The 144,179-nt window shown below is 37.9% G+C and overlaps 1 long non-coding RNA gene across 6 annotated transcripts; it reads left to right on the top strand.

Moving 5' to 3' along the window:
- Positions 1 to 45,186: 45,186 nt before the first annotated feature.
- On the top strand, positions 45,187 to 122,127 carry LOC140635961 (uncharacterized). Of its 6 annotated transcripts, XR_012033329.1 has the most exons (6): positions 45,187 to 45,433; positions 82,766 to 82,914; positions 92,601 to 92,686; positions 102,671 to 102,785; positions 120,303 to 120,365; positions 120,449 to 122,127. It is a non-coding gene; the product is annotated as an uncharacterized lncRNA (long non-coding RNA). The 6 variants fall into 6 exon arrangements; XR_012033328.1 differs by lacking the exon at positions 92,601 to 92,686 and having other exon boundaries at positions 120,449 to 122,125; XR_012033324.1 differs by lacking the exons at positions 120,303 to 120,365; positions 120,449 to 122,127 and adding an exon at positions 106,461 to 111,589.
- The last annotated feature ends 22,052 nt before the right edge of the window (positions 122,128 to 144,179 follow it).

Here is a 144,179-nt window from a genome sequence, read left to right as displayed (position 1 = left end):
GAAGCCAGCAATTGAACCCAATTTCATTCTCATTTCCAATATAATTAATAATAATAATAATAATAGTCTATTAATTAAATGCTGATATAGTTATTGATATCCGTGGATACATTTTAATGTAAACTAATCATGTAATGCATACTAATATAATTTTAATACATGTAAAAATGTATATTTGTATCATGAAAATTGTCAATTTTATAAATGCTTCTTTTGGATTCCATTAAGTATGATTTTTAATCTTTTTCCCCTTTTCTTTTTTTTTTAAAGATTTTATTTATTTATTCATGAGAGACAGAGAGAGAGAGAGAGAGGCAGAGACATAGGCAGAGGGAGAAGCAGGCTCCATGCAGGGAGCCTGACATGGGACTCGATCCCGGGACTCCAGGATCACACCCTGAGCCAAAGGCAGGCCCTAAACCGCCGAGCCACCCAGGGATCCCCACTTTTTCCCCTTTTCAACCATTCAACCAAAAAAAAAAGGTTTAACATTCTTTTGGGTTCCACTAAATATTATTTAATTTTTTTTCCTTTTCAACTATTAAACCAAAAAAATGGTTTAACATTTGAACAATTATTCTGACAGCACAAAAAATAATCTATTTTTTCCTACTTAATTCTAGTGCATTGATTATGAGTAAATGTTAAATTTTAATGTTAATGTTTGAAATGTGAGGGGATCTGATGGGAAATAAAACTTAGTGTCTTTTATACTTTCTTGCTAAATAAGAATCGTATAGTTTTATGATGAATAGTACTGTGGGATCTTGTGGGGTAGTATGTAGTACACATTTAGACAAATGGCATGAATCATTAGTACTTTCTGTAAAATTACCATACACCAAAGAAAATAACCATACTAACTGGTCTTTCTCTTCAGGGAAATGAAGTAGGAAAAATGATTGACAAGGCAATTTCCTTGTCTTCCAAACGCAAGGACAATAATAATCACTCAACTCCATTCTTTTCCTACTTTGAAAAATAGTATGTGAGGAAAGATGTGGCACATCATATGGAATATAAATTATATTTACTAATCTTTCTTTCCATCCACCTGCCCTTCAAAATGAGACATTCCTTGATTGGTTATTTGAGTATAGTGGCAACTCAAATGCAAATAGAGATCTTTTTTTGCACTTGAACTCACAGTGACCCACCTCAAAGTTCTTAATAAATAGATCATAATGTAAATTCTTTAGAACCAAACAACGAAAAGCATAGACAATCTAGATTTTCGTACACAGCTCAAGTCTTTACAAGTATACAAAAGTTCAGCCTCCCACTATTCGGTGGGAAACAGAATTAGAGAAAGACTATTTCATTTTTCAATCTTTTTGCCTTTGGTTCAGTAGAGGCTACATTGAGAGGAACACTGAAAGGAAACAATCCTTGCATTTGTTTTCCTACTAGTGTGTTTTTCCTAACCCACTCCCCACATCTACTGTGGATTACACCATGACATATACTAAAAGAGTTTCAAAGATTGATTGGCTTCTCTTGAGAGGAAGGAAATCATTTCCCACGAGAGATATGTATAATATTAATATACATATTTCTATTAATTGTACATACATATCAATTTATAAGTATATATATATATATATATATATACTCTCTCTATATATATATATATATACATATATATATTCTCTGTAGTTTGTTATAATCCCTGTTTGGGATTATAAAAACATGAAGGATAGGGGCGCCTGGGTGGCTCAGTCCTTAAGCGTCTGACTTTGCCTGAGGTCATGGTCTCATGGTCCTGGGATGGAGCTGGGAGTTGGGCTCCCTGCTGAACAGGGAGTCTGCTTCTCCCTCTGCCCTCTGCTCTCTGCTCCAGCCCCACTCATGCTCTCTCTGTCTCTTTCTCCCAGTCTCTCTCTCTCTCTCTCTGTCTCAAATAAATAAACAAAATCTTTAAAAAAACGTGAGGGATCAGATATAGAATCTGATCTTTTTTTTTTTTTTTTTTTTTTTTGAGAGAGAGAGAGAGAGAGAGAGAGAGAGAACATGAGGTGTGGGGAGAGGGAGAGAGAAAATCTTAAAAAAGGCTCCATGCCCAGTGCGGAGCCAGACATAGGGCTCCATCTCACCACCCTGAGATCATGCCTTAGACTGAAATCAAGAGTCTGGCACTTAACCAGGTGAAACTTAAGAGGATTTTTCATAATAAATTTTGGAGTCGAACTGATGATATCTCTTTGTAGGAAAGTTTATACATAAAAGGAAACCCCAAGAGAAATATAAAAATAATTATCATGCTAGACCACAGTAATACAGTTTTCAAGTGTGGATCTTCATCTAGTTGCTTTCTAGAAATATAAGAAAGTAAAGACCTATCAGATACTGGATAAAACAGAAAAAAATAGTTAATATGAACATCTTCTATTGATTTTTTCAAATGGTCTCTTGTGCGCTAAAGTTGACTCTTTTTCTTAATAATGGAAAGGAATAAAGGTAAGGATATCCAAGGGCCGTGGCTTATATCAGCACAACAGATAACCTAGCCCTAATAACTACATACAAAGTTTGCATCTTTGAGATGTTACCTCAGAATAAAAAGAGAAAATGGAGTATTAATTGATGGTCTTTTACAAAGCATTCCATTACAGCTTACATTCACTAGTATTATGAAAATACCAGTCTTGAGCATTTTACCAAGAAAAACAGTGTTAAGCTTAGGATAAAAATATTTTTCCTAGCTGGCAACTGTTTTGTTTTGTTTCCTCTATTTCCCCATGCTAGAGAAACCCTTAGATTGCTAGCATGAATGTATAACATAAGATAATATTATTACGAACTTCCAAATAGCTGATCTTTGAGACAAAAGGCCCATAGTATGTCCACTATATATTCCCAAGAGCGAATATGTGTAACACACACTCACATAATTTAAACAAACATGCTAGCAGGCTCTCTAAGTTTTATCCCTACTTCTCATTGACTGGAAATAGAAAGACAAGTGTGGGAGAGAGGGGACTACAAAAATCTTGAAAGCAAAGCCACCCCCTGTTCTCTGATGTCCGTTCATGCATTTTGACTTCTTGGCTACTCATGCTTCATAACTTGACCAGCAGATCTGCCCCAGCTCTCTCAATAAAAGAACAGGAAAGGCAACCAAAGCTTAAAATAAATGCATGAATAAATCTAAGATTCTCAACCAACTCAAACAAAACCAAAAATATTTAACAACCTAAGCTTATCAGTAGCCTATCCTATTTTTCTGAAGTCAGGAGATGAATCACCATTCACGTCATTGGGTCTTACCTGATAGAGTAGTGCAATGTAGGGACATCTCACTTTAGATGCGGCCTGTCTTTGTGTATAACGCCCTGTATCTATCTAATCTTGTGTTAGGTCATGCAGGTTTCTGATCATGGCACAATTTTTTCTGTTGATTGGGTAGAGCTCACTGTCACATGTGACCGGTTGTTAATCCTCTAATAATTAACATCTCATTGGACTCCACCGAGGTCACTGATAGACCTTCAGCTCTAGATTTTGTGAATTGCTCCTTGGAAAATATTTATTTCCACTTGCTGGTGATTCCATCATTTTTTTCTTGCTTAGCTTGTGTGTCTCTTGAGTACCAGTATCCCCACCCCCTGCATTTGTTTCCTTAACATGTCACTTTAAGTAAAATATATTTGTATGAGTTAGATTTTGAACATCCTCAGCGTGGTGAAATGTCTGCAGATTCTTGCTTCTTAAATTCTCCGTGAAAGTATAACTCCATTTGTACTTGAGTTTATTAATTATTCCCTGTACTGCCTAATGGGTCTAGCATCCCAAATTTTATCATGTATTTATGTAGTCATAAAGATCTTTATAGACAACTAAGGTGCAATAGTACAAAGTAATTATCAATTTAGCTGTTGATTTCTCTTTTTCCAAATTTCATATGTATCCAGAATATGTGTATTAATAGTTCCTCATTGCTTTCCAGTAGTTTGTTAGAAAAATATTCTAATGCATCATAGCTCCTGGATAAATTTTATTTCTTCTTTCTTTGGTTACTGTGTCCTATGCTGCATGTGATGATTCTATAAGCACAATTTCTTAAATTGACCTTTAAATAGGTACTGATATTTTAAACATTTAGATACAGGAAAAAGCCTGATGTGAGAATTGGCAGACATAATTTACACATCTAATTAATTTTTACAAATGCATTCTGAAAATTAGTAGGAGTAATGTAACTTTTTCCTAGTACATGCTTCCCATGTACTAGACATTCCTTCTATACTGAGATCTTTTGACTTGAATTCCAAACATTAAACTGTTTTCTTCTTTTATCATTGTCATCCAATTCATCGGATGATACGACGGCAAATACACACTTCCTCTCAGAATCTGGAATAATGTTTGTGTCAACTTGTAGATTTAATAAATTAAGAGCTGTCTTAAATTTTACATAGCATTTCAGGGATGTATCTGTAGTTCTAAACTAGGGAGTCGGTTTCAAAATCATGCTGACAATTGGCCAAACTACTTTGTCTCTTCTTCATTGCCATCTTTGCCACATTTTGTAGCAAAGCTGCCACATTTGGTCCTTTCTAATTGAGGTCCTTTCTAATTGTTCTTAAGGAACACACATACACCCATGTCCTGTGTGATGATTTATCAGCTTCCATGGATTTATCAGCTTTAAATTTGACATGAATATTTACATGTGCACACAAAGATGCACATTCATAGTTTAACTCTCATGAACACAACTGTAAAACATGAAAAATCATTCTCCTCTAAGATTGAACTTGAAGCAGAAATGGCTTCATATTTTAATACTTGTTTTTCTATCAGAGGAACCCATGTGCAGAGAATTAAACTGCAGAGAGGATTCACATTAATACCGAATTTAATCTTCTTTTAAAAGTAGCAATGGGAGTGAAGGGTGTTCATAGAAGAAGAGGGAATAATATGATAGAGCAGGAGGCATGTAAAGAGCTTTACAGGACTTCCAGAAAACCCTTGGCTTTGTTCATTTTATTTTCTATTTTTTGAAAGAAGATTTTATTTATTTGTTTGAAAGAGAAAGAAAGAGCGGGGAGGGAGGGTGGAGTAGAGGGAGAGGAACAAGCAACCACCTGGGTGGCTCAGTGGTTGTGATCCTGGAGTTCCGGGATCGAGTCCTGCATCAGGTTCCCTGCATGGAGCCTGCTTCTCCCTCTGCCTATGCCTCTGCCTCTCTCTCTGTGTCTCTCATGAATAAATAAATAAAATCTTAAAATAAAAAAAGTAATGGCAATAGTCAAGTTTTCTGATCCTCATGCAATACTCACTACAACTGTTTTTTGAGCACATAATCCTTATCACCACCGTGTAGGGGAAATGTTGGTATTCCTATTTCACAGATGAAAAAAAACTCAAGCTTGAAGGTTTGTCATGATTTGCAAATGTAGTACATTAAATAAGGGACATCTCCAGGAACCAAAGCCAGTTTAACTGGTTTCAAAGCACATGCTTGGCCCTCTTCATCATGACGCATGCTTAGTAACTACTGTGTTTAAGTCTTTCAGGCTAGCCTCACCCATGATGATTTTCTAAACCACGTATTTTTTCCGGTTTAGAATCTTTTAAGACAGTACTCATTCAACAAATAATGATTTATCGCCTGATATATGCTGGGCACTGTGCTGGACCTGTTCTTCTGGCCTGGGAAATACATTCTCTATTTAATTCTTACATAAGAAAATACTAAACTTAACTTTTTTGGCCACAAATTCCTGTTCTTTCAATATTTTCTGAAATACAGCAATACGAGATAATGAGCATAATCTGAGAACACTGAATATTTATGACAAAGTCTGAAGAGTACATTTTACTTCCCTAGCTTGCCCAATCGAGATGCCATAAATCACAATTATATCAAATATTTTAGCCATAAAAAGGGATATATTTGTGTCTATAAGAAGGTAGCTTGTTTCTTCTAACAGAATGATCCTGACAATTTTATTATAAGCTTAGTTACATAAATGACTTCTTCCCCCCTTTTCTGCTAATAAAGTGCTTTTAGAAATAAATTACTTCAATTTGTGTGTAATGGATGAGGACATTAAGCACAATCTTGTGAACTGTTAATCATGCCTGCAAGTCACTTATTTTTACCTAGAAATTATCTCATAAATTTTGAAATTGGGCACTGGCTACTAAGTTTAGCTGTATTTCTCATGGTAAACCCATAATAAATGGATGTATTATACTAAATTAAATGACAAAAAATTGATGCTTCTAAGGATCTCCTCTATCAACAGTTTTACAGTATTTAATTCCAATTGATACCCTGCTTACCCCAGAATTGAATTGGACGTTGGGTTTTGTTCCAATGAAGGAGTCAGGAATGGTTGTAGGTATTTATGTACAGACAGAAATCTAGAAAGAAGTCTCTTTCAAAACTGTGGCAAGTACTGGAGTAATGGGTTTTATGGTTGCCTTCGTAGGATGATTGACGGAACACCGTGGCACTGATTTACCAGAAGAATTACCAGAATTCCAACACAGCCAGAAAGGTGGGGAATCAGGCAGCTATGGACGGCAGCTACTGGGTGCAAGGATTTGTGAACTTGGCTATGATGTGAGGTTTAGAAAGCCAGAATCGGGGCCCCAACACTCACACCTGTTTAGATGTTAGAAACAGAATCTGGCCATTGCTGCTAAACCACCATTTAATATCGAAGATAGGAGGCATTAGATTGGTATGCCAAAAATCCTGACACAACCGTGGTTTCTCAACTTCCACAAAACTGGCATTGGCATCTTCTCTCTGTGATTTGGCAACAGGAAGCAGCCAAAACCATCAGTAAGTTGACTTCAGCCTCTTGGTGCATCTGATGGGAGGAGTCTAATTTTCACTGCTAATCCTGTTTTCAAGGAGATGGAAAGTTCTTCAACTTTCCATACTTTACAGAAGAGGCAAATACACGGTGGGAGTGTTGAATACTAATTAACCCCATTTAGTATAGATCCTGGTAACTAGTGAATTCTTACAAGTAGTGAATGGAATAATTGTTAAATAGCCAATTAAGATAGTGTCCTCATAGAGAAATGGTGTTATAAAGTAGCAGGCTACTTCAGACTCTGAAAAGTAGCCAAAAGTTTCCAAAATGTTATATATGATTTGAACAATGAGTGCTTTCATATGCAGAAGCCGAGTATATTTAAAGCCCTTAGAGTTTATTTGAAGATTTCTCAATGATACATAAAAGCTAGAATAGAAATAAGGTGTTTTGGTTTGTTGCAACTACAAAATATGCTACTATCTTTCTACCAGGCTCCCTTCTGTTCGCCCCATTCATTCCCCTTGCTTTAAATAATATTGATTTATTTTGATTCCACAATTAATATCTCCAGCCGAAATCTCTCCTTTGCATATTAAATTTACAGGCCCAAATTCATATTCAGTATCCCCTCTTAAACTTCTTATAGGCATAGTCTGAAAATAGGGGTCTGATATTCTCACCAATTTAGGGTATGAACCAAACCTATTTCTTTCTTGTTCCCCATCTCAGTAAATGGTATGACCTTCCACCCAATTTTCTCTCTTGTACACTACCTTAAACGCATCACCAATGCACTCTCCTAATCTGGCTAAAGGATAGTCTTGATTTATTATCCTAAACATGCTTTTTCCCAAATGTTCCTCATCTCGATGAACGTAGATGCCATCTACATCTCTCTGATTGCTCAGATCAAAAGCTTAGGACTTATCCTTGACACCTCTCTTTTTCTTATATCATGCATCTGATTCATTCAGGGAAACCAGAATGTTCTATCCCTGGAATATATTTCAAATCCATCCTCTTCTTCATCCCCAATTTTATGTCTTAATCCAAGCATTCATCATCTCTCCCATCTCCCATGATCTAAAGAAATAGCCTCCAAACTTGTTTTCTATCTTCTACTTTTGACTCCTCCAAACCATTCTTCATGCAGCCAGTGTAAAGCCCTTACCTCTACATGAACATTACACTTAAAAATCCATTAAATGACCTTCAAAGTCTGGTATTTCATCCTTGCTGACCTCTCTCGCTCCTTCTCAGTCTACTCTTCTCCTCTTTCTCTACACCACAGTCACATTGGATTTGGAAAATTCTTAAAATGCATCTTTTCTCTTTTCCAACTCTCTCTGTTCCCTTGACTTATGGCAACTAATCTTGCAGAGCTCAGACTTAACACAAGCTTATCTTTGAGAACTTTCTTGACACTTATGTCTAAATTAGTTTCCATCTCATTATTATATTCTTTTGGGTTTTTTCTGCTTCACTATTCACCATTTACTTTCCTCATATGACTTTATAAGTATATATGGAAAACTGCATACTACTAATCTTCCATCGTTTATCCTGAATGTCTAGCATATAGTAGCAGCTCAATTATTTATCACAGTATTTTCTAATGTGAAATACCCACATCTGAAAGTGTAAGCATGATTTTCTGCTATTTTGGTAAGAATATATGTATTTTTGTTATAAAATTCACACATATTTGCCAGAAATATAAAAACATTATCACAAGATGATTGAGATAATGTGTAGGAGAGCATCTAGAAATGAATACAAGAGCCACAAAATATAAGGTTTTTATGTCAAGGGAAGGAAAAGTAAAAGAAATAACTCATCATGAGCCTGTGATACAAAAAATTGTCTTGAAAAACTTATGGAGGAGCACCTGGGTGGCTGCCTTTGGCTCAGGGTGTGAATCCGGGGTCCTGGGATTGAGTCCCACATCGGGCTCCCCACAGGGACCCTACTTCTCCCTCTGACTGTGTCTCTGCCTCTCTCTCTCTGTGTCTTTCAGGAATAAGTAAAATCTTTAAGAAATAAAATTAAATAAATAAAATAAAAATGTGTAAGCTTAGACCCACTCTACTTCAAGGAAAAATAAAACAAAAACACCCAATTTTGTACAGCACAGTCTCGCAGAGCTGTGAACGTCACAAGTGCTGTGATGTGCCACACATACATGTAGTCCGAAACCTTCCAAGAAGGAAACATTACTTCATGGTCAATATTTTAAAACCCCTGTTTATACTTAAACAAACACAAGCATTGTGGACTGGAATGTAAGATTTAATACATATCTGAGAACATGAAACTTTAAAGAACTCCTGACTCTCGGTTTTACTTAGGACCTGGGGAGGGATGGGTCACACACTCACTTGCCTTTGTGGTCAAGGAACCACAATAGTCAGACCCATCCCGGTCGTGGAGCACTACAAACAAACTCAGAAACTCAGGGCTTGCCCACCCTAACTACTTATGGTTCACATCAGACTTTGATCTGGGGGGCGGGGGGTGCGCCATGTGTTTGCTTTTAGCCATGAATGAGGTTCAAAGGTGCTTCTTCTCACTTTTTATTTTGGTAATTCAGCTGCAGGAATCGCCTTCCTTGGCACGTGGTAGAGGGCACATGAGCAAGAGCGCTGGCAGGCACCTGCTATGCTTTGACCAGCTGCTGTAGCCCAGGGCCTGCATATGAGGAGACTATCACATCCACTCCCATCCAGTGGCCAAAACAAGTCACCAACACTAGTTGGAAGGATGTGCCTCATTTCCTTGGAAGGAGAGGAGTGAGTGAAAATTTGGGAAAAGCAATTCAATCTATTATAGGTATTTAGGAGGCAAATTCTTGGAAGTCCTATCATATATTTAATATTCATGGAAGCCAACAGGACTCCACATATTGATCCCCACATAACAGATCAAGGAACTGAGTCTCAAATCCATTAAATGACTTGCTAAATGCCAGGGATTCCAACTAACTACCCCTTTCCATAAGAATATTCTTTCAATGTGCGCCATAGAGTCAATGGAATGCTCATTTTTGTATACCCTTTAGTACTTAGCACAGTCGCTTACTCATGGTGCCAATTAGACTTTATGAAATAAAGCTCATTCTCTCATTTAGCCATCAAATATTTATTGACAATTCATCGTGCCTAAGGTTCTCTGCTAGGTGCCAAGGGTAAATCTGTGAATAAGACAAAAACACTCCTTGCCTTTGTCGAGCATTAGGTGAAGTGGAAAATATTCCATTTCTAAAATACAGGATTTGGGGGCACCTGGGTGGCTCAGTGGTTGAGCGTCCACCTTGGGCTCAGGTGATGACCCCAGAGTTCCAGGATCAAGTCCCGCATCGGGCTCCCCGCAGGGATCCTGCTTCTCCCTCTGCCTGTGTCTCTGCCTCTCTCTGTGTCTCTCATGAATAAATAAATAAGGAATCTTTAAAATTTTTTTTAAATTAAAAAATAAAATACAGGATTTTATCACCATTCTTTTACTCATAATTTGAAGTTTCCTGATGAATTTACGTTAGCGTAAGTCTACTTTTAGGAATGCTGCTTACCATGTTATCATAGGGAATGATAAACAGGGTAAGAGCAGGATATAGAGTATGAGTCTTAGGTAAAGAGCATCATATTCTAGGATCCTCGGGGTTTCAACCTGCAGAGTCATTTTCCTAACCTATGATATTCCTCATGTCTCTCTAGCCCTTCCTATGTGAACCTTAGAAGTTTTAGTCTTTCCGGGAAAGGCGATTAGTATTTACTTCCAGATCGGGACACTTAAAATGGAAAATTAATGATCAATAAAGTAGTCAAATGTTGGCTGTGGTTTGCCTAGAAATATCGTGTCTGTCCTCAGGGAGGCAGCTGGAATCAATGGCTCAGAGCAAAGTGGAAACTCAGGTACTAATCATCACCTTGTTACTAAGGTGCCTCAGGGTCACTTGCTCCATTGTGGAATCCTTAAATTAGGAGGAAAGGAAAGGATGGAGCCCGTGTTAAAAAGATTGCTAAGGATTATGGGTAAAACAAATCACCTTTGTGTGTTTCTACCCTTTTGCACTGTCTTTGTATCACACATTTGCTCCTTTTACATATTTATTTTTACTGCATACTCGACTCCATACTTTGTGTGTATGTACACGCTCCAGAAAGACATTACTCACCTCCATACTTGGTTCTGGGTGGTTAAACCAGCATATTCAAAAATCTTACTAGGAATATTTTTAATAAATATTCAACTTAAGATAAAATGTCTAATAAATAGAGGCGCCTTGGGTGGCTCAGTTGGTTAAGCATCTGACTCTTGATTTGGGCTCAAGTCATGATCTCAGGGTCCTGAGATGGAGCCCCGGGTCTGGCTCTGTGCTCAAAGCAAGGGGCTGCTTAAGATTCTCTGTCTCCTTTCTGTCCCTCCTCCCTGTGATCTCTCTCTCTCTCTCTCAAGTAAATAAATAAATCTTTTTTAAAAATGAGTAATAAAGAAAAATACCTCCTTTCAAACTCTGAGTAATGAAATAAAAATGTCAGGCAACTTTGAACTCGGTTAGGAGGAATTGGAGAAAAGGGAAGGGCAGTAAGATAGTCTGAAATTTGTTGTCCAAGTATCCCCCACGCGCCTGCAGAGAGCTGCAGCTACTCTCATCTTCCCCTCGCCCCAACCCCAAGGCTAAGGCCCCTCGAGTTCATGCCATGCTAGCCTCTCCACAGAGACTGGCACATTCCCATTCCCTCCTCTTTGCACAGGCCCTTCTCCTCCTTGGCAAGAAAATAAATGTGACCCAATCACTGTCATCCTTTTAAAAAATATGTAAAAAGAGGGAAATTTCAATCCTGCCCATGCCTCTAGTCTCAGTATATTCCTTTCGCATCCTCTTCAGTCCCCTGCAGCCCGGCCTCTCGCCTTGCCAGTCCCCCCTAACAGATCTCACTACTGTCGACAATGACCCTGTGCTCCAGGGGCCTTCACCCCTTCCCACAGAAGTGTGTGGTGCCAGGGATGCGTGCCCAATTACCCCTGGTGTTAGGAGAGGGTTTCCTGTGGCAGAAAGTTTTGCCTTATATTTTTCCCGAGAAGTAAATGGAACTTTTGCATTATACTTACACAGATATCTATGTTTACTTAAATAAAAAGATGATTCACACTCATTATAGAATGGAAAAATGCTGTTAACATTTATTCATCAGACGTAAAAATGCATTTGAGAACCTACTTTGAACACTCCACTGGAGATTAAATAAAGAGCAACCTCCACCATGGGCTTTGCCTTCATGAAGCTTATCGTCGGTCATAGGGACAAAAATTGACTGATCATACGAGCATAAAATTGCAATTTTAATAAGTACATGAAGTGCTCTGCACAGTGCTATAAAAGCTGTGTCCTTGATAGAAGGTTCTGTGCACCAAAGAGTATTAGTGTGATGCTTTTTTAAGACTATAATTTGATATTAGTTATTACTTAAGCTTTTTAAGCTCATCCTTCAAATTTTATTCTATTTCCAAATCTAGCTAATTTGAAGAGGAATTTTAAACAGGGTCTAAATGAATGGTTTAATTTATGAACTTAATTAATTAAACTCATCTAAACAATTTAAACTCCATTTATGTTTATTGTATCCTACTTCCCTTTAAAGTAGTTCAATTGTATCACCCACAAAACCACAAACAAAATGCTCAAGCACTGAACAGTGTCTTTAAATATAATAAAAAGAGCCTATAAATGCAGTGAACTTTGTTTTCTTAAATGTTTTGATATTAAATAGGCACTTAAACAATTTAATTTTAAAATCCTGTGTCTAAATCAATATTCAATGATACATTTTAAATGGTTACCACAAATCTTTCTTGTTATAAAAATAAGGCTGAAAATTTTAAAATATTACAAGTACTTAAAAACATGTTTAGATGTTTTTTCTTTTAATATTTTGTTGCCCAAAATTAATATACTTGGTTGTGACTATATTCAGCTATTTATTTCTAGAGCAATTGGTGGGGGGGGGGGGGGATCATATCTACAGATAAGTGAATGCTCTCACCTAGCAGAACTCAGAGCTTGGAAGGCTCAGCAATCTTTTAGTTCTTTGGCTTTTTACCTGCCATGTAGCAAACAGACCAGACACCTAACAACCTATCCATACTTCCTTCTTTGTCTCCCTTTATGTATCTTAATTAATTTCTTGTTTCTTCTCCTTTATAATCTTTCCTTATTAATTCATTGTTTTCCTTGTAGTCTTCATGATTTTTCTTACCCAAAATTTTATGATTGTACTGATGGTGATTGCCTTTATAATTCTGTATTTATTTTGTGGAATATTTTGTGATGTCTCATAGAATAAGAAAAAGCAAGCTTGTAAGATGGGTTGAGGATGCAGGGCAGGATACAAAATAGAAGAAAACTGTTCGAAGAAGAGATCTAGAGGTCTCCCTAGGAGTTTCTGATGTTCTGGTCCAGATGTTAACTGTGCATGAGCAGGGGGGAAAAATGTGAGGTCTGAAAAAGGATGTTGTGAACTGAACAGAGAGCTCAGAGACCTCACCATGTTGGGAGATGTCAGACTTCCAATGATCCAGCATGGGGGGAACACACGGAACCACCCACACATTTATCTGAGTTCCTAGAATATTTACATTTAACAAATAAGGCTACTCTATGTTTTCCCCAGATTTTATTTATTTATTCACTAGACACACACACACACAGAGGCAGAGACACAAGCAGAGGTAGAAGCAGGCTCCATGCAGGGAGCCCAGTGTGGGACTCGATCCCAGGACCCCGGGGTATGCCCACCCTGAGACGAAGGCAGACGTTCAACCACTGAGCCACAGGGGCCCCAAATAAGGCTACTTTAGTCCTAGAATGACATCTTCTGTAAAAAAAAAAAAAAAAAAAACCTGACAAGCCTCTAAAAGATCTCAAAAAGATCAAGCTCACCTGCCAGTGTAGTAACTGCCTTCCAGAACTAAATTCAACACTCTGCTTGTCTGGAAAAGAAGACAATAATAGACTCTCAACAATGTGGCCACAGCACCAGGAAAAAGTTTTAAATTACTGGACATGAGAAGAAACAGTAAAATGTGAGTCTCTAGTAGGTAATGGTGTTAAAGCGATTATTATAGTAAGTTTAAAATATAAAGAAGAAGATATACATAACAAGCGAAAAGATGAGGAATCTAAATAGAGCTGCGTAAACCATAAAAATGAACCAAATGCAAGTCCTAGAACTGAAAAACACAATCACTGAAATGAAAAATTCACTAGGTGTGCTGAACAGCAGATTGACACTACCGAAGAAAAGATCACAATAGTAATTATGCAGCGCAGTAGTAATTATTCAAATTGAAACTCAGTGAGAAAAAAAAGGCTAAAAAAAGAAAATGAGCAGAGCCTTAATAACCTGTGGGACAATAACAAGCAGTTTAACATACATGAAATTGAATTCACAAAAGGAAAGAAAAGAGAGAATGGAGTGAGAATATTCAAAATATATAAAATATTTCATGTTTGGAATAGAAGTTGCAATAAAAGTCCCTTACCACTTCCTCTCTTGTTCTGTCCATTTTTCTTGGAATATCACCACCTCTTCCTTCCAGCGGAAAGCTTCTCCCTCTAGTTATTGTGGGTAAAGAATTGCCAGACAATGTACTAGGTTTTTTCCCCCTCTTTCCCTTTCTCTTTTGTTTCTCATCATGTGGGTCCTCCTCTCTGGCTCACTTGATAATCCTTGCTGAACTCCTGTTTTAATACACGTAAGGCCAACGTCTAATACAGTAACTGAAATTGCAGTTGCCATCTGATTAAATTTAAAATAGTCTATAACCCATTGCCATTTTCCAAAACTCATCTGTCTTTTTGTACTGGTTAAATCAGAGAATTCAAAATCGATGTGACAGGAATCCCCAACCGTGCATTTTTCAAGTCTCTGAGAGTGTCACTAATCTGTTATTTCCCGAGCTACAGAGAATTGCTTTTGGTTTAATAGTTTGGTGAAGTGTGGGGGTTCCAGAAGCTTCCCCTCAGCCTCGCATACATAACACAATATCCCTCAACCTATGGGTTAGAGAGCCAACGTGAGGATTCTGAAAATATTTCAATTGCTGAAAATATCCAGTTTAACTAAACACTGAAGAAATGAGGATGGGGCTCTTTGATGACCCAAGGAGCTTGCTATAATGTGAGCTCAGATCAAAAGTCCATCATTAAAGGGGATTCAGAAGTACTGCTGCCTGGGACACGTGGGGGGCTCAGTGGTTGAGCATCTGTCTTCCCCTCAGGTAGTTGATCCTGGGGTTCTGGGATTGGGCCCCCCGCAGGGAACCTGCTTCTCCCTCGGCCTGTGTCTCTGCCTCTCTGTGTGTGTCTCTCATGAATAAATAAATAAAATTCAAAAAAAAATTGAAAAAGAAAGGGAAGAAGAAGTACCACCACCTGACTGAGAGCCCATGGAGGCATTCTGGATCCTCAGTGATCAATACTATCTCTAGTTTCAATAATATCTGAAAATTTTAATGTATTGGTTTTCCCTGTGCACAATTTTCCAGTAATAGATGCCAGTTCATTTGGGGGATACTTGGTGGAAAATCAAGAATATGCACTTTGAATATTATTGGTGGGTCTTCCTTCAGCGTATTTGACTCAAGGAGCTGTGTCCTGTGAATTGGTCTGGGAATGGGATGAGGCGTCCACAATTCTCTATGTTGGTGTCTCATGTCAGGCCTTTACCAAATGAATTTTCCCCTAATAAATAAAACAAAGAGTTTTTTTGTGTGTGTGTGGATTTCCTCATTTGACCCCAGAGACCCTCTAATCAGTTATCCTCTGCCAATGAGACCAGTCTGGTGAGCAGGCTCATCATGATGCCGATCCTGGTTGCCACTTTCACCTGGAATTAATGTCTCATTGTCACTACCTGGCATGACTAACTTCCTGTCTTCTCGCTGAAACCAACTATGGTGTCTATGGTCAACAACTTTGGTATATCAGAAATTTCCATTTAATTATTTTTCCGATATGACAATGCACTCCTCCCCATTTCTTGTCTCTCCTTTTTTTTTTTTTTTCTTAAGGCTTCGATGAAGGAAAGAACATCGAGTTCTTTCAGGAGGGGATAGCCTCTAAAACCTTTACTCAATAAGTCTCTGGCATCTCAGCTGTATTGCATGTGGTCCACTTTTGGATCAACCCAAACTAGGAAACAATTCAACTACTCGCAACGGCTTGTGCTGTCACGACTGGATTCCCTGGTAAGCACACCAGAGTTCATAAATTCAGCCTTCTTTAAAATTAGTTCTCCCTTCCTCACTCTATCAACTCAAAATTCATTCTCACATGTATTCCTCTGAGATTTGCCTACATAAATCAGCAAGTTCTTGCATTTTTTCCCAAGAAGAACTGAAGACATGACACCGCCTATCAGCTTTAGCATCTACCCAATTTCTCTTCTACATCTTAAAGCCATAGGGTGTCAAAACCCCCAGATTGACACAAATATGTAGCTACAAATGTCAACTATGTCTATTCAGACCGTTTTACGTGCTCTGTCTTGAGACCTAAAGACTGATGCTGTAGGCCTTGCCAAATACACGGTCTGATGCGACATTTTACAGCTCCCTCTTTATAGTTATCAATTGAATAGTTGATCTGGTCTCTGTAAAGCATTTTAGGAGCTATTATTTATCACTATATAAACAGTATAATCACCGTTTTTAGTTTTTTCATGTTTTTATTACCTCAGAGTAAAACACACACACACACACACACACACACACACACACACCCTAATTTAATCCGGAGTTAAATTGCTCCAACACTGTTTTGCTCAGAAGGATCTATCTGACCAGAAGAGCAAGCGTTCAGAGCTTGTTCTCCCTTAGCCTTCACTCTTTTCTCCATCTTAGTTGAAATGATAAAATCCAACATCAGTGTTAAGACACATGCGTTTGCATCATTTGGGGAAGGCTGCCCTTCTCCGAATCTGGATTACCTCACATTCTTACCCTGTGCTCCAGCACACAGAGCTGCTTGCTGATTTAGGAAAGTCTCAGGCTGCTTCCTGCTTCCTCGCCTTTGAGCATGCTGCCTCAGCCCTCTGGGGACGGTGACGGCCTGTTCCCTTTAATAATCTTACATAACGACATCCCCTGACCACCTCTTAATGGGCAGGCGGCATTGAACACACTCCTTTTATGTAATGCCATGCTATATTTCAATGATTTTGTTTGCAGCTTTGATCTCTCCCAGGTAAGTGCCTATAAGGCTCTCAACATATAGGCATATAAAGAAGTGGCTTAGATAAAGTGGGAAAATAAGGCTAAAGCAAAATTCAATAGGAGAATGAGGATTCCAGCCCCTTGAGGTCTTAACATTATTACAATAAAACCCATCGAAGAAAAATTTCGAGTAGAGTTTACTGAACTTCGGCTCACTTTCAAATCCTGAGATGTGTTTTAGTCTCACTTCCGAAGCCCAGTTCAGCGGGACACAGGTATGTTGGTAAGGTCTTACTATGATGGTGCTTATTCTGTTTGCCCGAGCCCCAGAACCAGACTCTTCTTTCTGTGTAGGACCTTAGGAAGTTGACCTCTAGGTAAGGGCCTCGGGGTTGCTGATGCTTTATGTAGGATAGAACATATATCTAGCCCCTTGTTGGCTACTCCCCGTGGGATTTAACCAATGGGCTCCACTGACCAGAGGTTGGAAACTGGAGGGGACACCAGGGTGTTTCTGGCCCTGTCTTGCTGATTCAGGCCATATTTACAGTCAGTGGCTGCGTCCTCCCAGATGACAGCTCTTGTCCAGTAGACTTTATCCCCCGACGTTAGAGTTCACCGGGGTGTTAACATGTCTTCTCCTCAATCCCGTAGGCCAAGGGTGATGAAGTCTTCTCACTTTTGCTAATCTCTGGCTGCTTCAACAAACACTGTTGGTCGTTTTAATTCTGTTCACACAACTTAGTAGAGTCTCTTTAACAATTTTAGGTGTGCTCCATCTCTAGCCTAGACCTTGACTGATACAGAGTGTTTCCAGTCTGCTTACTGCTTGGTGGTTTCAGCTTAGGCTAAAATAAAGGCTAAATATAAGCCTTTACTTGTACTTCCTTAACACTAAAATGCATTATTAATTTATCTCTTTGCTCCTGAAATGGGAGCAAATCTTAATGCAATTAATTTATTTATCATCTAGGGAGATATGAAAATAATTTATAACTTTTCCCAAAAAATCATGACATCTTTCTTGGGATAGGAGAAAATGTAGATGAAGCTTTTCAAAATAATGAATCATAACTTTAGAATGTATCTTTCAAAGCTTAAATCACGCTTCCTAAATCACTTTTTCTCAGTGTTCAGTTATGACATATTTTCCAATTAAACATGGTCAGTGAAGACTCCGTATGCTCTATTACCTCTGTTGATGTTGATCAGTGGCAGGCTCAGTTAATATTCATGTTTAAAAGTCTACATCAGTAATTGTCTTTAATTTTCCAAAATTAAAGTTCCAAAGCATATCAGAACTGTACCTTTTTAAAATAATTTTTTAAAGATTTTATTTATTTATGCATGAGAGACAGAGAGAGAGAGAGAGAGGCAGAGACACAGGCAGAGGGAGAAGCAGGCTCCATGCAGGGAGCCCGATGCGGGACTTGATCCCGGGACTCCAGGATCATGCCCTGGGCCGAAGGCAGGAGCTAAACCGCTGAGCCACCCAGGGATCCCCAGAACTGTACCTTTTTAAAAAATAATGTAAGTATGATTAGTGATCATTTAGAAACCACTCAGTACCTGCTACCTGATAAAATGTACTGAACTTGATTCTTGATCACTAGGATCAGGAAAGAAATTGGCACAAGGAGTCCTTGCTTTTCACAATAATGTGGGACCATAAAGACTCACAAACTGAAATTGTACCAAGTGATCTTAATAACCAATGGGAAAATTATGTGTTTTCCATGATGTTCAAACTTTTTTCCCTAAAATATTAAAACCTCTTACTATCAGTAATAAACCTCTTACTATTTCATATTTACTATAAATATAGAAATGAAAACAAATAGTAAGCTTAATATTTATTTAGAACACTGTAACATAAAACATTAGGAACATTGAGAATTTAAAGTATTTTGTTTCATTGTAAACATCTTATTAACAGTAGTTTGGACAGGGCTTGCCTCCTTCTCATAATGTCACGTATCATAATGGAAGATACAGGGTGAGCATCTTTTTTTTTCCTTAGTGAATTGTCCTATTCCTCTCTAAGTTTGGATCAACTTGCAACATTTGATATTTTGAATTTCCAAAATCACGAAATACCTCCAAGAATCCCTTTAATGTGAAGTTTCCTGCTGGTATCACATCTTCTCCCTCCCATCTCCCGACCCCCACCTCTGGTACATCTTTATCTTTTTTGTCATCCTTCTCAGCCTTTCCAATAATGTTGATAAATTCAGCCTATTAAGCTCCTCTGGATGCATGTGTAGAGTCTCTTCTCACAGGTATTTCTTGTATACTTCTGTGTATTCAAATTTCACCACAAGCATTATTATTTTTCTTTTTTTTTTTTAACTGAAATTTCATCTTTGTTGTCTAACTCCCTCTTTTGGTTATTTGTTTTGCAAAATGTTAGGTAAGTTTATCACTAGGAGACAAGGAAGTGACACAACTGCACACTTTCCTGTCCGTGCATGAACAGAGTAACAAATCAGTGACAGACTGGAAGAGGTAGCATGTTTGGTCACTGAACATAATTCGCATCCATTATTTATGTAGTGACTTGTGAACTAGAGAGCCAGCAGCAAAGCGTGTACTTCATGCAATCATTCACAGTTAATATGCGGTGGTAACTGAAATTCGAACTGCGTCATTTGGAGGTGGATGTTACAACACTAAACCGTGATAACTGAGACCAGTGCATATTGGAACCTTGAAGAATAAGGACTGTCTAGATTAGTTTGAATTTTGTTAGGAGAGGACTCTGTCGCCATTTAACATTGTGTAAGTCCCTAATACCTACCGGGCACAGCTTAGTACAAAAATCACCATGATTTGTGATTTCAAAGAAAATCTCTTTTGAAATAAAAACTAATTAATATGTTTTCTTCCTCCAACCACAGATTTTAGCAGCCTATCCAATAGCTATTCCAACGATAGGCTCAATACCAGGGTAGAACCTTGGCCTCATTTCCTCAATCACTTGCTTTGGACATTAATATACATTTTAGGTGAAAACTAGATTTAAAAAATTGCAAGCATACTTTATTCTGTTCCATAATAATAAACTCAGGCTAAAGTTAGAACGCTCCAGTCACTTGCTAGAACACAGAGAACAATGACTCTCTAAATCCTGAATGGAGGAAAGAAATTTAGTAAGTTGTGAAATTAGGATCACATTCAATCTAGAGTAGGCAAATTAGCTATTCTTTATTGGTCGGACATAAATCATTAAAAATAAAAGCAGATTTCTAAATCAATTAAAGTATAAATGTATTAATTATACTCCCAAACATAATTTAAAACCTAGAACAATACAAAAAATTACTCAGTCAAGTATCAAAAACATTAAAATCCAAGAACAGATGTTGTAATGACATTTTACTTATCGGAGTACGACTATTACATTTTGTAGTTTCACACACTGCAGAAAGAAGTTGATTGCCTGAACCCTACCATCATTGCTGGTGGCTTGTGTTCATGCACGAAAAAGCCAGATGTTAATGAGAAAGTTTCTTCCTTCTTTTGTTAATTCATTCACTTGCTCTTCATTCATTCATTGATTCGTGTATTTATTCATTCCTTTAGCAAATATTGCTAATGCTAATATTCCACATGCCCAATACTGGGAATACAGTAATTTGTTAAAAATCCACAATTCTTGCCCTTCATGGAATGAATAGTCAAAAGAACAGGCAGTCATCTAGCAAGCAAATACACAGCAGTAAATACACAATTTCTAATTCATGTAGGGGGGAAAAAAGAAGGAATGAAACAAGCTGAGGGAATAAAAGAGGGGAACTATTTTAAATAGGATATTCACTAAGACCCCTCTGAGAAAGAGACATGCTGAAACCTGAGGAAAGAATAGGACCTGCCTTAACAGTAGGGTGAAGTGCGGTCTGTGTAAGGAGAGCTACGTGAAATTACTAAAGAGAGATTTTAGTGCAGCTAAGAGTATGAAAGGCCAGTTGGCCAGAGGGTCATATGTAGGAGGTAGACTGCTATAATACGAGGAGGGAAAATGGGTCAGGAATCTGAGCTTTAAGAACCCTTGAAGTCATGGATTTAATCATATGATCAAAAGGAAGCCCCGGGTGGGGTGGGGGGTTTCATAAGGAGAATTAAATGCGCTGATTTACGCTGCAGTTACTGGCTCGAGTGCTTTGTAGGGGTGATCGAGAAGTGTAACAAGCATGTCCATACTGAGGAAAGAGGGGACAATGGGGTGCAGGGGACTATGAAGTTCATTCACTTTGGCAAATGTTGAGTTCCATGGGCCAGTGTGGTTTTAGTGGGGAGAGCGACGACGTTCATAATCATTGAATTCAAAACTGGGGACAGTGACCTTGTGCTGAGTTTCTGGGTACAGGTCACATTCTTGCTAGAAGGGAGGATCACTCAAGGTCTGGTCCCTTGTGTTCATCTCTAGATGTGCATGGACCATCAGGTGTAACATTCTCTTACTGTACTAATTGCGATCTATTACCGACTGCCATCTGTGACATCCCTCCCTGACTTGTTGGCCTGTTCCTGTGGATGTGCATGGATGTGCGTGCCTCCTGGACGAGAGCTCTTGCTTCCTGCGGCAGAGTCATGCCTCCCAGTGCCGAGCCCACCCCGGGGACTCTATTGCATCCAGCCTAGTCTTCTTAACTCTTCAATCTGTTAGTCTTGCCAAGCTCTGTCCTCAATATTAGAATTCCCTGTTTTCCTGGATCCCTTCAGAAATATTTTGGTAGGAAGTTCAGCTCTTGCCATTGAACGCTTGGGCACGTTTGATTAAACCCCTTTTAGGAAAAATGTATATTAACCCTATGTACCTTTTGATAGGTCGGTCTCCATTTCTCTCTTTCTCTCTAAACTCTCTGTGGTGATCTTATACTTCTCTGTGGCTTTAAATAACACATAAATATAGATTTTTCAATTTGTTATCTCCAGCCGAGATAATTCTTCTAAGTGCCAGACTCATGTATCTCACTTGACATATCCTCATAAATGCCTCATAAGCATCTAAAAATTCACATGTTTATATTTGATCTTGCTCTCCCTCCAATCTCCCACTAAAAAAGCACCAACTTGTTCCCTCCTGAATTCTCTGTTTCAGAATATGACATCAACACAAGCTTAGATGTTCAGAAGTCAATTCCGACTCTTCCTTACCTTCAGATCCATCAAAGAAAAATTGGAAAAATCTTTTGATAGTAGCATCAGAAATAATCTAGAATTGACGTCTTTTTCACCTTCTCACTCTGGTGTCCTCATAATCTTCCATGGCTTCTTACTCTGTCACTCCAGTAACTTACTAGTTGATTTACCTGGTTACCAGTGGCTTCCCTCCACCAAATGCCAAAGAAGAGAGTGTACCTATGGTGTCAGATCTCCAGAGGCTCCAGCAATCAAACAAAGCAGGATTTCTATTTACATGTAATGCTTTCCTGTAGCTGATTCAAAATGTATTCAATGCTACAATTAATTCAGAGAGGAAGGAGCCACAAGGAGCCAAACTTGAAATTTCAACCATGTGGCCAGACATCCTGTGAGCCTATGAACATATAAACATTTTTACTTTTTTTTTCCCTTGAGTCTATCCAATACCGGCTGAAAGAGCTTCAAGCCCAAGCATAAAAATATTCTTAAAATTACTGCATTTCAATTCCCACATTTCTTACATTTTTGGTGTTTTCAGAGAAGAAAGTGATAAAGTTGAGTATTTTCATTTCCTATCTTCATAGTTTGAGTGAAGCCCCATGTATCTCTATATAAATAGCCAATGACAAAAAAAGGAGATATCTTTAATCTGGAGGCATTATTTGTGAAGATATAAAAATCCAATTATTTGTCATTTACCTGCTAAGTCACAAGCTAAATTTAACAAATCTAAAACCCTACCATCAAAGCCAGATTACTATAAATAAAATTTTAAGGAATAAATTATAATTGGTTAAAAAAGTGGGATAACGGGGGTATTTTAAGGAGATAGAAGAAACCGAGATGAGTCCAAATAAGAACTTGAGAAGTTATCCCCTTCATCTGACACAATAAAGGAAGTTTTTTTTTTTTTTTTTCTGGAAGAGGAGGTGGTTTTATTAATATTTTAAAACATAAGCAGCAGTTCTCCAATTTCTGCTAAAACTCCAAGTGACTGGGTAATCATTACTCTTATAGCCCATTACATTTACAAATAACTCCAATTACTGGAACATTTCTCACCTTTTTTCCCACCTAAAGTTTGCCCAGGGATCTGCCCTCTGGAGCCACGTTGCAATCTGATTCCTCTTCCACATGATCCCTTTTGAGGAAAGCTCTCATTCTGTCCTATTGCACAACTTATCCACCTCAACCGAAGTTTTTCAGCTTCTTTTCGATCATTCCTTGCAGGATCCTTCCTCACTCTGTTTAACTCTTGCTAGGTATTTACTCTTGGCTGCTATCAGGAGCTCGCATCAAATTTGCAAGTCTGTAGTTTCCAGACTCATTTCATTATTTACCCTTCAAAAAATCTGCACCATTACATTTCTTCATTTGTATGGAAACATTTCCACTTTCTCTAATTTTTTCCAAAGTTTATGGAGTCATGTTTGAAAGTTATTTCAAAGCTTTTGTGTATAATTCTTTTTGTTATTTATAATTCTTTTGATCATAAAAATTTGAACTCATTTAAAGCAAGGAGAAACTCCTTATTTCTGTCATAATGCAATGTGAGTTCCAATTCTTCTGTAATGATATGCATCAGCCCTTTCCAGATGAATTTAGATGGATGAAAATCTGAAAGCACTCTGAAACAAAACACGCGCACACGCACACACACGCGCACACACCAAGCCTTTCAACAAGATCACTATCATTGTGCCCTTTGCCCAGCTGAAATTTGAGATATCGGGACAATCATTTTTCTCCTATTATTTTATAAGCTATTTTGCTAATTTGCCCTGCATGAAAATTATACAAGAATGCTGGAGTATTCCAAGTAAGCTGATCCCATTATCATACATTGTTTTCTCTCCAGAAACGAGTGTATGATTTCATAAAACGCATATCCAGATTTTCAAGTAGTTTGAATTGATCCATATTTGCATGGCCTCAACTGTATCCCATTAACAGTGGAAAAGGGGCAAGGCTATGAAATTCATATTAATCTGTAATTTATGACCCTTTCCCATCCTCCATAGAATGAAAACCTGAGATTTATTTTCTTACATGGTTGCAAGAGGTAAGGGAAGTAGCACCCCACAAGTGCAGGCTCATAGTGAATGTTTCACATCACTGGTTAGTAATGCTGCATATTAAATTTAACCACCTCATCTTCTTGGTACAGTCACTACGTGATAGTTTCAACGGTTTCTTTTTTCTTCCCCGTGCTCATTATGGAACAGATATTACAAGGGCTAAAAGGGGTCATACATTAACTGGATGAGATCCAATTATGGGAAAAACCAGAGCAGTACTCTTGGGCAAACTGAAGGCTGTACTAGAGTGATCACATGACTATACATTAAAAAGCATGAAAATGTTCCCTTTTTTTCAAGATAATTTAATATATGTATGTCAGTAAAATTATGATTAAAGAATCCACTCAGTCAGCTATAGATAGCAGGTGACTAGAATTCCTAGAAAAAGGGATTCTTGCAATTAAAAAAGAACCCTTTTCATATTCAATATTTGCTATAGAAATATACATTTGGGAAATGTGTAATTATTTGAAAATAATTGAAGGATGGTTTTTGGCTTTCCACCTATATTTAAAATATTTTAGAATTAAAGTTTCTATTGCTAGCTTCATGGGAAAACCATGTTCTCATACAAACTGTTAGCCCGAATTCATAGAATTTGAGTTTAAAAACTGCACATTGTTTCAGATAATTACCAATAGCTGAATAGCAGAAGAGATGCCCCAAAATATCGATATAAAGATGTATCTGCTTTTGGTAGCAGACACCAGGCATTATTTATATTTTAGGTTGGAAGATAGCATATGTCGAATATGTTATTTCAAGTATAGCATTTCTGAAGTATATTATTTGAAAAAAGTCCCATCGGAGGTAAGTTGTGCTTTACAAACACTATTGGAATCCTTTTATTATCTTTGACATTTCAGATTTTTTTTTCTAGAGTTTTATAGTCAAATAAACAAAACAAGTAGATATTTTCTGTCAGTTTTAAAAAAAATAAAATCTTCATTTTCAGTACTGATTTTGTTATATATCAGGGCACTATAAATAATACCAAAATGTGTCCTAAGATGTACCTCTAAATTATTTCATTATAAACATTTTTACAAGGAAATCCGAAAGTATTAGGTTGCGACTCCAAAGCTGGTTGGAAATGCCACCTGATGTGATAAGTGAATAACCACAGCCAGATGCACCAAAGCGCTTGAATAAAGCATCTTCTTGGAGTAGATGGACCTGAAAATACCCGAATATGAAGTCGAATTCTCCAGCAGCACTTGGGAAATAGGAAACCCAACATGGGTCTGGGAGACTTCGTAACCACACGTGCATCCCATACCAGTCAGAGAAGATAAAGATACGTGATTACAAATGAAAATCAGGTTGGATAAATCAGTGTGTTCAGCTCACTAGGCGTTTTTGGGCAAACCTGCACCGACTCGATGATAGGATCTCCCTTCCCAGAGAATGCAAAACGTGGCCCTGACTCTGCTGGTTAACCTGAACAACGGCACGAAGAAGGGCTCTTCTGGGCATGAAGAGCTTGTCATGCTCTTCAGCGGGACGTGCCCGGGGTGGGGGAGGACACCTGCTTAGCCGTTCAGGGTCAGTGCAATCACTTGTGACCATGCACAGCCACCTTGCCCCCACATCTGTCGTGTTGGCTAAAATTAAACATGAATACCTGGAGAACATTACAATATGCTTCTAATTAGAGCAATATTGTGATTTCTACATAAAAGTGGTCCCAGTTGGGCAGTATCCTAATCTGTGCCATTGGCTTCCTCCCTAGGGGCAGTCATGTCATCACCTTTTCAAGTTTGGATTTAAGATGTGGGGGTGGGGTGACGAGGGCAGTAGATCCTGACTTGCCCCCCTCCTCATTTTCTCGTGGTATTTCCCAACTGGGAAGTCTATGGGGTGTAGGTCAATTTCAGCTTTTTGATCTCATGTTTTAAAAGCCAGATAATTCTGAACCCTTCCTCCTTTGCTTTGTTATATTTTCTCCATTCTTTTTGGTTATGAAGGAGCTTAAGTACCTGGGGTCTCCCCTGTGTTCCTTCTTTAGCTATATGTATTCTGTTGCTGTGATAAATCTACCAAATCCTTGTAGATGTTACTCAGGGTTTCATTCCGGAACCCTAACAGTGTCTTATTTGTACTAGTGTCTGTCACAACAAAGTACAGCAAAGAGGCAGTGTGTCAGGCCATCTTATTTACCTCCTTTATAAGTTCCGGGACCCTAAGCCCTTGGCCACTGCTGTGTGTGGGCTCCTGGTTTCCCAGTTCCTCATGTGAGGAGCTTAGGAGTCATCATTCTATCCAAGCAAGGAGTGAAAAGCTGAAGGGACTGAAAAATCAACAACTCTTCTTGGACCCATAAGAGCAGGGAGGACGGTGAACTTCTGCCTCAAAGTTTGGAAAGACAGGTAAATGCAGGGAGTTGCAGCTCATAGAAGCAGGTGTTCACCCCCAGAAATCACCAGGGAACTAGAGCTGGGGTAGGAAAGCCTGAACTGTAATTGATGAGCTGCTGGAGGCTCCATGCACCCCACACTCAAGAATCAAAAACTCCAGGGGGAGCTTAGTCATGGCTAGACCCTCAAAATATTGTGTGATTTAACTCCTGGACTTCCACCGGGTTCCCAGAGTAAATATGGAACAGAAATCACCTTGGGCTTCTAGCAGAGGGAAGGGGAGAGGGAACCACTTGAAATAATTCAGGATACCCTGTTCTCAACAAGGATGGCCTTCGGGGGAAACTACTTAACCAGAACTTAACCTGCTAGGGGTTATAGGTGCCTAGCTGACCAGGGAGGTGAAGTAAACAACTCCAGTCCACTCTAGCCATCCCAAAGATGGGGTTGGGAGAGAAAAAAAAAAATCAAAACAGGAGAAACTTGTGAAGCTTACAGTCCAGAGTACAGATTCACCAAAAGGCTGAGACCTAATTATAGGACTATAGAGAGCTTTCTCTCCTCTCATCCTTCACCACCATATCACTATGGGCCTATTTACAGCAGTTCCTTTCACTCTGTACATTATGTCTGGCTATCAAGAAAAAAAAAAAAATGACAAGTCATACCCAGGGTGAAAAGCACAATTTGAAGAGACAGAGCAAGCATCGGCAAAGGCATGGCAGGGACGTTAAAATCAGACCAGGAACTGAAAATAGCTATGATTAACATGCCAAGGGTTCTAATGAGAGAGGGAGATATCTAATGGGATAAGGGAGATAGTATGTAAGAACAGATGGGCCAGGTAAGCAGAGAGATGGAAATCCTAAGAAAACCGAAAAGAAATGCTAGAGACAAAAACACTGCATCACAAATGAAGAATGATTCTGATGGGCTCATTAGTAGACTGGACCCAGGTGAGGAAAGAACCACGGTGCTTGAGGATTCATCAATAAAAACCACCAAAATTAAAAAGCGAAGAGAACACTTGAGGAAAACAATTGAGGCAACCACAAGAGGTATGATGTATGCCTAAGGAGGACAACCAGGGGGAGGAGAAGAACAGAAGAAATATGTGAAACAATAATAACTGTGAATTTCCTTAAATTAATGTCAGACACCACACCACAGATGTAGAAAGCTCGTGGAACATGAAGCAGGATAAATGCAAAACCAAAACAAAAAGAAATGCTACCTCAGCATATCATTTTTGAGTTTGAGAATATCAAAGATACAGAAAGAAAAAAAAACAAAAAGAAAAAAAAACCTCTTCTAGAGGAACAAAGGTAAGAATTATATCCAACTTCTACTCAGAAGTCATCAAGTACATAGTGCAGTGACATATTCAAAGCTTCGAGGGAATAAATCCATCAAACTGGAATTCTGTATGCTGAAAAATCATAAGTAAAGGAGAGATAAAGACTTACTTAGACGAACAAAAATTGAGGGAATTTGTCGCCAGTAGATCTGCCTTAAAGGAAATGGTCAAAGAAATTCTTTGGAAAAAGGAAAATAAGACAAGTCAGAAACTTAGATCTACAAAAAAAGGAAGGAGAACATTGAAGAAGGAACGAGTGAAGGTAAAATAAACCCTCGTTTTTCTCATTTTTAAGTATTCCAACATATTACAGTTGATGCAGAATAATTGCCAATGTGCTCAGTTATGTCTGCTTCCGTGTATATCTTATATACGTGCGTAGTATCTGCATATACCCATGCTGACGGGGCTACTTACATGTATGTAGGGGAAAGGAAGGAGAGTGTTGACACAAGGGGAAAGGAAGAAGGACCTAGGATTGTTTTGTTGTCGTAAGGTACTCGCACTACCTGTTTAGTAGTACAGTGTTATTTGAAAGTGGACGGGGATTAGTTGTAAATACATGGTGAAAGCTCCAAGGTAACCACTAAAGAAAGTTTAAAAAAAAAAGTATTACCAATACACCAAGAAAGGAGAAAAATTGGAAACACAAAATGCCCAAGCAAAGCCACGAAAGAGGAAGAGTGAGAGAAGCAATGTGGTTGGCAGGATTTGGTTATTCCTTCGTCATCACAGATGCACAGGTTTTGTTGGCTCGAGTGGCCCTCTCAACTGTATCTTGAAGCGATGACTTTAAGGGGGAGCCCAACTTAGACAACTCTGATGGGTGTACCTCCTCTGTCTTTACCGTCTGTATGCTCAGCACCCAGTGGTAAGGGGTACTTCTGCTTGTTGGAAGTAGTGTTCCTAAAACAGGCCCAACTTCTTCCTTTTAGTGAATCTGCAACTTCTGTCTCTACTGCTGGGTGACCGGAATGTCTGTGTGGGTGAACTTCTGCTTAACTGTGGGATGGGCCCCCAAATTCCCTTATCCGAGGAGGACTGGTCACCCTACATGGATGGAAGAGGGCCATGTGACTCCTTCCCATAGATACATGTGACCAGGACTTTACCTTAGAATGAGGGAGAACTTTCACAAGTGGCCTCATCCCTCTTCTTGTTAGCAGAGTTTTCTTTCCTCATTTTCCCTAGAATGGCTCACGCATCTATGCTCAGGAGCTCGGGCATTCTTCCTGTCATCCATAGGGCACGCGAGAGCTTCTCCAGTGCCTGTTCCACTCTGGTAATAAGCTGTCAGCCTCTTCCTCAAGCAAAGAATTTCCCCTGCTGCCTTCTTTATTGAAGTGAACATAAGCCAGGCTCCACCATTCCCTCCCCTTCCTAACCCACCTTTGGTTCACCTGATAAACCTGCTTTATCGCATGTGTTCCCACGCTCCAACATCACTGTCTACCCTGGAGCAGATAATAGCCGTTCCTGCCCTGGCTTTTCCCCTACCCAGCTACTATAATCTGGACTCTTTGCCCTACCAATTCAGAGGGAGGAGAGCCTGTAAAGCCACACGCTCACCATGGTTCTGTTGACTTACCACAGAAAAGAGATGAATTCAATCAGTTGAGGCGATGTATTCGTCACACAAAAGCAAACGTTCCTGTGGGTTTATGCAGGCAGTAGAGGGCCATCGTAGAGGACCTCTGAGTTTCCTTGACCGAACATTTTTATTTTAAATGAGTTCCAGGGGTCGTTTAGTCAACATTTAATATATATGAAATGTCCACTATGTCACAATACTTAAGAACTCTCCAGCTTAAGGTACCAAACCAGAAATAGAGCTTTCCAAAGGGTACGGACTAGTGTTTTTTCAAAGTAGGTCTGACAATGTCTACAATGCCTCACAACTACTCAGCCTAATACAATACTTCTTCCTACACCAGCTTAACCTCCACATTGCCACCAGAGCTATTTCCCTAAAAATATGTCAGAAAACTTTGTTTGAATGTCTCCAAGTGCCACGCCCTTCATGCTCTTTATAAACTGCGATAACCTTTTCTCTCTTCTTTTGGATTTTTTTAATCCTGTAGACCTCAATGAAAGATGCCACTTACATGAAACCTTCGGTTAGTCTGCCTGGAAACTTGTCATTTCTTCCTCTGTGATGTCTTTTCAGACAAAAAAATAAACTAAGAATACAAAGTTTAGTTATTGAGTTGTTTTGACATTTAACTCTCTCTGCAAAGCTATATTTGGTCATATGCATTGCTGGAAATTTTTATAGCACATAGATAATTAGTCATAAAAACAGATAACTTGTATGAAAATAAACCCTGAATGTAAGCAACCACAGTAAGCACATTTGCAGAAATCTGTTTTGAAAGTCTAGTGTAAAAGTGAAAAATATCCAGTGGCTGGAATTGAAATTCAGCTGCATGGGCTTGCAAGAGCCAGTTGTGCACATCTTTCCCCAATGTGCTCAGTGATGTCACATCAGCCACATTCTCAGTGATGTCACATCAGCCACATTGGCTGTCTTTACATCATGGAAATCAGCAAATGTTCCAAATCAAGACTCCTTCCTATCTCCTCTTCACCCCCTCCCAAAGTAAAAAATTCACCACCACTCCACTGAAGTTTAAAAACCATCCTGCATCTGTGGTTTGTAATTAAACCTTCTTTATTATCCTGATTTTAAAATTTTTAGTCTTCTCAATCAGATTTTATTTTAAAAGCATATTTTTGCTTAGCGGTACATTTCATGGCAGCATTGTCTTTTGGGGTTATTTCCACAAGCCCTTGATAAGTTAGGCTCTGTAATTGACTCAATCTGATTGATAATGTAATTTTGAAATCAATATTTTATATCTTATTATGTGAGAATACTATGTAAAAAATTACAAATGATGTTGTCACCAAAGTTAAAGATTATTTCTAAGGATGAATGAATGATATAAATAAACTATGAGATATAATGTGATTCTTCGATAATTTTTAACTTGTTTTAAGTTTTCCTGATGCTTACATTCTGTTCCTTGCCTTTTCCAGCCCCTAGTGTCTGTTGGCATTCCTTGGCTTGTGGCCACATCACTCCATCCTCCACCTCCATCTTCACCTTGCCTTCTTTTCTGTGTGTGTGTGTGTGTGTGTATACCCCCCTCTTCTGTCTGTGTCAAATCTCCTTGCACCTCTGTTTTACCAGTGCAATGATAACATTGTTCCCCCCCCCCCGGATAATTTCAAGATATTCCCCATCTCCAAATATTTAATTACATCTTTTACTAGTTAAAGTAATTTTACAGATTCCAAAGATTAAAACTCAATATTAGCTCACCATATCACCAATCATATTTTTGAAAACACTATTCAATATTTGCAAAGTCTATTCCAAGGGAAGCTAGGTGTTTCAGCTGTTTTTCGGATGCTTGAACAAAGTTGTCTAGTATTACTAAGCATTCACTGAACCCTCGGGAATGGCTAAAATAAAGATACAAACTACCTACCTTATTAATATGTATATATTATTCTTATTATTTTTGAACTTCATCTCATGCATCTGTCATTTTAAAGTTTGTTGTGTGTGAAATATTTTATCTTTTCCTTTCATAGGTATAGTATAATCCCATGTTCATTTTTAAAGATGGGTTATGTATTCATGAACAAATATTTTTAATACTCATCTTGTATTAAGTATTTTTCAAATTTCTAACCTGAGGATTTTATGACAAGTGTTACCAATTATGTATTTTTTCATACGTTCCAATACACATAAATCAAATTAATTTGCCAAAATTCCTTATATTCACGATTCGAATCAACATTCCCCCTGAAAATGTTTTCATTGAATGCCAAGTATGTCTTCAGTATTTGATCATCTTCTCAGAAAAACAAAGAACCACAAACTACTCTTAAGGAATTAAGACTCTTGAGGAGTTTTAAGGAAACAGAGAGAAGTGATCTACTTCAGAAAGATTCAGAATCTCGCCAGCACAGCGGGGTTAAAACAAGGTATGAACTTATTGATACATATTATTTTACCCCTCCAGTGTTTCATGTTTACAGCCTCACTTAATACATGGAATTTAACCATGGAGAGACTTCATGTGATACAGGTGGAGTAGTTGGGTAAGGGGTAATGTTTTTGGATTCCGACATAGGTTGGTTTCTTGATTCTGGCTCATATGTAAGAGTGGACAAAGCATTATCTTGATGTATTCATTTATTCTAAATTATGGACATAGTGACTCTCCCCCCAGTATATGATAATGGCTACTAGAATAAATAAAATATAAAAGATCTATATTATATGGTTAGAGACTAAGTGTGCAGGAATTTTTTTTAAGTGACAATTATTTTTAAGGGAGTAAGAGAAGTCTTTAGGAAGGAGGGATTTCAGCCTTTAAAGACTGAAGAAAGGGATGAGGAAGAAAGGCATTACACACACACACACACACACACACACACGGAGGATCGGAGGGAGAAGAGGATCAAGAGGAAGAAGATAATGTTATGGCGGATGAAACTAGCATGTATGTTTACATGACGGTGGGAAGCAGCCCTGAGTGCATTAGGGAGAATGTCGGGTAATACTAGAAAATAGTGTTGCATAGTTAGAAGGCACAGATACCATAGATCCTGAAAATCAGGGGAAAATGGTTACATGTGATGAGAAAAGAGATAGAGAACCATTGAAGGTTTTTGAGCAGAGACTGACATAATGGAAATAGTTGATAATTTGCATATATAGTGAAAGAGTTTAAAGAATACTAATCAAATGAAATTGGGAACTGAGAAAAATATTTCTTCTGAAATAGACAATTTAATGGAAAATAGTGACAGTATCCAAGTAAATAACATAACAAGAAAAAGACTTTGCAGACTATTGATTTAATGCATCACTTAAGCAAGAGAATATCTCAAACCTGCATTATCTATGCTCTATTTCCTTGTACCTTGGACAGCTTATCTATTTACCTCTCTCCAAAGAGCAGGCACATTTTTCTACATGAATTGTTTGCTTATGATGTATAGTATTTAACAGTATGATAAACCGCAACTCACAGAGAATTCAGCACTTTTAGAAGTTATGTATTTGTTAATATGCCATGGGTTAAACGAATATCATAATAAAAATGACTAAAATTAAATTCAGACCAGCAGAGGATAACTGCCATCATCATCATCTGTTGAAAACATATCACTGCCAAAGAAATCACTTTCAATATGCACAAAAGTTTGTAAATTGCAATTTGACCCCATTGTATAAATTTCAATAGTCATCTGAAACATCAAAAGAACCCATTTAAAATAATTATGTTGATTCTAAATTGTACATTCAAATGATATGTTCAGTTCACAGATTGGGGATATGACAAGAACATATGCCACAAAACCAAGATGAAAAGTTGAAGTTAGTTATCAAGCCTATTGTTAATTTTTAGATGCAGGTATGGAAAATCTACCTGTTTAAATTAAGAGGACTCATCTGGAAAAAAAACCAACAAACAGAAATTGTGTGGTTATGTCTATGTAGTTACCATATTAGAGATAAAATTAGCCTTTATTACAAGGAAAGCTCTGTGGGATTCTTTTAGGATAGGAAAATAAATGTCATTCCCCATTAAAATGAAGCAAATGCCTTATTTGGTCAAGGTAGCATGCATAATTTAATTAGATGCCTTAATATTCTGGAAAATGGCATGAAAGGGCATCTCAAATATATTTAGCTGTTCTGAATTTTAGAGATACTATAGCTAAAAGATGTGTATCCTTACGAATACTTTATGACAGCATCGCTTCTGCTCATGACTACAAAGGGGTCTTAGCAAATCTCTACTTCCCTAAGACGGCAGAGCACGATAGGAATAGGAATGAATGGATGTGAAAGTTGAGAGGCAGAGAGCTTCATGAATTTCATGACAAGGATCTGAAAAGATCAAGGTTTGTAGCAATCTGGAACTGGTACTACTGCCAAGGATGTGGTTTTAGGGAGCAAAGGGTAGAGAGCAAAAAGCCCTTGTAATTGAAATTCTTTGGGGGGGGGGATGAGAAGTTTGATCTCACTTTTGTTTTCATGAATATAAGCAAATAAGAAAAGTGATATCTTATTATTTATAAAATCCTGACTATTTTGACAAACCTCTAATTTGGGGGTGGAAAGTCAAAATCAAATGAAATACATCAGTGTCATTTGCGATTTCCTCCCCTGGGAGTTGATATGACTCTAGTTCAAGGGGAGAATTAGTAAATGTGAAGTGATGGAGATGAACTCAAACACTGATAAAAAGCTCCCTCCCCCCAAGAACTTAATGAAAATCATACCCTTTACAGGCACCAGGGAACATCAAACATCAGAAGGAAACAGTTGTAAGAGAGATTTGCAGAGCAACGTTCTTGACAGCTCGAGAACATTAGTGTTCGTGTTTCAACTGGACTTTAACATCCTCGGTGTCAAGCTTATTGTCTTTTCTATGATTCTCATGTTTAGATTACATATATGGTACACTCTATATAATTCAATATATCAAAAGAAGCCTAAAAGTTTTAGATGCATTTCAATGATTCTATAGCTTATTCTCTCTTCCTGCAAGTAAGAAAAAGCATTATCCTCACTTTCATTTTCTCAACGGATGATAGTGCTAGAAAACAGTACATTCTCAATAAATATCTGTTGGCTGACTGATTCAGTCTTCCTATACGTATTATAAATGAAGAAAATGTTTGGGCTTCATCTGGTGCCTGAGGCAAACTTATGGACCACTTTGCCGTTGCTCCATGAGGCTGGAAGTGGCTCTCATAAAAGGGATATATCTTTTTCTATTAAAAATGCAATTTTTAAGCAGAGCAGAGGGAAAATGGGGTTTATTTGCATAGTATATGATGGTGATGCTCAGGCATTGCACCAAACCTGTCTAGAATGGATATCTTTTTCTGTGACCAGCCGATGTCTGATCAGAAGCAAAGGAATGTAAGTCATTGGGGATTGAAGGAAAGATGTCAGGAAACCCAAGGGCTGGAGCATAACCCACTGTTAAGACTGAGACCAGACTATGGCATAGTAGAAAATTCAAGAAGGACGCCATCCATATCTGTCTGCTCTTCTGCATCACTCCTCATTCTTGCTGAAGACTTTCCCTACTTCCTAGTCTAGAGTCTTGCTAAAAATGGACTGTCGATCCTTCTTAGTCTACGACTGAATGACTGAAGCTAAAATCTTTTAGTCACAAGTTCAAATTCCTGAGAAAAGAACTGAAATCAACTGAGCTCAGATAAAGTCCCATATCTAGGCCAAGGCATTGTGGGCTCGGTAATAGGACAGGACTGCTCCAGTAGAGTGTGTATCGCATGGAAAGCTGCGATGGGACTTGTTAGGATTCTGGGGAAACCATGCACCAGGCATCCACTCTATTCCTGTGTCCCCGTAGCTGCTGGCAGGGGTTCTGCTCTCCACAAGAGATACCTTAAATGCCTTTCCTCCTTGCCTTGGACTTTTATTTGATCTAATAGTTGTCAACCTAAGGACCAGTCTACAATCAATTTATCACGCCCACCTATTCCTGCTTTCTTTCACTCCTACCCAGGTCTGCGGCTCAGGTCCTAGCATGCTTCACAGTTGATTGTGCCCACTGTACAGTCCTTTCTGCCCCCACTAAGAAGCATATTTTCGTCATTTGCTTTTCATTCTCTGAGCCCATCTCTAGTGCTAAAGCTTAACCTGGAAATTTCCAATCTGACAATCATCTGTTAAAGCTGCCCACTGATATCAGTTACCATTCCCCTCGCCCCCCAAACCCGTATCAGTGGAAAAAAATAATCGGTCCAGGAGCGAGGGCAGAATGATTTCATTTTATTTCTAACTTTTCTTTCAATAGTTTTATTGCTCCAATTATAGACAAGTCCCTAAGAAGGATTTTTCCCCTATTTCTAATGTTTTTTAAAACAATATGTAAAAGAGTATATTCAACAACCCATTTTTCCAACTGATATTTTCACTGCTTATTCTGAAACTCTAAAATTTTAAGCTTCACTGGTAAAACTTTCAACATAAATTATTAATCCAATTTAATTTAAATTTTCATAAGTTATTAAAGAGGATTGCATGTGAGTAACCAATTTTCAGATTTGGTAGGTTCTAATTCAAGACAGCGCTAATGTGCAGCCTTTGGGTATTAGCTTTCCTTAAGTAAAGCATGAAATAATTTCTTTCATCCAAGACAAAATGTGGATGGCAGATGCTTTTCAAAGGGTTTAATTAATTATCTCAATTTTAGACCACCCAAGAGTTGGAAGTAGACTTGGAATCAAGTATATAGATTCAGCTCAAAAGCAATGTGATGTCTGGTAGGCCTAACAATTTTCATAATTGAAGATCTTGATAGATAATTTAGTGTGTCTGTGAAAGCCATGTACTTACCTTGGTTAAGAAACTGGAGTTGTAAAGTGAACTACTATTCTTTGTGCCTTCTTTATTTTATTTTCTAAGGTCAATAAGATAATTTCTTAAAGTTAATTGCCTATAAGATACTCCCTTTCATTACACAAAGTATCAACTCAGTCATTATCATGGTGTGAGGATCATTTTTGAAGATAAGTAAGAAATAACAGAAAAGCAACTTCCATTAAAGAGTCTTAGAAAGACTGAAAGAACATTCTGCAGAAGTTTCCATAAATATTTACAACTCCCTAAATAGGGGTAAAAGGTTCTTCAACCTTGACATTTCATTGTGTTACAACCATATGGTTACTCAATTGATACCAAGGAAACTAGAACAGTTTAATTTAAATTAATCATATGTGTGATATTAGAAGAAACAAATGCCAAACCGAGAATGCAGTAGATAACGCATCAATTAATGGTGTTACGTGAGGATCATCAAATAATCTCATCTTTTACCAAAATGTTTCCTCTCCAAGTATTTTTTGCCTAAAGTTTTCGCCACTGGATACCCAAATGGATAAATATCTTATCTAATTTGACTTATTCACACTGGTGCTGTCTAGTGGAATACCAACATTGGGGACTGTTCTTTAATAAAATCAGTCTAGCAAAACGCTGAGCAAACATTTCAGAAAAGCAGTAGATTATTTTCAAATTTGTTTTGTCATAAAAACATAACAAACACTAGGCAAAAATTAGTTATATTTTTAGGCCAAAAAAAAAAAAAGATCCAAGAGCTAAGTGAAATCAAGCTGTGGATTGAAGATGAATGTAAACTCTTGAATGGATATATAAGGTAGCAGGATTTTGCGTAGGAGCTGGGGCATGGTTCAGCAGACTTTCTATAAATTCTGTTTTGCTGGTGTGTGGCTGAGGATCAAATAAGGATTGCTGTGCCCCTTTGTAGAAGTATTCCCTGGAGTTTGGCAACTACAGGAGACATCATACGCCGACAAGTGATAGCAAAGTATGACGAGATGTGGAGACTTTGGGAGAGAACGGACAATAGAGGAGAAGGGGGAGGGGTAGGAAATGAGAGAAACTCTCCCACTGGAGCTAATCAGTAAGCTCTATTGAGTCGTTGGCCTCTATGCTAGGCTCTAATCTAATGCTTCTAAGTGGTTTCCACAGCTTTGCTAATAAAAGTGTCCTCAGCCGACCAGCAGCATCAGCCTCACAAGGGAGATTGTTGGACAGGCTGTATCTAAACCCATGCCTCCCACCTACAGAACCAGCTTCTGCATTTTACCCAAGTCCCAGGTAATTCATGTGCACATTAGTGTTAGAAAAGCTTTGCTGTTTGGTTGGTAGATATAAACACTCAAAAGATGTGCTGATAAGTGAAATTAAGACTCTAATGAAATCGTTGTTCTTCTACATAAATTGTGTTATTTTAGTCTGAGACAAGGTAATAATGATACCTTGTTTTGGTGAATTTCATTTTAGAAATTAGAGTCTCTGTTCACAAGTTGTAGGCTGTCTATGTAGCTTGTTTCCCTGTGATTGGAAGAAACAGAAAATACACTGTCTTTTATCATCGAAAGCATTAGGCATTGGGAGATTTTAGGCACCAGTAGGTCAGCCCACTTCTCCCACTTGTCCACATGATGCCAAAACAGCCACATGAAAAAATAACAAACCAAAATAGTGGGGTTTTGTAACTTTGTTTCACATTAATCACATACATATTTGGGGAAATCCTCCATGTCCGATTGTTAATTTTTACTTACTTGTAGGAGATGGGAACACCACACCCACGAGAGGATAATAAACTGAGACAAATCAAATGCCTTTCAGTCACTTAACGGTAAACACCTAAAGTTCATAAAAGGTTTGTCTTTTATGCAGTGCAAAAAAAGAAAAAGGAAAAAAAAATAAGAAGCAACCTTTTCAGCCTGTTTGGCCCAACTCCCTAAGATCTGACCACACATCCCAATGTGTGCTTATTATAAATTCAGAACAGTTGAGAAACTTCCTACTCAGATATCATTTTCATCTGATCCCAATTTCCCCACCCAAGTCTCAGACCACCCATGACAAACAAACAAAAGTACGACCAAGAGCTAATTTTGTAACAAAAACAGTTTGTATGTAAATGTGTGAAAAGCAGAAATTTCTATGTATCCTTTCTTTTTTAGAATACAAGTTTGAGGCCAAGTTAGAAGTCTGAACATAACCCAAATAATTCAGTACGTGCTTGTCTGAGCTACAGAGAACTCTGAACGTTTTCCCTGTCATCATAGCTTTAAGTGATGGGAGTGCAAAGACATGGTGCTGTTTCTATGCTGTGTTGCTTTTACAAGTCACGGAATTTCCCATATCTCAGTTCCTATGTAGTAGAGGGGATAACGATTCTACTTCACTACTTGCCTCGTTGAGTTATTGTAAATATCAAAGACAACAGTGGACCTTAAAGAGCTTTGAGAGATGAGATGTGCCAAGTACTGGATAAACACAAAAGACCATTACTGGTGTTTCTTGAAGACATTTTAGGAAATGGATTTATCATATGATATGTATTCTGGGCTTATTTAATCATATGCAATTTAAAAGGTCTAATTCAAATAAATAAATAAGTAAAAGGTCTAATTCTGCTATCGATGACGTTTATTCTTCAATAGATTTTTTTCCTTCAGAAAGTTGAAAGTGGAAATTGACCTTTTTAATGTAGGGAGAATGTATCTATGGGACAAAAGCATAGAGACACTTTTTCTTTTTACTTTATTGACTGGACTTGAGTAATTACAAAAGCATATATATATACACAAATTTGAATGAGCAAAACATATAGTACAAAACTAATTTATTGGTGTTATTTTTATTTTCATCACTACTGCATTTGGGTATTTCATTCAATTTTATTTTCTCAACAAATTATTTTTTTAAAAAAGATTTTATTTATTTATTCATGAGAAACACAGAGAGGGAGAAGCAGAGACACAGGCAGAGGGAGAAGCAGGCTCCCTGAGGGGAGCCTAATGTGGGACTCGATCCCGGGACCAGGATCATGACCTGAGCCGAAGGCAGAGGCTCAACCACTGAGCCACCCAAATATTTCATCTCAACCAATTCTTTATGGCTGATTATACTAAATGGCTGTTGTACACTATATTTAGATTGTTTTAGCTCAAATTTTGAGCAATAAGCACAACAGATTTCAGAAAATTAGGCTCATACTCAGGTGGGGAGAGACATATAACAGACAAGTAAATTTGAAAAATGAGATTTTCTGATAGTAATAAGTTTAATGGGCAAAACCCCAAGTCAGACAATAAGTTAGATAGGATAATAGGTGGGTGTCATCCTACAAGAGAAGTTTCTCTGAGCAGCGTCCTGTGAAGAGAAACAGAGATGATGAGAAGGATCCAGCAGGTGACGATCTAGGACAAAGGTGTTCTAGGCAATGGGCACAACTAATCAGACAGGAAAGTCTGAGACAAGGCAAGTGTGATTGCAGTGCAGGGAAAGAGGGGTGGATACGAGATGAGATCAGGGTGTTAGTAGGGACCGTAATAGGATGACGTTGGGTCTTCTAGGTCATAGTAATGGATAAGGAGGTTATTATAAATGTAGTGCGAAGCAATTGCAGAAGTCTAAACAAGAACGTGGCATGATATATTTTATATTTTAAAAGCTAGCTGCTCTGTGGAGAACATCCTGTGGTGTGAGTACACGTGTGGAGGCAGACGGACCAGATACAAGATGATTAGAATAATGCATGTGAGAGATAATAATAGTTTGGATGCGCATAACAGCAGAAGACATGGTGAGAGGTAATTGCGTTTACAGTCTCTTTCGAAGATAAGCCCCACAATATTCACTTATCAGTGGGCACATAAAGGAGAAAGAGGGGAATCAAGAGTGGTAGCTAGGTTTCAGACTCAGCAGTTTTTTGGGGTGGACGTGTTATTAGCTGAGTTAGAGTAAACTGGTCCATGAGCAGCATGTGAAAAAAAGAAGAGGATCAAGAAAAATTAAAAAGCATGTGGCTTGCCCAGCCTCTTAATTTCGATTAGTTCTTCTATGTTTAAGAAGCTCTCAATTTTATAGGGCCTTAGAAGGGGAGGGAGGTGTTTGATAATATTTAAGATTTCCTAAAACTCTACTGGGGTTTCTTTTCTTTTTAAGATTTTTATTTCTTTATTCGTGAGAGAGACACACACACACAGAGGCAGAGACCCAGGCAGAGGGAGAAGCAGGGTCCTTGCGGGGAGCCCCATGTGGGGGCTCCATCCCAGGACTCCAAGATCATGCCCTGAGCCAAAGGCAGATGCTCAACCACCGAGCGGCCCAGGTGTCCCTCTGTTGGAGTTTCAAGACAGATTTTTAAGCCAGGGGAAAGGAAACTAAGTCCCTCTGAATATGTGAGTGGGTTTTGAATCTTCCCTCAGAGGGAAGGTATTGAATCGACTCTGTCTTTATAATCTAGGGCTGGGCTGTTAGTTCCCCCCGGGAATTCTCCAAATCACTAAACAAATGTGGTGCTTTGCTGATTGCATCCATTTTACTTGAGGATTTCAACATCTTGGGAGGCCAAGTTTAAGACTCGTAATTCTATGTAACATGTAATACCACTTATAAACTATGGAGTAGAATTAAACATCTCCATGCATTTTTGTCGACTAAACATGAGGTTACAAAGCCAGGCACCTAAGGGCTCTTTAGGTTTTGCCTTATGGACAATGGAGGCCACTTAAAGGTTTTAAGAGGAGTAAAAGAATCAGCTTCCCTTTAGGAGGCTCATTTGGCTGCAGGTTTGAGAGAGGGCGGTTAGAGTAGTGAAGGTGGTGCAGTGGAGGCAAACAAGACTGGACACAAAGGAGACCCCTACCCTGAACTGTCACGCATCCCGAAGCACGTACACCAACAATGAGATGGAGTGAAACAGGCAGATTCAAGAGATCTCTAGGCATGACGATTAGTTGGATATGAAAGCCCAATATAGGAAAGGAAGATTTAAATATCAGGTCCAAGTTTTCTGTCTTTGGTCCCTGGTGTACTCCTCAGTGAGACAGGCAACAATGAAAGATGCGCAGGAGAGAGGAAAAGATGATGACTTTAGCGTCGGATGTATTGGGTTTGAGACATCCAAGGGAAAAGGTGCAATGGGATCTACAGTTCTGGTGCTCTGGAAAAAGACCAAAGTCTCAGAGGGAAGGTGGAAATCATCCGTGTTGAGTTGTCATTGAAGCCATAGAAGTAAACGAGGTGACTTCGAATCTGCTGAGTGAGAAGAGAATAGGGACTGAGAAGGGATCTGAAAAATACCAATATATTGGAAGCTAGAAGAGAAAAACCAATGGTTATAAAAGAGAATGAGAGGCACAAGAAAGAGAAAGAAAACCAGGAATAAATGCGGCCACGAGGAAAGAGCACTCCAAGAGAGAGAAAGTGATCAAATGCCTAAATATTTTCGAGAACACAAGTATTAAAAGGCCTGAGATTGTTCATGAGATTAAGCAGCACAAAGGTATTGGGTGGTCTTGCTATAAAAAATTATTTAAAAAATGAAAAAAGATGCCAAAAGACAGAAGCCAGATTGTAGCAGGTAGAGAAATGAGAGAAGAGAAAGTAGAAATAGTGAATGTCACTAAATTCCTGAAGAGGGTTTGCCCAGGAAGGACAGAACACAGGAAAGGGGGCCTGATATCAAAGGCAGGAATGTTTAAATATCGAAGACACAGGAGCTTCTTAAAATGCTAATAAAAAGACTTTGTAGACCAGGAGCTGCTGACAATTTGAGAAAGGTAGAAACATCTAAGACAAACATTTCTGAAAAGGCAGCGGTTACCTAATTGATTTGCCTTGAGCAGGTTGAGAAACTCTACTACTGTCATGAGAAGGATGAGTCTCCATTATGCCAAGCTTTTTGGTTCTCACCACCCCCTACCCCCACCCCTACCCCCCACCCTGGAGGATGGGAAGGCAATGCAATCTAGGGAGAACAAGAGAGTAGAGAGAGAAAAAAGGATTGGGTAAAATTGTGACAAATGAGAAAAAGCTAAGTGGGCAAACAGTTTTAGACAGCGTTGAGTTGTCAAATTTGGAGACCATGTGCTTATAGTAACACCTTTTACGGACGGGTTAAATTTTTACCCAGGAGCTCCTGGAAGCCCAGAATAGCCTAGAGGAGATCATCAGTTGGATGAATCCAAAACTGGGTTTTGCCTGGTGGGACTGACGGGACATCAGAAGGAAAACAAGGGCAAAAAAGTTGGATATCTTAACCAGATGCCGTAGGACATCCCGAAATAAGGGCTAGAATAGGGCGGGAAGTGTGAAAGGAAAGGGGATGGAACGTGGAAGAGGATGATAGATAGGAGACAATGAGGAACCCAGAAACTGGAGGTATCAAAAAGGCTGCAAAAGAGGTGTGGTAACAGAGGTGGAAGGATTGAAAGTGGTAGATAGACAGTCAGTGACTTGAGTTTAAAATATCAAGAGTAAACGTCTCCAATGTTCAGGGTGGGTGGCCACGTCATCAGAATTGATATTGATGAAGTGAGAGATTAGAGTGTTGAGTGGATCGCCCTCGTGAGCGTTGGAAGAAACCGGGGTGAGGGCATAACTAGAGATGAGCAGAAATCTGAGACCCAGGAGCCTGGGTCCAGTGAATGAGAAGGACCGAGGTAAAAGCTGGTTGGTGACAACAAGGAGGAGTTACGTAATCGTGTGCCCATCCTAGGACCGTTAGTTTGGGGGGGGGGGGTGCGTGTCCTATATGGGTAATGTAGGCCAATATTGGGGAGGGTCTGTGGTCTCACAGTAGTGTCGCTGTTTGTCCTCCAGTGTCGGCTTCACGTATTTGGACTGTATTTTAAAATATACTTTTTAACATGCTTGCGTCATCAACCAGATTTTTTTGTGATCTGTCGGCTACCAGTGAGAGTCGGTCACTGCAAGACAGGAAAAAAAAATCGGCAAAAATTACTGTCATCTCTGTTATGACAGACATTATGAGGGATCAAAAAATAGTGAAATGCAATTCAGCCCCTTGAAATATTTACATCACAGTAGGGAAATCTAATGAAACTAGGATGACATGATACTATCACATGGATGTGGTAGGAGGAGGCAGGACTAGAAAAAATCTGGAAAGCTTGGGGCGATGACCATTTAGGGGAAACTAAGCACCACTCAATGAAGGAGAAATGTCTTTAAAAGGAGAGGGCTAGAAATTATCCTCTAATTCCGCTTAGGGCCTGCGTCAGCTATCCTAGCTAGGGCCTACTCTAAGAGACAGCAATGTGTCCTCTCGGTTGGGCAGGTGATGGGGACGCAATCAGGTTTCCTTCAGGAATTACCTCTAGTCTACAAATATCCCACACAGGGGTCAGGGGGGGTGTGGGGTGAGTGGGAGTTCCCTTTAATTTGTATGATCCTGGCTGCAGGAGGGACACATTCACAGAACTCCATGAGGGCTCTGGATAGTTCCCTACCAGAAATGGCATTTTTGGTGCCACGTTGGAAAGGATCCATGACTTGTCTGTTCCGTGGGTTTCAAGCTCTGAACCAGTTGTAGGGCTCCTTAAGCCCCAGACTAATGTTCTGGGGACAGTGCATTCCTTCCACAAACATGGGGACGTCTATCCCTGGCCGTCTCTGGGGGGATCCCCCGGGTACCCGGCCCTCGGGCTGTCCCCCCACCCGACCGTCTCTGGGGGGATCCCCCGGGTACCCGGCCCTCTGGCTGCCCCCCAACCCGGCCATCTCTGGGGGGGATCCCCTGGGTCCCGGGCCCTCGGGCTGCCCCCCCACCTGGCCGTCTCTGGGGGGATCCCCTGGGTGCTTGTCCGCGGGGATGCTCCCCCCGGTCGTCTCTGGGGGGATCCCCTGGGTACCCGGCCCTTGGGCCGCCCCCTGCACCCGGCCGTCTCTGGGGGGGTTCCCCTCGGTGCCCGACCCTCGGGCTGCCTCCCGCACCCGGCGGTCTCTGGGGGATTCCCCTGGGCACCCGGCCCTCGGGCCGCCCTCCACACCCGGCCGTCTCTGGGCGCCCCCCCCCCCCCCCCGTGCCCGTCCGCGCGGATGCCCCCCGGCCGTGGCCCAAGCGCAAGCTCTGCCGCCCGCGTGCGCGCGTGGCCGTCACGGGAGCCTCCGCGCGGGCCGGGGGCGACACCACCCACTCCCGCGTCCCCCGTGCCGGGCCGAAGCCCTTCCTTTGGACTTTCCCGGGCGGCCCCGGTCGCCTCTGCACGTCGTTGTCTCCAGAAGCCGTCGAGTGGCTCCTGCAGAAAGTCGGTCCCGGGCCTGGGTCACGGCCGATAACGGAGCGCGGCCCAGGGCCGCCGGGAGCCCCTCTGCGGGGAGCCCCTCTGCGGGACCCAACCCGGGCAATTCATCGTCGGGGCCCCCATGGAATGAATGAATGAATGAATGAATGAATGAACAAAGCCTTCGTGCTTCCGAACGTGGCTGAGCGCCACAAAGGAGGGAAGGGGGGGCTCGCTCCGTGTCACCTGCGGCGTCAGGTGGGCCAGCGAACAGGTGAGCGGCCGCGCCTCCCCGACGGGCACGCGAGGCGCATCCCGCAGGCGGCAAGGGGCGGGCGGGGACAGCGACGCCGCGGGCGGCGGGGAGCTCAGCGTCCGATGCCCGCCCCCGCCGCCGCCCCCGGCCCCCGGGAGGGAGGACCTCAGGCCCGAGCCCACTCCCGAGCGGCCGCCGCGGCCCGCAGCCCCGCGGCGCGGAGGGGACGAGCGCGCGGGCGGAGCTCGGCGACGCTTTCAGTTTCAAGTCTTCGCCCCCGGAGCCGGGGGCGGGGCCCGGGCCGCGCGGCGGCCAATGGGGAGGCTCGCTGCGCCCACGTGACGCGCGCCCCGCCGCTCACACGGGCTGCGGCCGAGTTCAATTCAGAACTGCGGCGAGTCCGGCTTCCCCGGGAGCCGGGGCCGCCCGGGCGCCGGGGGCCGAGTTCCGAGGGACTTTGCAAAAGAGGCGCTCGCCTCCCTCCCTGCGCGCCTCCTCCGGGAGCACGGGGATGCTTGCACCTGCGCCGCCGGGGACCGCCTGGCCAGAGCCGCTGCTCCGCCCCCGGGGACGGGGGGACCTGCGCCCAGGAGCGCTTGGAAATTGTGAGTATGCCTGGCTCTCCGTGGAGCGAGTGCCCGAGAGGGGGTGCACGTCCGAGGGGCATCAGGTCTCGCAAGCTCTGTGCAGGGCCCCCGTCGGAGGTGCGTCCGGCCAGGTAACGCGGCGGGCAGGCCAGCGCCGCGGGGACAATTGTTGCATGCTTTCTGTGTGTGTGTGTGTGTGTGTGCGCGCGTGTGTGTGTGTGTGTGCGCGTGTGTGTGTGTGTGCGTGTGCGTGCGAGGGGAGGAATTGGAGCCCGAAGAGCGAGGCGTTCCGGAGAGGAGCTGAGCTGCAGGGGGCTGCACCCCGGAACGTCGCCCCTGTTCGCCGCTTTGTTCATAGGAGAAAAAGGAAGGCGCACGCAGATGCACTTTTAGTTCACTTCTTTTCCTTCTTTATGTCGGGATCAGATCTGATGGGTTCCCCGAGAAAGAAAGAAAGAAAATAAATAAATAAATAAATAAAAGGCAAACTTTGCAGACTCCACTGACAAGGGTGCCCTAGACTTCCCAGACATCTGACAGTTATTATAATTAGCTATGAAAGACTGCCGAGACACTGGGGGGGGGGGGGGGGGCAAACAGCTCTTAAATTCTGAACAATGGCTTCAAGCCAGAGCTTTCTTTTTCTTTATGTTCTTTTTTCTTTCTTTAAAAAAAAAAAAAAAATCACCACTTTTTATTTCATGATGATGATAGAGGCTGAGCTGCTTTCTCGGCGTTGTAGCCCACAAAATGCGAAATAGAGTCCGGCCCAAGTGAAAGGTGACTGTGGAAAGTGGTCAGGGGAAAAGGCAGAAGGAAAAGACAAGCTGTCTGTATCAGGATCCAGCCTTCCATGGATAAAGATTTTTTTTTTTTTTTTAAATTCCTAATAGGGTGGAGTGAGGATGTGGGGGTGGGGAGGAAGCATGCGGAAGCTTCTTTATAGAATGCTAGAAGAATAAAAGAATTTGGGATTTCTCCTTAGCAGAGGGCAAAAGATACACTTAGCATCTAACTTACATGCTTGGTAAGGTTTTTTTGATGGAGTTTCCAACGGAAGCGACCTGCAAAGCAGGGTTTGGTTGTTTTGTTGTGTTGTGTTGTGTATGTCTTTTTTTTTTTTTTCTTTCTGATTTATAAAATAATTGGAAACAAATGGGGGAAGAATGATCCCTGCCTTCTCTTTACATTCAGCTAGAGCAATCTCGCAATGCATGACGCCTGTACTTCTAGAATCATCCAGATTCTTCAAAAGTTATAAGCCGAGTCTCCTAAGAAAATGAAAAGGCAAATCCAGTCGGTGCGATTGTGGCTTGATGAGGCTTTGGAACGACAAAGCCTCCCGCAAAAAGGAGAGTTTGCGCGAGAAAGCATTGCCCTCCTTATTTTTAGGAGAGAGTATCAACTCCCATCAATTATTGAAGGGAATTATTCCAAGGCTCCAGACATAACTAATTATGGCTTAAAGAGATCTGCCGGAGCCCAGCTCGTGTTCTAATTATAAAAGTCCAAGACGGTAGGATTCATTTTTTTTTTTTTTTATTAAAGAGGACTTGGACACACATTTTCGCATGATCTTTTTAAAATACGCTGTTGTTGGTTTTTTTTTTTTTTTCCCTTCTTTTTTTCCCTCCCCCCCTCTTTGTCTGGCCTCACGTTATCTACACCTCCCCCACCGCCGCCCACTGGGTGCCGAGACACCTGAAGGCTAGACATAATGATCAACAGAGCTCCAGCCTGTCTGGACTCCAGCCAGGTTTTTTTCCCCCCTCGACAATCAAGGAGCTTGCACGCAATGCACGCCGAGCCTCTGCCCCTGCTCCGTGCAGATCCGGGATGGAAGTCTTACACATACTGCGGAAAGATTAAAGACAACAATATCCCCTTTCTTTTACCCCAGACAGCCTCGATTTTTAACCCTTTCATTCCCCCCCCCCACCTCCCCCTGAAACCAAGACGTCTCAGCCTTTCAAAGGCAGGCAGGTCCCCGGGGACCCTGCAACTCCTGCATCGCATTATTACCGATCCGCATGCCTCATTTGGTGGAGAAATCTCATCCCGGCACCTCCATCGGGGGGTGGTGGGGGGGATGCTTGGGGAGTCACCGTGGGCTGAGGACACAAAACCCCGTGTCCTCGTGCGGGAAGGGCGTTTTTGAATGAGCTGAAGCTGTAGGAAATCTGGAGAAAGTCAAAGGTCTGCGGAAAGATTCTTGCAAGCCTTGCAAGAGGTTAGAGCATTTCTGATGATGCTGTTCTTTAAGCATCTCCCTCCCTCTCCCTCCCTCCCTCCCTCTCTGTCTGTCTCTCTCTTTCTCTATCTCACACACACACACACACACACACACACATGCACATGCACGCACTCAAGAGACACATTCAGCCAGGCAATTATATCATTATATCACAGAGAAGCCCTGGTTTGCTGGTGATGTCATCACATATAAAATTTCGCCTTTGTGGGCGACGTTTTCAATCACCTAATCGCCAGTGTCTGTTGGGTGTGTGCCCATAGGAAGTTCACATGTTCGTGGGGTTAACCAACACCCACAGGGAAGGACTGTTTTATTTGCAGCTATGTCTCTCTTGAAGATGTGTTTATGGGGCAGTCTGGCATGTTTATCCAGGTATCTGTAGCCGGGCACAGTTTTCTGGGTCTGGGAAGCCTTACTCATAGGCTGGTCGAACATTTTTAGAGGTGGCCGCGTTTCAGTGATGTGGATAGGATGTGGAAATGGTGAACGTTTTTGCAGTCACTGGGATAAAAATGCTACGGTGCTGATAGGTGCTCTGACTCGGTGGAGCCTTACTTGCCATTTGCATTTTTGCAGACGTTAAATCGTTGCACTCTTAACTTGGTGGGTGAAGCAAGAATTGTCTACAGATGATTTAGAAGTGATGCTCCTTTCGTGTGCTCTGGGTTAGAGGATTATCGGGTTAAAATTTTGTGGGCTGGTGCAGTGTTTTCGTTTATCCTCAAGTTTATTTTATGGGGCTTCCACTAAACAGTTATCCGCCAAACAAGTGTATAGGTTTTTAATAATGTCTGTGTATTTAAATGTGCTGTTTTATTTTACTTAAGTCGAATGGAGCAAAGTTTAATGATTTTATGGAAACCTATGGCTATCTCTGAGACATAAATATGGAACAACTGTGTATACGTAATGTCCTGAATTACTAAGTTTTGATATGTAATTTAAGTTAATCCTCACTTCATATAGGACGGCCTGATATACACTTACCAGTTCCTATAATACCGAGTATTTGGAACATTATTTTTTTGAATTTTGGAATTTGCTCTTAGTACTTCTTCCTTGCATACTTAGAAAAGGATTAGTTTTGAAAGGATTTGCAAGACATATGTATACGAACAGCACTATTTATACACCAACATACAAATGAAGGAGATTAATTTTGCTGATGCATTGTACGATTGTTTTAAAACAAGAGGAAAAGTGTTCTGTTCTTTTTTGCTCTCATGTTACTTTTGTTGAGGAAAGTATATTGCTCAAAGAACAGACACATTTTGTACTTAGAAAAAACAAGCTGCACAAGTTAGGTGACATTCTGTGGGGTAAGACTCCAGTGTGTGAACTAATAAATAACTTTTTTGAGAAATTTTTGGGCCTGACTCCATAATTTTTACATAAGTAGTCCTTCCAGCATATAGTGGAGTTCTTGCCTGAGGATGAATTATATAATTGTTTTGTCAAATATAAAAAAAATGAACAAGCAGTTGGATTTAAATTTCACCTACTTTTCTAAAAACAAAACATGACATTGCCCACTGGGGATACAGGTTACTAAAAAGGCATCTTTCAAAGAAAAGAAGATAATGGACTTGATTGAAATAGTTGAACTACGTAACGCCAATTCAAGAACAAATGGGTTTTCAGAGCATAAAGGAGAAAGAACAATTTACTATAGTACAGTTTATTCTTCTTACACAATAGTAATGATTTATTTGAAATGGGCAGAACAAACATAGTAAATACACAAAAACAACCAATGACATCTTATGTCAGAGATATGTCAAGATTCTTGTGTTTCATATAGTAGAATATTCTGAATTGAGTTATTTATTTGAAGACTTTAGTGAAAACCCACCCTCTTGTGTAGCCTGTCTGTTGATACTATAATCATGTGTTTTCACACATGTGTGTGGATGGGATATATGCATATAAAATATATTTGAATATCGTTTTATGACCCCAAATAATTGTTGGTATGTTATTTATAACCAGAGGTTGGTTGGATTGTTTTTTGCTGCTCTTGGGTTAGAATATTAACGTATTTTAATACAATGACATTTGGATGGGGAGGTCAGCTAGCTCTGTCTGTGCTAGCAGAGGGACATACTCAGATCAATGGCCCAATGAACGTATTGATGATATAATTATTGCAAATGCCTCCTATCAAAACATATTTCAGTCACACCAAAAGATAGGACTCTAATGTGGCAAACAGTGTAAAATGGTATTAAAAAAAAACCAAAAACAACTGTTTCTTAACATCATGAGGATGATTTCTAAAAGTAGACTCACACTCATAATTTCTCTTCATGAAAAGACAGATTGGGTTTAAAAACAAAACAAAACGAAAAACCCAAACCTTAGTTTTTAGGCTTGAGACCTGAAATTATTTTGAGCAGATGCCGGAGCACTGCCCAGGGAATGCACAGGAATCTCAAGTCACAATGAGGAAAGAAGGAAAATTGGTGTGGTTGTGTCGTGCCTCCGACTTTATTCTTTTCAAGCCTACGTGCAGACAGCACTCAAAATTAATTTGAGTGAAAACTATCCAAGTTATTTCCACAATTTTCAAAAGGCCCACGGTCCTGTTGATCTCCCATTAAGGAGTAGTGTTCTAAGAGTGATTGAATGTTCCACGGCCTGAAACTCAAGTCAAGCTCAGTGAGGCGCTGGGGTCAAATGGGCTCATGAATCACAGATAGGAAATGAACTGTGTATTGCATATTTGGAGGTTGAAAAAGAAACATTTGGAATATTTTACCGTAAACAGATTTTGGGTTGATTTTTGGCACATCTTTTTAAACATCAAGCCTGCAGTTCAGCTGAAATAACTTTTTATATGTATAGCTAGGACCAGATGGCCACGTGCTCCTTTCTTATTTAGATGAGACTTTTCCTTTCAATAACATCTTTCTTCCTGACCTGCTTAAAAATTCCAGCGAATGAAATCAGCACAGGATTTTCAATTCTAATTGACCATGTGCAGAGGAAGGGGCAGTGGAGAAATCAGTGGAGGCATTGTAAGGCTCGCTGCCTCAGTTTTGTCTTTGTGTTTTCCCTTACCAGCCAATCTAAACTGATTGAAAACATTTAATTTTTATTAAAATTAATATAGCTGCAAGAGCAATCCTCGATGCAAATTATGTGAGTTGGCTCTTTGTGCCGTTTCATCGCAAGTAATCCAAAAAAAGTTATCCTGCACCTCCATCGTCTCTCAGCTAGCTGGTAATAAGCAAATGATTGGCTTAAAAAACATTAAAATATTGACATAATGTTTGAGTTAAGAAGAAGGAACGATGACATTAAATATATTTTGAACAAATCATCATTATTGGAACCTATATATATACTTTTAAACTTAACCTTGAGAATATCCACTATATAAAATCCTTGGTCTATTAATGTGTGTAGTCATTACATATATATATATATATATATATATATATATATATATATATAACATTTCTGGAGATTTCATTTGGACTTGGCTTGCTAGAAGATAGCAAGCATTGAAGACAACCTATATAGTTAGTGCCTCACTTAGCAATCACATATGCTGTGACAGTGGGCATGTGAGTTTTCAGGTTTGTTTCTTTTGGACAAGTTCTTGACTCAAATAATTTTCTTCATAGTTTATGTACTACTTCAAAGAGTCAAAATGTTTTCTTTTTAAAAAAAATTTGGTTTTAGAATGATAAAAGTGTTAGATGAAAACAAGTTATCCTTCCGCTCCTGACATTATTTTGACTAATAAAGATAGAAACGTGTACCAAAGGTGCGTATTTTTGAAATCTGTGATAGAGATAAGAAAAACATCTGAATTAAACATCAGTGCCATTGAAAAATACTGGCCTCACAGCAACGTTGTCTCTGATTTGGAATTCTTTGCTCGTTCTTCTCCAGGTAACCTTTTATCTCAGGCAAATCCACTAGTTGTCAAAAAGTGGCATGCCTCATCAAAAGCCACGCTAGTGCAGTTGTTTGAAAAACGCATCTTATGATTGATAAGATCAATTAGGGTTTCGTTGCGTCACAAAAATTGAAATGTGATTGCCCATGGGCTTCACACCTATGAAGGCATGCTCTAAGCCACCAACATAGAAAGTCAATTCTTAATGAACCTCATAAAACTTAAATTTCTGAGATTGGCATATGTATGCTTATATAGAATATTACCAAAATACCAAAAAAAATCTCATTATGTCATTAAGTATATGGGTTGATTACTATGTCTCATATTTGATGATTCTCCTTCTGATGCATGAATTATACAAATCTATTAGAAAAAAAATATATGTGGCAGGGATTTAGCCCGTGTTTTGTTCTATTACCCTGAATGCATAAAATATATTTAGAACCTTGAGACATCAAAATATAAACAGAAAACCTAGGCACGATACAAAGTCTAAAAATCATACATACTTTCGGCTCGGTTTTACTTTGCAAATAACATTCTAACTGACAGTGAATCTAGCCGTTTAATGAAGGAGCTAATGGATCACGGGATCTTGAGGAAAATAATCAAAATGATATTGGTGCTGTAATTTCGGATGGTCGAGGCTGAAATGTTCAAAACGGATAGGTATAAACAAGGGACCCAACTCTTGAGTCACTCCCACTTCTCCTCCTTCCATGTTGTTCTGAAAAATAGACAGGTCTTGATTCTGCAGGATCACAAATAATCACGAATACTGAATGAGTTTTAATATTTTTATTTCTATGGGGCCATGGCTGGGGTTTGCTCGTCTGCTCTCCCGCATACCCTAAGTCTTTAGATGAACAGCACAGGAGCGATTGTGACCAGTTTGGGGAGCTCTGCAGCTGTGGGAAATGTCTGCCCCTCACTATCCCCCCTTTCCTGTTGTGCAAGACTGTGATCATCAGTCGGAGGCCGAGATCCCTGAGAAACCCGGGCCCCCCTTTCACTCTCCGGGGACACCATTTGTATCTCTTTGCACGTTCCTTCCAAAGAATCTTTCCCCAGACTCCAGCACACAGCTGAGCATTTGAGGCTTTCTCACCCAGTTGGCTATGCTCTCAGCCATCCCAGCTTAGGTAAGACTTTGCCTCCCCCTTAATTATGCAGCTACGGTTCACACTCAGAGCTGAAAAAGTTCTTTTTTTTTTTTTTTTTACTTTTATATTTTTAAACTGTGAAGCGAGTGGAGCAAACAGGATATATGTGACATCAGAAGAATATATGTAGGGGGGACAGACGCAGACGTCTCTGGCATCCTGAAAATCTGCAGTGTTGTAAACAGAATAACAAGATTACCCTGAATTTGATTGGCCGGCTCTCGCTATCAGCGCCTGGGCCACAGGCCCACCGTGGGGTGCAAGGTTTCTCCCGAGTGATGCACTGGACGTGGACTCTTCATTCCCGCACTTCATACTTGATTGGGTATATTAACTGCAGGGAAATTTGCTGTTTTTAACTCCAAGGGCCTTACCTCTCCTGCAGCAAATGTTGAATAGAACAAAAAGTATTGAAAAGGGATTATATCCATAAGAAGAAGAGTGTGAACTGTACCAGAGAATCCTAAACGTGGCCACTATATCAAAAAGTTGATTCTAGTCGATTATAGTTTATCATGCATAGGGATTATCTAGAAATCTGTATGTAAATGTGGCCTCTGTGTGATGGGAATCAGGACCATACCAAAATTCCATTGCTTAGGAACATTTATAAAATAGACATAGTTCACTGATTTGTAGAGTCACCTGATTGCCCCGTTGCTCTTAGCCATCGCTGGGCTGTCAATGTTAAATGGGAGAAAATGAAACATTTGGCCACTGCTCTTCACAGAGTGCTTCCCCCCCCCCACCCCCCCAGCCCTAGAAGGACATAAAGATTTAAGCTGACAACAGTGACCAGGAAGAAATTCATTCTTTGGTTAGTCCGAGGCCAGAAAAGGGTTAATTTTTTTCCAATCTCTGTGAAGAGGGGGGTGAAAAAAAGAAAAAAAGAAAAAACCCTGGAAGATAAAAACCAAACCAAAGCCTAAGCTGCTAGTGATTTGGTTGTATTTATGGATTATACTACATCTTGAAAAGAAGAAAATCAGAGCTGTAAGATGACGCTGCAGGGGTCGTCTGGACTTTTCACTGAGTCTAAAGTCTGTTTAGTCAATGCTTATTAAGGCCTGGATTTGACCTTTGCTCTCGTCACTCCTCCTGTTCCAGGTGCAACATTTTTGCAAGTGCTTTACCATTATTGGACACTATGTGCAAGCCTCAAATTGTGAATGAACACAGTGTGCTTAGCATAAAAAGCAAGCCAGCAGTTATGATGCCCACATTAAAAAAAAAAAAAGAGGTTAAGAAGATTTGCAAACTTACATCCACTTTCTTTTATAATTAATAAACAGCGACAATAGGTGTTCTTCAAGATATAACTAAGGCGACTCTAGTGCAATTTGCATTTTAACCAGCTTGGTACATTTGCTGTTATGATGAATTTTTCTAAGAATATTTAAGGTAGTGATTTCTGTCTAAACAAGTTATCCTTGAAGTTAACATAGAAAATCACAGATAATGAATTTGTTTAATTTTTTACATGTACCCTCTTATGAAGCTCTTATGTTCTAGGTTTTGGTTTTGGGTTTTGTTTTTTTTTTTTCTTTTTCCTAGGGGATTAATTTTACTTCTAAAAAAGTACACTCACTAAGGGAAAAAAATACAAAATGCCCTACCATTTGATCCTGGAATACAGTAAAACTCATTTACTTCAACAATTCTATGAAATGTATTTCCATATTTACATAATGTTTGATAACTATGAGAGATAATCCACTGATACATATGCATTAATCGATATTTTGAATAAAATAGCCATGTTTATGCCTTTGAAATGTTAGCTAACATGCTCTCCATATCAAGTGGCTCAAAATTAATTACATAAACCAAAAAAGGGGAAAAGAAAGCTATTAGTATAGAATACATTAAAAGACTTAAAATTTTATCTTTCTGCTGAAAGTTTTGACAGTTCTCTAAATTACATAAATTTACTCATTTTAAATATATAGTTTTGAACTATGAAGAAAAGGAAATCTCTCACATACGAAGAAAGGTTTGAAAGTTTCACAAAAGAAGTCATGTATAAACTCATCTTTGTAAACTAGAATACAAAAAGTAGGAAAAATTCATTTTAAATTCAGAAATATTTCAGACTACACAGAAAGTATAATCAGTGTAAATACATTTTCATGTTTCTGCCACCAAGATCGACACTCTTTAGTATTTTTGTCTTCATTTACTCCAAGCTCTTAAGAAATAAGCTAGATCTAGTTGAAGACCCCAAACCCCTTTCTATTTTCTGATGTCCCTTTGGCTTTAGGAGTAATCACTATCTTTTACTTGCTAGATTGTCTTTCATATCTTCATTTTTAATCACCTAGTGATGTATCACAAACAATACAAAATGAATGAAATATCAAATACGAAGTTCCTGTATTCATTGCTTCTTTTTTTTTTTTTTTAATTTTTATTTATTTATGATAGTCACAGAGAGAGAGAGAGAGGCAGAGACACAGGCAGAGGGAGAAGCAGGCTCCATGCACCGGAAGCCCGACGTGGGATTCGATCCCGGGTCTCCAGGATCGTGCCCTGGGCCAAAGGCAGGCGCCAAACCGCTGTGCCACCCAGGGATCCCTGTTGCTTCTTAATTTAACTTTAACATTATTGAGAGATTTTTCAAGTGAACATATTCATTGGAAACCGTATTTATTCATTTCTAGTTAAAAAACCATAATGATGAATTAATATAAAGATTTAGGTTGTAAGATTTCTTTGCCCAACCACCACTAACTCCTTTGGTTGCAGAAATTGAGAAAATGTCTCCTGTCTCCCTTTTATTCACATTCTTTAGATTTTACTGTTTTCACGTTACATAAGGGATTGGTAATAGGACTAAAACTTTATATTTCAACCCAACAGTCATTGCTCTCATTGTATTGTTTTTTATAAAGGAGCAGATATTATAGGAGCTTCATGGATATTAGTTCTGATATTTTTACACTCATAATACCTCATACAGATGCTTATTTTAAAATATTCTAAAGAGCCACCGAGTTATGTTTGGTTTGATTTGATAAGAAAATGTCAGCAATATCATACTTAAAGAAATGAGCATTGACTTTAGGATTGTTTTTTGCCTCTTCATGTGGAGTCAGATTTCTTTTTAAAGAGGAGCAAATGCATTTCTGAAAAAAAGGTATTGAAACCGAGATCCTTATTTGAGCTCAGTATTGCTACGGATTTGCATAAGCTACGTGGTAAAGCATTGCCACATAGACGTCTCCTTGCTAATACCCCTCTGTGAGGGCATCCACAGGGGCATCAGAGTCCAAATCTGCATCAGAACCTTTACTGTTATGGGTTACCTTAAACATAATCTTCAGAGAGAAAACCTCAGAATTACATGAAGGTGGGTTTAAATTTATTCTTCCCTAGAGGTCCCTCACTAATTATTTGGGTAGCACTGTATCATGAGATACCTAAAGTCAATTTGAAACTTCAGTCAAGATCTTAATGCCTCCAGGGAAAAGATGCAACTAAAATACCTAGGTTAGAGACTTGAGCTCGCTCTCCAACAAAACTGTATTTTCAGCATTCATTTATGAGCTACCTTTATGTCAAGATTGGACAGTGGTAACCACTAGTAAATATGTACTCCACGTCATACATAGGCTGACAGTTTAAAGATGACAATAAATGAGTATGTAAGACTCCACCTTTTTTTTCAGGTTCACATCAGAGTATGTTGTAGCCCTCAATAAATGAGGCCCCTGATCTTTTAGGATAGGTATTAATAATAATAATAATAATAATAATAATAATACAATAATTTTGACTGCACCTTTTTTACAAGAACAAATTGCTATACAACATATTTAAAATTTATCTTTTTTTTAACATTTTATTTATTTATTCATGAGAGACACGGAGAGAGAGGCAGAGACACAGGCAGAGGGAGAAGCAGGCTCCATGCAGAGAGCCTGATGCAGGACTCGATCCCAGGACCTCGGGATCATGACCTGAGCCAAAGGCAGATGCTCAGCCACTGAGCCACCCAGGGGTCCCTAAAATTTATCTCTTCTATAGTGTTTGTATACCAAACCATTTATTCAAAGGTGTCACCTTTCTACTATAAAATGAATTCAAGAGTATGGAAAACTGGTCTTTTCTTCTCTTACAACATGGCCAAAAAGAACTACAAACATATTTATGAAATATTTCTGGAACTTTCTTTTCTTTTTTCTCAGCTGCCCATCATCTTCTTTAGCCTTTAAGCTACCTATATCCTTTCCCTCCAGATCATTTCATAGTCAGCGTTGCTCATTGGGGTCTTTTTTGTTCTTGTTTCTCCAAAACTTTGGTCAATTCATTAATATCTCTCAGTAATTTTATGTCTGTTTCTCATTATAGTCACACAGCAAATAAGAAGAGCACTGGATAAGGAATAAGAAGATATGTTACTAAGTGACTGGGTGACTCTTTTGGGACCTCAATTTCCCTGTCAGTAGTTTAGGGAATTAAGGCTCCTGGATCTCGAAGGTCCCATGACATACCTCTGCATGATTAGCTAAAATTGAGACTATTAACAGATTAATGAATTCTGTGCTTTCAAAATAATCTCAATATGTTACACAGGTGCCACGTGGTCCAACCTATTGGAAATAGAGTAATAGTTCTACTTTTTTCAAGACTATTCCTTTCAAATGTCTAATTTTCACTTGTTAAATCCCTTCGTATATAAACTTTGATTCCTATATGTACCTTCTGAAGCATATTCTTCACCTGAGTCTGCTGATTTTCTGCATGAAATAGCATTTGTAAAACCAGATAGTTTGGGGAGACCTTAGATAATTCAGACAATGCATTTTACTGATGAAGCAAGTCAGGTCAGGAAATGATATGGTCACTTCTTCACAAAGACTTTGTGTGTGTGTGTGTGGGGGGGTGGGTGGGTGGATATTCTTTGCAAACGTTGTAATAATCTGGAACCACTGGGTTGGGTAACACAAGAAGGACTTCATTAGATCTTAACTGCTATTATTGCAATCCTATGATATGATGTGGGGGTTTCCCAGATGCTGATCTGGGCATTCATACTAAGAGTCACAAAATAGACCTCTTCAAGGTATCACCAAAGTTATACTTCAAGTTCACACTACCTCTATTTTTATTATAGGGAAGTTAATCATTGAAAGACTGTTGAGGAACTCTGACAACATTTTTACCCTGAATTTTAGCAATGCAAATTTACTCCGATTTCTTGTTTATGAACAATTTAGGAAAGTTATAAATTCTCTTGCTAATTCAGACAGACCATGCTTTAGGTGTAAATTAGTTTATAATTGTGGTATATGGTATATAGAACTTCCACAGGGAATAAGTGTGAGGAGTTGAATTTTCAGTTTCAAATGTCAGCAGCAGGGCTCATACTAAATAAAAGGTCCAAAACTCGGGAGTGCAGCACGAGTGGTGGGAGTCCATGGAGGAAAACGTCATGCCAAGTGAGTTAAATAATAAATGTGAAATGAATTATATAAAAAAACTGGAAATATAAAGAGTTATAACTACTGAGATCTTTGTCTACTAGAGTCTATACAAGAGATTTAATTTATCTTTTCAGGGAAGTGTGATCAACAGTTTAACAAGTATTCAGATTATGTCATAAATCAGACAATTGGAAACTGATTTCTTAAGCCTGTTGTCCACCAAAATTATCTCTGCCTCCAGGATATGGTGGAAACACAGAATAGATCCAAATTAAACTGCCTTTGTAGTTATCCACAGCATAAAAAATCAAGTGTCATAAAATTATGTATAATATGAAATTGTGGGGAAAGGTCTGTGATTTTCTTTAGCCCTCTTTTTTTTTTTAAAGTCACTTTATTCAAATAATCATATAACCTAATCTTTAGAAAGGGAGAATGAAGGAGGAAAATAAAAGTATCATATTACATCTAGAAAGTATTTTCTTAGCTGAAAATGTGAATTATTTAATGAAAATCACGTAGACTTGCAGAAATAATTGCTTAGATCAGATTTGAATTTTGTCTGTCGTTCTGTAAAGCTGTGCTACATTGTACCATGTGCACCTATTAACAGACAATACATTATTAACGGTCACATTTGAACTTGGTAGGGAATACTTTAATTCCATGATTGCTGACAATGCTAAGTTGAATTTATGCATCTGAATTTCCATTATAACCTTTGTTTTTGTTTTTGTTTTTTGTTTTTTTTTTTGAAGTGAGATGCTAAACCAAAGGAAGTTGTGATCTAGGAAATATCAGTGCCTAAATGATATGCATAAAATGGAACATAACATTTTTCATGGCCACGGTGTGGATTTCTTTTCTTTGAATTTAGGGTGTTTATTTATTAGAGTCAAACTTCAGAGTTCATGACTTTGATTATCCAGTTTATGAAATGATATTAACTTTCAGTCAGAAAAGGTCCTTAGAGGTTACTAGTAGACAAAGAAACTGAGCCCTGAAAAGAGGAGTGAGTGAGTAATAATCAAAATTCATGGAGTGACTTATCCAGCATAAGATAGAATTCTTTCCATTTCTCAGGTGTCTCTCTAAAAATGACTGGATAAAAGAAAACACAGAGATGAAAGCACAACATTTCCATTTGCTTAATAACATTAGTTCTGATAAAAGCCCTGCTACAGATAAAGCTGAGTCAATTTGTTTTAATAAGAAGCCTCAGACCTCCTCCAGAAGCACTTAACCCCTTTGTTTTCAGCTTCTCATTTGTGAACAGTCTAACACACCCCCTTAGACATCCCATGACGCTAGGGATGCGTAGTAAGTGCTTACTGCCACTAAACCATGGCGCTACGTACAGTACATCTAATTCTCGTTAAAATGTCTATGATGCTAAATAAAAAAAAAAAAAAAAAAAAAAAAGGGATCCCTGGGTGGCGCAGCGGTTTAGCGCCTGTCTTTGGCCCAGGGCGCGATCCTGGAGACCCGGGATCGAATCCCACATCGGGCTCCCGGTGCATGGAGCCTGCTTCTCCTTCTGCCTATGTCTCTGCCTCTCTCTCTCTCTGTGTGTGACTATCATAAATAAAAAAAAAAAAAATGTCTATGATGCAAGTCCTATTATTATTCTTTTTGTGGAAATGAAGAAATTTAGCACTAGGATGGCTCCACAGTAAGTCCCAGTTGCCCCAATGCCTGTATAGTGGACTAGCATTTGAACCCAAAGACCAGACACTTCCCCTGTGCATCTAACTGCTTTTCTTCATGACTTTTCTTATATTATTGTTCTAAAATCTGGGATAATAGGTGGGAGGGGAACATCAGTGTAATAAAGCATTTTATAAATGCAAGATGGTATTAATTCTAGGAAGAATGCCTGTCTGATCTCACATTATCATGGGTAATCAATTCTTAGATGTGCAGGTCAAATCTCTAATGAGTTCCATTACAAGGAAGATTGAGACAGAACATATATAAGCACCATGGAAAAGCCCATTTATTTTACTTATTTATTTAAAATTCCTATATACCCAGTTCTCTTGAAAGTCACCATGATAACGTTTGACCTGTGTGGATAACACATCTTTTATTGTCACACCGATTATATTTGTTTTATGAAATCAATTTGTTCTCGTATTTCCCTATGGGCCATCAGTTTCCTGTTTTTGTCTCCTTTACCTAATCAACAGATTACATTCTGCTGTTCCATCTAAATAGCAGTAACGCTGCAAAAGAAGGACGTATCGGTATTGATTGCAAATTTTTAAAAATTAATCTCCTAGCATTTTAGTAAATGCACTGAACTCGGCTTTAAGACAATTTACAGTAGCACAGAAGTCAGCCTGCAGTGGCCTCCATCCAAATGAATGCAGCCACCAATGATCCTTACGAAACTACGAAATTACACCCACGGACAATGCTATCAAATTGTTACAATGTGGCCATTTCGTAATCAATCTAAAATGTTTACTGCATGTTAGCTCTAGGGAAGATATTGGACATCAGCACAGTTAATGTTCTCATGGTTTAAAAAAGGAAATCTGTAAACAATCTTAATCTTGGATCAGGGTTAATGGAGTCTGTCAAGAAATAAAAATATGTACTTAGAAATTCTAAAATCTCACACCTCTCAATTTTTTTCTGGCATTTTCTAGAATTTTTATAAACAACTAAAATTCGGTTTAGTTGGAGGCTTGGTTGGACTCACAAGACTTTCTTTCTCGTGATTTTTTACGTGTTATTCAACTGGATGTTTCTAGATGTGAAACTCTGAGTCAAATCAACTTCTCTCTTGGAGAAGAAATGTCAGTCACTGCCCGAAAATTTTCTTGGTGCTTCTCAGCTTTCTACCAAAAAAAAAAAAAGTTCTTGATTTCATGGCAGGTAGTGAAACTCATTACAGAAACTCATTCATTCCACAAACAACAGTAGAGCATTTTAAAAATATACTACATCTGAAAGAGTTTTTACTATATGTATCTTTCGTTGACTTGAAAATATCTTTGAAGGTATTCACTATTTTAAAACATGTATCTAGTGTATTTATGTGCAATCTCAGCCTACTGTTGTAAAACTTGTTTAAGGTCAACTGCAACATAATAGCAAGAGACTGGAAGCTGGTTTGGCAGTTTCCTGTCTGCAATATTGCTCTAAATTCTGAGAAATTCTACAATAAATTAAAAATTGTCTTCCATGTTCAGTGTCCTGAAAAAGTTCCATTATTTATCTCTGAAAAGTAACTACTCCCAATCAGTCTTCCAAGTGTTACTGAATAGTTATTGCAAAAAGCATTTCAAAAAAAAACAAAAACAAAAACAAAAAGCATTTCAAAAACTCTTAATAGAAAGTTTTATATTTAAGGACTTGCTCATTGTTTGCATCCAGTTTTCTCTTAAACCTTCATATTCATAAGTGATTTTCAAATCATTCAATAAAACATTTGTGTATTATCATGCATTTATTACCATATACATAAAGAGTAAAGTTAAACTCACATGGTGTCCCTGAAGAGTGGAGAGCAAAAGAGATGTTGACCAAATTGCCTAGATTCTGGTTACAGGGAAAGAGGCTGGATCCCTGTGCTACTTTAACTCAAAGCTTATTAATGGAGCTCTCGTTTATTCTAAATACTGGGCTACATAGGAAGACATCAAAAGCATGCGAAAAACAACTTATTCTCCATCCTCAAAGAGTTCATAATGAAGTTGATTCAAAATAAAATAAAAATACTCAAAGTAATTAACTATAAGCTGATTAAAAGACAACTCTTTATACATGGTTGTAGAAACATTTATGATAAAAATCTTAAATTTGAAATGTCTGGGTGGCTGAAGGGTTGAGCCTCTGCCTTTGGCTCAGGTTGGGATCCTGGAGTCCCAGGATCGAGTCCCATATTGGACTTCCCACAGGGAGCCTGCTTCTCCCTCTGCCTATGTCTCTGTCTCTCTGTGGCGCTCATGAATAAATAAATAAAATCTTCAAAAAAAAATCTTAAATTTGAGGATAGGAACCTCCTAAGTATGCACAATCCAAAATGAGCAGAAATTTCAAGGAATTACATTTTCAAAATCATCCTAATTTCAATAATTTTCACATAATTGAGCCTCATAATAAAGATCAGAAGAAATATCATAAGCTCAGAATTATAAAAACAAACATTGGATTATGTAAGGTATAATTTTGCGATAAAGTCTGTTCTTTGATTCCTACAATATCTGAAAATGGGAATTTAAGGATTAATCAAACGTATCGGTTCATTTTTCAGAAAAAAATGGATCTGTATTAATGTTTCTTGTTTCATGTAATTTGTGGGAGTATTTTTAATCAGATAATTGCTGCTTGTTTCGATCCTGAATAAAAAAGTGCTGTCAAGTCATTATTAATTGACTATAATCACACTCTCCCCTCTTCTGAGAGCAGGTACATGAAAGGATGATACCTTGCAGTGTGACCAAACAAGTAGCTTCTGCTGTAGGACATTTTTATTTTATTTTTCCAATAAATCTACAGGCGTTTGAAAGAACTCAGATACATTTCAAATAAACCTTGGGATTATTCAAGTTCATTCATGTCATTCTCTATGTTCCAGGGTTCATATTCATCAAACCAGTGGTAGTATTGAGAATGTATATGGCACGGCATTAGCACAGTTAGCAATAAACATTGACCACACGTGCCAAGTCCATTCAGTCTTACCTGTCACTGCTTCAAGAATCTTCAAAATTAAAACTGCCCTACTCCTGGGGCTTAAAAGTGTGACACTTATCTTTTCAGCAGACCTGGAACCCCATCCCCCCCAAAAAAAGTAGTGGTCTCAAAATAACTTCAGAGCAGTGGGATTGATAGAATAACATGGTGCTTGAGGAGTTAGACAGATGGAAACGAAATACTCCCATCAAACTACTTACTTTCTGGATTAATTTGGACTCTCCTAGCAAGAGTAGCTCATGGGATCATTGATTGTAGAGCCATTGGTCCATGCAATTGACAGGTGAGTTCTTGCCACTCATCACCTCAAAACTTGGGCTTAGATTTCTCAGATCCTTTATCTTATCAGTGAATCCTCATACTAATTCTATCCCATTCATCAGTATCGCCACAACCATCTTTCTACTCCTTTCTCTTTAGAGGACAAATGAGAAGGAGCTTATTTTGACTTTGACTCTCCCGTAATTCACCTTAAGGATATTTGAGCTAGAAGACAGAATCATACTTTCTAGAAATTGCCATGTCAACATCAGGGATTTTGATTCACTCTGGAGATGGACTTGGAGGGATATATGTCCAGTGGAACTGCTAAAGAGATTCTAAGTTGATTTGCGAGACAACATAGAATAGTTTCATGAAGAAAACACAATTCAAGGAGTTAGCAAGGGAGCATATGGTGAAGCCTGAGTGGAGATGATGGGGTGTTGCGACCAAGGAATCAAGTCGAAGCTCGTGAGGCATTCGGACACAGCAGCCACACTTCTGGTTTAGGGCATAGCGACTCTGGTGTGCAGGGCTACTTCCAAAGAGAGTTCAAGTGTCCTGATTGGTAGCCCCTGGCATTCTGTTCTCATCTCTTCTTCTTGTGGCAGTGACACTCCAGTGTCGAGTTCCCAGCCGCTGTGATGACAGCACCATGGTGTTCCCCCAGGAGTGTCCTCTCTTCCTGCTAACTCAGTTCATTGTCTCAGTGAACCTGTCAGGATGGATTTTGTTCTTTTTTTTTAAAAAAGAAGATTTTATGTATTTATTCCTGAGAGACACACAGAGAGAGAGGCAGAAATACAGACAGAGGGAGAAGCAGGCTCCACGCAGGGAGCCCGATGTGGGACTTGATCCCAGGAGCCCCCTGAATATTGTCCTTTATCAGCCACCTCTGATGTGTTGACTGCAACATACATAGAGTCTCAAATTATGTCCTTTAGGATAGGACTGTATCTGTTTGCCGCCCCCCCCCCCCCCGCCCCGGACAGCCAGTTTCAAGAGCTTTGACTACTTTGTCATAGCTTTTATATGGGTAAACATTATGATGCTGGAGTAGCATCCTACCTCTCTTGAAACCTCTATGGTTCCAATTGCTAAGAAAGAACTGAGAAGGGAGATTTTTACTTAGGCTCTTAGTTTTAATAGGTTTTCTTATTGGAGAGCAATGACACTTCTAAATGAATGGGAGCACCCAAGGAAAGAATAAAGAAATCATGATGTAGTAACAGGGCAGTCATCAACCTCTCTCTCGGCTCCTTGTGTGTCTAAACGTCATAAAGAATTAAAAGGTTTGTTATGGCAGTGCATGTCAGTTCCACAAAATAGCACAAGCTGTGGTAAAACATTAAAAAAAGAAAATCATGAAAGCTATTTGCTTTGTTTTGGGTCAAATTTACTCTCATGGAGCAAAGGAAGCTGTAATACAGGTGTTTGCCATCAAAAGTCTTCATCTGTATTCATTTGATTTATCCTAATTTAAGGACAGATTATCATTTCATTTCAGAGAAAATGAAGCGTCAGGACAACTAATTGAAGAAACTGAGTTAGTTTTTTTTTTTTTTTTTTACCAGAAAAACACAAAATCTGTCAAATTGGGCCCTATTACGCACACAGTTCTGAGTCATAATTACAGAAAATAAAGAGGTTATCGTAATGACAGTATGAAGTATAGGTAAATATATGTTGGTGATGCTTCATCTTCATGCAGTAGACAAGGGTTTGTTTCAAACAATGCTCACATCGTCTGGATTCTCGAGGCACTCAAGGTATAGCACCCTTCTTCCCTGCTCAAGTCCTGAAATAAAAAGAAGACAGATGGAGACAGGCTATCACCTTTATTACTGCTGGAGCTAATCATCTTGAAAAAGTATGGCCTTACACCTTTGAACATGGGGGCTGAAGATGAGGGTATGGAGAAGGTCGTCCAAGAGCAGACACATTCTGCGGGCAGACCAGCCCTTCAGGGAGAGAAACTGAGAAAATAAAAGAGAGAAACACACACACACACCACACACGCACACACACACAAGGAGAGATGGGTATATGCTGGCTCACATTCACAGTTTCTCCTGCCACACTTTCCAATTAATGCCTGTCTGGAGGTGAGCGAAGAAGAATGAAGAGTATTCTTTCTGCTAGTGTGTTAGTGGAGTCAGGAGCAAGAGGAGGAACCTTTCCCCATGAAGATATGCCCACAAGAAATAAAAGGCAAAAAAAAATTTAAAAAAAAAGAAATAAAAGGTGGTGGACTATACAGTAGAGAAAAGAGTAAAATACAGCTTTGGAATTTAAAAAAAAAAACAACCATATTTGATTCTTGACCTAAATTAATCATCTTAAAGACAGCGAACAGATAACCAACACCTATGATAAGAAGGAGACAGTTCTAAACAGAGAAGCATCAGGACCAAAGGTTGAAGTGTTTGCCAGAAGTTTCCATTTAGAGCCATGGGTAAAGAATCCCCTGGAGGTTTGCACCACAGGCAAATTCCTTTTACTCCCCCCGCCCCCCCCCCCCCCCCCCAGGGCTGAGATGTAGGATTCCAAACTGTAAGGAGTAAAGCAGATTGATCCCTCACCCAAGCCGGCCCCCAGAAAATTGCTTCTCAACTTCTCCCCACCCTTCCACCAACCATCCAGCTCTGGTTTCACCGTCAAATTGAACATGTCCTTTTCAATAAACGATTCCATTCAGGGTTCCTAAAACCACCTCGCTGTCTTGATGCTTAAAATAACAGGGCCTGGCAAATATCTACAAAAAATATATATTTTGTCATGTGAGAAACTTTGTTATCTGAGATTCATATTTGATAAAAATTCTTCCACAAATACTTAGCAATTGTAATCATAGGAAGAAAACCTCTCTAGCCAAGTCTTTTCACTATGTACTATTAATTAATTACTCATTGCAGGCATCGGAAACAGTTTGGCTCAAGATGTTGGTGGAGGTGCGGGATTCTCTCTTATTCCCCCCCCCCCCCCCGCCCTTGCCTTCTATTCTCAGCCCTTCCACTGATCCCAGCCCTTTGCCTCCTGGGGCAGCGAACAGCAGGACGTGGCTTAGCAGAAATAACCTTCAAAGTTGCTGCTTTTCAGCACAGACATTGTAGAGATGTAATAGTGACTACTGGGATAGCCAGTCCTGCGTGTTGGAATAATTCTAGTACAAAGGTGAAGCCAATGCATCCAACAGATCTCTACTGACCTAGTTCTAAAATAATTCTAAGAGGGAAGTGTGTGACACGATTTGACGAGGAATTATACAGCGAAACCTACCTGGAGAGGCTGATTGGTATTCAGATAGCCATCTTTAAGACATCCATCCTTCCTATACCAGCCAGGGCTCTCCATAAAAATAGAACCAATATAGTATGCATGTATGTGAATGGTGTGTGTGTGTGTGTGTGTGTGTGTGTAGATAGAAAAAAAGAGAAAGATTGATTTTAAGGAATTGCTCATGCAACTGAGGAGGCTGACAAGTCCAAACTCTGGAATGTAGGCCAGCAGGCCGGACGGAGACCCCGGGAAGAGTTGCAGTTTGCATCTGAAGGCAGTTGGCTACAGAATTCCCACTAAACACCTTGGGTTCACAGAGGCATTGACTCACTCTACACATTGGGGGTACTTTCTTCTGGAAATCCCATGTAGCTCATTCATAATAAACGCGTGGTTCCTTCCCATAGCCATGAAGCGCTTGCTACGCATCAGGTAATCAGGGGTCATTGGGTCGTTCGAGGATTACCAACAGAGTATGGCAGGCTCAGATTTGCATTTTAGAAGGCTAACTCGGGCGTCAGTTCAGATGAGGTGACGCTGTATTTGCCAAAAGTTAAATAATGAGCCAAGCATGAACTATCACGTGTGTTTTTCCCAGACGGGTTCACTCTCTAAACACAATACTAAAGCATGCAACCATTTATTTTCCTCTTTATTTTTGTGCCCATTTCCACATTTGGAGCTCACGCTTAAGTCAGTGTAGGTAGTTTCAGGCTAAATATAATTTTATTCTTGAAAGTGTAAAAAGCAAATGCAGCCCCCATACGGAAGGACTCTAGGTTGTCAATCCTTTTTTTTTTTTTTTTTTTTAGGTTGTCAATCCTAAGAGCGTGTGCCTGGTCACCAATGGGCTGATGGTGTTGAGGGCCTCCCAGTGTCCATGCAACTTCTCTCCCTTGCTCAATATCCACTTTGCACAGGAACATTGACATTTTTCATTTGAAAATGTTTCTATATAAAGTGTAAGATGCTTTCAGATGTGGAAAATGCACAGTGCTGACATTCTAACTGAAAGCAATATTCCCTTCCCTGCCACATATTTGCTCGTAATGCAATGGATCAGGAAAGCTATAGTGAAATTATAAATTGCACATGGAAGATAAAATGTTGACTCTCACGAGAAATACAAAAATGGAAGAACAGTATTACCCTAAGGTTTCTCAGCAAGTTTGCCATGTTTATATTCAGTACTTACACAAAACATGAAAACCGTCTCAACGTGCATATATAGGCATGCATCATGCCACACAAGCAAAGATCTGATCATATTAACACACTTATGATGTAACCTAATGTATGTGACACATTTCCTAATTACACTGCCTATAAAGAATGGTTTAAAAGTTTATGTAATTTTTTCCCTTATTTTTCTTTAAGTGCTCAAAGCTAGATAGGAGTCCTTGACCTGTGATAATATGTGATTATTACTTATGAATTTTCTAATTCACTGTGATCATTGAAAATTTCTTTTTGTTTCAAAACGTAAAACTAGGGAGAACAAGGGAAATTTTTAGTTTTTTTAAATGCATATTTTCAAGTGTGTATGCAAGTACATTTAAATGTAGGCCTTACTGGGCAGCCCGAGTGGCTCAGTGGTTTAGCGCCGCCTTTAGCCCAGGGTGTGATCCTGGGGTCCCGGGATCAAGTCCCACGTCGGGCTCCCTGCATGGAGCCTGCTTCTCCCTCTGCCTGTGTCTCTGCCTCTCTTTCTCTCTCTCTCTCTGTGTGTGTCTCATGAATAAATAAATAAAATCTTTTAAAAAAATGTAGGTCTTACTATATGTTAGAGTTACTGTATTCTCATGCAGAGAATTTAAGTGTATAAACAGTCATACCTCAAGGTTTCCCATTATTATGTGAACCTGTTGTTTTGTTTTCCATATATCTCCCAGCTCACTTATGCTATTTCCTCCTATTGAAAGGATTTTTCCCTACTCTTCTCCAAATGTCCAAATGTGGTCCGACTCACCACCTTGTCCAGTACACCTCCCTATCTATCGCTGCTGGGCATAATCTCTTGTTTAAACCCTAATAACCTCTCAGCTCTATCCCTTTCAGGGCACATAACACTTTGTTCCTTGTGTTATTGTCTTTTCATCCTTAGAAGACCAGTCCTTGAAGGCAGGACCGCAATCACTCAGCAGAGTGCTCTTAATCTAGTAGGTGCAAAGTGAATATTTGTTGAAATACTGAGTAGATGGGCAAGGACTTAGAAAAACCCTTGCGGAAAGCCAAGAACTGGTTCTAAGAATGAAATAGCGCTAGCAATTTTAAGAGTCTTAGATTTTCTCTGTCCAAATTGTAATAATCATATGGTCCCAGTTTTCTTTATAAGCTGAGTACAAAAACCTTAGGAATTCAGGGAATCAGACAGAAGTTATAGGATTTTATCAAATAAATTGCATTTCCTTTAATTCCCATGGCTTTACAAATCTGTGATCAATAAATGGCCTGAACTGAAGACAGTGGTTACTTTTACAGATTTTTTTTTTAAATCACAAATTTTTTTAAATTTTTTTTTAATTTTTATTTATTTATGATAGTCACACACAGAGAGAGAGAGAGAGAGAGAGAGAGAGGCAGAGACACAGGCAGAGGGAGAAGCAGGCTCCATGCACCGAGAGCCCGACGTGGGACTCGATCCCGGGTCTCCAGGATCGTGCCCTGGGCCAAAGGCAGGCGCTAAACCACTGCGCCACCCAGGGATCCCGACTTTTACAGATTTTAATGAAACTATTCCCTAAGTATTAATCATTAAAAAGTACCGATAAAGAGCTCATCAAAGAATAAACAGTGAGAAATAAATGAATCACATAAATAGATACACCATTGTAAGATTAGAAGAGGTAACTACGGAATAAATACAAGAAATAGATAGCATCTTAAGAGATTTTATGGCTTATATACCTCTTAGATTGAATGCTACCCATTTATTCTATTATTCAACGTATGATTATTGAGTACTTATTTTTTTAAGTCTGATAGTCTTCTAGTTACTGAGAAGACAGTGGTAAACACATTCTCTGCTTACAGTAAATACATATCTGAAATCAGCAAGGTGGCAGCCAATAAGTGGGGTATGAAATTTTCTGTAAGGCTATCAGGGAAGACCTCTATGATGAGGTAGTATTTGAGCCAACTGTTGAATGAAAGAATGATGGGAGCAATATGAATATTCAAAGAAAGCTTTTCAGACCAGGACACAGTAAGAACAAACCCCCCTGGGGAAAGAGTGTGATTAAAGTGCTTGAGGAAGATTCAGAAAACCCATTAGAGTTAAAACAGAGTGACCAAGAGAATAGTGGCAGGAGATACTGTGAAGGTGTGGAGTGGGAGACCTTGTAGGGCCCTTGCAGGACATGGTTAAGAATTGGGAGTTTATTCAAAGTGAAATGGGAGAGTTTGAGCAGTGGACCTAATATGATTTGACTGAAAGAGCCACTTTGTCTTCTGTGTGAAGAGCATGTTAGGGTTAGGGTGGTGGTAATGTGTAAGGATGAAGCATGGCGACCAGTTAGGACACTATGGCAATAATCTGGGCAAGAGAGGCAGGTGCCTTGTATTAGGATGGTAGCAGTGGGAATGATGAGCAATAGCTGGATTTTGGATATATTTTAAGATAGAAGAATCTGGATCACATTATTTGTTCAGATTTGTACTAACAGATGTCCATAAAAGAAGTCTCTCTTCTAAGAGACCCCATGTTCTCATGTTTATTGTGGCAATCGTTTTCCCACTTACTCTTTGGGGAGTTAGGCTCAATCCCAGTTCTCAAAGAAGCCTGGTTGACAAGCTTGGTGTCAGATGTGACGCCAGATCCCAGATCTTTTCACTATATTTCACATTTTTCTGGTTTTCTTCTGCATACCCAAGACGAGTTTTGCTCTTAAAGGCCATATGTAAAGTATTTTTAGCATTAGGAAAAATTCTGAATATTGACTACATGGTTCACTTCATAAAAAACCATTAGCACTTTCTTTTCAAAAGATTATTGTAGTGATTTTTTTTATCAATGCTTTGGATTTTGTAGACCTAAGACAATGATGCAATAATTCATATTTGAGTGATTTTTAACAGGCACTCACTGTGGGATAATGCTTGCATTTGATTAGTGATTACTTTCTTTGTTGCCTTGTTTTTAATTATGTGTGTTTAAAATTTAAATGTTATTAAAAGCAGTTCTGAAGATACCATTTAGCAAACTATTTTTAAAAGTAAAAATGTAGGTTTTTCTTTCTGGTCTCAACTATGGACATAGTCTTATTGTGAAACATTAGCCAAGGACCTATTTATTTAAATTCTGAAAAATTGCTCAATCATCTGTGCATTGACTTGAAAATATTAACTAATGAGCTAACAGGTTTTATTGTAATGATACTATTGTACTAGGCAATACTTTTTACTGGACTGTTAGGGTTTTACCTCATTCTTTTTTTTTTTCATGTTCTTGAATAAGAGTTGAAGTATTCTTAGAGAGTCTTAGCTGCTATTATATTTAGATTGCTAGAGCATGATGCAAATGTCCATATTTTAATCAGGAAATATGGACATTGACATTAAAAAGTCTTCCCCCTCACATTCTTGTGAGTCATTTTTCCTCCACAAGATTCTTTTCTGCATATTTCTACTAGACCCACACCTGACTCAAATAAACTCTCAGCCTGGAGTCAAGCATTCATTTCTCTCTCTTCTCCATCCCCTTCCTCTGAAAACTCAAAGTTTAATGCATTGTGTATCTATGGATGGTCCATAAAACGCTTGCTATTCAGGCTAAGAGAGATGGGAAGTATAACAGAGAACTGGACACCACCTTTGCTTTCTGAAGACTTGACTCCTAAATAATCATTTTAAATGATCTAAGGAAAAGCTTGCCTTTCACCTTGAGAGGCTAAATGATTGATATCTGGTGACTACTCCTAGTTGCTTATTCTTAAAGGGGAGAAAAAAAGAAGATCATTTGGTCTGGTACCCAAAGAGAATTTTTAACCTTTCTGTGTCCCATCAAAGATAAGTTTCATCATCTCTTTTAAGATAGTTTCCCTTTGGATCCCTCTTTTTATTTTATTCCGCAATGTTGTGCTAACCCTTGATTATAGGAGAATTTGCAGATGTAAGTGCGACAGCTGAAGAGCATAAGAAACAGGAAATATCAACCATCTTCTCCCAGGGTCACTCATTCCATGCATATTTACTGGACTAAGGATATATTAAAATACAGAAAGGAACAGTGTTTGTTTATGCATCTACAGTCACCAGGGGCATTCAAGATGGCACTATAGATTGGTTAGGGAGAGTGTCTTGGTCAGGTGGTGTCTAAGTCCCCTTCCAATGAAACTCTTTCATGTTCCCACATAGATATTAAGGGGAACAAGTGATTTTTCCTGTCTTGGGAGATGCTATAGTAGATGCATGTAGATACACAGTAAGTAGGATAGAATAATTTATCCTCTCAGAGTCACTGATGCTCAACCCTATCTTTCTAAAAATTGGATTGATTGAAAGCCAGGCATGCTTAAACCCTGATTGCATATTTTAGATGTTTTCAAAAGATTATGTAAGAGTAGAAATTGGAGTGTATTATCCTCTGGGCCTTCTATTTAACGTTCTGTTCTGTTTTCAGTGAGCATACGGAATATGATGAAAGAGCATAATGAAATAGCTATTTGGTAGTTTTTTTAGGTTCCAGGGCCCAAAATTTTCTAATCCCATTAACAAAAAAATACATAGCCCCTCAGAGCCACAAATATCTCAAATATTTAAGTTTATGAAACTAATAATTAACATTAGAAATATTTTCTCATACACTTACAACATAACCAAATAATTTTTTCTTGAAATTTTACATGGAAACTTAGTAACATAATCTAAAAAATAAAGAAGTTCTCATTTTATACTATATTAGCAATATATTTCCTAATCTGCAGTATTAACTTTGTAAGAGCTCATTATAAAAATATTACTGCATTATATATAATTAACATTGTGTGTTCTGCTGAAAGAAAAGGAAGTGTTGAATGGCTTTGCTTAAAAACATTGTTAAAGGAGGAATTTTTATTATCTGAAATTCTCATTTAAGCTTGTGTAGCAAGTTTGGCTTGATCGCTGTATGCTGCCATAGAATTTATAAGAGAAAGTGCAAGACTTACCAAAAAGAAAAGAAAATCTATGGTTTTCCTATTCAATACACTTTTTCCTGAGACATATAAATGGCCGTTGATTCTCTTCCTACCCTGTGAAATGTGGAAGCCAATGAAGAAATAGGGGCCTCCAAATAAAAGGGCACACACCCTGTTTATATGAGCAATAAATACTTATTTAGGGAATGAAAAACAACAGAAACAAGCAGAGCTGATTTGTGTCCTATTCTCTATGTACAATTGGACATGCCTATTTATCACACTTCCATAAAAGTGAGCTGAAAACTTTAGGGATATTGTATCCTACACCGAATAGAAACGTAGACTTGAACAACATTGGTCCCTAAAAGTTGCACCCACATTGTTCTAGTTCCTTTTCATGGAGAATTTATGTACCAAGTTTTTAAAGTTTCAATAAACCTTTTATCTGGACGCAAATAAAATGGAACAAAATTCATGATGCATACTTTGGTTTTCTAAGTAATCTGTAAGAAAATTCATAGGTTCCTAAAACATCAGGAATTCTCTTGAAGCAACATCATTCAAATTTTTCATTTAAATGTTTAAAATGCAAATTATACTTTAAAGTTATTTTTATTCTTAAATATCCACAGATTTTGTAAAGCAGAACTAAATCAGCTTCTGAATTATGGATGAAATCTATTCTACCTGTTAAACTACCAAGACAAACTTTATGCTTTTACTTTCTAAAATTAAAATTTGTACACGCAATTTCCCCTCTCACAAAACAAATTTGGACTGCCTTGAAGGAGTACTACATGTAACCGGTAGGAAAAGAAAATGAAAGAAGAATAATAGGAATTAAATGGCCTAAGAGTTCATCATTTGCTCTTATCATTAGGCAAAAAAATTGTTTAAAAGTTGATTTTTTTTTTATGTCTCAAGCATACTCTATTGTTTATTACAGAAGAACCAGCATTCCTGGTAGCTATAACCCATGTACACGTCTGGTCCTGACCTCTATTTATACTACAAATACAATTCTAGTTGTTGTTTCGATGTAAGTGCCATCACAACCATCATTTATTGATACTTGGGTTTTTAAAAACAGCTCTTCATTCTTAACAGTTTCTGCTGGTAGCACATCATTAACAAAATCACATGTTTCCCATTCATGGGTTGGGCGTGTATGGCAGGGTGAATGTTTAGAAAGACGACAATGATGGGAAATATATTGAGGTGTGCAAACTCAAGCACACAAAAATGCAAGACGAAAAGAGCTCCAGAAACCTGGTTGGAGTTTGGAGGAGTTTCCTTGCTTTGAGAAGTATGGAGTAGTTTTAGAGTTTTGTTTGATGATAACAATGAGGCTGAAGGGGGAGCAGGGTGTTGAAGCTGCTAAATCCTCTGTTAGAGAATTGCACCCATACCCGGACTGTTTCCGAGCTCTTCAGCCAACGGTGTAAATGGAAATCACCCAGCTCACACCTGACAGTCACAGCAGAAATTTCCCAGCTCGTATTGGAAATTTGCTGGGTACCAGGTAGACCACAGGAGCTACTAGAGATGCTAGAAGACGAGAGTCACCAAGCAGTCAAGAAATAAATTTGCCACCTTCCATTCATATCGATGTTTTATCTCTTTGAAATACCTTTTAGAGAACATTTACAAAGGACTACATACATAAATAAGTACATACGTAAGTAAAAATAAAGAGAGGAAAAGGCGCAAGTCAGGAGATAGGTTTTCAGTGTTTCCTGAGGCAGGTTCCTAAAAAGCAAATAAAAGCTAGAAAACAGTGTGACAGAGAAGCCATCAAACATACATTTAGATGATGAACAAACAGGAGAGTGAGATTCACGTGCCATGCACACACCACTTGAACCAAAAGATGTTACTGCTAGAAAATTTACACACGTCTAACTTTGCTTTATCTATTTTAGCTCTTTGATCAAAATATTGCTCCAAGCCCAGTATAATACTGAGGTTCATATCCATAATATTTTTTTCCTTCCAGATCGCATTTTCAGGAAAGGAAATTTTAGTTAGTCCTCTCCTACATCAGCAAGATGATTTACTGACTCTGTGGCAATTATGTGTTGAGCTCATTGTTGTTCTCATAATAAACACGCCAAATTTTCCCCATCAGGTGCATCTAAAAACTAGTACATTGTGCTCTGATGGAGTCAAAGAAAGGAAAGGAAAGTTATTCTTGCCAGGCATTGGTAATTCTATTCAACCTCACCTACCTGAGAAGTAGGTGTAGCCAGGTGTTGGGTGGCTCTGGGATCATTTCTTTGAACAATGTGACTCATATCATCTCTGTGATCTTCAGGAAAAATCATTTCCAAGAACAGCTTTAAATGTTATGACATGAATGTGTGCAATAATGGATTTGCATGTGAACATGATTTTTTTTAAAGTTTTTCTCCATTGTTTCCATGTTGGCTTATGGTGAATAATTAAAAATTTGTAGTTTATACTTAAAAGTCTTCCAAGAAGACCCTTACCTAAAAATTTTGGAAGCATATTTTATATTTTTCAAAGCATCAATTTGCAAATGGCATAATCTAGTACAAAACATGCTGGGCTTTACTTTTCTAAGGATCTAACAAAAGAGAACTAAGATGACATTTCATGTAAATTTTTTACAAAAAATATTCTGAATAACAGGCATCCTCCTAATAATGTATGTATTCTGTCCTATACTTCATAAAAGTCCAAATAAATATGCTTTAAATTTAATCATTTTATAATTTTACATACTTTTCTTGCTCCTTTACAAATGTGTTGTTTTACATCTTAGAAAGTATCTTACTTGCACTTGTAATTAACAAAGCTTTACCCTGATAATAGTTTCATTTTTTTCTTTAAATTCAAGATACTCGTTTTCTGGGTTTCAAATTCCACAATGAATATGAGATTCTGGTGATAAAGTGTGGCATATTTACTTTTCCTCATCCATGTATATATAAAATATGAAAATTCACATTTATTTTTAATTAGACCAAATCAGCTCTGAGTCTTACCCCCCTGCTTTAAATTTATATTTACTGTAGATTTTGCTAAGAAAAAAATTAATTTGGCTTTTAGCTCCTAGTTCAGTTGCATGGGTGTATATTATACATGGGCAAACACCTCTGACCCTGGTGCCCAGGGCACTTTCCATTCTCATTTTTCTAGTGTTAAGATGTCACTTATTAGGAGCTTACCAGGAAAGCACAAAACTCTGGCTGTATAACACAGTTTAGGTTTCTTTCACGAAAGTAATCAAAACACATCCTTTAATTTGCAATCTAGTACATCATGGAAACGTTTCCTCACTTTTGCCATCAAGCTTTATTTTCCTGTTCATCTTGCAAAAGCAGAAATAAACATTCGAGAATGCTTAATTTTGCATTTAACAGTTCTTGGATGGATAATTACCTTTAAAATGTAATAAAATATTGTCCCCTAAAGGATTGCCATTTATACCTAAAAATTAACTGCAAATTAAGTGGCTAATGCTGTTAAAAAAAAGAAAACACAAATCCAAACCGAGTTCAATGTTTCTAAGAAGCAGGGAAACCACATATCACATTCAGTTTGCTGCTTTCAAGGTCAGTACTAAGATCAGAGAGCCCCACTGTATGATACAATTGGAAGATAAAGACACATTACTTCCCTGGGAAGCTTTGTCTGAAGCTCCCAGCACAAGTGGGTCAAGTTCCCAGTGATCCTTTGCGCCCGTCTAATTAATGACTGTTGCATTTAGTTTGCCTGAGACTTTAGGATTATATCCCCTCGCCCACCCCAAATAAAACAACCCTGCACATACCCAAATCAACCTATTAGGTGTTCTCATTTCCAGAAATTTGCAGTAAGAAGAGCCTTTAAAAATCTCATAACAATTTTTTTAAAGTATCTTTCTTCATGTATACTTGATTGTCTAGAAAAATCTGTATTCCAAGAAATGGCCTAAATGTTAAATACACAAATAACCTAAGATCACTTCAAATCCTTAGTAGGCGAAATGATTGCACTCTACAAGCATGTGTTTAAATGGTCAGAATTTGCCTTGAAATGTAAAATTAATGATCATTTACTCTGCAGTTTTATGGGAGTATTGCATAAGTACGTGGAAATGGAGCCCCTCTGGTATAACTATACAATGCTGCATTGTTTCATTTCCCATGTTTCTGTGTATATGTTACTGTTTCAGTTTCATTTGTCAGCAAATGTCTGTTTACCCCGCTTCCTGTTATTAATTATGGGAAACAGGTTTTCTTGAAAAATATTAGAGACTCTTTTAACTCTTGTCCAGACACTTCAAGGCAAGATATTGATGATTCCTTTAATGTCTGTACAAAGCCGGAAACGGAGTTAAAATACATTGTTGTCTCACACAGCTTACAACTTCTTATCTCTCACAGAAAAAGAGAAAGAGAGAGAGAGAAATCATAAAAAAAAAAAAAAATCACAGCAGCTTCTAGCCCTATTACTAGACACTGAGATAACAGAGTTGGATACTATTTTCATCAGCCACAAGCGATTAAGTATCGTCACAGTGTGAATTCTGAACTCAAAAATGTTTCAAAGATCAACTTAAATAGGAAAGTGCTAGAAGACAATAAGATATAGTCTAAGGGAAGCGTATCCACAAAGGGACAAAATACCCACTGTAGTATTGGTGTATTACAAAGCATTTTATATAGAAACATATGGTCAGTCCATCTAGCTCTCTGTCTTTGAAATAGGAGCAAATATACTTGCATGCATTAAAAATCATAAAGGAGCCAAAACATCTGGAAGTTTTAGAAGAAAAGCAAAATAGTTATGGGAGGAAAGTTCAGATTAAAAAATGCAGATGTTTAATTGGGCTGTCAGTTATGTTACGAGGAAATAAGGGCAGAAATAACCAGAAGCCACTGGTGGAAAATTAAAATAGTTTCATGAACCATTGCCAAGCTAAAAGCAATGAAATCGGTAACATAATATGGACAGGGGCTTTCTAAACTGAGATCTGAAAATGTTACCATGTGCAATTTTATAAATTAGCCATTTCCAAAAAATCTTTTTCATTAAAGCACAATAAAAGTTTCTCAGACTCTCCTCTCTCTCTTCGGTCATTAACATCGGGCAGTTATTCGGAGTTTGGCTTTCATCAATGACAAGCTCTCCCCCCCACCCTCCTCAACCGGTTTCTAAGACCCTCTAATACTGCTGAGTGGCCAGAAATTACAGATGCAAGAAAAGCTGACAAATGCCTGCCAGGCCCCTCCCCCAGTGCCTCGATAGTCAAAGCCCCTGCCAGAACATGCCTGAAAGCAGCACACCGAGAGACAAAGACACAAAGATTCCATTTTCTCAGTGAAAATAGATTTCATGTGTAAAACACTAGTGAGAAAAAATTGAAAGCTGACACATATGTGCAATTTGAGAGAGAGGCAGGGCTGAATATTTCAAGAAGATTGAAATTGCATTTGATTGCATCAAAGCCTAACAAATGTTGTTTAACCTAAAAGTCTTTTCAGTCTGTAAAAAGACATTCAGTGGCAAGATATTTTATTTTTTTTTAAGCACATGGTTAAAAAGAAAAAGGAATCTTGAGCTCAGTAGAGAGATGTTGATTACATACTACTGTTGCATAAAGAATTAACACTAGCTCACATCACAGGATCTACAAAATAAAGGGGGAAGTTAAGAAGAAGAAGAAGAAGAAGAAGAAGAAGAAGAAGAAGAAGAACCACCACCACCACCCTATTGAATCAAAGGGTTCAGAAAGATAATATTAAATCCTTATGAGTATGTTTCCTATAAAAAGAATCCCCTCCCAGCAGCCCCAGGGTATCATTACTGGAGAGGCAGCGAGTGGTTTATTAGAGATTCAAGCCTTGGCATCTGAGCCTTGCCAAGCATGCAAGTTTTAGCTTGTGAGCCCAGGGCCCTTGGCTTGCACAGTCCCTTCTGGCATCTAACAGCGAGGGCCGTCTGGTTGGTCTCCACACGCCAGGCAGTGTGTGGGTGCAAAGGCTCAGACTGGGAGACAAAGGAAGATCATCGTTTGCTATGGAAGGTCATGCTTCGTGCTTTCCTTCCTACCGAAATTCGTATATGCCAGCATGACATTTAGGGATGAAAGGAGAAATGTGTGAGAAAAGAAGGCCCAATGAAATTCATCAGGGAATTAATCTACAACATATTATAAATAAATAGAGAGAGAGAGGGAGAGAGAGAAGGGAGAGAGAAAGTTTGGAGTTTTGATTTAAAAATGATCTTTTCCCAGAGTTGGGTGTCTCTCATGTTTTGTCACCCTCACTGGGAAATGAACAAGGGATAGTGGAAGGGTAGGTGGGCGGGGGGGCAGTTGGGGTGACTGGGTGATGGGCACTGAGGGGGACACTTGGCAGGATGAGCACTGGGTGTTATGCTATAACATGTTGGTAAATTGAACTCCAATAAAAAAAATTTTTTAAAAATGATCTTTTCATGCAAGGGAAGAGCTTCTCCCACTGACCTACTGAGATTTTTTTTTAACTGTTGGGCATGTTTGTGTTTCTTTAACTTCATGTACCATCGTGAACTGCAAGGCCAATTCAGTTGTATATGAAAGTAACTGGGGTCACTTTTATTTATTTTTTAAAAAGTGTTCTTGAAGTATAGTTGACATACAATATCCCCTTAGTTTCAAGCGTCCCTCATAGGGGGTTGATATTTTCATACATTACGAAATAACCCCCACAATAAGTACACTCACCTTCTGTCAGCAGAGAAAAGTATCACGGTATCATCGACTCCTCCCTATGCTGTACGTCCCCGTGACTTCCTTATTTTGCGATTGTAATTTGTGTCTCTCAATCCCCTTCACCTACTCTGCTAACCTCCTCCACCCTCCTCACTCTTGTAACCAACAGTCTATTTCCTGTATTTCCGATGAGTCTGTTTCTGCTTTATTTTGTTTGTTTTTTAGCTTCTACATGTAAATGAAATCAAATACAGCATTTGGCTTCTCTGTCTGACTTATTTCACTTAGCGTCATACCCTGAAGGTCCATCCACGTTGTCACAAACGGCAAGGTCTCATTCTTTTTTATGGCTGCGTAGTATTCCATTGTGGAAATCCACCACACCTGTGTCTTTCATCTGTGGATGGGCACGGGTTGCTTCCATACCTTACCTGTTGTAAATAATGTCGCGATAACGAAGCGGTGCATATGTCTCTTCGAATTGGTGCTTTTATTTTCTTTAGATACTCACCCAGGAATGGAATTGCTGGATCATGTGTATTTCTATTTTCCATTTTTTGAGGACTCCCCACACTGTGGCTGCACCAATTGACATGTTCACCAGCAGCATATGAGGATTTCCTTTTCTCCTCAGCCTCGTCCACACTTGCTCTCTTTTGTCTTTTTCATGATAACCATTCTGACTGGTGTGAGGTGATGTCTCAGTGTGGTTTTGATTTGCATTTCCATCATAATTAGTGATGTTGAGCATCTTTTTATGTGTTTGTTTGGCGTCTGTATGTCTTCTCTGGGAAAAAAAGTTGTCTATCCAGGTTCTCTGCCCTTATTAAAATCAAGTTGTAGAGTCTTTTTAAAATATTAAGTTGTGCACATTCTCTATAATTTTGGATACTAACCTCTTATCAGATGTAGGATTTGCAAATACCTTGTCCCATTCACTACGTTGCCCTTTGGTTTTGTTGATGGTTTCCTTAGCATTGCAAAAACGTTTTGGTTTAATGTGATCCCATTTATTTATTTTAGCTTTCCTGCCCTTGCCTGAGGAGAGGGCCCCTGCAAAATATTTCCCTGACCGGTCAATGAGCTCACTGCCTCTGCTTTCTTCTCTCTCCAGTTGAGCCTGCTGCCATTCTGATCCCCATCCATCCAAGAGCATGCTGTCCTTGATAGATAGGCTCAATGCTTGCAGAATAGTCGAATGGGCTTAATATGTGTTGAAAAGTGTTAGACCATTTACAGGTTAAAACATAATGAATAGTAGCTGTCAGGGGTTATAGACCAAGAAAGCACGCCGGGAATACTTTAAAAAAAAATTATGGTAAAGTTTTTAGAAATTGAGAACACATTTTTGTACTTCGCCACTCCCTTTCAAGCCCCTGCAGTTCTTAAATTCCTTTAGTCACTAGGAATATCAGAGAGAGAGAGCAAAGAAACTGAGTGCTTCATAATCTTATAAGAGATGACTGAGAGGAAAGTGAGAATATTGGGTAAACCCTATGACCCCTGAAATGTTCTCCACAAACTCTCCATTCCCACAGCAATACTCATGGCAGGAGAGACCTTCTAGCTATCCTTTCCAGTCTAATCAAAATACCAGCCAGCGTTCTGAACAAGATATTTATAACATTAATTAATAAAGCTGCTATCTCAATTGGGTCATTAAAAATAACCTCAGTGCGCACAGCATCCCTCTATTTGCCATCGGAAGGGAGTGTCCCACATCTTGGAGAGTTGGGAGCACAACTGTTGATGCGTATTCAGTCACCGTTGGGTTGACTGAGCCTCAGTTTCCTTTTGCAGGATAGGGAATTTTGGAAACCGTGGGAAATTTGGGGAGGATTCACCCACACATTGGAGTCGCGTTAACTCCAAAATGCTAACATGTCTATGTGCACAGTGGGAAGAGGGCGCGACACTTGTGTCACCTTTTAAGACTTAAGAGTCTTTTTCTCCTTTCCCCTTTATTCCCTTTCACTATTTTTTATATTCCCCAAATGAGAAAAAATAAGTGGGAAATATCAGAAAGGGAGACGGAACATGGAAGATTCCTAACTCTGGGAAACTAGTAGGAACTAGGGGTGGTGGAAGGGGAGGTGGGCGGGGGGTGGGGGTGACTGGGTGGCAGGCACTGAGGGGGGCACTTGAAGGGATGAGCACTTATTCTGTATGTTGACAAATTGAACACCAATAAAAAATAAATTTATTAAAGAAAAATAAGACTTAAGAGTCTTAATACGAGGAGCAATCCCAGGGCATTCCTGGAGCTAGGAAGACTGGTGAATTCGATAAAATAAATCAGACCAAAGCTACATAATCACCACGCCACTGACCGGTTCCTTGATGTGTCTGCACACACTTCAGAACGTTTCTGGAACTCTGAGTCTGATGCCCTGTGATCTCTGATTTCTTAAAGTATACGTGACACCTTTATGCTAACTTCCTCCCTGTTGGTGGTGGCCACGTGTCTGCTGAGCGGCTGTGCACAGAGTGGCTGAGTGAGCCAAAGTGAAGGGGCATTCGTGTCCTAAGCCCCAAATTAAAAGAGGGGCTCCTGTAGGCCCCAGCCGACACTGCCGAGCCCACTGCCTTCGCCTGGGAAGACTTGAGAACAGCAGCGGAGGGTGCGTGAGGTTGTGCAGTGCACGACCTGGCCGTGCAGCCAACAGGGTCACTCATGCCTCCTTAGACGCCCCTCCTTGGCAGTCCCTAGAGCCTCAGGAGCCGATGCACAAAGGAGAAAATTACGAGAAGAAATTATATTGTTGCGTGGAAGATATTGGGGAAAATACTGATTATCTTTTAACGGAAATAGATTCTCTAAGAGAGAATACCTCTGTCTACCCTAAGAAGATCAACAGACTTAGACATGCTAAACAGTGTTTCTTACGGTCATTTTTTTTTTTTTTTTAACTGGATACCAGGATTCCCTAATTTCAGAGTAAAAAGGAAAATAACAATGTGCTTGTGTTCATTTAACCTAATTGAAAGGGAGAAAACCACACTGCTTAGTCACATTCCATATTTTCTTTTTTTGAAAATTCAGCTGCTATCATAGGCTAGAATAATAGCATTGTGTTATTTAGAGGAATTAGTCTCTGTAGAGAAATTAGATGATGAAAAACAAAGCAAATATGTTTAATATGTCTGGGAATAAAATCTAGATTTATCTATCAATTGTACTAATGGTAGGTAATATTTTAAATCCTTTTTAAACATGGGAAATACATCCAAAGGAAAACGAATCCTTATAACCACTTAGCATAGCAGAGGGAGCCAACACTGTTTTAGCTTCTCAGAGGTTTCTGATTGTTACTTGACAAGACATTTTATGGTGGGGGAAACCCAGACAATGTTTTCTGGGGCCAAATTAGTAGCCCTAGAAAAGTAAAAATTTAGGACATGAGAAGTTGGCAGATCTCTATGGATTGTTGCATTGGGAAACATCCCATAAGAGGATAAAAATCTATTTTAGCTCATTTACTTAACATGGCTTGAGTTTCATGTACTATCACTTTTTGTTTTGTACAGGGATCTTGGCAAAATTAGCAACGAATCCATAAAGGAGACTAAAAGCCATTTGATCTCCCTCTTCAATGACAGTCCCACAAAAGTCGAAGAAATACATTATGTCTCCAATGAAGAGAGCAGTTGTACCCTAAAATTAGGACATGATTAAGGTATGACATTTCTTTTAGTTCAGTTGCAATGCTTTGTTCTATTACAGATCATTTCTTCTCCCTTTTTTATCCCAGTATCTCTCTCTCTCTCTCTCTTCCTTTTCTTCCTCTCATTAGCAGATTGTCTTTTATAATTGATGTTGTTCACCGCCCTTTCATCAGATATATGCCACATCTCTTAGGCGAGCCATCCAACAGGGCACCTAAATACACATTAGAAGGTACTAGGAGCCATGAGTCGCTTTGACCTCCTCCTCAGGGCAGTTATAATAAGCATCTTGATGCCACTGAATGCAATGCTGTATTCAAATAATAGCCTTCATCTTTACCCTCTTTAAATATAAAAGTAAACCTTGAAGCCTTTGAAGGACCTAACCAAACAACACACATGTGAAAATAGACCAGCGAGTCTTTGAAAAAAAAAAAAAAAAAAAAAGACCTTATGTAAAATCTGTAAAGAATCTTGGCAGTTTTTCAAGAAAGACCTCCAGGTAAACGATGGCTGTGAACAAGATACGTGGCCGTCTAGTTATAGGGATCATTATTGTGGGCCCTCTGTGCCATTTTTGTTCCCAGCAGGATCTTTCTTTTCTCATCGAGTTTTCAGGGATATCTATCTACTGTTCTCTGTGTGTAAAGCATATTGAAGTGGTCCCACAAAGATGCACTAATTAAAAGAAACAAAACGTAGAAAAAAAAAAAAACCTAAAAGAAAAAAAAAACTTTGTCAAGTGGTCAGACAGAGTGGAACTAGAGGATTATAGGTAAGAGGGATAAAATGAAGGGTTGGAAGCTATAATTTCTATTTCTGTGGTGGCAACCGCATCAGCTATTGGAGTCAGGCAGTTAAAAGATATGGCTACTTAAGCACAGAGTCTGGGAAGAAGACACTTCAAAATATAACAGTGAATCAGGCCTCTGATGGCAAAGATGCACTAAATGATGGGGATCCCTTGCCGGGGTCCTTTTCCTAATTGTCTCGACTTCCTTCTTTCCCATACTCATGTCTTCCACTTTCCATTTGTTTCCATCCTTGTCTTGCACAAGTCCATCTAATACTTTCCTTCCTCCTAGAAAACAGAGAACATATTTTAAAAGGAGACCCTGCATCTCAAGGGACTTCTTCATTTTGCCAGAAAATAGTTCATTCTTGAACATGATCTGACTGTGGATTCTCAGGAAAAGCCCCCCTCCCTATAAATAGTTTTAAAGAGCATGTATGCACATATGGATGTCAGGCAATCAAATCTGTAGATAGAGTAATTTGAAGAATGAATTATTAGAGTGACAGGATCACTTAGAAAACATTGAGAAATACAGATAGCTGTCTAGCTTACATAATATTTACCATCATCTTGGGAGTTTCATCCTACCATTTGGCCTTATCCTTATATTTTTATTGGAATTAACAGAATCAGAGAGTTAGTAGAAAGCATAGAAATCTGTAATACAGTTTCTCGTATTGAAGTGAAGAAAATGAAGCCCAGAAAATAATCTAAGTCATCTTGCTTGTCTAAAATGCCATTGGTTTAATTTTAGTTTTGCATATACATAGACCAAGAAAATACTTTCCCAGAAACTGGTTACAAATGTCTGAGAAGAGACATAATCATTAAAATATACATGTAGTAAATATAATATCATTCAGTAGTTGCTAATATATATTGAAATTGCCTGGAGGTTTTATGCATTTAGGAAAACTTACTTTCATTGTTAATATAGCCTCTGACCTCTGTATATGTATAACATGTAAACAAGTTCAAATTTTCTATAAGTCAACTCTATTTTTGTTTACAAGTACAACCCCCTTTTGATTTTTTTTTTTTTTTGTCTTCTGATTATATATTACTCACAGTTCTGTAGTTTTAACCAGAACAAAAAGGATTGCCCGGAAGAAAAGAAGGTAAGTTATTTCCTAAGTTGGGTTGGAAATTCAGAAGTTCTTTTCCATCACCAGCATTGTATTCTTGAAAAAAAAAATAAGACAAACTCTAATTTTTTTTCACTTATGAGCTGTTCCCATAAAAACTGGCAGAGGGGGGTGGGGAGGAAATCCACTGTAGAGACACAGCTATACCCTATTATTAGAGGCATTGGTGGTATCCTATAGGAAATATAGTTTGTTCTTGAAGACAGAATAGGCTTAATGTCAAAAAAAAAAACTAAAATATCACACATACCCCAAAAACATGTTTATAAAACAAAGCTTTTAAATTTTTAATTATACCACTAAGCTGGCTTTCTAGTTTTTCTAGGATATCAAGGCATTCAAAAAAAAAAAAAAAAGAAAGAAAGAAAGAAAAGAAAGAAAGAAAAAAAGAAAGAGAAAGAAAGAAAGATTTACTCAGGTTAGTGTTGGAAACATCACATAGAAATATGTGTGGTGATGTTACTGGAAATGACTATTTTTGTAAAGTAAACAAGTAGAATGTCTGAGTTTTAAAAAGCCTGCCACACTGCCTTAAGGTTAAAGATGCAAGTCTAGATATATCTAAGAAATTGTAGTTTGTTTAACTTTTGGTTCTAAGTATTTTCTGATGCAAATATTTAAAAGATTGCTATGTCTTCAGTTAAAAATGAACATTTTGATGAAGTAGTAATACTTAGGTTGTTTTCAGTTTCTGTAATTAAATGCTACTTGCTACTTATTCGGGGCATAGGTTTCAGTTCCAAATCATTGAGGACACGGCTAAGTGACATAACCTAATTTTTTAAAAAGTCAAACAACAATTTTGTGGCAGTTTTCAACTATAACTTTAATTTGTGTTTTAGGGACTTCATATGTAGTTAAATAGCATCAGGATCTTAATTATCATAATTTAAATGATAATCTATAAAATATGGAACATGATAATATAATGAATGCAGACTTAAGGAAAAATTGCATCCCCTTAGCCAGAAAAGTACGGGAAATCAGAACCAATGAGGAACATAATTATTTTTCCTGATACTTCGATAGACTAATCTATAAAAGTTGGGTTTGATAGATCTTGTCTTATTGGTATATGAAGAAACCCACGGCTGACATCAGAGTTTGTGGGTGTGTGGCATGTATATTCTTAATAAAGATATCTATGATCAATATTGCAGAGATAATTAGGCTTCACATAAAACTACCTCTTTTAGAGTCTTCAAGGCCAAGGAACTGCAGCTGTGAATCACCTGCCTCTTCCACAGAGAGTGCCAAAGGGTCTAACTCCATGAAAATTCAACCAGAATGCACAAAAATACAATATTCCCAATCTGCTATTTATATTGCCACATAAATTATATATATGCACAACAATATTTGCCCATTGTTAATTTTTATGTTGCACAATTATACTAAATTTTGAATGGCATTTTTAACAAAAGAAGCCTAGAAGAAACATCCTTTGGCTAAACAAAGGACAAAGTCATCACGTATACCTGAGAAAACATTTTTAGATCTATTGTGGGGGTTGCTGAAAGATACACTGAAAGATGCTTATGGCTCAAGAACATATTTCATTTAGAAGCTGAGCTGTGCTTTCGTATTTTATCGACTTCATAAATACTGGATCGATAGGTTTTCAATCATAAAGGAAATTTAGAAAGAGAAGAAATGTAAGTGAAAAATCTTGTTAGGAGCAGTAGTTATATAGAGAAGTGACTGCTTATTTTTTCAAGATGAAGTCTCATTTTAAGTAAATAACATTTTCAGGAAAAGAAGTTGGTTAACAAAACAACGTTCACATGAGGCAATATGCCACATAACTCAAAGCCGGTGCAAAAATGTTAGCTTGTAAAAGGGGATTCAGTGCTGGTCAGTAATCACAAGCTATATTTTCTCCACTGAAAAGAAGAGCTCTCTTCACATTTTGAGTATAAGTAAAGGGAATTTAGTTCATGTTCCACAGCTCTATGGCCATGATGGCAGGCTTTGATTTTTCAGTGGGTATCATGGAAATTATAATAACTATGACCAACTTGTATTGACTAAATAGGACTTAATTTTTCTCTAGCCTGGGGTTCCTCAACAGAGGCACTATTGATATTTTGGACCAGATAACTACTAGGCATGGGAGATTGTACATTGTAGCATTGTGCATTGTTACATTTTTAGTCAACATCTTGGCATCTACTCACCAGATGCCGGTAGCATTCCTCTCTCACCACATTGGCATTAGCAGACATTGCCTTTGGTTGAGAAGCACCTGTCTAGACATTTTTCATTTCTTGTCTTATCTCAATGGAAAATAAGTTATGTTGGTTTTCTGCAGGATCTTTAATAGACATTTTCTATAGAACACTCTAAGTGAAGAAGTGGTCTACAATGCAAATGTTTCTGTAGGATACAAAAAAAGTAGGATACAAAAAATAGAATCTCAATAGTACATTCATTACTTGAAACATTAAATATTGTATTAAAATGACACAGATTTTAAGGGATATTGACTGTGAGCTCATATTTTGTGCCATACCTGAAAATTTGCCACATAAGCCAGGTAAATTAATGCAAAATATGTTTGCCTCTGATTGGACATGAAAAATTTTTTCATGTGTATTATAGCTAAATATAACAATACCTTTTCAGAGGTAGCTTTCTGCAGCAGAAAACAAACTAAGGATTCTTACCAGATAATTCTCCATGGAGCTGATTATAGCAGAAGAGTGGCCCTCGTGTGTGTTTTCTGTACATGTTGACTTTATCCATGTACTAGAGCACAGTTTCCCTGCAATGGCACACAAACTACTGAAAACAAAAGAAAACAATCTGCAGAGAACCTGGGAAATCATCATCAAAATGGGCTGATAACCATGTATTTAAAATATGGATTATCAGCTATTTTTTAACTAACAGTAATGAGATGGTAGAGAAGTTATTACCTTGATATGTCTTTGGGATTTGAGGGGTTTTAGTGGAAATATATGTAAGCAAGGGGAAAAAATAAGCTAATATGGAAGATTAAGAAGCAAGCGGTCAAAGAGAAATATGCAGGAAGCAAGGAATCCTGTTTTAGATGACAGGAAAAAATGTGTTGATAGTATTGATCCCTGGGCCTTCTAAAAACTTAAGCCAGTAAGTCTTAGCTTGATTTAACTTTAACACAAAAAGCTCCATGAATGATTTCAATATATTAAATAATGTTTTGCTTAGCTTTTGTATACAATTATAAATGTATTATGAGTGTGTGTGGCTTCCCCTGTGAGCATCCGGGAAAACTGAGTTGATTTGCCCTTCCTTCTTGAAGGCATTCATGAACTTTTTCAAAAGTTCTTTAAGATGACCTACTTACAGACCCACTACTAGATGATATGGAGGCATTAACATTTATATATAACCAATATTTATTTTTTTATTATATTTTTCAGACTTGAGATTTAACAAAAATCTCTGGATCCATGAAAGATAAAATAACAGGTTTGCCTTTTACAGAGCTTGATCTGTACACTAAGAATAGATATGGGCTGAGTTCCTTTCTAGCATGAATTGGATTATTAATGAACATATAGTCATGAATCTATAATGCCAAGAGTTAGGCATAAAACTTGGAAAGGCTTATAGCTCCAACTTGTAGTAATGAAATTATAAAATAGAGTTATGCTTATAGTTTTTTTCTTTATGAAGAACTCCGAGTAGCCATGCTTTATTTCTGCATGTGCTTTTTTTTTTTTTTTTTTTTTTTTTAATGACAGTGAAGTCTTTCCTTGTTAACATGTAAGAGGAAAAATGGATATAAGGACTTATCATTGCTACTGAGTTTTGAAAGTAATAAAGCATTTTTATAGAAAATATGTAGAAATTGAAAATAGAATTTCTTTTCCTGATGTACTATGCCACTATTTCTTGAAACTTAATTACTAAAGGGTGATTTTGATTATCACACTTTTCTAGGTCAAAATTTCCCAAACTTTTGCTATATCAGAATTACTTGGAAGGCATGTTAAAATATAGATTGCTGGGTTTCATGACCAGTGTTTCTGATTCAATAGGTGAGGCCCAAGAACTGCATTTCTTGCAAGTGCTCAGGCCGTCCGGGTCCTGAAAGCCTCACTGCTCTAGACATATTTTTAGTCCCATCTAGCCTTTTAGTGTGGTTGGTAACTTCCTCTTTGTTGAAAATGGGAAAGGCTGCATAAATATAAATATGTTAAAGAAGTTGTATAAATTTTAGTTCACTCATCTGCAATAGACCAAATCAGCTTTGTTCCTGGGAAGAATGACTTATGACAGTGGATGTTTTTAATAAGAGTCTTCACATAGCATTGAAAGACAGGAAACCTTAAAAGGAAAAGAAAACTGATAAAACTACTCCCAAACAGGGATTTAAATGAGCTAAAAACCTCTTTTTTTTTAAATGCCGCTTACAAAGTAAAAGTTCATTTTCCCACACTAGCAAACACTTAGTTATCAATATTTTGTTCATATTTTTTCCTTAGTCATCCTTTTTCCACTTGCCAGAAAAAAAATTAATCATTCTCCCCATTCACTGCCCCTCTCCCAAGGTATGCAATTGTTCTTGCCCTTACATATTTTACAGCTTACTTGTACAGCAAGACCCTACTAATGCAATATTTTTTATTTAAACTTTGGCAAAGTCCTATTAAATCTAAGATGTCATTAAACTGCAGGACATCTAATATATTGAATAGATCGTTCGGGATTCAAAACAATCTTTTCAAAGGTATGCAGGGCTGTCACCTATGGCTATAGATGCTGTGCACTGCATAACTCCAAGAGGTACCATTGATCTGGATGATGATGTAAATTCTCCCTGTAATTGTGCAATCAGGTGTTCCTTGGTCAAAAATAATAGGCCGAGTGTAATAAGATGGACATATAGTGCTTGTCTTCACTCCAAAATTCTTGGAGAAGGGGGGACGTATAGCAGAAGAATCGCACATGTGATTTACGTCTGATTTAGTTGACTGCTATTAGCTCACTATGAGTCAATAATAATATACAACTGCTCACACAAACCATGAGAAGCTTAGTGTTTCAGTGGGTTGGTTTTCTGGGGTGAGGGAAATGAGAAATCTCTTAGCTTTGTAGCTGGTTAGAATGAATCCAGAGTTGACCACTTCTCAGACACTATTTTCAATCTTGCCTTGCTTGTAAGTAAACCAAGGCACCAATTGTTAATGTTCATTTACAGAGAACACTCAACAAATGTTCTACACTCAGCATAATCACTGAGAACCTTTGACAGACAAGCAAGAAATTGTTGAATTTTTTTTCAATTAATCTTAATGACCTGTGAACAAATATGTACTGGTTTTGCCAGTGAGGTATGCCAAAATTGAATAGTCTTTCAAATTTCCTTATGGAAATACTGCACCTTGATTCTGGCTTTGGAATAAAAGTTTATGGGTTTTTTTTTGATAACTTCTAACCTTTGACAACACAGCAGGAGAAGCTGAGAAAGGAGCTATTTTTAGCTGAATACTGGAAAATCATCATCCAGTTTCCTCTGCTCAGTCACTAATAATTGCAGACAGCCTTAAATAGAATTGTTGATTAATTCATCTGGGTCCAAACATTTTATTTCTTTTTTTTTTTTTTTATTAATGTAGTGGGTAAACTGTGGTTCTGGAACACTTACTGTGGTTCTGGTAAATCTTGTTGTTTGGTTCTCCTGATAAGACCAACTTTAGTTGACAATGCCCATTAACGCTCTACAGATGCTTTGTACAACCAGCAATATGATGCTTGGAGAGTGCTCACTCTTTGTTTCCCACACATTTTAATAATTCTGGCATATCCTTTGCCACAGAAGCAAGTGTACAAATGCTGAGACACTTCTACATGAAGACCTAGTTCATGATGTGCATATCCAAAACATTGACATTGATGCCGTATCCATGCTTTTCAAAGGGGAGGGAGATCTGTGATAACAAAATTGTATCCCTTCCTTCCTGCAATTACCTCACTATCCTTCCAGCCTTGACATCTGGAAACCCACGGCTACAGTAGCAGCTGTGATTCCTGTTCTTACAGCAGGAAGTTGACTACGCATTCCAAAGTGCCCTAATTGTTTTGATATTTTATGGCTGCTTAAGGAGCTTGGATATCGGAGAACACACTATTTCGTATCAACCGCATTTTGGAACCATACACCAAAGTATTCCTTGACACCTAGAGGTATTGCAGGTGGTCTTTCTTCAGGATGTATACCTGTTCATTGTGGTCAGATTCTAAAGTTAGCCATGTTAAACACCGCACGCTTTATTAGAGAATTAAACCAGGTTTTGCTCAATATCACGCTGTTTTTCATAGTTTATTTGGTGGTTTCACCTCTGCTGTTATTTTCTCAAGTAATTAGTACGGAAGAAGGCTTATCCAGAGGCATACTCTTATCTAAATACTTGGAAGAGAATTGACTACTTTAAGTTAGAAATTGATTCTCATAGTATTGAGAGAATCATTATGCTTTGAGTTTGCTTACAGAGTGCCTCTTAACAGAGATTTTCAGATCCTTCTCGGTTTCTAGATCTCCAAAAGAAGTGCAGAATGATTAGTATTGCGCATACACGATTGTATTTTGTCCTCACTAAATTGTCTGAAACTATTTTGGGATTTGAGCCAATAAAACCTATAATATTGTTTATTCAGAATGCTTTTATTCCTTAAAATGAATCAAAAGGAATAACTACTGTGTTTTACTGTTAATTTATCTTTAAAATGGCTACAAATAATAGTTATCTTCATTATAAGAGCATTAGTGCTTTTTTCATCATCAAATTAAGAATGAAATGGGTTTCAGTAACACCCTACAATTACCTTATTAATCAAAATTATTACCAGTGATCTCCTCGAAGCTAAACTGGTTTGCTGCAGAACAGGTTGAGGATTGCTGTGATTGAGAGCATAACTCTGCAAAAATACATTGACATGATTTTTATTTAATTTACAGATTTTATCAAGATTTTCCTCTTTCTAATATTTTCCCCAAATATAACCATATCCCCCATTGTATATTTTTATTTGCCTTAATCTCCAATTTAATTTAATTTTTCTTTTTGCTTAATTACATCTGGAATTTTATATTCATAAGTGGTTAAATCTCAATCTCTCGCTCTCTCATAATTAAATAGTTGATTTAAAACAATTATTTATGTCTTCTAGTGACTATAATCTCTGATATTCCCTTCTGGTTAGAAATATTTTTACACTAGATTTATGATGTGTTTCCTGTGATACTGATTCTGTGTATGCTTAAACATTTTTTATCAGTATTATCCAACTGTTCCTATGATAACTAGAAGTTATTGCGCTTTCTCCTAGTATCTTAATACTCCAGTGTATACTGAGTGTTTAAACAACCATAAAAGCAATATTTGTTTGCATAGTTATTGGTTTGTTTACCTTCACTGCTCCAGAAAATCTTGCTAGGCAATCTGCCTGGGGCTGATACTTATAACCATTAGCAGTTATGGATTCTAGAAAGCTACTGACATGAACTTTTTAAAAAAAAAATACCTGAAAAACAGATACAAAATATGCAGTGTATTCCTAGGGTAGATTTTGTTGCCATTCATGCCCTTGCCCTTCTTGTTATCTTAACTCTAATTAACTTTTTCATTAGGAAGCCCTGACTAATAGGAAATCTGTTTCAATCTTGGGTTCTTCCTAGACATTCATAGACAGATGCATAATTTTCAAAACTAATAAAGCAGAGTTATTTTATATGATGATGTCTTTACACATCATTTATGTTTTGCAGGGGTTTGGGTAGTATGCCCGTGATGTACTTTTCATTGTCAAGGAATCTCATCTACACAAAAGAGGCGTGGGTGCACCATCCAGCAGGTGGGGACTGCTGTCATCTGACATATGTACTGAGCTCTGGGGTGGGTGGGGGGATACGAGGAAGAATGCATGGGACACTGCTTTCAGGGAGGTTACACTCTAGAGTCTGTACTAATAATATGCCACCAACAGGCAACAACAAAAGCCAGGCAAAGATTTTGACAGAAACCTCTCCAATTAGTCCCCACGCTGGGACAGGCAACCAAAGAAGCCTCCGTTTCTACTGAATCCAAACCATTTTCTGAAATATTTAGAAGAACAGCCTTAACAAAGAGGTCAGTTACAGGCTTTGGTTTTGATTTTGTTTCCTTATTGTTGAGTGTCTTGCAGAAAAGCCTGATGCATTTGAATTGTTGTACTTTGAGCTTGATCTGGGCCAGAAATTGTGCTGAATAAGTTTTTTTTTCCTTTTTCTTTCATTTTTAAAAACAATTTTCTAAAAAACTGTCAAACAGAAAGTTGACTCTTAGAATTTCATCATGTCACGATAGAAAAAATGTATCAAGGAAGAAAAAAAATCCTACTTAGGCATATGACCTTTCACCTTTAAACTGTTTCAAACCTGACTTTGGTAGTTTATTATCAAGATTTTAGTAACTTATTGTCAAGATACTTTAAATTTGGCAGGATAAAAAATATGATTTTTGGTCTTTAAATATACTGCTTCAATCATCCCCCAAATTTCACCTAGAAAAGAAACTGGAAATACTTCCTAAGTGTGAGAATAGAGAACAGAAACAAATATTTACTTATATCGGACTCAACCTCGGCAAAAATATCCTTAACTTGGTATCTATTTCTTTTAAATTTATCTCTCAGTTTTTAAAATTAAAAAAGAATCCCGATATGAATGCCTAAGACCTAAAGTTTACTGGATTCTGGAAACTATCATGGCATACTGTGGTGTAAAAACAATATTTGTTTTTGACATGAATTTGCAATGAGCTATCAAGACTGTGCAAATCACAATGAGTGATTCCTTTTGTCAGATTTTCCAAAGAACAAGACATAATGAATCTATTATGAATGTCTCCCACATCGTTATTTCCCCTTAAATGTAACATACGCATTTACAATTTAAAGCTAAAAAAATTGTTAACATATCACAACTTTTCAATTATTAAGAGACTTCGAGAATTCGCTGTGATTTTGCAAATAGTCGTAGCATACATTTTATTACAGATTATTATCTAGTGAGGTGCCTCACTAGATAATAGAGGTCAAATGTATGTTTATGTTCTGTTGAGTCTTATAAGCCAAACCCGTCCTTACTCTTTAAGAAAAGAGACGAAAACAACAATGTTCTTAATTCCTAAGATACAAAAGCCAGTAAACTGTACACATCAAGACATTCGGAATTAGTCTAGTCACTTTAAACCCAGATGTGTGTATTTTGAGCACATTTTTTTGAGCACTACATAGTCATAAAGTAACCTAAAATAACAATGAAAGAAAACTAAGCTCTGCTGATAAAATACACTTCACTTTTTATGTGGTGTTAACAAAATGACTTAGATGGAAAATGAAATCTGTCTTAGCTTAAGACAGAAGCACAAAGACATTTCCCTTCTGGACAACAGACTTTGGCATTGAAAGATCAAAGGAACAATTTTATCTGCATTGTGACTACAGACCAAAAAATTTTACAGTATTCCTGTCTCCATGCTAGAGCTTATGTGTCTTTAATGGCATTTAAATTATAGCCCTTCTGCAGTCAAGCAGTCAAAACACCACGTCATCTGATGAGACACCACATTATAATCTGTCAGTATGTCTCATTTAAAAATTCTCCTATACTGTACTTGCCCTCGTTTTTCTCTTTTGCTAGAAAAATTGAGCAAATTGTTTTTTAAACTGGATTTATGAGTTGACCTAATCAAGCCAGACAAAAGACATACTTTGGTTTATATTATTTTAACTTAATTAACTTAAACCAATTTGTAGATTTTTTTTTCCTTTTTATTGTGATAACCCCTGTTCACATTTTTTGCTTGTTTGGTTTTAGGGTTTTAATCATTTTCATATATAAAAGGATACATGGTTTATTATAGACAAATGCTAAATGAAAATTGAGAATGTGTGTCCATTAGAGAGTAGTAGTAGCTAAAATATTTTGTTCTTAAAGCAAAGTATTTTATGTAATATATCTAATATAAAATAGAGTGATTATTATATATAAGTAGAAGGAGCTGTTATTCTCTGAGTATGTGTATCACACAATATAATGATGTTTCAACTGTCACTGGAGAGACAGGTTCGGAATGTGCTCTTTTAAGGTAGTGTTTATTATACTGATTAAGCAATCAAAACTTTCTGATAATGAGTATTCCACTTAAGTGTTCCTGCAGATAGGAAAATAAGATGCTTCATTTTCTACAGAAACAGTGACTTTTTTTCAAAAATATAAAAAATTTAGGAACTTTATTAAAAAGATAGCAAGACTATGAAATCAATGATTATATACCGTAATACTATCTAATATTATATATATATTTATAAATGGTTATAACAGATAATTTAAAAAGCAAAATTTATTTTGTCTAGAAATGTATTAGATTAGTAACTGATGTGATAACTTTGTTTTTAGGTTTCAAAAATATGAGGATTCATGGATTTTCAGCTACTTACCTAGGTTTTTTAAAAAATGAGTTTTTAAATCACATTAAGATTGAGATCCAAGATACTTGTTGACAGTAAGTGGCTTTAACATGCCATGGGAGGCATTTATTTATCTTTTTAAATTAAAGTGACTCTACCTTAGATAAGCTTCAACTGGAAATATTTCTTTTAGTTTATGTCCACCTGTTTTGGAAAGAGCCAACTTTAACAAGTAAATTGGTAAATTTTCACAAAATTTTGAACTTTTATATCTAATAATTTTGTGTAGAAAATCACAGCAGAGTATGCTGTGTGCTACATATTGAGTAGGGTTGATGGACATCACCAGACATACAGTAGGTTTGAAGAGTTGGGTCTTTTTCCCAAAGCAGAAATGTCAGGGATCCCTCAATATATTTTACCTACCTGAGGAGCTGCAGAAGATACTTACTGAGCATGGGGCAAATTTAGTATATCACTTTTTCATGGGATCAGGATTGGGTATCTCCACACTTAGTTGACAGTTGACAAGAAATCATGACAAGTATTTTATGCTCAGAATTTGACGTAGCTAAATAGGGCCCTATAGTGCAATATTTTGATTTAAGATATGTATTTGGGGGGAGTGCAAAAAAGCAGTGATTTTTTAGGGATGAAAGAATAGAGTAGAATAAAAAATTCTCCATGTATGGAAAATAGTTGATTTTATATCTCTGCTCTCTTCTATCCTAAAACCCAAGATATATCCTAGAACTATTTTGGGAGTCTATTATTTGATAAATACAAAAAATTCATATGCAATGTAATGAATACTTATAAATCTATTACACAATTTAAGAATTAGAACCATACCAAGAGGATTGCTTCTCCCCTCTCAACCTTCTTCCTTCGAAGTTATAGTTACCAAGGCCAAAGTGTAGTGCAAAGTGTGTACTTTACAAATGTGCAAGATGTGTACTTTCGTGTCTAGCTGGGCCTCATCTGAATGATGCCCCTTTGAAATGTGCAGTGTAACCCACACAGATTTTCACAGTGACTCTGCCACTTTTGTGACTTGTTTTGCTATTATCTTTTTATATATGTATGATACTTTTGCTTGTTTAAGACCCTGGAAAAATGACAACATTTTCTAATAGCCTTACTAGAACTAGCTTTTTTCACTAAATATTATATTGCTAGGGGTCATAGACATCGTTGCATATAATGATATGTTCGTTTACCTCCCTGCTATATAGTATTCAATTGTGCAAATACCCTCAATTTATTTTTCTATGCTTTTCTTTGACATCTGAGTTATTGTCTGCTTTGCAATTGCACTTGCTGCTGCTATAAATATCCTTGCATATGTCCTCTGGTGCACACGGGCAAGAAATGTTCTAATGGACTAGCCTAGGAATTTCTGAACCTTGAAGCTTATGGATGGGGTAAGGGAGTATGTGAAGAGTAAAATTTTAAAGCTCTGATGAGGGTATATAAAGAATATGATGATAGTTGGCTACAGAAGACTTTCTTTAGAAGACCCAATTGTAAATACTTGCAGCATTTGTATAAATACTATTTGTGTGTCGACCTCAGTTCCATTTATAGATAGTTATTTGGGTGGTTCTATAAAATGCCTGCCTTGCTAAATCAATCAATCATTCTAGCCCAAAGCCATTAGCTAGAAAAGAAAGCAAATCCAGGAGCCATTTTGGTTATCTTAACATGGATTAAATGAATTTATTTTAAACTCAGAAAATGGGGATTAGAATGAGATGATTCAGCCAAAGCAAAAATGATCAATTTTACTCCCCTTTCCACATCCCATTCAAATTATTTTTGGAAATACTGAATACACACCAAAAACTGAAGATTGTGATTATGATTCTAAGGAGACAGAAAAATGTACAGACAATTATTAGATAGGGAGTTTTTTTAGGGTGTAAAATACACACAACATAAAATTAAGACCACTTTTAAGTGTCCAGTCCGGTGGCATCAAATACATTCACATCACTGCGTAGCCATCACCACCATCCATCTCTGGAACTTTTTTCATCTACTTAAACTGAAACTCCATACCCATTAAACAACAACGTGGCATTCCATCTGTCCCCCCATCCCCAGGCCCCACCAGCCCTGGCAATCACCAGTCTACCTTCTGTGTCTACGAATTTGACTATTCTAGGTACATCAAATGGAATCATATGCTGTTTGTCCTCTTGTGATTGGCTTATTTTACTTAGCCTCTTCAAGGTTCATCAGTGTTGTAACAGAACTTCCTCATCTTTTAAGGCTGAATGATATTCCATTGTATGTATAAAGCACATTTTGTTAATTCATTCATCTGATAGAAAGTGGGTGGCTTCCATCTTTTGGGTTCTGTCAATAGTGCCGCTACGAACATGGGTGTCCAAGTATCAGTTCGAGTCCCTGTTTTCTCTCCTCTTTAGGTATGAAGATTTTTTAGAACTCCTATAAGTCAGCATCCTGAGCAGCTACTCCCCTAGGTGTCAAAAGAAAACCCCAAAATACTTTCTTAAGAGCGACAGAAGGAAGGATAGAGACCATATATTTTTTTATACTTTTTTTTACAGTGTTTTCCTCTTAATTGAATGGATTCACTTCTTTCAGGAATTATAATTAGATATTGATATAATATCCTACTTGCTATTCTCTGACTTAAATAATATGTAATTGCTTGAGAATCTTAACTTTAGACCTGAAGGTTTTCCTTTAAAAAACACATTTAAGAAATACCATTTTTCTCATGCTATTTCCATTAATAATGGAGTTATATTTGCATGGAATACTACTCTCCAAAATGCTTTCTTCTACTTTATTCATATTTGCCAGCACTAACAATGTGATGATTACTTAATAAGTATATAAGGAGATAGGTAGAAAGACAGATGATAGATAAGTAAATAGATGGATGATAGAGAGACAGATAAGTAGTCAGTCTGGCTCAACTTTTTTTATACCCATAGGAGGGGAAACTGAGATTTTGAAAGATTAAGTGTAAAAGGCCCTTTAATTAGAAAGTGGCAAAAGTCAAAGTTCAAACTTGGTCTTCCTCGTACCAAAACCCATTTTAACCATTATAGATTTTGTTCTCCCTTAGCTAAGCTAATCCTCACCACAGCATCATGAAGTTGATGGGGAAGTTGAGAGCTATTCATTTTCTCTTGACGAATGGAGTTCTGAAAGATTACATCATTTATTTAAGATTTCATAGCTGCTGGTGCTACAGCACAAACTCAGGTCTTCTGTCCCATTCTTTATACTTTCCCCATAACCCATGCAGCCATGACTGCCATTGGTTTTTGTTGACGTTAAATATTGTATCCCAAAAGCAAAAGTCTGAACTATCTAAGTATTCCATGCTCACGGACTGGAAGTACTTTAAATATGTATATTTAAAAATAGGCAAAGTATGTAACGTTCCCCATGCCATACTTCTTTTATCAATAGAATAAGCATAACATTTTAGATTTGTTGAGTTTAAAAATAATTCTCCATCATCTGGACCTTAATCTCATTACACTTAGGAAGAATTACTGTGAGAAACTTTCCTAAATATAAACTTGGAGTGCATTTATGCTTTTGTAGTATTAAAAATACTTTAGAGCTTCGACGCAAATCCTACTAGTCCTGACCTGATATGACAGGAATTGCGCAGGTACTTCAAAACGGGATCCTTCAAAGGGTTCCCACCTAAGCTTGTCTTTATAGCTAACTGTGGATCATTAGCACTATTAAGAATCTTCCAGCGTGCTAGTTTTTAACCTATAGAAAATTTCAGTAATTATTGCTAGAACTATTTGCAACCTAGCTGTCTTTGAATTTTATTAAATAGAAATGTTATTTGTGCATTTAGCACGCAGGGAAGAGGGTATCCTCTAAAGGTACTTACTCATTATTTTTTGGATTAATCCAGTTTTGTGTCCAAGAACTGGACTATAGTTTCCACACGCTCCTATGCAAGTAAGTACAAATGTAACAAATTTGTTTTTCTTTTCATATAGCCTAAAAAAATCACCCTCTAGTCACCTCATCAAAATATCTTTGCACCTTTTATTGTAATGTCTTTTCAGACAGAAGGGGGGAGAAATGCATTGTAAGTGTTAAGAAACAGAACTATGTGAATGAAGTGCTTTTTAAAAATCCAGACCCAAACCCCTTTTAGGTTTCTATTAAGAAAACAGTTATTACATCCTCTTATTACAAGTGTGATTGTTATCACCTCTCCCACTGCTGGGCTTCATTTCCACCTGGAGACATCTGTATGCCAATCCCAGGAGAAATGCCTATGCTATACCCCGTCAAAGCTCACATGGCCCCTCTGCCCCGGAGAATGTATTATTAGGTAATCTCTCCCTTTATCCAATTGATTTCACTTCTAACACATTTCAATGTCATTAGCATAAAACCGAACAGAGCTTAATGATCACTTAAAACTAAAATCAAGGAAAGGAAAAAAGTACTTTGTTGTAAAAGATGGTTGGTAATAATATTAGAATATTTTCGGATGCAAGCAAAGTGTAGAGTTCTCTACAGAAAACTGGAAACATACCTACATTTATACTTTGAATAGAGACATGATTTTAAAAATGCAAACACTCTGAAATATTTGTATGACACAGTTTCATTTCCAAAGGAGAATGGTTATTTGTCCTCGTTTCCCCATTTACATGAATAAACTTTGTCTTTCTTATGACAGATTAGCTAACTGAAGAGATTTTTTTTTCCCCCCACACAAAGTATAAATAGCTGTCTCCCAGACATCAACTTTTCAAAAAGCCTACCATTGACAGCTGATGTAGTCATGTATGTTTGGAGGAGCTGTGTTCTGAGTCTCAAAAGATACTTTACCAGAGTCCATTTGTTTTCAAGTTTGTGAGGTGGCCCTTCTCTAACGATACTCTTCCTGTCACATCCAAATGTTCACTCTACAAAGGTCCACAAAAAGTGAGACCCAGAATGTTCTTTTAAACTCTGAATAATTTGAAGGTAAGACATGGTCTAAAAAAAATACATGGGGAGAGATGAGTAAAAGAAGGCACTAACTAAAACAAAATAAAATTTTAAAAAATGAAATAAAATATGGATGGTAGTCAAAAAGGCAGAGAAAGGGAAGGGATTTGGAGACCTAATGAGGGAATTCTAAGGTTGTCACTGCTTCCAAAATATTGAGGAGGAAATAAAGTTTTAGATGGCCTATTAATTTACTTCTAAAACAACTCCCTACTTAAAGCAAAGATATTATTTTAAAAATATAAATGTATCTGCATGTTACTAAAATATAGATATATGTGGTACACACACAACAAAATTATCTTTGGTTTCTTAGAAACAGACACTATGATACACATGAATTTCATATTTTGAATTCAGTGTACTGGTAAGCACTGTAGTCCTTTCTAGAATCCAGTCACTCTTCTTTATGGGGATACTTGGGTTTGGCTTCGGTTTTATCAGTTCAGTATGTGTTAGTATTTAGATTTGAAAGTGGCTAGAATTTTCTAATTCCAAAATCCCGAGTACCTATCTTTTTTTTTTTTTTTTTTTTTTTTGCATCTGTGTTATATATAACAACTTAACCGAACAACTGAACTGTTCAGAAATGGATTTCTACTAAATTTTCTTAAGTGCCTTTGACACGTTATTGCTGAAAAAAATATATATTATTTTTTAGTGGCCTCTACTGTAGATGTACTAATGTGCTACCAGCCATGCGAATTATATATGACTCTAGGAGACAAACACCATCTCCAGTTACACATGAAGGGCACACATGGGTTATCCAACATGTGAGTCATCAAGAAATGCAATACTGTGCAAAGACTGGTGAATCACACAGTCTGTAAAGGCAGCTTTTTGAGCTTTTCACGCAGATGGCTGTTGCAAAGCATAACAAGGAATAGGAGGAGGAGGTAGGGGAAAGGACAGGAGGGGAAAAGAAGTGGTGTGGAGGGGCTCTCTGTAATCAGTTTTTCTTGTTTCTTAGTCTCTTGACCACTGAACCAACCACAGAAAGGAAACTTGCAACTCTTTTTTTACAATTACCATTCTCAGGTACACAGTGACATTTGAAAATTCTAGAAGTGACCATATTCAATTTAGAATTATTCTTGAAGTGTCACACCCTATATACTCTAAGGTGGCCCGAGGAGTACCTTCCCGTGTTGTTTATTTAATGTTGTCTTCCGCCCTGTGATAAGCTACGTGAGGACACGGACCATATGCCTCGACAGTTTACAGCAGTTGAGGATACGAAAGAAAGAATGGAGAAAGGAAGGTCTTCTAATGTTATTTTGGCATCTGTGAAATGTATTCATTTTTTAAAGCTCCGTCTCTTCCCTGTCCTCCTTGTCTTGAAACAATTCATGTCAAAGAAAGCATCTTAGCACACACACACACAAAAAAAAAAAAAGACATTAATTGTTGCTGTGGCCCATAATGTCGATGTACCACTAACCATATGAAAAAATAAACAACATGTAAGGAAACTGTCCACGCATTCAATTACCCTTCGACTAGGATCCAAACACCTTACCACAGTGCTGAAAACTCTTCATATTCTAAGCTTAGAAACGGCATCTTCAGACGTCCCCCTTGCCTCTCTCCTCACCCTGTTTCAGCCTTGTCTGTCTACTATCTGTATACTATTTCCCTCACACATGAATTTTGTTAGGCCCTGTTGCCTTCTCTTTAAAACTCTTTCCCCTTGGAGTGCCTCTGTATGTACATTTTCCTTCACAGATAATTTCTACTTGTCTCTTCGTGGACTTGCAGAACGTTCCAGAATATTTTCATGGATTTTGTATTTAGAGAAAAGAGAACATTAAAGCAGAAGGGGATTTAGGGATTGCCTAGCCCAACCTTTCTATTTTGCAGCTGAGGAAACTGAGGCACAGAGAGAGGCCACTGCACAAAGTCACACACAAATGAACAATAAGCCGAGGCGAACTACCCATCCCTTGGCCGGTCTCTTCAGTGGTGATCATTATCTGCTTTCAATTCAGACAATTCTGGAATTAACCTTGGGGAATGTGTTAACTTTTCTGAGTCTAAACTTAAAATCTGACATAAATATAGGTAATCTAGGATAGTTTTTTACTCTCCTTCTTTTTCTTTGGTGACAGTTGAGCCATTTAAGCTGCAGACCACATGGACTTTCTTATTTTCAGGGAGACCTGGGATAGAGCAGCAGAAGATAGTAGTTAGCATATAGACGATGGGGTTAGATTTTTTTTTTTTTTTTTTTTTGGTTCAAATCTTAATCCACCTGGTACTTTGGGCAAGGTACTTAATGGCCGTGCCTCGATTTTCTTATTTGTAAACTGAGAATGATTAACTTACTGAATTCATTCAAACATGCTTAGCCAGAGCTTTCTGTTCTAGGCTTTGAGGATTTGGCAGTGAACCACACACGTAGAAGCTCTAACGGAGGTTCCATTCCAAGGGAGAGATAATCAACTGATAAAATATACGCGCCCTCCCCTTCCTCCAACCCACAGTAAGTGCTCTTTCTTCTGCCTGGAGCTTCTTTCCTGTAGCTGTCTACAGGGCTAGCTTCCTCCCAGCATTCAGGTGCTTATGATCCCCTTCCCTGGGCACCTACTTTAAGTTTCAGTCCCACCCGTGTCACAGCTAAATTCCCCTTCCTACTCTATTTCTAAAAATAATGATTCCTTGTTACTGTCTAACATGCCGTATGTTTTTATTAATTTGTCTAGTTTATGTTGCATCTTGCTTACTCAAATATAAACCCCACGAGGATAGGGACGTTTGTCTATTTTATTCTCTGCTCTCTCCAAAGAACCTAGGCTCACTTCAGTATGCGCCTGCTGTGGGCCTGGGATTATCAAGTACTCACTATCTATTTGTTAAATGGCTGCATTAATATCCAGTATAATGTCCTATGGTGATACTTGCAATTAAGCAAAGTAAAACAGAGTTAAATTTGTAGAGAGAAAGATCCAGGGACTAGTTTAGGTAAGGTGGTGAAGGTAGGCCTTACAAAGAGAGAACGTAAAGACTGCTAACTCTGGGAAACGAACTAGGGGTGGTAGAAGGGGAGGAGGGCGGGGGGTGGGAGTGAATGGGTGACGGGCACTGGGGTTATTCTGTATGTTAGTAAATTGAACACCAATAAAAAATAAATTTAAAAAAAAAAAAAAAGAGGGTAACCTTTGACTAGAGACATGAATTAAGGGAGGAAAATAAGCCATGAGGATAACTGATGGTTGAACATTCCAGATAACAGGAACAGCTGTGCAAAGGTCTTGAGCCTAATTCATATTTGACATGCTCTGTTAATGGCAAGAAGACCCAAGTGACTAGAGCAGAGTGAGTGAGGAGAAGAAAGGTAGGAGACAAAGTGAGAGAAACCATTCAGACCATTCATGTAAACCCTAGTGAGGACTGTGGATTTGATGATAAGATAAGAGAGGCAACCAGGGGCACCTGGGTGGCTCAGTCAGTTAAGTGTCTGCCTTCAGCTCAGGTCACGATCCCGGGGTCCTGGGAAGGAGCCCTGTGGGGGTCGGCTCCCTACTCAGTGGGGAGCTTGCTACTGCCTCTCCCCTGCACGTGCTCTTTTTCTCTTTCAAATAAATAAATAAAATCTTAAAAAAAAGAGAGAGCCAACCAAGTTGAGGGGTAGAGAGATGTTAAGAGAGTTGAAGCCAAATATCTGAGGTGTACACATATTCAATACAAGTTAGTTGCTGTATACCAGGGATTGAGTCACAGTTCTAAATTACAAAGGAAGGCAATGAAAAGAACAAAGAAATGAACGCTGAATTTCCTTCCCTGTCTATACCCTTTATGACAACAACAACAAAATGCACAGACAGCAACTTAGGATAGAAAGGGACATCTGGAAAATTCTACTGAAAAAAATATATATATAAAGATTGGGTCTCTCTCTATATAAAATGGGTTATAGTCTGATTTTTAAAAAGACATATCACATGTAGCAGTCACACTCATAGAACCTGAAACAGTTTGGTCCTAGTCTGTGTTAATGGATTTTTCTGCACTTCGTATTCTTAAACTATACAGCTGTATTTTATCAAATAATCAGTTAATGAAATGATGATGGTTTCCTGTCACATAATTTGTTTATTCCAAACTACTGTTTGATCTCACAAACACACCAACACATGACCAGCCAGACCATTTAACCTCTTTAAAATATTACCCCCCCGCCCCCCAGAGGAAATGAGTTTTTACTATTGACAATGTCAACCCAAATTCTGTACGTGTTTACATTCATCCTAAAGCAAGTACATGGTAATATTGAAGATCATGCTTTATGATATGCCTTATTGATCAAGATTTTGTATTAATTATTTTCTGCCTTCAGCACGGTTTCTGGAATCTTCGATAAATGCGACTGTATTTCCGAAGAGAAAAATTTCGAATCACCTAATAATTAATTCATTGTCAAGGTGGCAATAGATTCAGTGTAACAGCAAAGCATGTTCTTTCAACCTCACCAGAGAAAGAGGGAACTGCTTTCTTAAAAGACTCAGAATGGGAGTCTTTGAGGGTTTTTTAAATGAAGGGCCATGCTTATACTTCATTATTTAGTCCAGTTCTTGTGTAATAGTGAGCATCTAATCCATTTAGCAGATTTTATTTGTCAAGCTAAAAAGGCATATGCTATATTTAGTTCCAGCAAGAGTTGTAGAAATCAGATGAAAAAATTCACATACAGTTGGTAGAACATGTAGGCTTTTAATTATTTTACTTGTCCAAAGGGCACAGCAATTGGGCAGACTGCCTACTATATATTATAAATTAATTCCATTTGTCCTGAAAACTTGTTCATTATTTCAGTACTTTGAATTTTGGCTACCCTAATTAATCTCTGTTTTGTAATCCAGGCACTTGAACCTCTGCAAAGGCTGCGTTTTTCCAGCCAGTAATCACACTCTCAACAGACAGCCAAGTGCTGGAGACAATGGTTCCTCCACCCTCTCTGCTCTACCTCGGCTTCCGTGGAGACAGACTTTCTGTCTCTGATTTATGTGCTGAGTCCTCCTTGAGAGAAATGCCGGGGTGGGGAAATGCACGACCCTAAAGCAGATGACTTGCCTCCCATCATTGCTCCTACCCCCTGCACACTGTCACTAGAGCACGGGTCAGGAGCCGAGAGGCATCTTGGAATATTCCCTAGAAGATACGAACCCACCTCACAAGTGCCTTCTCGGGTTACGTCTGCTTTCTTTTAAATCCATGCACTGTGAGGTGTGTTGGACTTGGGGGTCTTGGTGCTGTGCTTCCTCACCATGGAGAGGAGCCCAGAGCAACGGGACTCTGGCCTTGGTAGCATAAAGGGTCAGCAGGTACCATCTTGCATTCACTCCCAGCGTTCTCTTGCCAAACACAGCTGCTCTTTTTAAATGAATGGGAAACTATTTTTAACGTCAGTCATTGTTCATTTAGAATGAAAAAAAAAATGTGTTTCATCTGACCTTTTCTGATTATTTTCCTTTTTACTTCATATAATGATGCAGGAAAATTCCTTACAATGAACTCTGTGTTCAAACCAACCAACTAACCAACCAACAAAAACCCCCAATTTACTGGTCACCTAGTTCTTCATTTATTCCTTGAAAAATCTACTCCCTAAACCTTATCAAGGAGTCATAGAGGAAAGCTAGCACATTGTTTTGCTTATTGAGTCTACTGGTATTTGTAGAGGTAAGAATAGCGCCATGACTGTCGCAGATAAGGACGGGAGTCAAGGATGGCTCTTGATGCCTGACCATATAGAAGATTGCTTTGTTCCTGGTCAGACAAGGCTTCAGAAAATTTGGGGTTTCCCATTTGTTTGGACTTCCCACTTACCACTTTCTATATTTTTCTGTATTATTAGAATAGTTTTATATTCTAAGCATCTAATTATATTTTGGTGAGTTTAGATTGGGTTAGGAGGAAAAGGCAAGAGACAAAGCCATAAATAGCCAAATTCAAACTAGTGTAATAATTAATCCATAACCTAAATAACTCTATTAATAATACAGGTTGGTAAATGTCTCTCACAACGTATTTTAAAATTATTTCTCACAGAGAGCAAGTATAACTTGAACTGTATAGTATTTGTTTTTTAGAAAATCAATTCAATAATGGGAAAATATACCAAGAAAACTATTTCAAGATCCAATGTCTAATTCTGCAGGTAATGTATTCTTTTGTTTATGAGTTATACTTCACCCTTCTTCATTTCAAATATTGAAACATGAGGTGGCTATTTTTGAAGAAGAAGAAGGAGAAGAAGATGGAGGAAAAGGAGGAGAGGAAGAAGAAGAAGAAAAAGGAGGAGGAGGAGGGGGAGGAGGAGGAAGGAGAAAGAGGAGGAGGAGGAAGAAAGAAGACCAAGTATCTAGGGCTTTAAGAATTAGATTTAAAAAAATTATTTACTACAAAACATAAAGCATTCAAGTTCTTGTTCCAAGGGAAAATAACAAAGGAAATAAATCCATTAAACATTCTTGCTCTTCAAAAACAAAATGAATGGAAGTGTGTTTCATGACATTTTGAGGTCATACATGTTTCCTCGTGGCTTCTTAGGAGATGGGAGGGAAGGTCTGAATGGAGAGATCGCCTGTCCATGTGGCATGTGGCACCAGTGTGATGACACTAATGTGAAGGAACTAGAAGTTCTAGATTCTTAAATGCATTTTTTAAAAAAAGAAAAAAAAGAGCTTAAAAAACAATTTGAATAGGAGGCAAATGATATTAGAATTAAAGATCTAAAATTCTAAGTGTCATCAAAAAAATCTCAAAGAGATATTTTATGAGAGTGTATGTTTTTAAGTGAATGTGATGTAATCCAAATTTATATTCACTTTCAGCTAGTAATCTATACTCAAAGGAGTAGTGCCTATCTGTTTATTTAAGGTAGAAACTATGCTGTATTTGGTGTCAAGTCCTCCTACTGATACTCTCTGACATTAAAACATAGACTCTGAGAATTTTAAATTTTACAAAGGAAAACCAAGATAAAGCAACTTTTAGAAAGATTCTTTGTTTCTCTTTTTCTTAAGATAAAGCTTTTGTTCAAGCATGCCAGTTTAAAAATCTTTCCTTTTCCTCCCTCCCTCCTTCCTTCCCTTCCTTCTTTTTTTTTTTTTCTTTTTTGTGGTGCATTTGACTAAGAAAAAAAATTATGGTAGCTTTAGACAGAAAAATATTTTGTTTATATGTGGAGCTTCGATGCACAGTCACTAAATTAACAATAGAAGCAGAGCATTTGATTTTCATGTTTGTTTCTAGACATTAGCAAAAATGGATTATTTCTGTTTGGAATTTTGAACTTGGGGCTCCTGCAGACTTGCCTTACGTTTGCAAGGTTTTGTAACAAGTACCTGAACACGCTCTACTGAGAATTCCAAAACAAACTTTATAAAGTCAGAAAGTAAGAAAATGGATGCAGCTTCCAAATTCAGCCTATTCCTGTAGAAAGATATTTGAAAACAGCTCTGGCATACATTTTTATGCACCAATCTCTGAAATCGTTAAAAATATAAAAAGAAAAGGAATGAGTGCTGAGCAAATGTTTCATAGGACATATACGAAAGCATGAAAAGTAAGTCAGCTTAAAGCAAATTACCAATCTTTATTCTTTCAAATATTCCTCCAGATGGAAATGTCTTACTGCACTTGGATTAATTGTAAAGACTCAAACTTAGGAAGTGTCATTAAGTACAGAACTTCGAATAAAATATATTTTTCCTTTCCTACCCCCATCATCCTGAAGACACACAAATTGTCCTCAAGAAAAAATGTCATGTTTGGGGAAAATATACTGTTTATAAGTATGTAAATATACTGAATTTCAGGAGACATGTATTAAGAATTTCTCGGTGGTCTATATATATATATTTTTTTTTAATTCCATTATTTCTCCTAAAGTATTCCAAATTTGTAATAATGGACATACATCTAATTTTAAATTTTACTACCCATTCCAGTAAGATATCTTTAGTAACTATAGAAACTCATGAAAATTGTACTTTTAATGTAATATTGATTTTAAGTGAGGTAAAATGTTATATTTTAACGGCTGTAGGAAAACTGAAGCCCTTGCCATTATTCCTGCCATGTGCCTCAGGCTTTTTCCCATAATAGAAAGGAAAGCATGTTTGTTGATATCTTTTGTCTCCAATAGATATTTTTAGTTTTTTGATACTAATTTTATATCCCAAAGAAAAGATAATATTTCTCTGGAGTGCCTTTGAATGTTTCCCGTAGAGGATGGGAAAACTGTGGTAACTTAAAAGTGCTCATTGAAAAACATTTCATGAAGCCAATCTTGTTTATTAGAGTTACAGTCTTGTTGTTTGTGTCCATAGGACTGTGTGCTTTTATGGTTGTTTTTAAATTGGTATAAGTTAGCATAATTTTGTATCATTCAGGTGATCTTAACAAAACTGGGCAGAGTGTAGAATTGAGAATGTGAAAGGAACTATTTTTAAGTGAACACTTAGGTCAAAACTCCGTCTCGTAAAAATATTTTTGTTACCCTAAAACAACAAAAAGATTTGAGGGGACTCTTTGACAAGTTATTGCCAAAATTATTTTTCCTTTTTTTTGCCAGAAAATAAAAGCTGAAAATAGACTGAAGCATAATATATTTTTATAGCTCTCTCTCCAGAATGACAGAATTTTCTGTAAATCTCATTATGTAAAATATGCCTTCCCTGTGGTAAGTATGAGGTATGGGGAGAAACTAATTGGATTGCTCAAATTAGTCAATATGTCTGAAACTATTTCGGGGATGCTTATCCTTTTCGGTAACTACATAATTCAATTTGTTGCTTTCTTGTGAGAATTCTTTTGAGCAACAAGCAGGAATCCAGGATAACATTAAGAAATGAGATTTTAGGCACAGGACGATGACCACAGATGACCACAATGTACACAGGCATCTCAAAGAGCATGATGTCCTGAAAAATAAGACAAGATTGGTAGCATGACAATGAATGACCGTCAACTTTTTGGACATTGATGTAAGCTGAATTTAATAAAAACAAAAGAAATGTTAGAGAAAGAAGACTATAGAGTAACGTATGATTTTGTTAAGGTCTTTCTAATGGTATCTTCTGGGGAAAATATCTTCTAGCTAAAATGATTTTTTAATTAAAAAAAATTCTAAAAGGCTAGAACATTTTCCCTTGAGGATATTATAATTGACAGGATCTTAACTATTAGTAAATAAGTCCTTGTGTTGCTGTAAATCAGCCGTGGAATAAATATTTCACTTGCTGAGACTTTTTTATAAATATCAATATTTATGTTAATGTGACTGATTTCTGGGTAAACATAGTCCTATATACACATCTGAACTCCATTGGCCCCTTGGAGTTAATTGCCTTGGAAGGTGGTGCCACAGGCCAGGGACTCCGCCATTGGTCACAACTTTTGGGGGATTGCCTTTAAATCCAACTCCATTTATTTTTAAACTCCATTTTTTAAAAAAGGTTTTATTTATTTATTCACAAGAGACACGCGGAGAGAGGCAGAGACACAGGCAGAGGGAGAAGCAGGCTCCCTGCGGGGAGCCCAATGAGGGTCTTGAGATCGAGACCCCAGGGTCACTCCCTGAGCCAAAGGCAGATGCTCAACCACTGAGCCACCCCGGTGTCTCTAAACCCCATTTTTAAAAGATACTGAAAGAAGACAAGTCTCCATCCTTTGAGGGTGATTCAGTTTTCAAGAATATAGCTGGAAAACCCCTGTGACATTTGGTGCATAAAGTAGTTTGATCATTGATACACAAGGACTGAAATAAAACAACTAATCTAATCTGTGCTGAATGAAATCCCTCTAAAGTTCATTGTGGTGGACAGAACCAGATTATTTGGATATTTGTTCTGAACACCCACCTGGAGGAAATACTAAAAAGGGATCAGAAAATAATCTTTACTGGACCTCAAGGAGGGAACAGTATGTGGTTAATATAGTTAGAGGGCATGCAACTCATTCCTCAAGGTATGTTTTGGTAAGAACAGAATTAGATAAAGAGGAACTTTTATCTAACCAGAGCACTCCGCTCCCCCCCTCCCCTGCTGTCCTTTATATATATATGACTATTTACTAAACAAAACATGGGGACAGTTAAAGCATACAGTGTTGAATCGGTCCCCAAATTGTTATCCTTTCCGCGGTACCCACATGTCTTGTTCAATCGAGATAATACAGACATGTTTTCAAAAATGAAAATATTATCAGAAGAAGTATATAGTCTACCAAGAGGTATTTGGGGCTTGGACACCTGTTTATGATTGCAAGGTTTAAACACACGGTTACCTTTGTTCACGTCACCTGAAGACAACATATGGCCTATTGCACAGAAGAGTAAAATTCATCATTTCATCAGATGCTGTATTAAAGAGAAAGAATTATTTGTTGGAAAATTAACCCTGTGCGTTGCTCTCTATCAATTGTTCGGATAACAGTTGGCCAAGATCCCCAATGAGCTTTATTTAACCTGTTCACGCTTTTCCACAGCAGAACCTTTGAGAATGATTAGCTTCTGGGATTTAGACTTTAGATTCCAGATCGTCCAGATGTGTGGGGCTCCTGCATGGAAGTTAGCTGCTTCTCTGTGGTTTTACAGAGTCAGGAAAAGGAGGAATAGATGGGACATGGACTCTGTTTGAGCAGTTAGATATTCTAGATAGATGTGTGCCAGAGAATTAAGGAGGAGGCGACAAGCACACGCTGATCACCAACTATGTTCAAGGAAATATGTTAGGTCCTCTGGTCCACAGATGAGTGAGAAACAGTTCCCGACCTCAAGGATCTCCCTGTCTAGTGGGGAAAATAGACAAAGTAAGAGAAGTATACGAAAAAGGGGGGGGGGTCATAAAATTATCTGCGTATCCATTTTTCATTTTTAGAGTCCATTTCACAGAGAAAATATATATAATGTTGAAACTAGAGGTCTGTGTCTCCTCGGTGTACATGTCTTTAGTTCATTGTATTTCGTTATTCTCTCATTTTAAAATTCAGTAGGCAACATTAATTGGCCTTTAAAAGTCTTGGGGTATAGAACATTATGTTATCTTCTTGCACGATTAAAAAATAATTCTTAGCTAATAATCATGCAGCAAAAAGGTATTTAAAATAGATGCTAAGTAATTATATAGAGAGAATTTGATAAGGAGGCGAGATGGGTGGTAACCATAGAATTCCGTCATTCATTGATAGCTTGTCTCAAATTCTCTAGCGTTTTTGAATCTCTGTGTTAATTGAGTATATAATTTAATACTTTTTAGAGAATAAATATTTGTCTTTATCCTATGGCTCTATGATGTTTTTTTATTTGTACAATAATCATCATCTTTTCCATAAAACATTTATGGTACTGTGGGCATATCTCTAGTCTTATGTCTAAAATTCTTTGAACATCTAAGTATTTTCTCCCCAAATGTATGCCTTTTAGACCCTTTTGCAGAAGAAATTTAACTGTATTTGCATTTGTGTAATTTACTCATCGCTAGCTTCATGGTTGGAATGTTGCAGCTGTTTAACAGCTTCGAGGCAACACTAAAAACTAGTTTTAAGACAGGAAACTGGGAAGAGTAGTGTATTTAATTGGAGTTTCAGAGGGGATATAAAAAAGGCACGTAAATTGACTTTGATCCAAGATTATCTAATTAATACCTTCACTGATTAAAAATTATGAGCTATACCCAGCCACTGCATTATTATTAATAGCAGATAACTATTGTTAAAAACAGTTGTATAGATATGTCATTGTGTCAGTTTCCCTTGGTATTAATCTCCAGTAAACATTTAGGAATAATACAGGAGAGAGGGTGTTCATTCATAAGTCCAAAAGGAATAATTTCAAAAAATATAGTACAATTATATCATATCTTTGCCATAAACTAAGAGTTTGCTAGCTGGATTAGTGTTAGTGGGAGGGTGTCTTTTCTGGATTGCAAATAATTCATAAAGATTGCTTAAATCAAATCACAATTTTCCACTTGAACCTTATAACATCAAAGATGGCTTACCTCCATGTCTGATAGACTTTCATATAGAAAGTCTATATAGTTTCATATAGACATTTTTGCAAACTTAAGCCATCCAATTTTCTGCAAATATGTAAATATGAGAGGAAAGCAACCCAAAAGTGAAGATTTGGATGGGAAGGAAACCTTCTTGCTATGAAGTCACTTTCTTATTTCTCTTTCTCTCCCAATCTCAAAATGTATTTTAACGCAATAATTTCCATGTAACTTTTTTTTGGGGGGGTGGGGGGAGAAGGAACAGTTATAAAGAATATAACTAGCAGTATAAAATTGTCAATGTATTTGGATTATTGCTACACATTTAATAAGGAACATTCTTACATTGGTACAAACGTGAAGTAACCTCTGAATGAGGTCTTTTGTCTTTCCTTTCTTCAGTTATGATTTCAGTGATTGTGTTGCCACATGGTCTTATTGTTCAAGAAACAAACTGATCTATTAATATTTCTAAGAAGAGAAAAAAAACACTGTGAATGGTTAACTATCGGGTTGTTACCTGTTTATTCTTTTAAAGCGCACAGTGTAAGAAATATTAATTAAGCCCAATAGGAATTATTCTCTTTGACTAAGAAAAATCTAAAAATAGAATAAAAACTGTAAGAATCACAGAATCTTAGGTCTAGACAAGGTCATTTTTCAGGGTTCAAATCAATGCACAAGTCCTTTCGACAATTAATCCAAATATGTCATATGGCATATATTTGATGAATAGCTTGTGCTAAGGCATTTCATTTTCATAAGATTTATTGAGCAATATGATATTTAACTGTAATGGACTCTTGACTTGTGGCTGGAATCCTTTCTCAGCCTAGAAGTCACCTGTGGAGAGAACATAGCAACCTGCTGATTGTATTAGGTAAAGTTCCTGCTTGTTCAAGTTTACTTTAAATTACTCATTCATAAAGGATGAATTCTTATAAAGGTGATTTTGATGGAGTAAAACAAAATCCATGTAATGCATATCAGAGCTTAATATCAAAAAATTTTATGAACTTTCATAGTTTCCAAGTAGGGTATTTTGCAGAACATTAGAACCGTAAGCAATAACCTTTTAATAGAGATTTAGCTTTGTAGTTAAAATTGTCAAGTTCTGCTAATCTCATTAATTTTAAATTTCTGTGTAGAAGAGAAACCTCGAAAGCTACTTTTATACCATAAGTTCTTTTTAAAAATGTTCTATTTTTAGTCTGTTTATCCTATTCTACTTATTAGATTTTTTAAAAATCTTCACAGATTGTACTGTGTAATACATTTTTTACTATTTTTTATCCCCTTTCCACCATCCTAATCTCCAAATCATTCAAACATTTTTTTACTACCAAGTCAGTGCTTACTAAAAGCTCATGGGAAATAAAATTGTATTATATACATTGTTTCACACAGATTGATGTAAAAAACATTTGGTATCCTGTTGATTGAAAGAACAGATGCCTGTATAATTTATGAAGCCAGAAATACCTTCACAATATCTTCCAAAAATAGTAAGGTATTTTAATAACATAGTTAATGGTGAATGAAGTCAAAAGCTTGGAAGAATTTAAATTGTAGACTGAATTTTGAATGGAACAGAGACAATTTGGAAGATGTTATCGATACTCAAAAAATATTTGTAATCATGTGTAACATAATAAATCACAACTTAATATTTGATCATTTCACATGAAAAAAAGTTTTATAAAGAGTTTTACTTATTTATTCATGATAGACAAAGAGAGAGAGGCAGAGACACAGACAGCGGGAGAAGCAGGCTCCATGCAGGGAGCCTGACGTGGGACTTGATCCCGGGTCTCCAGGATCACGCCCTGGCCAAAGGTGGCACCAAACCGCTGAGCCACCCAGGCTGCCGTGAAAATTTTTTTTAAAAACCTAGCTTTTTTTTTTTTTTTTTTTTTTGATTATGTATCTCTGGTCTCCTCCTATGACAAATTTTAAGCAATCTGTATAAGCAAAGTATACTTCTTCTCAAAAACTGATGTTTTTTCCTAGAAAAAGCTTATTTTCTGTAATCCATGTGTTATTCTTAATTTTCCACAATGAATCTACATGCTTAAGAATATCAGCATAATAAGACAAATTGTGTAACTAACATGGTATGTTTACTGGGGATGAATTCTCAAATTATTTTAAGTATCAGTCAACATGTCTATTCTTTCCAAACTGAGGGATTAATCAACCATTCCTGCAAAGTCATAGATCAAAGGCACTATATTTCCTTGCTAAAAATAAACACTGCTGACCATGGCATTGACACAGTTTGTGGAAGTCATGATGGCTATACTATTGGCATAATGAATCTTCATTATGAAAAAAATATGTTTTAGCTTCAGTTACAATTTAAATTTTTCATTTTATTCAGTTCACTCCAAACTTCACACTCTTCTAAAAAAAAAAAAAAAGTGTTTTATTCTAGTAAAAAGAAAAAACCACTTTTTTTGGTAATTTGATTATTTACATGATTGATTATTCATAAAGGGATAGTTTAAAAGTCCATATAATTTAATTACAAAATATGCTCATGAGTTTTGGAGAAATGAAGAGAGTAATATGTATATTTTCTTTCCTTTTCTTTTTCTTTCTTTCATTCTTTCTTTTTTTGCTTCAGGAAGAAGCTTAAATTTCAGAGCAAAGGAACACTGAAGTATTTTTCCAGTAGACAAACTTTCAAACATTAAAAAATATGAAGGTTTGATGAATGTTTAAAAATCCAGTGAATACTTAAACACTAATTTAATTCAATGGATAGCCAATTACATACTTAATGTGTTTTAAAATAATTTATGACATAACCTAAAAAACAAGAAATCATGTTGAAAGATGAAAAGTCATGCTAAATACACCAGAATCCCCACACTGTGCTAATAATGTTGGACATTAAGACAGGATGCATTAGGTCAATCAAGGGCTCCTGACGTCAGGAGAGGTTAAGATTAATTGTAACTTTTAAGACATCAATCCTCTTTAAAACTCTCTGTCTTGGAAGAATTTTCCCTGCCTGTTGGTCAGTACCTCCTACCAGGTAAGGAAGGAACACAGCTGAGTGCTGATCTTACTGGGAATGTTATTGTGCTGTTTTAAGTGATGTATCTTGAAGCTATTTAGAAATCTAACATTTCTTTTTCTTCATCTTGCAAGTGGGAAAGCAGCTGTTTTTAAAGGGAAGAAGCATTAGAATCTTGGCAGACCTAGATACAAATCTCCATCCTTTAAAAAAAAAAAGGAATATTATGCTATCCTTTGCAGAGTATCTATTCTAAAGGGTTATTTGAAAATAAATTGAACTAGTAGAGTGTGGACGATTTTTTTCTCCAGATTTTATCTAGAAAACTAAAACTCAGAGAAGTTATGTAACCGAGCCAGTGAGGGGCAGATCCCAGTCCATTGACCCAGTTTTGTTGCTGTTCACTTATCCTCCTGTACCGTCCAATGCCTTTCAAATTGCTACAACATCCATACACGGAAGGCCTTTATACATGTAAACATAGTTTGTATACATTCTCTGCGGGAAAAAAAAAAAAGTTGTAATCCAGTTTGTGATAACCAATGATTAATATAAGGAAAATAAGTAAAGCAAAAAATATCACTAATGCTAGGCTGTTCTTAAAAGTGGCATTCATGTTGGAGTTACGGGGGTTCTTTTTTCTAACCTTCTCTGTTAGATTAAACTTTGATTTGAGATAGTATATGTGTTTTAAACAAACACACCAATATTTATGTCTATGAACGCTTCCAAGAACAAACACCAAGGAGATGGCTAGTTTGTAGATTTCCAAATCTTTCCAGAAAATAAAATTTCCTTTTAAAATTATAAGGACTCAATAAGGGTCAATTGGACTGATTTGTCTGTGAAAAATATCTTTTTATTGTGGAACATATACACTATGTAGGAGATATATATATATAATCATTTTTTTAAATTCAATTGCTAGTAGTGTTGCCAGATAGCACAGAGGTTATGCTGGAAACGCTTCTCTTCTCCAAAGCAAATTCATAAGCCATTTTACAAAGTGAGTAGTGTGGAATTATTTCCACAGTTTTGGGAGGGAAGGAAAACCAGAAACGTTCAGGCCGTTTGCTGTCACCAGGGGTTAACAGCTATCAGGCATTACAAAGCTGTTGGAAAGCAAAATTATAGGCCCCTCTGGGTTGTCAGTATTTCAGTAGTAAAAGAGGTCTAATCTAAGCCAAGCTCTGGCATGACTTGCCCTGATTTTTCTGCTTTCTCAGTGAAGAGCCAGGTCTAAGTATTCAACTTGGCTCTCTCTGAATTGAGTCAGTTTGTGACCTCTTTGATGCTTTCACTCTTTCTACTGAAGTAGCCAGAGGTCCCAATAATTGCAATTATAATTACCAAGAATGAGCATTTCTGCAATAGGCACTTTAACTGCATAATTGGGAAGGTGAAAATGTTAGTGCTGAAACATTTTATGAGAGTTCATATCCTGAATAGAGGAAGAAATCTTCCAAGAAAATGGATATGAACCCAAGAAAGGAATCTAGGGGGCCCCCCAAATACCACCTAAGCTGACACCTCATTTATTCTGGGTTTCAGACATGGTGTCCCTTTCTTCCGGGGGAACGGGAAGGAAAATGCAATGGCAATTTTTCTAACGCGACATCTTCACTCTTTATGTTTTGAAACAGAGATTCATTTCCATCAACAGAAAATAAAACTGATTAAAATCTAAGTCTATTCGTGGATATGTGCTGTCCCTAAAGTGTTCAAACCAACTAGAATTAATAAAACTCATGTGGTAGCAAAATCTCATTCGCTTTCATTTGTCCAGATCAATGCCCACATGCTCAATTTAGGTCAAGGCATCAGGCAGAGGAAAGGACTGGAGACTGACATTGAGATGCTCTATTTCACACACTTGCCCTCTGGAAGGACTGGCAAAGGCAGTCACTTAAATTAAATACAGGTCATCAGACAAGATATATAATCTATTCTTAAAACAGACAACTTCAGCCTCCCAAATCCCTATGGCCTTTTGCTGAGGCACATCACACTACTTCTTCATGTTCCTCTGTCAATTCATGTTAGGGTCTGCTGTGTTTAAAAGTGGTATTTCATGTATTCTGTGACCCTCTTGCTCAAAGCAAAGAAATTGCTTTGGTTTATTTATGACCTACTAACCTTAAGCAAAACTGAAATATTTAATGTTCTCGCAAGCCTAGAGACGAGAAATAAAGGCTAAAATAAATCTGGCCTTTTGCAAGTTGGTCTTATTCTGTCCACACAACTCTCCAAAATTATGAGGAGGTGGACAGAAAGATATCGATCCATAAGTGACCTACTGCTGTGACTCCTCTTGTTCAAGGAAAGCTATGCGGGTATGCAGATTGCTACTGTCAACCTCAGAATTCTGGAATTACATACACTGCAGAGAAGTGTCACTGCACATTTTCTTACAGAAATTGTAAAATTTTGGTACTGTTGAAGCTCAGTGTTTCACAGATCAGTGATTTATAGCCAAGGATTAAGTCATGAAAATAAAGATGTGGAAGAGAGAGATTTAAAATGGAAAGCACACATGAATTAGCAGAAAATTAGGTTAACCAGCAAGTAGAACATTTTTTTTCCATATGGAACGAAAATAATCTAAAATGTATTCTCTTGTCCAACACAAGGGAACCTACAAGTCAGAATGCAGACATCTTATTTCCAGTTTGGGAACATGTATGTGGGCGGAGATGAGATTTTTACCTTCAACAAACTAGAACTTTATGAAGCATGTATCTAGTTTATCCCAAGGAAAGAAGAAATTAATCACTATATTTATCATTGCTATTTTGTATATGACAAGACATCTAATGTAATTTCTTTCTTTCTTTCTTTCTTTCTTTCTTTCTTTCTTTCTTTCTTTCTTTCTTTCCTTCTTTCTTTCTTTCTTTCTTTTCTTTCTTTCTTTCTTTCTTTCTTTCTTTCTTTCTTTCTTTCTTTCTTTCTTTTTCTTTTTCTTTTTCTTTTTCTTTTTCTTTTTCTTTTTCTTTTCTTTTTTTTTAGATTTTAGGGCAACCCCGGGTGGCTCAGCGGTTTAGTGCTGCCTGCAACCCAGGGTGTGATCCTGGAGACCTGGGATCGAGTCCCATGTCGGGCTCCCTGCATGGAGCCTGCTTTTCCCTCTGCCTGTGTCTCTGCCTCTCTCTCTCTCTCTCAGTGTGTGTCTCTCATGAATGAATGAATAAAATCTAAATAAAATAAAATATTTTATTCATTCATGAGAGACACAGAGAGAGGCAGAGATACAGGCAAAAGGAGAAGCAGGCTCCATGCAGAAAGCCTGACGTAGGACTCGATCCCAGGACACCAGGACCATTCCCTGAGCCGAAGGCAGACGCTCAGCCCCTGAGCCACCCGGGCATCCCAAATGTAGTTTCTTATTGTTAGAAGTGAATCAATTTTATAGTTAGGAATTTTAAGTTAATTATATTCTATTAAGGGCTTGTAGAAAAATATTTTGGAAAATAAGAAGGTAGTTAAGCCTTGCAATTAATTTTAACTGCCTTAGAGTCTTGCTTATTAGTAAGCTAAATGCACATTTCGTGTTAATGCAAAATACACAAGTTAGAGTCTTTTATTATAGCATCCCTATTATGCAAATATTAGCACACGTAGCTGGAGAGGAATAGGCATGGAATAAGATGGTTGTATGTTGACTTGACACGAATATTGTAACAGACAGGCAACATCCAGTTGTAATTGATAATACAAACAAACAAATCCCCAGGGCTTTGATAATATCCAGCAGCAACACAGAAACACCTACTGATAAAGCATTTTCCTAAAAAGTTTTAGTTTGTAGGAAAAGTTTGGTTGTTTCAAAAGAATGAACACTGCAAAATTCACATTAACCACCATCTTATATTCTAAGACTGTCACTCAGGAGATTACTAATCATTTTTCCCCTTAAAAAGTCAGTTTCCACATAAACATTTTATCTAGAAGTCACTAAACAATCAGTGGCTTTAACATAGTCTACGTGAGTGAAATATTAGAATATATAACCATTTAGAGTACATATTTCACAAACAATTGCCTTGATTGAACAGACGATGGTCACCTTCAAAGCACTATTCTAAATTATTGTGGGTTGTCTCACCCACAGATAATTATAATCACGCTAGGTGCCAATTAAGCATATGAAATAGTGACTTCCTATCCTGGTTTTGACACAAACAAAGTGACTTTTTAAAAACTGATGATAAAAAAATATATATTGAAAATGGTTCTAAAAATATGTTGAGTAGAGTTTGTAATGATGTAAAAATAAGCATAAGTCACAAAGCACTCCTGGATAAAAGGAATATGAAAAGACCTCCCAAAAAGTGTTAGGGTTTTTGTATCCAAAATGGTTAGAAACGAATGATGTTGTAGCATACCTTGATTATTTATACCTTTAATGGTTTTAATGAAATCTTTATGCCATAAGCTAAGAAAAACGTGTTGAGCTGGTTTCTTCATTTATTTGTCCAGTAGTTCTGAATAAGAATTTTTCAGAGAATGTACTAATTTTATAGCCTTTTAAAATTTTATTTTTCTATAATCCTTAGGAAAACAATACTAAATATAAAAAGATAACACTAACAATTTGATTTTAGGAAATTTATGAAAATTCCATTTAATTTGTATAATCTAAATACCACATGTTTACCTACTATAAGCGTAGCAATATTTAAATTATAAGATATTGTTTTGATTTGCTACTTCAAGCTCCTTTGAATAACAAATCCTCCCTGTCATTAGGAGTGAGATAATTTCATCTCTGGAACTAAGCCAAAATAGGCATTTTTTTTTTTTTAACTCAATGAAACAGATCCTTTCCTTTCACATAATGTGATGTGGAGGTTTGCCAAGCTCTTGGTTGGAAGAATCACATTCTTCTTTCATATTCTTTTGAAATGGCTTAAAAATGCATAGATGTCTGACTAACGTTACCGTGTTGTTTCTGTCTCCCGCCCCCTTCCGATGCTTACAGATCCTATACAGTCAGCAGAGTTCTGAGTTTAGAGGTTGCTTCAGTGAACATTCAACGCTGTCGGTGAGTTTGGAATTAAAATCAAAACCATCGACCGTTGATTGTACCCTATAGCTAACCATCATCTACTACTCCATGGCTTTCAGAACTTGCAGAAGACGGAAAACTGAAGCAGAACCCACCAGGATGTTCTCTTCTCCACGCAGAGATTATTTTTTCAAAGGTCACAATCAACATTCATTGCTGTCGGTGGGTTGAACTGTGTGGACAAGCTCACTGAACAATGAATGCAACTGTGGCCCGCTTTTTGCAGACACAATCCAGAGATCTCTCACCTTTGAAAGACGTATTGAATGTCGTAATATTGATCCTAACTTTTTTCCTCCCATCAGCAGCATCTTCAGGTTTATTTATTCAGTTTTTATCGTAATGATCAGATTTAGAGGAAACAGCACCGAGTTTAAGCAAGAATGATACTTCCCTACATTTCTGAATGGTACAGAGCACTTAAAAAAAAAAAAAAAAAGGTAACCTGTTTTATTCATGGAATCTGTAAGATAATAGTCTAAGTTAGCACACCTTCCTACTGTCGCAGTGTGGGTGGAAGAGAAGACATGAAGAAACACACCAGCACCCGTGCCATCTGGCACCAGTGTCCTTAATAACAGCACTTAAAAATACCATTCTATCTTTTATTAGATTTCTTGGTCAAATTAAGACAGAAACACCTGGTAATTTTACATTTCTGTTGCTCTGGGTGGGGACTGGCTCAAGTAATCCTTCCTCTTGCTATGGTATTTGCTAAGGAAGAAAAAATAATGTATAAATAACTACGGAACTATCAGGACACTTGTGAGAGTCATATGGTAGATTGATTTCTCTAATTAAACCCAACTTTAAGATAAAACGTTACCCCTGCTCTTTGTGCTTTGCCTTCCAAGGTGCTGATCTATGTTATTAAACTTACAACCGTGACCCATTAATGGCCTCACATTACTCATCTGACTTCTTCACAAAAACGGCTACGGATGTCATGGTTTTTCTGAACTAGTTCGGCTGTTTTACACTGAATATTGTCACTGAATTATCCCACAGCAGTTTTAAGCTTGTCATTTGAGATAATGATTGTTACGTTGTTATTTGTAGTAATAGTAATGATAATAATGTAAATCCTTTGAGATTGCCTACGTTTGGAATATTTGGAAGGCTTGGATATTCATATTTTAAAATCTGTCAAATATATTATTCTTCCCCCGCCCTTGTCAATTCTATTTTCCTTCAAGTCCCCTTGCAGAAACCCATTTCTGGGACCCCTGGGACCCGGCTCCAGGTCTCATCATGACTATCAAATATTTCAGCACATCCAAGATCTAAACTGTGGTGTCTTACTCTCTGCCTAGCATTTCCTACCATTCTGGTTTCTCACTCTATTATCCACAAAGCGACTGTCCTTTCAATTTTGATGTCACTGGGGGAAAAAAAATGCCACCCAACTATATGGACGTGTGTTAGTACAAATCCATGGGCTTCCAAATTCCTTGATCCCTCAACTCTGACCTAGCATTTTACCCCACCCACCCCGCCGTGGTCAACCCAGATGTTTTCCTCTTCCTCAACTACTTCTCTCCACCATTCCATTTCCAATGGATGAACCGACCTCTAGTTTTCACTGAGTCGCTCTAGTCCATCTAGTTGCTCCCTCCATTTCCTCAGCTGTAGGCTCCAGGCCCATAGTTAACTTACTCCCTCTGCTTTGCTCAGGACATATCTTCTTCTATGATTTCCCTCTCCTCATTCACTGTATTGGCTCTTTCCATTTAATCTGTGTATTCGCTCTTTCCATTTAACCTGTGACAAGATTGGAACACCTGGGTGGCTCAGTCGGTTAAGCATCCGACTCTTGATTTTGGCTCAGGTCATGATTCTGGGGTGGTGAGACAGAGCCCCCTGTCTGGCTCTGTGCTCAGTGGGGTATCTGCTTCTCTCTCTGTTGCTCTCTCTCTGCTCCTTCCCCTGCTCATGCACTCTGTGTCTCTCAAACAGATAAATAAATCTTTTTTTAAAAAAAACCAAACCTCTGAGGTTTAGCTCTCAAGCAAAAAAAAAAAAAAAGGACATTTAAGAAGAATCTTCTCTGTACTTGCTTCATCCATTTGTTTCATCCTCTTTATTTATTTTTAATCTCTTTATTTTTAAAAAAAGATTTTTATTTATTCATGAGAGACACACAGAGAGACAGAGACACAGGCAGAGGGAGAAGCAGGCTCCCTGTGGGTAGCCTGATGCGGGACTTGATCCCAGGACCCTGGGATCACACCCTGAGCTGAAGGCAGACACTCAACCACTGAGCCCCCCAGGTGTCCCTGTTTCATTTTCTTTAAAGCTGAGACTTTGAAAATAGTGTGCAGCACTGTCTAAATTCGTTGGCTTCCTATTTTCACCTCAACTATCTATAATTTGCCTTCTTCTTCCATTCCTCTCTCCACTCATGTATGCTATTTTCCACTGAAAATACTTTTGACCAAATCATGTTTTCCTGCTTGGGATTCCCTTGATGTCTGTCAGAATGGACACTCTTTCTTTAAAGTCCAGTCTTCAGGGGTGTCTGAGTGGCTCAGTTGGTTAAGCACCTTCCTTTGGCTCGGGTTGTGATCCCAGGGTCCTGGGATCAAGCCCCACATTAGAATCCCTCCTCTGCAGCGACTCTACTTCTCCCTATACCCCTGCCCCCTGCTTGAGCACTCTCTCTGTCTCTCTCTCTCTCAAATAAATAAATCAAATCTTAAAAAAATAAATAAATTGCAGTCTCCATTGACTTATGTGACCCTAATCTCATTTGAATTTTTCTGTCTTTCTAACAGTGATGTCTTTTTTTCTTTTTTTGCTACCTATCTTCATCTGTTCAGTCTACCCTTATGTTTTCTTGCGAGCTTATTATTGACTGACATTTCAGTTTCTTCTCGTCTCATGCTTCACAATCTTTGAAGGAATCTCAGCATATGTATGATGTTTACATATACTTAGAAGCTGTTGATACTGAAATCTTGATCTCCAGTCCAGATATCCCAGATCTGCACATCGATTTGTCTTCTGCTCTTTCCCCAGACTGAAATCCATCCCTGTCCACAGCAAATTCATCATCTTTTCCTCAAGGGATAACACCTTTCATCTACTTAACAGTCAAAGCCAAAAATCTTTATATCATTACATCCTCCATCTCTGACTTTCTATTCTCTTCTGCACATATAGTCACAATTTCCTATAGATGCACACTTCTTGGGGCACCTGGCTGGCCCAACTGGAAGAGCACATAACTCTTGATCTCAGAGTCATGAGTTTAAGCTCCACATTGGGCATAGAGATTACTTAAATAAAATAAATAAAACTTAAAGAAATGCTCATTTGTTATGAACCAAGATTCTAATTGTTCTGTGTATTTCTATTACCTAGTTTAGAAACACACGTCTTACTTGGACCATTCCAACAGTCTCCTAATTAATTCCTGTCTATAATCAACCATCTGTTCAATATTTTCTCTACAGTATTTTTTTAAATTAAAAACTTGATTAGGTTGTAGAACTCTTTAATGCACTCCGAGTAAAGTTTTCTAATATGTTTAATAGATGGACTGTTACAATGGAAAAAAGGTGAATATTAGCTAAATAGGGAAAAAAATGAAATTTTACATAGAATTTCACCTAATTCCTCAAGATTTAGTTCAGAACATTAAGGAATTAATTGAAAGAGTAAAGATTTTTCTAAAGTTAATGTAGTTCAAGATTTACTAATTTTGAAATAGTGAAGAACTTTTTTGGTGCTAACACATTCAAAGCAAAAAAAAAAAAAAAATCATGGCAAGATCTTAATCTTCAATCTGTAGCCTGTCCCTTGAACAACAACAACAACAACAACAAAAAAAAATACAGTAAAAAAACAAGTGTCCAAATGGAAAGATGATGATCAGTAAACAACACAATTGAATAATGTGTTTAATTCATAAAAATTTAAAGGTGTTCTTAATGTAGACAAAGCAATGAGGCAAAAATTAACACCTCGAGATAAATGAACAACGAGACCCAACAGAAGGCACAGAAGAAATTCAAATGAGTGTGTAAATTTTACATATTTTATGTAAACTTCACTAATGAAGATTCAAACTTAAAACATTGAGAAGTAATTTATCATCAGTAAAGCTAATTGATGAAGAAAATGACGAGCTGTTAATGCTGAAATTACAAGCTTGATCTTACCGCCTTTTTTAAGCATGTGATCTCCCCAGCAGTGCCTGATTGGGCCAGGGGTATGCAACTGTCCCCTGGGGAACCAATTCATAGGCTTGGCAGAAACATATTTCTTTCTTAGGAAGTTGAGCTAAAATACACTAAATCAGTCAGGAAGTAATAGGTGTGTACAAGATCTATAATGTCACAAAGATAAGCGGTGGATTGACATTTTACCCTGCTCCTGTGTCAGTAAATCAGAAGTAGAAGGTGGTCAATGAAGAGCAACAATAAGAAGCAGGTGTGAGACATTGTACAGTTCCTGAAAGATGGATGGGGCAACTTTAGTTCACGCAAATTTCCAAGTCTAGACCTCATTTTCCCAGCTGTCCTTGCTGGGTTTTGGTGGCTTTTAGATGTCTATAAAGTGATCAAAGCCTTGAAATTAACCCTAGTTTATTTGTTAGCTAAGGCTGGTATCTATTTGCCTTCAGAAACCATACAATACTCATGAGAGTTTGAACTGATACCAACTTTATGGAAACAATTTGGCATTATTTATCAAGAACTGTAAAATGTTCATAAACTGAATAACTCTATTTCCAGGATTCTCTTTAATATGTGTACATATGAAGATATTCAAAGCAAAATTATTTTTAGAAATTTAATAATGGAAGCAAGCAACATGTCCAACAGTAGAGAATGGGGCAATGAATTATGACAGGGATAGGATAGGAAATAATAATAACTAAAAAAATTTTAATAAATGGGGAGCCCTGCTCATAATTAAGTAAAACTCAGAGTGAAGATTAAATCCCAGTTCTAAAGGAGAAGCCATGAAGAAATTAGTTAGTCTTCCTAAACCTCAATTTTCTCAGCTTTATAGTTGGTATAAAATATTTCCTACCTGGTAGTATTGTTTTGAGGATAAATAAAATAATTCATGTAATGACTTTAGAATAATTTCTGACAATAAATATTTAATAGCAGCAGTAGTTAATAGTAAACTCTATCTTATGTATGACACATTATTTTTATTTAACTTTTAGTGCTGAAAGTTTGATGATTTTTCTTTTCAAATGCATTTTATCTTCTTTTTTTTGCTTTGTTACTGTTTGCTTTGTTATTTTTTGTTTTATTTTATTTTGTTTTGTTTCAAGCTGGTAACGCATACTTCTTCGCTGTCCTAAAAGACAGTAAGTCTTGGGGCATCTGGGTGGCTTAGTTGGTGAAGCACCCAACTCTTGAATTTGGCTCAGGTCATGATCTCAAGATCATGAGATCAAGACCCAGGCAGGCTTCTGCTGAGCATGGAGCATGCTTAAGATTCTCTGTCTCCCTCTTTTTTATTTTTTTTTAATTTTTATTTATTTATGATAGTCACAGAGAGAGAGAGAGAGGCAGAGACACAGGCAGAGGGAGAAGCAGGCTCCATGCACCGGGAGCCCGACGTGGGATTCGATCCCGGGTCTCCAGGATCGCGCCCTGGGCCAAAGGCAGGCGCCAACCCGCTGCGCCACCCAGGGATCCCTCTGTCTCCCTCTTATCTCTCTCCTTCTCCCTCCACTGCCCTCCTCTCCTGCTCAAATGCATGCTTTCTCTTAAAAAAAAAAAAAAAAGAAAAATTTTATTTATTTTTTATTTTTTTAGGAAAAAAATTTAAAAGGCAGTAGGTCTTGGTCAATTGCAAAAAGAAATAAAATTGAATTACCATTACTTTATTGAATTTACACAATGATCTGTGTTCTTCAATCTTCACAAGAACTATCTGAGGAAAAAAACCCTATTTTTGAAGGTGAGGGCAAGACAAGTAATATGACTACTGTCACAGAACTAATTGAGGGATGGCTCTAAATTATACCACCTAGTTTAAATACAAATTTTGAGAACCTAGCCTTCAATGAATAACTATTTCTGAGAAAGAATAGTATATTCCTTTCAAAACAATAGGTGACCAAAATTAACTTTTGGGATTTACATAAAATATAAAGGCATGACCTGAGAATAAGTTATGCGCTCCCAGACTCCTAATTTGGAAAGATGGTACTATAGTCCAAGTGATTTAAGATCTGTTTCCTTCTTGTTCATCAGAGAAAATAATCTCTAAAATTCAGAGCCTTTACCTGTTTTGTTTGTTGCTCCAACTTGGCATCAAGAGCATGATAAGAGCTCTATAAATATTAGCTGAATGAATGAGTCATGAATGTGACTACTCAGCAAGCAGCACCTCAGATGACTGACTCATATGATATAATAATACTTTAGACTGGATGCTATGAGTCAAAGTTGAGTCTCTTTGAAAAGTAGTTTTTTCAGAAGACTATATACAGAAGTGGCTTTATTTGTAGCCTCTAGAGTGGAGTCCCAACATTTACTTATGAATTTTCCACATATCAATTTAACTACCGTATTTCCTCCAATCTAACAGACAATTAATGACAAGACAAACAATCACTGTCTAAAGTAATAAGAAAGAGCAAAAAGACAGAAAAGAGAAGAATAAACAGAAAAAAAAAAAAACAGAAAAGAAAGGAAAACAAAAGAAAAGAGACCTTATAGAATGCCCTAAACTCTTTTATCACATGAGGACACAATAAGAAGGCCCTGGCTTGAACCAGGAAGAGGGGTCCCATCAGAATGCCACCCTGCTGGCACCTTGATCTTGGACTTCCCAAACTCCAAAACTGTGAGAAATACATTTCTGATGTTTATAAGCCACCTAATATTGGGTATTTGCAACCTAAATGAAGACAGACAGATGATTCAACCTTGATTAGCAATGTAATGGAAGAGCACCCAGTTATCAGGACATAGAATGGAGTAGAACTTAAAATCCACCTGAGTAAGACATCATTAGTTTATCAAAGCTATTCCCTGATTCACATGAAAATTCAGAACACTGAAGATAAAGAGAACATTCTAAAGTGACATTCTACAGTGACATCAGCTGACCTCTAGGGGTCTGGAATTTAAATGACATCAGACTTCTCAGCAACAATTCTGAAAGTCATAAAACAATGGAAAATTGTTTTCAAAATCTTGAAGGAAAATGATCCATCTAGAATTCTATATTCCTAAAACTATCATTAAGAGGAAGGGCCAAATAATAATATTTAGTGGAAGCCAGCCTCTTTGTAAGTAGTCCAACTGCCCTGAGGGTGCCATGTTGTGAAGAAGACCAAACTAGACCATAGAGAGACCAAATGGACAGGCCCTGAAACTACATAAAGAGAAATGCCTGACCAGCCCTCCCAACTACTATAAACCTCCTGTGGCTCTAATCTAAATGCAACCTCAGTGAAAGACTGGTCACAAGTAACCAGCTGAGCTTTTCTTAAATTTCTATATTACAGAAAACAAGAGGTAACAGATATTGTAGCCTACTGTTTCTAAGCTTTGAGGTGGTTTGTAACATAGCAATAGCAATTGGAAGTTGTAACTCAAAATTTTTTACAACATGAATTTTGGTCCCCCAAAATGAGGATCTAAACCAAGAAAAAGAAGAACTTTAGAGGCTCCAAACGCAAGTTTGGAAAGCTGGGCTTGCAGACCTAGAGGGCTGCTGGTCCAAATTGAAGCAAAAAGTCAGAAGATTCTAGGAGAGAGAAGGCTGAGAAGGAAACAAAGCTAAGAGAATATAAGCTATCTTCACTCATCCGATAAGGATTTAAGTGACTTCTTTATGCCAGAAATGATACTACACACTAGAGATACAAAAGAAAACAAGTGTCTGTTCTCAGAAACTTGCATTTCAGTGGAGGATGAGACATAATAAAAGAATAAACTAATAAATTTATGAATCTATCCAAAAAAGAAAGAAGCAAGGAACAAACCCTGATCATTATAATCTTAAAGTATCGTCAAATATAAAACACATCTCAATTTCAGATATGTTAAAATGAAAAAAAAAAAAGATGCACCTTAGAGTCAATGATACACAGTAATTATCCTCAGCCCTCCACCATTGATGGGTCGCATTCCTTACATTAAACAACAGATACAAATAAATCTGAAAAGATAATGCAAATTAAAAAAATGGTGGAGAAGTTTTGGGAATGATGTCAATTTATTCCCACTAGTGACTGCAAATGCAACACACGTGATTTGGACTATATATGTGTTTTAAGAATTTTCAAGAATTGTTTTACGTATACGTGATTTTTATTATAGATGCTAACTTTAAAATCTAACGTTCCCCTTGACTTTAAAGTAAAACTAAATCCTGGCTTATGAACAGCTTTTTCTTAATTTCTAATAGTATAAACTATAGCCTTATGTGGCAGCCAGATTTGTATTGTACAAATCCTCTCTTGCTTTACACAATACCATTACAATTCAGTATAATTTTAACAGGTCTTAATCAACATTTCCAAGTCACTCCCCATCCTCTTGAGATAAATTCACTATTGTTTCTGCTCCCTCTAAGAAAGCAATTGTGAATACCTTCAGACTCCTTAAGCCACCCCTTCTTATGCCAATTTTTCCTGAAAAATCAACACCAAGTAATAAGAATAAAAGATTCCACTATATTCACTGCCTGAATCTCTCTCAACCCTGGACAGACAGATTGGACCCATGCACGCGAAGCCTTAGCTAGTGGCGCCAAATCACACAAAGCCATTTTTAAGATGCCTGGTCTATGCTATCAATCCTCTTACCTTAGGCAACCCCCTCCTGCTGGTTAAGTGCTAACACATGCTTTACAACTGCAGGAAGGGATATGGTTTACAGATTAAAATTAGATGCAGAATTAAATTGCTTGAACACAGCAAAAAAGAAGGGGATAGTAGAAAGGGTGGAGAAGACAATTTGGACATGCCAATACTCACACACACTTAATTCCAAGACTTGTATTTCCATGAATTTCCATTAGAATTCTTGGGTTCAGGTTCTACTTTCATTACTGAGAGTCATTTTCAGAGCAATAATACAGAGGATCTGTCAAAGAATATGCAGCCCCATGAAAATGCATGTTCAAAATGTGGAATTTACGGTCATAAGAGATCTCTGAGTCAAATACCAGAGCTCCTTTTAGAAAGCCAAGTCGAGTAATTTAATGACTACTAATGACATTTGTAACTTTTCAGGCTACTATAATAAGAGTAATCAGATCTCAGGCTTCAGGGTGAAACATGATCACCTGTGCTTTTCAGAAAGGAATTTCTGTGCACATGGACAGCGCTGCACAGCTGGCCAAGCACATTATTGGTAATGTCAGAAGGAAGAGGAAGAGAGATCACCTTCTCCAAATCATTACACGCCTTTTGCAACTGGTAAACACAAGCTAACAAGCAGTTAAGATAGATGTGTCTTTATTAAATTCTTAAAAAATGGCAGTTGTTGCCTAAAAATCTAAGACCTAAGCAACTAAAAAAGAGAGAGAGAGAGAAAACGAAGTTCACAGTATGTACTTTCTTGGTTTACAATAAACGGCCATAAAATGAAAGTTATTTATTCATCCGCTAGACAAATATGTGTTGGGAGCCTATTTATTTACTGGGATTTTGCTAGGTGCTGGGGGATACCATGGTAAACACAGTTACTACTTCCTAGGAAACTGAGGTCTAGTGGCAGAGAAAGATATTCATTACATACTTGCATAATTAGAGAGCTCTAATTAAGTAAAGGGCTAGACAATAAAAGGGAGACCACCAAAACTTAAACAAAAAAAAAAAAAAAAGAAAGAAAAGAAAACAAGAGCAAGGTTGCATCTTATTTAACTTACAAAGCAAGAGAAGAGATATCAGTGAAGAAATTCACTAGGTCATTCACCCCCATGGAAAAGTTACACGATTTTAAGTGCTAGACTGGGATATTCTTAGTGATGTACTAGGTAAAGCTTGAAGACTAGCTCTCTGAATAAGAAGATGAATGAATCCAAGGTCTATACATGGTCAGGAAGACAAAAACAAAAAAACAAACCAAAAAACCCTCATAGTTTGTTGGTCAGTAATGGATCTTCAGTTAGGTTAAATAAGGGTTTGGAGCAGCAAGGTCATTCAAAGTTTATGATTTTTATAAGCTTCAGCTGGTTTGAGCTAGTTATGATGAAATTTAATGTTGGTGTCTCTTGGGCAAGTGCTGCTCTGGTGGAAAAATTTCCATTTACAGATGTAACAGATAATTGGTAAAGGAGTTGGAGTAGGGGGCCAGGGAAGAAGATGGAGCATCCCAGGCAGAGAGAATGACATGTGCAGACACGAATCGTGGGATAAGACAGTTCAAGGAAAGGTTAGAGGCCAGTGCTGCGTGGCTGGAACAGAGCTTACGGGGAGACTGCTGTCACTTGAGGTTGAGGAGGAGAGCTATGGAAAGGCTGTATAAAATATATAAGCCATGTTAAAAATTTTGGTCAACTGTCCTAAAAATAATTGGAGTCTACTGAAGGATCTTTAAAATAAGGGGGCTGGAGGGTAGCGGATGATCCAACTTGTACTTTAAAAAAATCACTAGTTGTGGTACGAAAGATGAATGGAAGCATTTGCTAGTTGAGCTGTTTCTATAGCACTTAGGAAGTAATCAATACTGTCCAGAACAGAGATGATGGAATTTAAAACAGAGAGGGTTCTGGCAAACATGGATGACTCCAACAATGAAAGAGAATGATAGCATGAGGGGAAATGATTAGGACACCCATATCCCACTGCCCTATTATTCAACCACATAATGCCTAACCCCTGATCCAACCATCTCTCTGTCTTAGAGACTGTGACTTGCAGCTTCTCAAAATGGGCCACAAAGATCTTCATCAACTGATATATATATCAGATATATGTAAGTTTGGGTTGGACCTAGTGACTTAACTCTAACCAATTGAATGTGGTGGAGGTAGTGGAGGTGGTGGAGTCGCTTCCAAGATTAGGGTTACAAAAAAAAAAAAAAAAAAAAAACATGTGGTTTCTGCCTCAGTTGCTCTCTTTTGCTTTCTCCTGGATCACTGTGTGGGAAAAAACCACTTGCCCCATCACAAAATAGTCTCATGGAAAGATTCCTGTGTGTGTGTTGGGGGGGGGGTGGATTGAAGACTAGCAGTAGCCACTTGAGTGAGCTTGCCAGGGGATCCTCTTGTAGTCAAATCTTGAGATTACTGAAGCTGGTGGACATCTTGATCATGGCCTTACAAATGACCCTGCACTACAAGGAACCCAGCCAAGTCATGTCAGATCCCTGACTCGGGAAACTGTTAGATAATGTCTTTTAAGCTGTGAAGGTTTGGGGTGCTTTGTTACACAGCGATAGATGATTAACATTAAGCAAGCAATTTGCCCTTCTTATGTCACTTTCATTAAAAAAACAAAAACAAAAACAAAAACAAAACTTCCAGGTACACTTCTTTACACTCCAGTATTTCATTCCTTATCACTTTTCTTCCTGAATCTTCTTAAAATATTGTTTTTTACTGAACTCAGTGTACAGACATGATAGAAAATTTGAAATAGTTTTTTTTAATAAAGAATGATAAAAGAGAAAAGACTAGGAATGTGCTATATTTATAAACTTAACTCTATTATAAGGCTAGGAGGTATCCTGCCTCAGTATATTTGGCACCCTCAAAGAATAAACTGAAAGAACACAAAGTGCATTTATCTCCTCTGGTTTGTTAAATTTTAGTTATTTTTAGTAAAATTCTGGTTGTACGAATTAAGTAAAAATAACCGCCTTCCATTTTTTGCTGTAATTATATAATGATAGGAGAAAGACCTCTCCCGTGTTTTGTTCATAGCATTGGCTACAACGAAATAAGAATGAACTTTGGGCATTTATAGAATATGAAATTAAGTTATTTGCATGAAAGTCTTGCCCTCTGGACACTGCAGGACTTGTCTTCAGTAATTCCTTCCCCATCTCCAGCCCTACCTCCAAAGATTTCATGGACGTTCTAGATTTCACAAACCCAATCAAGCCTTCTGTGGTACAACCCCATCATCCTTCACTCCTCCTTTCTGTGGAATTATAACCATTCCTATTTAGCATCGCTGTTCTTTTGGCTGCGTGTAGTCACACCCGGCAGACACTGCTTTCTCCTGCTGACAGAGCAATCTCATTGGGTAACAACAACGTGGCTGCCAAGTTCTTCCCTTTCTGGGTACCACCTCTCCCCTGCAGTGCTGACTCAAGCTGCCAAAGCTTCACGACATGGAGAGCTAGAGACTCTCTTTCATTTCTCAGTGTAACACTGTGGTGAAATGTTACCAAAGATCTGCATTTTTTCCAGAACCACATGAAGCTGTGACGGAGTAGTTCTTTCTGTTTATTCAGAGTCTCAAGTATAAATGCATAAGGTGAAGCCAACAGACTCATCTACATCCATGTCAAGCATCTTGGTAAATTCAGAACTGTCTTCCGTGTAAGTCTAAATCTGAGATCGAGGTGTGATGATTGGGTCAACCCTAAAAATTATTATTATTTTTTTTGTTCCCCTTCTTAGAATGAAGCTGTCTGTAAGGAAGTTCCTCAGCTCTTCATAGAATAGATTCCTGGGAAAGCATAGCGAGAATCGTCTGAATCACAGCAAAGGCAACTACTGGGCCTCACACTGGCCTCCAAAGGTGACTACCTGACCTCAGAGTGGTTCCATAAAACACTAGTTAAGTAGTTCTTTACTCTTTAGTTTTTCCTGTTAACAACAACAACTACAATGACAACAGGAATAATAAACATCTCAAGATTTCTCTTGAACGCTGGATTAAGAAATTGGGAGATTTGCTTCAGCCCAACTCTACCATGAACTACTTCTTTGATGCAAATCAGACTATTCTTCCAGAATCTTCTGTGCCAAATGATTTCCTCATTTTTAAAGAAAATTTCTGGAATGGAAGATATCAAAAGTCCCTTGCAACTCTAAATCTCTACAACTGAATTGAGGGGGAAAAAAAAGAGTAATTTAGAAAAATTATTTAGCCAGACAATTATATATCTTAGAAACTTTGTTTTGCATTTGTCTTTATTGATATCAGGATTTTTAAAAATGTTCATCAATTTTAAACCACTTTGTTTGTTTTGAGAAAGAGAGAGAAAGAATCCCACTTACGCCATTTGTTTGTGTGTTTATTTTGAGAGAGAGAGAATCCCAGAATCCCAAGCAGGCTTTTGGGGCTCAATCCAATGACTCTGAGATCATGCCCTGAGCCAAAATCAAGAGTTGGGCACTTAGTTGACTGAGCCACCCAGGCACCCTTTATGCCCTTTATTCAACCGAGATGTATAGAGAGGAGATAGTATTTGCTGGTTTGCATCAATAATCAGACTGATCACTTTAAAATATGTAGATAAGATTTTTTTTTTGCCTCAAAACTTCAAAGAAAATCAAATAGAGAAATATTTATTAAAGCAGGGCAAGTATAAGGAGGTATGAAAACAATGACAATTAAGAACAAAGGGAGCAGAGATAACCCCAAAGTTTCCATTTTGGCTTTGATTTCATTTCCACACTTTGAGGAAGTTAGCAGCAGGTTATAGTTTTTGCTGTTTTCTCACACTTGAGATTCCCAGTGTGGTTGAAATCTCATTCCAGGCTAACTGGAAAAGGAGGAATGATTCAGACTCCGGGTTTCAAGCCTGGGTATCCAACCTCATTCACAAAGCTTTTGTTATTAACTAACTTATATTCTACCAAGAGCACCCCTCAATGTAAACAAAACTTGTCAAATAATTATACATGTAATTATCAAGAAGTACAATTTCATTGTTAAATATTTACTTGATCTTGTTAGTATTTGCATGGCTACACAAGCTCTCCCTGGGTAATAGAAACACTATGTGTCTCCTATTCTATTAAACTCAGTGCCATCAAGAAAATGTCAGGTACTGGGGGAAAATTTGGCACATTAATTCCACAAGAGTAACTTGCTCCTCCTTGAAAATCTTTACTGAAATGTCCAAAAGTAAATAAGAGCAGAGCACAATTGAAAAAATAGGAAAAGATGCTATTCATACTCCAAAATTTGTGAAGAATTCTTTCATTAAATTAAGAATACAGGCCAGTGAGCTTAGACTGAGGGAAAGACTGGCACCCTCAAATATTACAGATGGGAATGCAAAATAGTACAACCCCAAAGAAAGAGAATTTGTCAACATCTGATAGAGTGATATATGCATTACATATAATTAAAATACTTAAGAAACAGTTCACAAACTAAAAATGAACTGAAATGAATCAAGCTAATTGCATATACAGTTCGTAGAAAAAATAATTATTTCCTAATGACTTGATATAGTACATGATAATATGACAGTACCACCTTTGTGGAATATATTTTATGCAGAGATACAGAACTGTAAGCAAGTGTTAAATTTCACTCAGTAGTTTAATTCTTCGGCAATTTGGAATCAGAGAACATTTTATGTAAATTATACAATAATATAAACCATTACAATAATACATAACATGTTAATCTTATTAGAACCAAGATTTTCAGCATAAAAGGAAAGAGATAAAAACATAAAATCAAAGAATTTTATTAAAAATTATGTATGCTATATTTTAATTGGAACTGTTAGTATAAACACGTCTTAAAAGCCAAACAAACGTGTTCTCCCAAATTTTGTCCACCACAAAGCCTAGAAGTAGCAATAATCTTGGTAAATCTCATTATTTGTTCAAACCTTCATCTGTCTGTTTCTGCTAGAGCCATTCCTGCAGGAGCCGTCTCAGGCACGCCTTCCTATCAGGAAGCAAACTTTCCAGGAAGAGCGCAATCACAGCTTGGAGAAATGCCTACATGATGTGCAAGGTATTCAGCCCAAAAGGAGGAGGCAAGGTCAGTAGATGGCCCCAACAACTCAGGGACCCAATTTAAATGTGAAGGGATAATATATAAAGGGGAAAAGAAGAAGAGCTGGGAAAGACATTTAAATTTTTCCAGAAAAAAACTGGGCTTTCCCCACTTAAGATTTTATTTATTTCTTCAGAGAGACACAGAGAGAGAGAGAGAGGCAGAGACACAGGCAGAGGGAGAAGCAGGCTCCATGCAGGGAGCGCGATGTGGGACTCGATCCCAGGTCTCCAGGATCATGCCCTGGGCCAAAGACAGGGGCTAAACCAATGAACCCACCAGGGGTCACCTTCCCCCCCATCCCCAGTTACAGTTTCTGAGGAGAGAGTGTGTGTGTAGGATGGATTTACTCTCAAGGTGTGGGAGAGATGGGAGTCCTCATTCACCCCTTGATGAGAGGGTTTTCCTAGCTGAGCTTTATGATCATAGCTGGTAAACTCTGATCAAAAGACATTGATATTTCTCTTTTCTGATTTTTCTCTTTCCCATTTCTTTGCATTTAACATGAATTCTCTCCTGGGATTATGACTAAATTCAAGTTGTACTAAATGATGTACTGGTATTATATATAGCACAGCAAAGCATGTTCACTTGAGCTCTGGGTATAGCATATTTACTCAGTAAATATTACTTAGGGAATTGGTAGTTAAATTTTGAATAGCTGCCGTGTCATCTTTGTTACGAGGATTTAACTGTGTTTTCAGACTGTTGGGCAACTAGGAAAGGTTCTGTGGATCTTTTCAGGCTCTGGAGCACAGGGGTACCTGAGAACTGAAAAAATACTGAAAGAACAACCCCCATCCCAGTGGAAAGTAACTGCGACTGCATCTGCTGACAAAGAAAACCAGAACTCACTTAGGCATCTCAGATAAAATTCTTTAAATGAGGACAAAGAGAGGAAGAATAAGTTAATGAAAGGAGATGATTTTGCACATACTGTTGTATTTTTACACCCTAGTTATAAAAATAAGGGCATCTGAGTGGCTCAGTCGGTTAGGCATCTGCTTTTGGCTCAGGTCATGCTCCCGGGGTCCCAGGACGGAGCCCCACATCAGGCTCCCTGCTCGATGGGGATTCTGTTTCTCCCTCTCTCTCTGTCCCTCCCTCTCAAGTAATAAATAAAATCTTTTACAAAATAGAGATTAATTTTATCAGATATTTAGACTTTGTTAAAATGAGAAATATATCCCAAATACAAGTTGATCCAGATCCCCTTTTTTTTGGCAGCAAAGCAGTCCTCAAGATGTGTTTGAACTATTTTAAATATATAAAAAAATTAAGTGACTAAAAAGGCTCTATTGAAAATATGTAATTTATTTTTTAAAATCATATATTCTGCATTTTTATGAAACACTAACATTCTAAGATACAGATTTTCTGTAGACAACTTTGGGAAATGTCTCACTAAAGGAATGTCTTCTGCTCAGGGGAGATGAAGGGTGAACTATTAAGGGCCCATATGACACACCAGCCTGACACCTTTCTATGGCATATTATTAAACTTCCCAATCTGCAAAATCAAAGAAGATCATGGTGAAGCCTTAAAGCTCAAGCTTTAAGCTCTCTTGGTAATTATATCTCACTATCTTAAAACATTGACTATTTTAAATTAGGGTTGGATTTCAATATAGTAGACAGAGCACAGACCACAAATGTGTTGGAACAACTAGATCCATGGGCAAGACAATGAACCCAGACGCAGACCTTACATCCTTCACAACAAATAACTTAAAATGCAACACTGGCCTAAATATAAAATAAAAAATTATTAAAGTCCTAGAAGATAACATAGGAGATAATCTAGAGGAACGTGGTCATAGTAGTGGCATTTTAGAAACAACACTAGAGGCATGATCTATGAAGAAAGAACTGATAAGCTGGGCTTTATGAAAATGAAAAATCTCATGAAAATTTTGCTTTGCAAAACACTGTCAAGTGAATGAATAGATAAGCCACAGACTGGGAGAAAATACTTGCAAAAAAATACATCTGATAAGAACTGTTACCCAAAATAAACAAAGAACTTAAAAATCAACTATGAAAAGGGGAAAAAACATTAAAAAATAGGCCTCACAGAAGAGATTTATGGTTTGCAAATAAGCACATGAAAATATGCTCCACAATATATGTCATGAGGGAAATGCAAATTAAAACAACAATGACATATCACATCATATCTGTCAGAATGGCCAAAATCCAGAACGCTGACAGTACCAAGTGCTGACAAGGATATGGAGCAACAGGAACTCTTATTCATTGTTGGTGGGAATGAAACATGGTAGCTGCTTTGGAAGATACTTTGGCAGTTTCTTACAAAACTAATCATACTTTTCCCATACAACCCAGCCATCAGGCTCCTTGGTATCACCCAAAGAAGGTAAAAACTTAATACCATGCAAGAACCTGCACATGGATTATAGCAGCTTTATTCATAATTGCCAAAACTTGGAAGCAACCGAGAGATATCCTCAAGTAGGCAAGTGAATTAATAAACTGTGGCACATCCAGATGATGGAATATTATTCAGCCCTAAAAATGAATGAGCTGTCAAGCCATGAAAAGACACAGAGTAGCTCAAAATCCATATAAGTGAAAAGAAGCCAATCTGAGTGAATAGGTAGTGAATGGAGAATTTATAGGGCAGTGAAAATGCTCTGCTTTATAATTATGGGTACAAACCATCACACATTAATCCAAACCCATAGAATGTGTAACACGAAGAATGAACTATAATCTAACCTATGGACTTTGCATGATAATAATGTATCAGTGTAGCTTCATCAGTTTAACAAATGCACTACTCTGGTGGGGGCGGTAATGAGGCAGGCTATGCATGTTTAGGGGCAGGGAGTGTATGGGATAGCTCTGTATCTTCCTCTCATTTTTGCTTTAAACCTAAAACTGATCTAAAAAAAAAGTCTTAAAATCCATGAAAATTAATCTAACACTCAAGTTCTTATCAACACAAGATACCAGAAAGGAGTGGAAACAATACCTTCATGATACGGGAGGAAAAATACATTTTTCAATCTTAATTTCCAAACTCAGACAAACTTATCGACAATAAATTAAATATAAGACTACATACAAGACATTTTCAGGAGCTGAGGACCAGACATTCACTTCCCACATACTTTCTAAAATGATCTATAGGAATCATTGGATCCAAAACAGAACAACTATTCTAGGCAGGGAAGGCAGATAGAGACTGTAGAGAGAAGGAGGGTCTGAATAACAACAAAAATGATGTTGTAGGAGAGAATTTGGAGTATTCTAATCTTTTAAATTGAATTCTGGGGGGGGGGGGAATCTGAGTTTGTAAAGGCACAGAATATAGGAAAGAAAAACAGTATAAAGGAGAAACTCAAGTGAGTTTTTGTTTAATGCTCTAAATATGACATAACCAGCTCAGAATGGAACAAGCATTCAAAGTCTTCAGAACAAGACTTTTACAAGAACATTCTATTAAGTAGGTGGAATTAACAAGATACTGGAAAATAATACGGATGTGGTCCAGTGTATATGCTAACACACACACACACACACACAATCTTCCAGCCTAGAAACAAATAAGAATAAAGACAAAGAAGGATGGTGATCAGATTTTGTAGTAACAACAGAATCGGTAAAAGAAAGATCTGTTGAAAAATTAAACATTTGTCATGATTTTGAGCAATTGGTAGACCGCAGGAATGGAGGATCCATATGGTTGTTTTCCTTAGAGAATACCTGAGAACAATGGAAAGGGGTCATCATAGTCTATTCTACCACTGGATTCCAACTAAAATAGTACTAATAGATTCATAGTGATACAAACGTTATTTTTGGCTTTGGGGCCAATGCATGTAAGGTTCATCTGGGTTTCCAGAACCTTTAAGAGATACACGTCACCATCTTTGAGGACCTGAAAGTAGCAGTAAACCTGCCAGAATGTGGGAGGCATAAGAAAAGTTAGAGAAGACAAATGTGGAGGCATTTATATCTGTATTTGAGGAAGTGGGGGGTTATGATATACTGTCAATAACGATGGAGGAAGAAACAGCCGTATATTACTGAAAGCCACAGATCACCAGTAGGGGGGCCATATACTAAAAAATGTGGAGAGGAAGGCGTTGGAGAGAATCCTAAGAAGAAATAAATAAATTATGCTCAAGGTGGGTAACTCGGTAAGTAATTACGTAAAGATACCATTGAAAAATAAAGACAATGAAAATCTTAAAAATAATTATTTCTGAGCAGTGAACCTTGGGGAGGTTGATACTGTCTTACCTATGAACGCTTCTATACAATTTAATCTTTTTGAAACCATGATTTATATCATTTTATGAAAAAATATGTTTAAATATATAAAATATATGTTAAAATATATATAAAATGAAATTGCACTGGTTCAGTTGTGTTTTACTCGTCCCGGATGGAACTGACGTGTCACACGGGTTTCAGTGAGTCATGCTCGTGTGACATTGTCGCCATTCACTAAAGGAGCTCTTCCACCACCACCGCCTTACTGCTCTCCATCCCAAAACTTCACAAAATTATTTCTGGGAGTCTCTGAGATATTTCACCCTATTCCAGTAACAATTATGTCCTCGTTCTCTCTGACCCCTGCCGTCAGTATCAACTCCGAAGGTTCTGGTGTCCTTCCAATGGTACCGTTGCCAAAGCCACTAATGACCTGACTCTGACTTGGCAAATTGGTGCAAAACAGATGCCATATGGTTCTTGGGACTAACTGGGGTGGCTGCCCCTCTTTCCCACCCCCTCACACTCACAACTCAAGGTTTCAGAATTCTCCCCATAAAAAGAAAATTCTCTCAGCTTCTGGCCACAGGTTTTCTCCATATAAAACTGAGGGAGGGATGGATCTCGGGAGTCTAGCAGGAGACTCTCTGGGGCAGGCACTGCTCCCTGCTCTGCATCCTGCTGCCAACTGGTAGGACGACAAGGGTGTGTCTTGCTCCATTCATTTGAAAGAAACCAAAATCCATCCACCAATTCCCTCATCCCAGAATATCTTTTCAGATTGGTTTTATTTTTTTCAGACATAAGTTCTCTGCATGGTTGAGAACGTTGTGACCTCAGAGCTTCCCAAACTTACCTCTCCCAGCTTTGCAAACAGAATGGGACTAAGAGGGACTCGTAATGTCCCCAACTTTGAAAATCTTAGGATAGGATTCTTGCAGAATCAGGCAATTGAGGCCAAACAACAATCACAACGTGGGGGGCTTAGGAGGCAGTCATGTAAGTCCGTTGACAGTTCCAACAGAAAGCCTGTAATCACCAGTGTGGGGAAGACCATTTTCCAGAAGAACGGGAGGGAGGGGGCGGTGTCGGTTCTCGGCCAACGAGAAGCTACACTGAGGTACAGGAAACATCTCAGTTGCAAATGGGACAATGAACAATTCGGGAACCTATGTTGAGCGGTTTATGAATTAAGTGCTTTGAGGAGATGAGCTTCCTCACAGAGAGCAGATACCTGGCTCAGATAGTGTAATTTGAGATCGGCAAAATCAGAACTACATCCATCCTCAATCTTATCCTGGAGCCTATATTTTCCACGGCTATTTTGTGTTTGGTTTAGGTAAAGGTTCTTCTCAAATGTAATAAAGGGTGAGTGCAAAGTAGGGGAATCATACATCATCCCATTATAAATATTAATAACTTCCCTCATATTGGTTTCTTAGATTAGCTATGTAGTCAAGGAAAGGCTCGGATGGAATGAGTCACATCGCAAGAGTTATAATGTCTATTTTTGTGATGCGATGCTTAGAGAAAATATCAAAGTACGAAGTCCTATAAAAAAACAAAACTATTATCCTTAGAAAGAAGTAACTCAGAAAACATGAAGCATGTGGTAGGGCTCAGGAGGAACAGGACTGTTCCCACATGCACATGCTGGTTAAATGTCAGTCTTTCGAATTAGAATATCAGATTTGAAATTCCAGTGATGAGAGCTCGAGCAAGTTCCTTCACACTCTTGCTTTGGTTTCCTCACTTCTGAGCTACAAGTGCTTTTAAAACTAACCTCACGAGGCTGTGGTGAATTTAAATAAAGAATATGTGAAAAAAAAAAAAAAAGAATATGTGGAAAACACAGAGTGGTGCCTCGCATATAATAAGCCTTGAAAAGTATTAGCTGTTACCATTAGCAGGAGCCAGGGGCTCTGAAGCAGCAGTGGAGGCAAAGAATTCGAGAGTCTGAGAGGCACCGATGTGATGTTTTCCTCCAGGCTCCATTCCTGTGGCAAACCCTGGGGGTGACTGGAGAATTGGATTGGGCCCTATGGTGCCCAGAGCTTCCCACACGAATTTTGAGATGGACTTTTGGGGGTTTGGCAATGCAGAGGGGGCAATGCCTTATGAGACAGTACAGTGCAGAAGTCATAGGTTCATGGAACTTGGATACTTTTTCTCCTGAGTTTATTCAATAGCTGCTTTTAACTGAAGTCTAAACGTGGATGTTACTTACTTAGCCAATCAGTGAGAATTTTATATGCATCTTTTAAAAGAAGAAAAATGTAGGGTCTCTCTGCACTTCTCCATAAAGTTGGTAAGAAAGTGGTATAGACACACACACACACACACACACACACACGCTGGATTTGGAATCCTAAGGTTGAACCGAGTTTCAGTCCAACCATAAATAGCCATGATATTGCACGAGCCATAGAACTTCTGGGTCCTCGTTTTTCTTTTTTTTTATTGGTAAAATAACAAATTGGATTCGTAAAAAAATGTTTGTGGGGCTCCTTAGGAAAAAAAAAGAGGTCCTAGAGTCCTGAAAATGCAGATCTCCTCAAGCCCTTGCTGTTTCTAGTCAAGTATTTCAACTAGATTACCCACTTCTCTGAAGTTAAGTTCTGTTAGTGCGCCATAGATATTCTTTGCCACATCTTTCACCTTCTCTGTTCTCTACTGTATATTTTATCTCTTCTCCACTTTAAGGCTGCTTAAAATATATTTTTAAATGTGTTTTAGTTGATTTTAAATAGAATTATCAGTGAGCCACGATCAGAAACCATTTTAACATATGATAAAAGTACAAAAAGTGTTCATATTAGGTAATCTCATCATATTAGGTAATCTCACTAATCAGTGAATTGTCTCAGTTTTCCGACCTAAATTTGGCTTGAATTTCTTTTTGCAGAAAACACTTCTCTCTTGCAACTCATGTTCGTAGCTTTTGAAAATGGGGATACCAAATATAGCTTACACTCTAGGCATCTAGTGTTTGGAGAAAAACACCTGGAACTGAGTCAAAGAGCTGGTTTTAAACCCAGGATCTACTAACTCCTAATTCTATAAAATTTAATGTAATTGTTAAACTTTTTGAGCCACGTGTATAGATAGTGTTCTTCGTTGCATTGAGTTTACTTTGAGAATACCATCCTTCCCTGGTTATCTTCATGTTTTAACCTCCTATCTCCCTCCAGGCCTCTTTGATGATTCCTCTCTTTTTTTTTTTTTTTCTTACCTCTCGTCCTTGTAGGGCCCCGGGGTTCAGATCTTGGTCATATGCTTTATTTGTGGGATTCACTTGATGATCTCAACCAGACTCAAGAATCTGAATAATATCTATATTCCAGTGATTCCCAGACCAGTGTTTATCTCCAGCCCGGGCTTTCTCCTCTCTCCAGACTTGTATGTTCAACTGCATCCATGGAATTTCTAACAGATATCATACTTTTGACATGTCCAAAACCAAAGTCCTTGATTTTCACTTCTAAATCTGTTCCTTGGACAAGTTTTCCCAGCTCAGTTCAAACAACTATGTCATGATAGTGGTTTAGGTCAAAACCTAAAATCAGCCTTGATGCCACTTTTCATCCTTGAAATCAAGTCAGGCATGGAATCCTATTAGCTAGTCCTTACAAAGGCTACCACTCTGGTAGGGGCCACCCTCATTTCTGCATGAATCGTGATATCTTCTAACCTCCTCTCTCTGTCTCCCTGTTTCATTTGGCTCCCTATCTGTATTCTCCTCTTTATAAGGTAAAGAGAGGAATCTTTTTTAAATGTAAATCTGATTAAGTTCCTCCTGTCCTGAAAAGCCAGCAACTGTGCCCCATTTTACCCAGAAAGAAAGTCCCTATAATGGCAGACAAGACCCTAAGTGGGATTCTAACTTCACCTCTCATTGCTCCTCACATTGTTTACTTCCCTCCAGTCATACTGGACATCGTGCTGTGATGCTTACAGGACAAGTTATACTTTTAAGATCTTTTGTGAGCTATGCCCTGTACCCATAGCAACTTCCCACAGATGATCTTATAGCTAACAACTTCCTGATCTTTTTCAAGTCTTTGACAAATATCAACTTCTCAATGAAATCTATTGTGATCATGCTATTTTATTGGCAAACTATTTCCTACTCTACCTTCCAAATTCCCCTTACTTATATTTTTCTCTTTTCCATTCATCTAGCCCTTCTTAATATGTTACATAACTTATGTATATCACATATACTTATTGAATATTTTCTCCTTTCCACCACTAGAATGTAAGCTCCTTGAGTGCAGAAATATTTGCTTTCTCACTGATACACACTAACGAGAGTAGTACTTGCTGCCTCGGAGGAAATGAATAAAATCTTGGTTGACTGATTGAACAATGAACGAATAAATAAATAAATACATATTTTGCTGTGATTTTGTGAGGCTTAAATAAAATACTGTATCTCACAGCACCTATCACAGTCCCTGGCACGGAGAAAACACTGATAGATTTTTTTTGTTCTTAAGCAATTTGCTCAGAATAAATCCTGTGGTCATTGAGACATTGAAACTATTTTCCTCACATAGAATAAGGTTCCTATGTAAAGTTTTATATGAATCCTGAAAATGATTGGATTTCAATGAAGAACTTTAATTTGAGGGATTTTT

Source organism: Canis lupus, chromosome 6 (genome assembly GCF_048164855.1).
Source record: "Canis lupus baileyi chromosome 6, mCanLup2.hap1, whole genome shotgun sequence".
Lineage (NCBI taxonomy): Eukaryota > Metazoa > Chordata > Mammalia > Carnivora > Canidae > Canis > Canis lupus.
This window is presented reverse-complemented; position numbering and strand designations above follow the sequence as displayed.